The 143,405-nt window shown below is 41.2% G+C and overlaps 6 protein-coding genes and 2 non-coding genes across 15 annotated transcripts in view; 5 read left to right on the forward strand and 3 right to left on the reverse strand.

Moving 5' to 3' along the window:
• Nucleotides 1-11,586: 11,586 nt before the first annotated feature.
• Nucleotides 11,587-41,275, reverse strand: SEC23A (SEC23 homolog A, COPII coat complex component). The gene is made up of 20 exons (XM_063117829.1): nt 41,184-41,275; nt 35,864-36,100; nt 34,477-34,534; nt 34,221-34,307; nt 33,335-33,571; nt 32,958-33,037; nt 31,837-31,981; nt 31,212-31,370; nt 29,707-29,822; nt 26,414-26,537; nt 23,313-23,393; nt 21,072-21,161; nt 20,095-20,201; nt 19,318-19,471; nt 19,073-19,150; nt 17,914-18,075; nt 16,392-16,478; nt 14,622-14,777; nt 12,965-13,030; nt 11,587-11,771 (listed from the first exon to the last, which is right to left on the reverse strand). The coding sequence occupies exons 2-20, from the start codon at nt 36,082-36,084 to the stop codon at nt 11,682-11,684; spliced, it is 2,298 nt and encodes a 765-aa protein (XP_062973899.1). The 5' UTR covers nt 36,085-36,100; nt 41,184-41,275; the 3' UTR covers nt 11,587-11,681.
• Nucleotides 41,276-46,312: 5,037 nt separating this feature from the next.
• On the forward strand, nt 46,313-46,476 carry LOC134393848 (U1 spliceosomal RNA). Its single transcript, XR_010025127.1, has one exon. It is a non-coding gene; the product is annotated as a U1 spliceosomal RNA (small nuclear RNA).
• A 445-nt stretch (nt 46,477-46,921) lies between these two features.
• Nucleotides 46,922-47,085, reverse strand: LOC134393849 (U1 spliceosomal RNA). The gene has a single exon (XR_010025128.1). It is a non-coding gene; the product is annotated as a U1 spliceosomal RNA (small nuclear RNA).
• A 2,449-nt stretch (nt 47,086-49,534) lies between these two features.
• Nucleotides 49,535-74,693, forward strand: PROSER1 (proline and serine rich 1). Of its 3 annotated transcripts, none has more exons than XM_063117826.1 (15): nt 49,535-49,610; nt 56,335-56,441; nt 58,442-58,507; nt 60,157-60,225; nt 60,570-60,664; nt 61,104-61,197; nt 62,741-62,851; nt 64,026-64,109; nt 65,062-65,140; nt 66,010-66,114; nt 67,246-67,290; nt 70,208-71,927; nt 72,513-72,660; nt 73,135-73,991; nt 74,026-74,693. In XM_063117826.1, the coding sequence occupies exons 2-14, from the start codon at nt 56,397-56,399 to the stop codon at nt 73,264-73,266; spliced, it is 2,793 nt and encodes a 930-aa protein (XP_062973896.1). In that variant the 5' UTR covers nt 49,535-49,610; nt 56,335-56,396; the 3' UTR covers nt 73,267-73,991; nt 74,026-74,693. The 3 variants fall into 3 exon arrangements, with proteins under 3 accessions (XP_062973896.1, XP_062973898.1, XP_062973897.1); XM_063117828.1 differs by having other exon boundaries at nt 66,010-66,105; XM_063117827.1 differs by having other exon boundaries at nt 73,135-74,693.
• Nucleotides 74,694-77,712: 3,019 nt separating this feature from the next.
• GEMIN2 (gem nuclear organelle associated protein 2) lies at nt 77,713-88,078 on the forward strand. 2 transcript variants are annotated; one of them, XM_063117830.1, is made up of 10 exons: nt 77,713-77,904; nt 81,197-81,281; nt 81,998-82,087; nt 83,437-83,496; nt 83,751-83,864; nt 84,031-84,075; nt 85,030-85,098; nt 86,111-86,221; nt 86,478-86,536; nt 87,606-88,078. In XM_063117830.1, the coding sequence occupies exons 1-10, from the start codon at nt 77,783-77,785 to the stop codon at nt 87,643-87,645; spliced, it is 795 nt and encodes a 264-aa protein (XP_062973900.1). In that variant the 5' UTR covers nt 77,713-77,782; the 3' UTR covers nt 87,646-88,078. The 2 variants fall into 2 exon arrangements, with proteins under 2 accessions (XP_062973900.1, XP_062973901.1); XM_063117831.1 differs by lacking the exon at nt 86,111-86,221.
• A 3,545-nt stretch (nt 88,079-91,623) lies between these two features.
• TRAPPC6B (trafficking protein particle complex subunit 6B) lies at nt 91,624-99,281 on the reverse strand. Its single transcript, XM_063117832.1, has 6 exons — nt 99,043-99,281; nt 97,417-97,484; nt 96,291-96,408; nt 95,547-95,630; nt 93,604-93,697; nt 91,624-91,934 (listed from the first exon to the last, which is right to left on the reverse strand). Exons 1-6 carry the CDS (start codon nt 99,136-99,138, stop codon nt 91,903-91,905), a joined length of 492 nt encoding a protein of 163 aa, XP_062973902.1. The 5' UTR covers nt 99,139-99,281; the 3' UTR covers nt 91,624-91,902.
• A 7,265-nt stretch (nt 99,282-106,546) lies between these two features.
• On the forward strand, nt 106,547-118,198 carry PNN (pinin, desmosome associated protein). Its single transcript, XM_063117833.1, has 9 exons — nt 106,547-106,725; nt 107,221-107,292; nt 109,422-109,490; nt 110,583-110,655; nt 110,737-110,831; nt 113,177-113,252; nt 115,027-115,182; nt 115,262-115,400; nt 115,819-118,198. The coding sequence occupies exons 1-9, from the start codon at nt 106,613-106,615 to the stop codon at nt 117,093-117,095; spliced, it is 2,070 nt and encodes a 689-aa protein (XP_062973903.1). The 5' UTR covers nt 106,547-106,612; the 3' UTR covers nt 117,096-118,198.
• An 8,679-nt stretch (nt 118,199-126,877) lies between these two features.
• Nucleotides 126,878-143,405, forward strand: part of MIA2 (MIA SH3 domain ER export factor 2) — a 61,379-nt gene continuing 44,851 nt past the window's right edge. For 2 of the 5 annotated variants that reach the window (XM_063117834.1, XM_063117835.1), the window contains exons 1-6: nt 126,878-127,164; nt 130,678-130,811; nt 132,579-132,665; nt 133,296-138,681; nt 142,302-142,529; nt 142,648-142,742. In XM_063117834.1, the coding sequence (XP_062973904.1) occupies nt 127,050-127,164; nt 130,678-130,811; nt 132,579-132,665; nt 133,296-138,681; nt 142,302-142,529; nt 142,648-142,742 (6,045 nt within the window). In that variant the 5' untranslated portion in view covers nt 126,878-127,049. The remainder of the gene's footprint in view (nt 127,165-130,677; nt 130,812-132,578; nt 132,666-133,295; nt 138,682-142,301; nt 142,530-142,647; nt 142,743-143,405) is intronic. The other 3 variants (XM_063117838.1, XM_063117836.1, XM_063117839.1) reach the window with 3 other exon arrangements.

Raw genomic sequence — 143,405 nt, forward strand, 5'->3', positions numbered from 1 at the left:
TTAACTGCCTTCTCTGTACAGTTGCATGCTTTGTGATCTTGTGTTAGCAGCAGTAATCAAATGCCCAGGATATTATACAGAAAGAATAACCTGCTAAGTGAGGGGACTTACTTGGTAATGATGTCTCCTGTTAAAAAGGCAGCTAGCAGAGAAAAAACAAAAACCCACAAACACCCAAGGCTTAAAAAAAGCAGATCACACTCCTCTTAAGTGAAGAAAAGACAACAGTTACTCACAAATATGCTTGCACATACACTGCAGGCACCGCATAGAATTTCATGAGAGTTTGTTCAGTCCATTATATCAGCGGGAGTGAGAGGGAGCAAGCACATGGTAGAAAGTCTGAGGGAGGGCAGGAGCAAATCAAAGGAAACCACACTGTAGGCTACAGACTTCCAACTCTACTATTCTATGACAGTGCCCTGAATCTCAGTGCACCAGAACCAGCAACAAATCTACATAAATTGTGGATGATGAAGCCACTCAGATAGACTCAGTGAATCTGGGTGTTACAGAGCTAAGGGCCACAAGTCACATAGAACCTTCACTGCATTCCTGCATTTTTTATCATTTAATACCAAAATGGACACATGGGGGGGAAATCCCTTTCTTCACAAAAACAGGGAGACTTTTAAGTAAAAGATCACCCTATTCAAGCTGCAACGACTTCCTCAGACTTAAGAGGTCCAAAGGTATAGGCTATGTGAAGGTGCTGAATTTCCACAGCAGATTAAGTGTCACCACTGAACTCTTTGGAAGCACTTAGGTGGCAAAAGAGATGTTTCGTGCATCACATTTTTGCTGTGTTTCTGTTGGATTCATACCCTATCCTCAGGAGTTGAAATATCATGTAAGAACAGAGGCTGTAACATTCCCTCATAAATACTTAAATAACAGAAGGATAGTTTTGATGCTGAAGCTGTTGTTTGTTTGTTTGTTTGTTTTTTAATACTCTAGCTTCTGGTTGTAATAGAGATGATTGAAACCAGAAGCTAGAACATTCAAAAACAAACAGCTTCACCATCAAAACTATCCATCTGTTATTTAAGCAGTGAGACTCCACAGCCCGCTTCTCCTCATTGCTTAGCTGTTTCTGCCAAACAGCTGAGCAGCACAGGGTAGGAAATCATGGTAAACCTCCCCTCCCCACAGTCTTCCCCTGCCTCACTCAGAGCTTTTTCACACCAGCCTTATAGTCTGCATTCACAGCGCATTGCCTGCAAAGGACTCACTTGACGTCTATGTTATAGTCTGCTTTCGGGGCGAAGGACTCCGATGACGTGCAGCATGTCCAGCTGTGACCATGTTGCTCCACTTCTGAAATCTCTTCATTGGCTTCCAATTCACCTCAGAATCCAATATAAACTTCTCCTGTTGACCTACAAAGCTTTTCACGGTCTAGCTCCTTCCTATCTTTCCTCTCTCATCTCACACTATTGCCCCGCTCGTGCTCTTCGCTCCTCTGATGCCATGTTTCTCACCTGCCCAAGGGTCTCTACTTCCCTTGCTCGGCTTCGTCCATTTTCTTCCCCTGCCCCTTACGCCTGGAACACTCTTCCAGAACATTTGAGAACTACAAGTTCAACCGCAGCTTTTAAAGCTCAGCTAAAAACTTTTCTTTTTTCTAAAGTTTTTAAAACTTGATTTTGATCTGACTTTTATAGTGTTAGTTTTACTCTACCCTGTGCCTGTTTGGTGCATTCTCTTCCCCTTCTTATTGTTTTATTATGATTTTATTAGAATGTAAGCCTTTGTGGCAGGGTTTTGCTATTTTATTGTTTTACTCTGTACAGCACCATGTACACTGATGGTGCTATATAAATAAATAAATATAATCATCATCATCATCATCATCATCATCATCATCATCTAATAATCACAGGGCTTCTCCCTCTCTTGGTGACATATTTTGCAGTGCAGAAAGAACAGTTCTTCTTGGGCTCGGAGCGGCCAATGGGGGCATAGAGGGATGACGAGGAGCAGAGCAGCCTCCCTCAGCAGCCCCGAGCGCTGCGGAGCCCAGAGCGGGCCCAGCCCTCCCAAAGCGCATGCGGGAGCAAGTAGCAGGGCCTCCTTTGACAGCCCCCAAGTGGGGCAGGGCCCAGCCCTCCCGGGGCATGCGCTGGTGCAGGATGGAGGCTGGTGTGATGGAGCTCAGCAACGACAACGGTATGGGATAATTCAAGAGAGAACCAGAATAAAAGTGTAGGTGGGATGAAGCTTTCAGTTGAGCAGCACTGGCAAAAGATTAAGGCAGGACCGGGCCTCAGAGGAGGGACAGCCTTGCAGGAGAGGCTGTCAGGCCAGATGATGAGGCCTAGCAAAGTGGGGATCCCCCACCACTGATAGGCCTCAGCATGCCTCCCCATGACTGCAACTGTAGGACTTTACTACTCATTGCTCCATCTCCTGCATCTCTTCAGTAATGAAAGAAAGAGACCAAGAATAACTCCAGACTTCTTGAATAACTTAACGGTTGTTTTGTGCTCTGCACACAGTATGATTCTATAGCCTTCAGAGCTTTCAGTTCAACTTTTCACCAGCATAAACAAGCTTTCAAATCTGGTCCTAATTATCTCGCCTTGAGGCAGGTTCCCGTGTTGCTTTCTCTGCATTATTATGCTGATGTCCTCATCTTCTCCAGCCTGTGATTTCTTATCCTAATTTGTGGCCTTGTTATCTGTACATATGGTTACTACATTATGAACCGCCAATTGCCCTGGTGCCATTGCGAATGATCGGCTTGGGAAATGAGATGCAAATTAAGGCTTAATGTAATTAAGCCCGGTTTTGCCTTGATCAGATGTAACTTCTTTCCTTTGTCATAAATTTTGCTTATTCTAAGTCATTGCCTTTTCCCCCATCTCATTGCTTTTGTTAAAGTGCTGTGAGAACTTGTTGCAGTTTTAGTATAATGCTGATTTATGAGATTGAATCAGGAACAGCAATATTATTATTTTCATTCCCTGTAGCGCATCATCTCAAGCACATACAGGGCAGCCACACAAAAGATATGTACAGCACATCAATACAGATGCTTATTGTTGTTAGAGAACCCCTTTGGAAATACGCAAATTAAAATGACACATTCCCTGACACGTAAAAGATTATTGCCATTTATTGCCTAACAGTGCAATCCAAAAACATCTACTTGAAGATGGTTGGCTGTCCCAGACCCAGATTGTAGAGGGAGGAATGGCTGCCTGGAGAGGTAGTCATGGGAAAGGGAATGTAAGCATCCTTCCAGGAAAATTCGGCATATGTAGTATGAAGCTGAAAACTCCTTGGCCCATCCCTGACAGGTGCAGAACAGAAAGTGTGAACTTCATATCCTCTGGGCAGGGAGAGGTGCTGACATTGAAGGAAGGACAGACAAAGGGGTCGGGCTATTTTAATTTGACATTTCTCTTGGTAAACATCAAGCATTGCTGATAATAAGGAATGGCTTTTGAAACATGCATGCAACCTGTGTTGCATTGAAATCATCCAGGAATAGTGTTGTTATCCTGAATATTGAACAAGGGCAAATAATCAGGCAAAGACATGCCCTTGCTCTCCAACATGGTCTGAAGAGAGCCAAGTTCCTGCATAGGGGTAGCCTTTGACATTTTGGTGTATTGTGTATACAAATAAAATGTCCATCACATCTTGAACCCAGCACCTTCTTCATGCACCTCAAAGTTCCTCTGCAACTACTCAGCAGGAATGGGCTTTTTTATAGGATGTCCGTGTGTCCTACTTTACAGACAATAGTTGTACTGTGTTTCTATTTAAATTATAGTGATTATTTTCACATTTGTATCTGTATCTACCTATAAACTGGCACATTTATACAAATGCGTCCTTTTATTTGGCATCTATTTTCTTTTCTTTTCTGATGAGACTTAAGTGGCCACCCTACTCTTTTCCCACCCAGGGCTGGTCCTTCCATGAAGCAGGGTGGTGGAACAGGAAAAGCAATGAATTGTGCTGCCCTCCCCCTGCACTAGGAGGGGCCACCACCATCTCCTCCAGCATATGCTGCAGAGAGCCCTGCAGAGCTGCCTTCTGGAGAGCCACATTGGCTGAGGAGACATGGCCAGGCCAAAATGCCTTGCTCTGAGGAAGTCCTTCCTCAGAACCAGGCATGGGAGGGGTGTCCCAGGATATTTTTCTTCCATTTCATTATTATTATTATTTATTTATTTATTTATTTATTTATTTATTTATTCCTCTCCACCCCATTGACCACAAATGGGAGAGAATTAACAGTGCCAGGTCCAAGGCTGGTAAAGCTTAGGGTTCTGTTTAGGGATATGTCAGGTGAATGAGAGAGCTTACGATGCTGTACCCCATTTTGGCCAACACCACCGGAGCATCGCCAGCAAGCCAATGGCAGTGGGCTTCCCCATCATCATGCCAAGGGGATCTCCTCTGGTGCCACTCCACCAGCAGTCCTCCAGTGGAGCAGCACTTCCACTGCAACCTATGAACCCTTAGCCACCTTCTCGGGGAGCGTAATTGCTCTTTAAATTAGGGAAACATGAATTTTGTTTAATCTGTTGCATCTGTGTTTTGTGGATTGTCAGGCATCTTCCATTCCATCCACTCCTCTTTTGACAGAATCAGATTTTTAAAAACAGATTTCATGCTACTTGCACTAATTCACATTAATGAATGCGGATTTGCGTGTGTGCATTAGTGCAAATATTCCCCCACTACTAATGAAAAACCAGTCTACAAGTCCACAGAATCCATGTGACTTAGGAAAAAGCCCGTCCACTGCAGAATCTGCAGGTCAGATTCATAGAAACCCGGACTCCTTTGAATCCATTGCAGATTTCTCCAACATCCCTACTTTAATTAAGTTCTACTTATTGAATGAGATGCCTTGGGCATCCCATAGTAATAGGATGGACCATGGTATGTTTAAATACACATCACACAGAAGATGCAAATTTAGTGACTACAGGCTGGGGAGATCTAATGAATGTCGTTCTCTCCAGCTGTAAATCCTACAAAGCAATTCTCTGGTTAGCTCAGCTGAACAAATTATTCCTCACCTAAAGTTCAGGGCACAAAAAATGTCCAAAATATTAATCAAATTGAGACCACTGGAAGCAGAAAATGTTAGTTTCTTTGGGAATGCAATGCTTTAAAATTTAGAATGACAGTACAACCCTGCATTTATTATTTATTATCACATTGATATTCCACCTTTTTTTCCTTCAAGGATCTCAAGATGACCTACATGATCTTCCTTCTCTCCATTTTATCCTCACAACAACCTCGTGAGGTAGGCTTGACTGAGAGTCAGCAACTGGCCCAAAGTCACCCAGTGAGCTTCATGGCTGAGTGGGGACTAGAACCCACAGTTCAAGTCCCAGTCCAACACTAACCACTGCACCAAACTGGCATTCCAAAATATACCAAGATTTTCTGATTCCACTCATCTCATTTTGATTAATATTTCAAATCAAATTACAGTTATAATGCATCAACTTCCTATGCTAGAAAGCTATCCTTTGGTTTTCTCTTATTTCAATAAGAATTTGGGATATAATTCATATGCTATGAGATAGCAAATAAATACACAAATGTTCAATTGAATACTGATTTATTCCATATTTATTACAATGTAGTTTACAAGAAAATATATATATAAAGTCACAACCATCTAAAATGCAGTGAACACATTCTAGCTTGGAAAATACTAAGGGAGATGCCACACCCAAACACTGTCCATGTTTTTAATTATGACAATGGCTGCACTGGATGCGTTTATTTGTTTGTTTTTAAAAAAAGCTTTCAGTCTTCCCGACTACAATAGACTGTAGAACAGTAATGACTGTGGAGGCTGGTGGCTCCAATTTTGGTGGGACTGTGAATTCTTTCTGGGTTTTAGTCAAAACCAGACAAAACTGTAAAGAAGCTATCCAAAGTGCTGAACACTATTCCCCTAAAATAGGTTTAGCACATTCAAGATGTGTTGGACTGTTAACTCCCGTAATTAGCAATCCCACTCTATGAGCTTGCCTTCAAAAGGTCATCCCTCAATAGGAACATTCATAGGAAACTACTGTATTTGTCATTTACCTAGCCAGCTACAAAGGTGGGTAAGACAATTATATTTCTGACATTTTAAAGTGAAGATGTCGAGGCTAAGCATAATTACAGTTTATTCAGAATTAGCCACAACTCCAATAGAGTTACAGTCACTTCTAGCATTTGGACCAGGGTGAAATCTGCAGCACAATATGCTGTTACTGCCCCCTTGAGGTTTAAAAAAACCTGAACAGAAAGATTCACTGGTTACACATAGTTCCATTACTCCTTTGATAAAGAGAGAATGTAGCCGTTGAGCCTGCACTTTGAAAGGAGGAGCGTCACAGAGGGAGAGGGACTTCTTAACCCTTTCCCCTCTTGCTGTTTTCCTGTTGAATGCCAGGCCTTCCCCATTTTTACTTCCACTAAGGAAAGAGCTAGTGAAGGTAAAAGCAGCAGTGGCTTACCTCTGTGAAGGTTAGAGCAGCAGGAGGGGTTGGAGTTCATAGGGAAAATGGCACAAGGGCATTGCATTTTTGTAGAGCTGGAAAAGGTGCAGAAAAGAGCAACTGAAATGATCAAGGGCGCTGGAGCAAGTCCCCTATGAGGACAAGTTACAACCTTTCAGCTTGGGGGGGGGGGGGGGGGGAAAGGGAAGGGAAGACATGATAGAAGTATACAAAATTATGCATGGTGTAGAGAAAGTGAACAGGGAGACATTTTTCTCACTCTCTGATAATACTGATAATCCCATGAAGCTGATTGGTTGGGGATTCATGACAGACAAATGGAAACACCTCAAGACACAGGGCATAATTAAACTATGGAATTTGCTATTGCCACAAGATGTAGTGAAGCCCTTGAATGACTTTGAAAGGGGATTAGACAAATTCGTGGAGAATAAGGCCATCAATGGCTACTAATCCTGATGGCTATCCAGTATCAGAGGCAGTATACCTTGGTATACCAGTTGTTGAGGAACACAAGCAAGAGGGTGCTATTACACTTATACCCTGGGGGCCGCCTAGACGGTCTGAAAGCCCCATGGTGACCATGAGGTGGCGCTGCATCAATTATATGACACAGCAGCCGCCCCACAGCTATTGCAGGGCTTTCCCGAGGAGCTGCAACTTTTAAAAGTCAGGGACTTACCCCAACTTCCTTCCCCAGCATTCCTGGCACTACATCAGTCTCAGGCCCATAGTGCTTAATTGACTCCACCGCTGGTGAAGCAGGCCAGTTGACCTGCTTATGGTCTCCATATAGATTACCTAGAACCAAGTCTCTTAATGTGAGCCAGAGACTGGGCTCCCTGGAGATTAGCTTCAAAACATGTATGCAGCCCTTGTAGCCCTGTCTTGGTCCTAGAACATAACTACTAAGATAATGCTTCTGGCATGTGCCGAGGACAATAAGGAAATAAACATCTGTTCCTGTCTCCTAAATAGATTTTTTTAAATCATGAACAAAACTGATCAGCTGCCCTACATGTGGTTTCCTTAGAAAGATCATCCAGTAAAAGCATCCACCCTAAATCCACTAATTTAGCTACCCTATCCACTGAAGCCTCCAGTAAAATCTAGGTTGGCTACCAGTGATGACAAGAGATGACATTCTAAGCCTTATCAACAAATTGAAAACAAACAAATCACGGGCTCCAGATGTGAAATTGCTGATATTCTAACAAAATATGTAACTTGTTCCTAAGCTCGGCCTTTATAATTTAAGATTGTCAACATAACACCAATTTTTAAAAAGGGAGCAAGGCGGTTACAGAAAATTACAGGCCAGTTAGCTTAATGTCTGTTCTGGGTAAATTAATGGAAAACATTAATGATCAAATCAAGCACACAGAAGAACAAGTCAAAGAAGTGTCAACAAGGGTTCTATAAAGGTAAATCTCGTTTTAGTAACCTTTTACTTCGAGAATGTCAACAAGAATGTGGGCAGGAGTGATCCGGTAGACACTGCAAGTTTAGAGTTCCACAAATTTGACTTTCTCCACTAAATGTTCCTGAACAAACTTAGCAGACATAGTTATAATGACAGGTCTTCTTATGGATCAGTAACTGGTTAAAGAATGGGAAGCCGAGAGTAGGAATAAATGGACAGTTGTCACAATGTTAGGATGTATTAAGCGGGGTCCCCAAACATTCTGAATTAGGACTGTGAACTTGTTCATAAATGATCTGGATTTAGGGATGAGTCATGAGGTAACAAATTTGCAAATGCCACTAAATTATTTAGGGTGATAAAAACCAAAGGGGACTCCAAGGAGCTCCAAAAGGATCTCTCCAAACTTGGTGAATGGGCATTAAAATGGCAAATGTGATTCAGTGTGCATAAGTGTAAAGTGGAGCACACAGGGGCAACAAATCCTAACTTTACATATGTGCTGGGTCTGCACTGGTGGTGACTGGCCAAGATCTTGGGATTGTGGTGGATAGTTCAATGAAAATGTCGGCCCAACGTGCAACTGCTGTGAAAAAAAGGCAAATTCTATTTTGGGGCTATTAGGAAAGGGATCAAAAATAAAACTGCCAATATCATAATGACCTTATACTTGGAACACTGCATAATTCTACTCACAGCACCTTCAAGATATTGTAGAGCTGGAAAAAGTGCAGAAAACAGCAACCAAAATTAACAGGGTACAGGTAAAAAAGCAAGAGGGGGGCATAATATAGCTGTGGAGAAAGTAGATAGTCATACGTTTTCTCCCATGCATAATACTAGAACCCAGTCATCCAATGAAGCTTAGTGGTGGGAGATAGACAAAAGCAAATGTGTTTTTTCACAGTTCATAAACTATGGGAAATCACCACTATAAAAAGTAGCGAGCAGGTTTAAAGGGGGAATTAGACAAATTCATAGATATAGAAGGTAAGGCTATCAATGGTCTATTAGTGGTGATGGCTATATATTACCTCCAATATCAGAAGCAGTATACATTGCTGGGGAACCTGAGTGGGATGGTGTTATTGGACTAGCGTCCTCCTTCTAAGCTTCCCATGGACATCTGGTTGGCCACTATGCAAAACAAGATGCTGGACAAGATAGGCCTTTGGTTTGATCCAGTAGGGTTCTTATGTTCATAAAGGCCTGACATTATGTGACTACAGCCAAGTTATCTAGCAAAGATAGTATTGGTCATCTTGTCTAAAGTTCTATGTGTGAAGCAGGCTAAGAGCCTGCTTATTCATTTGAATCAATTTTACCCTGCTTTTCAGTAGCAGCTAACGTAAGTTCAATGGCTACTAGTCCAGATGGCTATATCTACCTCTAGTAGCAGAGGCAGTAAGCCTATGTACACCATTCACTGGCGAGAGGATGTTGATGCACTCATGTCCTACTTGTGGGTTCCTAGTCAACAGCTGGTTGGCCACTGTGTGAACAGAGTGCTGGACTAGATGGACCCTGGGTATGATCCAGCATGGCTCTTATGTTCTTTTGTTACATAAAACAAGACATTCACTGCCTGCAGGCTTAAAAACTAAAGGACACAACACAAAGAGAAAGGGAAGAGAAGGGAAGACGAAAACAAGCAAACTCAAGCATCAGTTCTTAAAGTTATATAGCTCTTCTTATCATGATCAACTGGAATGGATACAGTTCAGTGAGAGAAAAAGCCAAAGGGGTTTGTCTCTTGTCATGCAGTCCCATTTCTCCCTCTGCTGTAGCCTGATGGAATGGCTGCTGCTAGATGACAACTGAGGAAGAGGAAGAGCCTACTGGACATCCGCTTTCAGCAGAGCAGATGGAATGGCCTTACTTCCTATTTCTGCCTCTGCTGCAGCCAGGTGGAATGGCTGCAAGTTGACAATTGAGGGAGAGAAGGCCCCGATGGAGCTGGTCTCTCAGCAGAATCAATGGAATGGCCCCAGTTCCAATCACTCCATCTGCTGCAGCTTCCCCTCAAATTACTTGCTGTGATCAATGTACTATTTTAGGGTTCATCCAACACTAACCCTCATTCACGCATCCTTTTGATCACATTGCTCTAGACAAAAAGATCGTAAAATAATGTCCCATGATCAGTTAAGTATTTCTCTTTCAAGCATTAATACCAATCTCACTGCATACATAGGCATTGATAAACCCAGGGGAACCAGAGTTCAGATTTCCTCCTGGACACTATCACAGCTATCAAAAATATCTTCAAGTGTCACTTCCTTAATGAGGGAAATAGTGGAGGGGCTTGTTCAGATGAGGCTGAGAGAGTTAAGGTGGGTAATATTTAGATTCATGTAAGGAATCTATTGATTAAAGGCAGTACACATTGCAAAGCAAATCCTTTGACTTGATTTGTATAGGTGGTCAAAAACAGACGTGCTATTTCTAGAATCAAGGATGCGAGGTACGAAGCTTGTTTCTTGACATTTCGTGTTGAGATCCATCTCAAGGGCTAAATGAAGACTTTTCAGTGTATGCAGTTTTGTTTCAATTTGGATCTAGTCAGAAACAGCCTGCCACAGTGGAGACCTTTTAGGAGGCCATAGCATATGACTGGCTTTCTATTTAAGAACACCTTTCTTCCTGTATTAAATAATTAGTTATCAAAATCACTTCTGTGCAGAAATAGCTTTAACAATGCAATCATCTGTTCTATACATAAAAAACTTTATTATTAAAGGTGAATATATTTGTTTTCAAGGAATCAAATCTAAAATGGACTATTACCAGATTTATTATAATTATGGTATGTACTGTATAATACTGTTCCAACAAAAAAAATGCAACCTGCATAATTTATAACAAAACCAAAGCAGAACAAAACACAAGCACCACACAATGTTCATAACATTATATGGCTATAATTAAAAAAAGTATACTTTACTTATGAAGACAGGCAGCAATATGTTTTTGTTCATGGTATTCTACTAAGAGTGTTTTCCCCTGCCTGGCTGTTGGTGACAGGTGTAAAGTTATTTTTTCTCCTCTGAGTGTGATGGCAATCAGATTTGATAGTGTGTCAACCAATTGCAGCAGCAGCACATTTTGCCAGAGATTATATAGAGGATTGCCAAAATGTAAGCTTTGGATAACAATTGACAATTCTCTTTCAGTTTTTGCTTGTTCAACTTCTTCAGTTAGAAAAGATAGAAAGGATTTCCTACCAAAGCCAAAAGAAAAAAACACTTACTAAACCATCAATGTGTAGCTGATTGCAGAACATAAATATTTTCAGATTTCAAAAAGTTGGGATTTTGTAGCGTTTTGTAGTCAGTTTCTTTGTTCTTTTCTAGCCAAAAGGAATAAACATGAATATGCCTCAAGGCAAATCATGAAAGCTCAATGATGACAATGGGCCATTTTTACAATGTTTACTACATCTTTGCAGTGCAACCCAGAATAATGTTTTCAACCACTAGAGTATAAAAGATTTTACAAAGTTATAATCGATGGACTAAGACAAATTACAATATAATCATGGCAACCAAAATTACTTTCCTCTAACTATATCCCAATTTAATTTACTTTTCAAAACTGTAGTTCATACTTAGGCCTTTGATCATAAATGCTCTCTCTTACACTGCTTTATGAAGTAGTTAGGCAGCTTGTGCATATCAGAGCGTTCATTTTGCAATTACATAAAACGGAAAATAAAGCTGAAGTGTTGTTCCAGCTAGTCATCATCTGTAACACTCCACACTCTTTTAGGCAGCGCTTGATACAGCAAGTTTCTTCAAATGGTCCATGAAGACTTGCAGACTGACATCATCTGTAAGAATGGGTGCTCCAGTTTCCTGTAAAGGAAGGAAATTTTTAGAAGACATTATATCACATTCATTGATTATGAAGAGCCAAAATACTGCATGAGAACATGTACTATGAAAACTAAGGTTACTCAGTAGCAATTCTAACAATATACCTCCACAGCTCCCTTTCCATGACAACTGACAGCTCGGTTAGACCAAAGATCCATTGTGGCCAATCAGATGCACCAGGGAAACTCACAAGCAGGGTAAGATGGACATAGCCATCACCCATTTGTCCCAGATATATGCAACTTATGAACCTGTGATTACCAGCTTTAGCTGGAACATGGGAAGCTGCCTTACACCAAGTTGTCACTGGTTAATTTAGTTCAGTATTATCTACATTGACTAGCAGAGGTTCTCCAGGGTTTCACACAGGAGTCATTCCCAGTCCTATCTAGCGATGCCAGGGATTATCAGGGATGCTTTAGGGTGGATTCCTGCATTGAGCAGGGGGTTGGACTCGATGGCCTTGTAGGCCCCTTCCAACTCTGCTATTCTATGATTCTATGATTAAAGCTAGGACATATGCATGCAAAGTATGTGCTCTGCTACTGAGCTTTGGCCCTGCCTAACAGCCATGTGTCCTCCATTAATTTGTGTAACTCTCCTTCATGGAAGAGGACATCCAAACGTCCTATAACAATGAATTCCATAAAATTTGCAGGTACGCACAATCAAAAGAAGCCACCCTCCAATAACCTTGCAACAGCCAGTGGGTTATTTCCCCCTCCAACAAACTAAACCATCCGGGTTCAGATGACACAACAAGCCACGCCAGAGCAATGATTATAGAAATCTGCCCGGCACACACTGTGACTTAAATAAGCTATGGTGGTTTGTTTTGATTTTGTAAACCATGTCATTATACAAGCCTTTGATTGTCTTCATTATTTTAATTCTATTGACAAAGCTGGTTTTCTGCCTTTAATACAATAAAATCATTTATTGCAGAACACTTCCGCATTTGCATATTTTAAGTTCTTTAAAGGCTTTGTCTCCTATCAAAAGTCTCAAAACAAGACAAACCAAGCATTTCCAGGCTATGCATCAGAAATATTTACTTCTGAGGGTAATCTGGATAGTAAGCTATAAAAATATTGTATTGCTTAACATTCAGTTTTAGTATCCGGCATAATTCCAACAATTTTATGGTTTTGGTTAATCTTATTCAATCTTACCTGTCCCCAGACATACATATTATTATGTGTCTGAGATGGATTTACTTTAGAAAGCAGGAAACGGGCCTTTAAATAAAAGCAAAAAAAAAAAGAGTTACTTGTTTCAATAATTATTAAAATTACCATTTACAGCACAACATGGAAACTTGCTGGATTTATACAACAAGGATGATCTTCATACAGCATTGCACTTGCATGCTATCTTGAGGAAACTATTAACTAACTTGCAGGCAAAACCCCTCATATTTTTACTTTATTTTTTAAACTTTACATTTTTATTAAGCTGGGGGGGGGAATTAAATGCTAAGTGATCACCAACAAGGGATAAAGGGCTGTATCCAACTCTGCCTATGCACCTCCACTGATTACGTTCTGCCAGCGGGACCCAACGCCAGTGCAACAGGAAGTTGCTAACACTCCCAAGAGCAACCACGGAAATGAGCCAAAACGCTGATTTCCACGACAGGTGGGTAGAGCTCTGTTCTGCTAACTCTACTGACATTTGCTGTTCCAGAAACGAGTGTTCTAGCATGTTTGCGGTTACCCTAGGAAGCACCACTGGTCGGTCCCAATGGTGCAAGGGGGGGCAGCATAATTTGATACTGTCCAAATACTTCTTGTGGAGAAGATTTTTCCAAGTCAATTTTTTCAGTTAATATATGAATATCACATATTTATTTGAAATACACACTTTCTCCAGAAAAAACAATAACAGAATATTCACCAGGCATAGCTTGGTTTTCTAACTCATAATGTCTTTCTGAAGTGGATCCTATATGCTAATCACACTGCCGACTTGTATGAAATTGGTAGTGATGATAAAATCATTGAATCCAAATTGCAATACACCAACTTTGCAGTTATACACACAAACTATAAGATGCCAACTCAAACAGGGGAGAGGTTTTCAATATCCAAAGGTGTATAATAAAAATAATACATTCACAATCATTATAAACAAAAGAATCTGCTGCTATTTTATTTGTTCTATATTATATGTTATTTTAATGATTTATGTATTCGGAATTGTTTTAGGGCCTTGATGATGTATTTTGTATTTTATTATTATTATTATTATTTATTTATTTATATAGCACCATCAATGTACATGTACAATGTACAATGTACAATGTACTTTTAAAGCGAATTTTTTGTGAGGGGTTTTACCCTGAAAAGTGACTATAAATCTTCTAAAAAAATGAGTAACTCATTGGATATCCTCAACTACGTTCTTTTAAATTTCAAAGGACAAGATATATCTAAACACATATACATTGCTCTTGTTATTTGACAGCTGAACAACATGTTCCCAAGTTGCCATGTTATTATTCAACATCCCAAAGGACTCATCTCAATCAAGTGCTGCAGTGTGGGAAGTATAACAAAGGGTAAGTTATGTACTGGGAGCCTATGCAAGTAGGGGCAATGGGAATCACACCAGAAAATAAGCCAGTAGCTTGCAGCCAAGAACATGTTAAAACTACATCCACAGGACCACATCTTTAATAGCATCACAGTTTCAGCATGCCAGATGTTTAGTCATAATCCATACTCCTTTCAATGACATGAAATAGGTGTTTATCCCAGCAAGCCCACTACTGACGAGCTTCTTGCATTTATCACTATAGATGCATAAACTGAAGCAATATTAATTTACCTGACTACCTCCATGCTCTGTATCAATGTACCGTGGCATTGGAAATCTGGAATGAAGAATTTCCTGTGCATCATCCGATGGAGCTTGGAGCAAATGACGGAAGTTTTCGTACTCTGGCATGTCCTGATAGCCTGACTTGCGCCACTGAGCTATGGTCTATGGAGTAATAATTTAACACACATCGTTTCATTCATTCAAGCAATGAACTTTACGGAACAAAATTTTAATAACAAAACAGAAATCTCGAGGAGTAGGCCAGTCAATGAAAGTTTTAGCAGTGATTTAATGACCAGTTATACTGTTGCAATTATAATTTTACTGAGAACATGTAATCAATTATGAAATTCCACTATCTCCTGAATAATACACAGTATTTTCACATTTTTCAAGCAATGGCTCTATTAGGCCCTAGTGTTCAATGTGCTTCTCTTCCATTATACATGATGCCTAATCCCAATGTCTTCTGTGGAACTATGCCATAGTAGGTAGTCATAGAACTGCATACTTAGTACTGTGTGTTAATTCAAATAAGCTAAAGTGTTTCAAGAATATGTTTATTGGCAACAGCAACTTCTTCCATTACCACAGCAGGCAGCAATGCATCAGGGTCTCATTTTGTAAGAATTTATGCATATAAGCACTTTCACAGAATATTCATGTACTGCAGAAGTGGTCAACCTGAGGCCCTTGGCCTAATTTCAGGTGATCTTCAGCCTAATTCAAAAGCTTTCTACAAGTAATGAGTTCAGACGTTTGGCAAAAACAATCTATCCTTCCCCCCCAAAAGTCTACTGCGCAGGCAGGAAGAGTCAGGGGGAAGTTTCTAACCCCACTTTTGGCTCCGTCACTGCCCACTGCTGGCTTCAGTCCCGCCCACAGCCTCCATGCAGACACCTCAGATGGTGTTCAAAGATAACACATTATTCAGGACCTAGGCTTATGCCTACAACTCCCAGCATGCCTTGGGTGGGAGGGAAGATTTATTAGGCTTTGGGAGCCATCATCTGGAAGTGGCTTGCCATCGTGGGCCTGAAGGGAGAGCGCCTAGGTTGGCTGCCTCAGTTACTAGGCCTCATTATGATGACAGCTTCAAGGTGGCCCTGGCCAGGCATTGAGGGAGAGGGAGAGAGAGAAAACTAATTTAATTTGTTTTAAAGTTACCTCACAGGCCTAGGACAGGCCTACCTTGCAGGACTGTCATGAAGGTAAGAGAGGGGGGAATGAATTTAATATGTTTAGAGGTTAACTCATAGGCCTAGCACCGGCCTGCTACTTTAAGATGATTATATATATCTTAGGGAACCGGAGCAAAACTGGGTAGAAACTTGAAATTTGGCACGCTGATAGGTCTGGCTGTAAAATGTACCAGAAAAATCTAAAAACATGAAATTTTGGATTTTAAATATTTTTAAAGAATTTAATAAAAAAAAACCAGGCTTATGCCTACAACTCTCTGCTCCAGCCAAGGCATGATGGGAGGTGTAGGCTTTTCAGGTAGAACAAAAAATGTGGTTTATCATGAAGCTCTAATTTAAATTACAGTTCTTATTAACACAATTTTCCATTTATTATAACAAAACAATTTACTAACTCAACCAAAGTAAAAATCCAACCAACCTAAAGATGAATAAGTTGCATAGAAATTTATTATATATCAAATAAATGTTATAAACATTGTTCACAGGCCCGAGCAACGCCGGGTATATCAGCTAGTCCTTAATAAATGTGTCCAAAGTATAAGATATGGAAGCAAAACTGACTTGATCTTACCTCTCCATGATAAATAAGGATCTGGAAAAAGGTGTCCATGAGAAGAATGCGATCAGGCAGAATGCTGCTGCTGTCTAAAAGAACAGGCTAAGATAAAGGGGAGAAAGTTGTCTTAACAATACATTTAGAATAAAGGAATCTAATTATTTTAAAGACTCTGTTGTATCTAGTACAGTTAGGAAATATAAGATTTAGAAGAGACTACTACTGAAATTTTCCTGTTAAATGTGACCCTTACTTATTTATTTTATTTTTTGCATTTTTATACCGCCCAACAGTCAAAGTTCCCTTATAAACAGGCTTGAACAAAGTGAGCAAGCAAGCCTTCCTCCCAACTTCAAACCTACAAAGGTGGGTCGGATGGTCTGAGTAATTGCATGGTGATCTCTGCCACCTCCCCAGCTCCAAAATTGAGAGATGGCGGAGTCCTGTTTGCACCTGCATAGTGAAGTTATCTGAAGGGCCTTCACCACACAGAGCTGAAGCAGCAACCGTTCTCCCCCACTAGTTCCACTGCTTTGGAACAGGGATGGTGGATGGGGAAAGCATTGCATACTGATATCTGAAAGTTCCCCCTGAGCCTTGTGACAGGAGCCCCCAACGCTTCCCTCACCCCCATCCCCCTTACACACACACCGTTCCTGATGCCGGCGGTGGAGTCCAGCCAAAAATTGTAGACCTCTGCCTATAAACCTGCATTCTCTGTTTTAATTAAGGATGCTGGTTCAAAAAAACAAATTATATTTAAAAATATTCTAAATTAGAATGATGAAGTAAGGTGCGTAACTATTTCCCTCCTCCCTTTGTCTTCCCATTTGTCACTTCTATTTTCATCTATATCAAATTGCTTTACATTTGATCTACAAGTCATACCTACAAGTTGGCAGTTAACAACATGTGCTGAGTTTGTTTCTAACTGACCCCAGAATAGTTGTTTTTATAAGGATATTGTTGTTTTCATGCTTTTTATGTTTTTAAACTTTGTATATTTGTTTTTAATGTTTACTGTTTTTAACTTTTGTAAACTGCCCAGAGAGCTTCGGCTATGGGGCGGTATATAAATGCAATAAATAAATAAATAATAGTTGTGGAAGTCTCACACAGCCATCTTCCTTTTCCCTTCCTCTCCCCACATCAGCCCCCTCTACCCCATCACCACAAAAAAAAAACCGCTCCAGAAAATTGAGGATCCTTTTTTATGGGGTTGCAATGCAAGAAGGGAATTGCCTGAAATTGGGAAGAGGGATCTGGGTCCAGCAGGAGCTCTGTTGATGCAAGAACCCACCGCCTGATTTGAAGGTTCAAACATCTTCTGGTACCGAAAGAAAAAAAATGCTTGGGCTGGTATTTAGTCACAACTGCTGAACACATATAGGATTGCTTTACTTCATGTTTTAGATGCTTTGGTTACCTGCTTCATATATGCCATCAGCTGAACTAAGCCCTTGTGGCAGTGACAGGACAGGGTATAAACACAACAAGAAAAAGAAAAAGCAGTCTCTGTCTTCTTACACTGCCATACCTCTGGGGGTCCACTGAAAGAATAAGCGTAGAGGATTGGTTGAACCATTATAAGTGATTGGGTCAGATCTTGGCGCATGAAGTTATGGCGATAATAGGAACTTTCATCAGGACTGTTGTTGAACACTTGCAAGAAAGGAGATCTTCTTAAATGGAACATAAACTGCAAAACAAAACAAGTATGATAGCAACTCTGAGAAAAGACAAATCTTTTCTAGCAAATAAAAATCTAAATGTGGTGTAGTGTACGCCAGTGTGGTGTAGTGGCTAAAGTGTTGGGCTGGGAGTCAGGAGATCTGGATTCTAGTCCCCACTCGGCCATGGAAACCCAGTGGGTGACTTTAGGCCAGTCACAGACTCTCAGCCCAACCTACCTCACAGGGTTGTTGTTGTGAGGATAAAATGGAGAGGAGGATGAGGATTATGTATCCTGCCTTGGGTTCCTTGGAGGGAAAAAGGCAGGATATAAATGTAATAAATAAATACCTATTATTAAGCATCAAATTCAAATTATTTATGTGCACAGCTGAGGCCGTTTACAAATATCCCCAATGGAATTTTGTGCAGAAAACATTGGGTTTTGCTCCTTCCCCCTTCTAGCTTTGTTCAAAATTGTCCAGCCAATTTTCAGGGATCCCCCTTTCTTCTTCAGGCCGCCATAACAAGTCTACCCCAGAGGTGGGCAGAAAGTAGATCTCCAGATGTTTTGGACTTCAACTCCTAGCATTCCTGAACATTGGTCATGCTGGCAGGGCCTTCTGGGAGCTGAAGTCCAAAACTTCTGGAGATCTACCTTCTGCCTACCCCTGATCTACCCCATTGAGCAGGGTCACTGCAAGGATTGGCTTCCACTGTACTGGAACAGAACAAACATAAAATCAGAGACCGGGTGAATACTCTAAAACTATACCATATGGGAAAGTGGGAAGGACAAAAGTTAAAAGGCTAAACTGAGAAATGAGATTCAATTTGTTATATTATAGAGCCTCACAAATCCCAGCTTTAACGCTGTTAGTTTGCATGGGTTTTCTTTTAAAGGTGTTACATTTTTCTATCCATCAAGGGCACTCAGGACATTTTACAATAAAACAAGGATTAAAGTTAAAATATACAGAATACTTGATATAAAATGTTCCCTGTTTCAATTCCTTCCTACTCACCTGTGGGTAAAGGGAGAAGGTTTCTGAAAATCTGAAGGAGCTTGGATCATCTTTGTGATATTCTCCAAATTTCTGGCACTGGATGAATTAAAATAAATGGTCTAAGGTTTCCATGTGGTACTTCTGATACTATTATGACATTTTCAGAAATATATACTTTTTTGTTTTCACTAGCAGGCACAACAATTGTACAGATTTAATCCTGGAAAAGATTTAACAGGTTTAAACCATTTCTAATGACTTACCAGTCTGATAAGCTGTCTGTCCAGCCACCTAAGAACATCAGGTCCTTCTTCTGTCTCAGCCCGGTACACTGCTAGTCTGGCCATAAGAATGGCAGCTGCTTCCTGGTCAAAAGAAGCAGCGATGTTTTGAATCTGTGTCTGAGCATCTGCCCAACTGCAAAAGAATAGCAATTGTTTTACCACACAATTGGCTGGAGAGCAGCAGAGACTTAAAAAAACTCAGCCTGGATTTCCCACCCCCACCCCCACCACTGCTGTAGCACCCAGAGCACTAAAATGGTCAAATTTAGCTGGGCTGCAACTACTGTTGTGCTAGAGAGTAGTTTGCCACCAAATGTCAGTGACAAGCCTCCATAATAATAATAATAATACATGATGCCCATCCCAGCAATACCAGAGGTTGTCCCAGTCACAGCCAAACCTAAGGGGCAGAATCCAATGGTGGCTTTGCACTAGCGTAAAGTGTTTCTGCTCACACAAGGAAGGACACCAGATTTTCACTTAACTCTCTGCATACTGCATTCCTCTGCACTATTTCTGATACTACCAGATGGATTCCCAACACTCAGAAACACCTTTTCAGGGGGCATAGGAGGCTTCAATGGTTAGTGTAAATTGGCAAAAACAAGGTGCCCTGACTTAGGCTAGCAGGAGTATTTTCCATTAGTGCAACACCACCACTCAATACAACCTAAAGTCTGTATTCTAAGCACAATACTGTTACTTAGTGTGTATCACATGGATTTCTAGATCAACGTATCAAAAATAAAGGCTTACTTCCTGGCAATAGTGGTTACTCTAATACGTCTCTGTCCACTTGAATGCTGGTACTGAGTCACAAACTGGATTGCACCCCGCCCACCCTGAGGAATTGGAGCATTGTGCTGTTTTGGAGGGAAAAGATGAACAGATTAAATGGGAGAAAAGGACAAGAACATTTTATAGCATGATCACCCACATTAGGATCCCCATCACTGCCACAATCTTTTCTAAAATTAGGAATTATCTGACAGAGGCTACTTCAATAAATGTAATAAGCTGTGCAAATGTCTGTTATATGAAAAATGTAAGTCAGTAGGCTTACTGCCCATTCTTTGGTTATATTTTAATCCGAACTTGGAGCAGCTTTTCCAAATCAGTGTTCTTTAAATAGAAAAATATTATATATAGAATATAAAAAAAGCCGAAATAAGGCTAGGAACAGATTTTAATCAACACCAAGAACACACCCAACCCCATAGTAGGTTGGACAAGATAGTAATAGTTAACATTTATATAGCAATTTAGAGTGTCCAAGTGCTTCACATACATTATCTCTGTACACCTTTCAACAGCCCTCTAAGATAGACAAGTATTATCCTCATATTATAGATGTGGGGAGGTGGGCTAATGATGATGGCTTGCCTAAGGCCAACCTACTGACTACATGGCACAGGTGAAATAAGCCAGAGACTTCCTCGACCACTACTCCGTGTCTTAAGGCACAACATACTACAGTACAACTCATAAAATGGGCACAGTTCAACTGAGGAACACTATAATTTGTTTCTCCTTTTTCTCATGTAAGCTAACCACATCATTCACCCAGTACTTTGAAGAAAATACCTTTTATAGACCTCAAGAGCCATTATAGATCACAAGAAATGGTAGCAAAACCTGTGTCCATATAAGAGTACTTAAAATAAAGTTGCGAGAATACAGTGCGGTGTTTTATCCCGTTCTGAGTAAAGCATGCCCTCAGACTTTCCTCTTACCTGATTAACCACCTCAAAATACAATGCTAGTGTTGTAGTAGGGCTAAGTCCACAAATCTTCCACTGGCATGTACCTCCTGTTCCTATCTCCTGTAAAAAGTTCGCAAATAATATTTCAATAAAGAATAGAGCTTGCTACAACCTAGTACAATGCATTTGAAAACATATTGCAGTTCTCACTGACTATCAGAAGTCCCTATCCCAGTTATTTAGGTGAAACAAAGTTATATCTTTGTTACAGTTTCTACACGGCTCTCTCTACTAAGATTACACTATTAGCAGCAGCTGACCAGTAACTTCATCAAAAGGATGAAAACAGAAAATACTTAAAGATTTCATTTTTAAAATCTTGTAAGGCAAGGATTACCACCTTATAAAGATTCCAGGGGGTGAGTTGTGTTATAGCCTGATCCAATGCACGCTTATTCTGAAGCCAGCCCTACTAATTTCAATTAGCATTTTCCCCCAAGTAAGAATGCCTAGGATGGCAGCATTGGTCTGTGATAGCAAAAAGAACAATCTTGAAGCATTGTAAAGACTAACAAAACGTTAATTTACACTGACCAGAGTCACTTCGTCAGATGCATGAAGGGCTAGCCTAGCATGGCAAGAAAGAGAAGGCCACATTATAGTAGTGGAGAAAGCCAAACAGAATGATGGGCTGCTATGCTGCCAAGGAAAAACAGAACTACTGGAATAGAACTTGGGTGATATTGAACCCAAGAGGCATGACAAGGGTTCAAATAAATAATAAGCCCAAACTGTGAGTGCATATCCCTACCTTTTAACCTCTAGAACTTCCTATACATGAAAAGTATATCCACTACTTAAGCAATACAACTGCTTGTGATAAATGTGTGCTTGTATAGCAGCGATAACCCTGCTGTTAACTCTGAACTCAGATTGGAGATAGCAGCAGGGGAACGAGGGGAAGCAGCACTGGGACTTCCACACCCTGGGGAAAGCAGACACTTTCCCAGTGCCCCTCATCCCTGTAGCTACCTCTGATCAGAGATAACAATGGAGGTGAGGAGCAGCAGGCACTGGGAATCATGCCCATGCAGGGGAAAGTGGCTGCTCTCCCCACATATTGGCGAGTCCTCTTCTGTTTAGCCCAATAAGGGAAGGAGGCAGGGCGTGCAACGCTGGCAGAATCCCTTTTGCTCCTGTGCTGGAGAAGCGAAGGGGACTGAGCTGCTTTTCTTTCACCTGCTCCTTGAGGGAAGGAGGCAGAGTGTACAAAGTCAGGGAAGGGCCGAGCTAGTCTCCATCACTTCTTAGCAGAGGAGCACCAGGGATACTCCGCTCAGCTTCACTGAACATGGGGCTTCCCTAAAGGAAGCTTCATCCCTGGCTCACGCACCAAGTGCAAGATCCACCCAGCACCTGGGCCAGGAAACAAATGACAGCAAGTTGGTGTGGCCACACCCACTAATGTCAAGAGCATGGCCATCCCCACCTGACCTCGCACCACCTGACCTTATCCAACCCCATCCCAAAAGTAATTTGCACCTATTGTGTAGTGTAACAGTTGTCTAGTGTAATTGCTATAATTCATTAAACAAAAAACCTACGGTTTACAAAACAACATTAAGGCTTTACAGTTTTCAACCAAGCACCAAAAAGCAGGGAAATTGGGAGGTAAGGCCCACAAGCCTTAATGCCACATCCTCCCTAAGGAGGCAGAAAGTGCCCAAAGCAGATAAACCATGAGGACTGGATGGAGAATACGATATGCAGAGGTGAGTGTGGAGCTGTGGAAAACTGATGACTTTATGAACGTTAGAATGACACACACACCCCAATTACTGCTTCATAATGGCAGAATGCAGAATCTACTCGTTGTCCTTAACTACATGGACACTACAGTGTCCATGTAAATATAATGCACACTACTGCTTAGTCACAGACTAACCAATCAGAAAATAGCAGTATCAAGTAGATTCTTATGCAAGAGAAGGAAGGATTAAATTAAAAGGATACAATTATTATAAACCAGCCAGGCAACATTTAAACAACTTCCTTGTAAAATAGTCTGATTTCTTTGCAAAAATGTACCTTTAAAAATGGCAACATGCTGATAATAGTATTTTATACAAGGATTTAATAGTGTTAAATATTATTTAGGGTATTTGGCCAACAGCATCATTCCTATTTCATTTCATGTGTGGAAAGTGGCAAAGGCACATGTTGTATGAGCAAGCAGTATAATCTAAGTGATTTACAGGTTAATCTACTTACATTTTCTGATACACAAGGCCCTTTAGAATTGAGTGATACACAAGGTCCAATAGCTCCAGATAACTTTATTTCTCTTGAGGTCTACAGAGATTGGAGGGCAAAAAATCATCATCTATACTTACACATCTGCTTTACTAGTAACAGCAATGCTAACAGTGTCCTTAAAAAATGAAGATGAACAGGCATTCTATTCAGAATGGAGCAGAACTAGCTAGCTTTTTTTAAAAAAAAAGCAAACAGCTTCTAGAACACGGCTGGACAATTGTTTGCATGCCTTTTTCCAACGCCTTCCCAGCATCAAAGCACAATCTTTGCAAAATCATAGAAGACAGGTGAAGTGCCAGACTGGAGGAGGGCTAATATTGTCCCTATCTTCAAAAAGGAGGAACCTGGGAACTATAGACCACTCAGTCTGACATCCATCCCTGGGAAAATTTTGGAGCAGATTATAAAGAAGTCAATCTGTAAGCACCTTGAAAACAATGCAGTGATTACTAGAAGCCAGCATGGATTTGTCAAGAATAAATCCTGCCAGACTAATTTGATCTCATTTTTTGATCGGGTAACCTCCCTTGTGGACTGTGGGAATAATATGGACATCATATATCTTGACTTCAGCAAAGCTTTTGACAAAGTACCACATGACATTCTGATTAGCAAACTAGCTAAAAGTGGGTTGGATGTAACAACTATTAGGTGGATCCACAGTTGGTTACAGAATCGAACTCAAAGAGTGCTTATCAATGGTACCTTCTCAAACGGGGGAGATAATGAGCAGGGTACCGTAGGGCTCAATCCTGGGCCCAGTGCTCTTCAACATATTTATTAACGACTTGGATGAGGAGGTACAGGGAATGCTTTTGAAGTCTGCAGATGACACAAAATTGGGTGGGATAGCTAATACCCTGAAGTTGAAGCAAATTTCAAAGTGATCTTGATAGGCTGGAGTGCTGGGCTGAAAACAACAGAGTGAAATTTAATAGAGATAAATGCCAAGTTCTACGCCTAGGAAAAAGAAAACAAATGCACAATTACAAGATGGGGGATACTTGGCTCAGCAATACTAAAAGAGAGAAAGATCTTGGAATTGTTGATCAGAAGCTGAATATGAGCCAACAGTGTTAATGCATCCCAAAAAGCAAATGCTATTTTGAGATGCATTAATAGAAGTACAGCTTTCAAATCGCGCAAAGTACTGGTTCCCCTCTATTCAGCCCTGATTAGACCTCATCTTGAGTATTGTATCCAGTCCTGGGCACCACACTTCAAGCGTTAACTGGCGACAACACTGATTTTATTCCGGTGCCAAGTGAAAACATGGCTTTTTAACAAAGCCTTTAATGGTTAAATTCACTAAGATGGCACATTGTTTTAACTGTTTTAATTGCTTTTAGTGCTTTTAAATTATATATTGTTTTAACTTGGTTCATGGTTTAATTTGTTTTTAGCTGTGTATATTTATTGTTTTATACTGTATGCTCTTATCTGTACGCCACCCTGAGATCTTTATGATATAGGATGGTATACAAATATTTTAAATAAATAAATAATAAATAATAAGGATGCAGACAAGCTGGAGGGGGTTCAGAAGAGGGCAACGAGGATGATCCCCATGCCCTCTGAAGAAAGACTGAAAGAACTGGGCATGTTTAGCCTTGAGAAGAGAAGGCTGAGGGGAGACATGATAGCACTCTTCAAATACTTGAAAGATTGTCACAGAGAGGAGGGCCAGGATCTCATCTCGAGCCTCCCAGAGTGCAGGACACGGAATAACGGGCTCAAGTTACAAGAAGCTAGATTCCATCTGGACATCAGAAAAAACTTCCTGACTGAGAGTAGTACATCAATGGCACCAATTACTTAGAGAGGTAGTGGGGCTGTCCCACACTAAAGGCATTCAAGATGCAGCTGGAGAGAAGTATAGCAAGGAGGGAGCCAGTCTAGCCCCACTGGAAAGGGAGTCCCAGAGCCTTGGAGAGCAGCCACCGAGAATGCCCTCTTCCATGTTCCCACCTGAGATGATGATGGCGGCACCAAGAGAAGGGCCTCTCTGAAGATCTCAGGGCATCGGCAGGCTGATGAGGGAAGATACAACCTGGATCTGAGCCATATAGGGCTTTATAGGTCATAACCAGCACTTTGAATTGTGCCCGGAAACAGACCAGAAGCCAGTGGAGCTGTTCTAACAAGGAAGTTGTATGCTCCCTGTAACCAGCCCCAGTCAACATGAAGCCATTATATAAAGTCATGCATTATACCGAGTCAGACTATTGGTCCATCCAGCCCAGTATTGTCTACTCCGAATGGCAATGGTTTGAGAGGGTGAGATCCTTCTAAGTGGAAATTCCAGAGATTAGATCTGGGACCTTCAGCATGCAAAACAGGCTCTCTGCCACTAAGCTACAGCCTCTCCCCAATATTATTTTGCTTGTTGAATAGCATTTCCATATGTCCAGTATAGATCAGGGCCAAACAACCTTTTGGACCTGAGGATTTGTCTAGTGACAGGTGGAGGTGAGGAGGGGAGATCACATATACGCGTACGCGTACACACACACACACACACACACAGGCGAGGGGAGAGGCTCAAGTTTGCTCGGGTAGTAGGGAGGCTTTCATTTCTCCCACCATTCCAGTGATTCTACACAACACTGCTGTGGGATTTGTAGCCTTATTCCTCTGTTCCAGCAACAGAGAAAATGTCTGCTGAATATTCAACAGCTGCTGTGAGTGGAATCTAAATATACTTATCAGTATACTACACCATGCTAGAGGGTGAGCTATGTCTGCAAAGGTACATAAAAGACACCAAGCTACCTATGGTGTAAGTTAGACAGTAGGAGAAGGAATTAATAACAGTTTTGCCAAGCAATGAATGCAGGATCACAGTCACTCTACATTCAAGAACTTATTTTCACAGTAGAGTAAAATACTAAGAACCAAGGTCTAAAGGTTTAAACTGAAATGCTGACTGAACAGTGACTGCTAGCAATAATAATACCTTACTACAACATTTTGTTAGTTCTGAACTGAAAGATCAAATATGATGGAATAAAAACACCAGGTCTTTAAACGTATTTATAGCAAATTCCAAATCTTACCTTGATTTCTAAGGTGCCTCCAAATCCCATCTTGAATTGCCCCTGCACATCTTTGGTAAACACACGCTGAAAGGTTTGTTTGAACAGGGATGTATTGAAAGAGTCTCCCATTACCATGTAGCCCCTACATGAAAACAAAAATGCAGTTGGTTCAAAATATTGAAAGCACCAAAGAGCATTTATGCTGTACTTCAAAGGCTTCATTAAATTGTCACACTTTGGCATGCTACTACAGATCTCTGTGAAGACCTCTGCCCTGCTATTCCATCATATTTCTTGATACAGCAAATGTGTACACAGTGTTTAAAAGCAGCCACATGTAATCAAATACAGTGGTACCTATGGAGACACTGACATATTAGTTTGTATGTGGTGACTTTTTTAAAAAAAACTGCTCATTCATGAGCATGCATAATAGTAGCAGTTTATTATGGTCACAAGACCAGCAAAGTAGAATAGCACTGTGGATACAATGATATAAAAGCAGTTACAGTTGATTAAAAGTAAAATTTTAAAAAGTAAAATTGAATAAGTAGATTAAAAAAAATGCACATTCATGAGCATGCATAATGTAGTAATAAAAAATGACCACCAAGATTAAAGCATCAGTGGCCACCACTAAGGCATATATTTCACAACAGATCATATGAAACCTAAAGGGCGTAGACCCCAAGAAATTCCAGCAAAAGGGGTTGGAAGGTGGCTTTCCCACTCCCTCTCCCCCTCAAAAAAGCTTCTCCTGAGGATCGAGGGACCCTCCTGAATCAGGCAGACTTTGGTGCGGGTTGGGGGGTGGGGGGGAGTGGATTGCCCAAAAAACCCAGGTAGAAGCACTGTGGTAACAAGCTGTGCATCTTGCCTAAAAATCATTTTAAGAGTGGGACTTGGGCCAAATACTCCCTTGATTACTATCTGCTGACCTTGCTAACAAGGTACAGGTGCGGGGAGAGCGTATGTGCAGAATACCATATTGCCTTTGCCAGCTACCCCTTATGGGCGGGGTAGGTGGGGATTGAAGCTCATGTTAGGAAACTGGGGCGGGGGAAGGGTTTGTCAGAAAGTGGAGGCCATGTCGCTCTGGACCAGAAGCCAACCCCTTTTAGGAGTTGAAAGATCCTCCTTAGGAATTGTAAGTCAGTATGTAAATGACACAAGCTAGCCTAGCAGACAGCTTATGGGTTTTGTTTGTCCTCTTAGTGCATCCTTTGTTTGCTCCTTTATGCTCTTTGTCTTGTTAATTTGTTAATAAGTTTGTTTAGATAACAACTGGGTTTGTGTCATACAATTTTGAGGTGTCTTACCAGGACCTAAGGAAGGGAATTACTTTCCACATAACCTAACTACTCTGAATGCTACCCAGTGTAAGATCTGAACCTGGAACAGAACGGAGGAGACAAATGAAGTCCCAGAAGGGGGTGAGAAAGTGCTTCAAGCACCTTCCATGAGTTGGAGCTCTGCTCACAGAAATTGTCTCTGCCCTACCCCCTCCACCTGGCCATATCCCTTTCAGGAGGATCCCTCAACTATCAGGAGAGGCTTATGGGGGTTCTCTGGGGGCTAACGGGGAGGAGGGATGGGGAAATCGCCTTCCATCAACCCCTTTCCACCACTGCTTTTCAGGATCCAAACCATCGACCGCAATTCAGAGTTAATTATTCATGTCTGTTGCATTGACATTAATGGGACTAATTTCACTAAAATGTAAGCTGCAATCATATATATACTGGGAGTAAGTCCGCTGATCTCAATGGGGCTTACATCTGAATTACATAGGATTTCACTATTAAGCATCAACTAACGTTTTATGATTTGGGGTCAATGTTTAATATCTGCCACATGTCTGTTTACCATAATGTTTAACTGTTAAGCAATTATGACATCATCATAAATCAATGAGAAGTATTACCTGGAGATCAAAATCTACCTTCTGTGCACCCCTGACATAGTTAATAGTGACAAGCATGTTTGTAAAACAGAAAAATGCTATAAAAACACTTATGTAATCTGAAACATTAGAAGTATTTAAAGTGCAAACTAGATTTTATCCAGGGATTGTGCACAGGAATGCTGTAATCTTGTGTACATTTACTTGAGTTAGTCCCATTAAACTAAGCAGGAACTTACTTCTAAGTAAAGAAACATAGGATCACGCTTTAAGTGCCAGCTCTTACCAGGAGTTGTTGCATGAGAGAATACTACAATTAAGCACTATATCAATGTGTGCACCAAAAGAATGACCCTCTGGATAAACTCTGTGCACAGGCCTAACTAATCACTATAACTGCGGTCAGAAGTCATTCTCCCGCTGCCCCCAACCCAGATTAGTTAGCGATCCTACAATTTAGGGATTTGGCATGTTGTTGCACCTCTCTGACTTGCTGCACACTGTAGTATAAATTATGTGGCTTAAGGGAAGAAAGAAATTAGAAGAGTATAAATAGGGACAAGAGAGTAGACTTCATTTCATGCTACTTGCCAGTCCTATCACTCTATGATAGTGCTCCTGTGCAGCAGCATTAACATTACTGTAAGGTCAGAGGGGATAAAGTTTACTTTAAGAATGCTTACTAAAATAGGAGCACAGTGTAAATGGTTATGTAGTACAAACTATATACCCGTATTTCTTCGATTGTAAGACGTCATCGATTGTAAGACGCACACTAATTTCAGTACCACCAACAGAAAAAAAAACCTAAGACACACCTGCGATTCTAAGATGCACCCCATTTTTAGAGATGTTTATATGAGAAAAAAGTGTGTCTTAGAATCGAAGAAATAGGGTATTGAAAAGTAAAATACTGGAAATGGTCGTTCTTATAAAAGGACTTACCAATATTTGAAGTGAAGTGTTAACTTTAATATCCAGTTCCATGACTCAAAAAAATTAATTGCAGTGACACGTGTATGGAATAATGCAAATTTATGCAAGCCCACTTGATATACAAGATGGGTCATATTCACATTGTGATAGCAGATATTTGCTAGCACAACAGGGCTTTTTCTCTCTCCTCCCCACTGCACCTCTTCAAGCAACCTATAAATCTGCTCCAGAGCAATTCCCAGCACTCTTATCAGATTTTGAAGGGGGAACGGTGGGGGAGGAGAAGGAATTCTCCTCCTTCTGTTCCGCTGACAGGACTGCTTCTGACAGCAGAATGACACCATTGGATAGAGACAACCCAGCGTGTAGGACTTTTCCTTGACAGGTTCTTTGAAATCATATTTCCCAAGGAGACAAGAACATTGTTTCTCTTTAAACCTGTTCACATACTACCTTAAAAGGCAACACGTACCCTGTGTAATTAGGACAGCACTTCATCTCCAAAAGACCAGTCTGATCTAGTGCACATGCATAGATGTCAATAACATGACCTGTTGTGGCAGCACGATTTGCCAGAGCTTCAAAATGCTAGTTAGACAAAAAGTAAACGTATTTTTAAACAAATTTTATTATTTATTTCTTATTTATTAACTGTCTTTATATAGCCACCCCACAACACAAGTTGCCTGGGTGGCACACAAAACATGTAGATCAAATTCTTCATATCCTAACTGAAGTTTCCCCAGCCTGGTGCCCTCCAGATGTTTTGGACTACAATTCTCAGAATTCCTGACTATTAGCCATGCTTGCTAGGGCTTATGGGAGTTGAAGTCCAAAATATCTGGAGGATCCAGAATAGCAATTGTGCCCAGAAATTAATTAGCAACCAGTGCTTCTTTGTTGATATGGTCTCGACAGTAGCCTGGCCACTGCATTATGGACTAATTACAGTTTCTGAAAGCTCTTCAAAGCAACCATACATAAAGCACATTGCAGGAATACAACATCAAGTTTATCAGGGCATATATTCCAGTGGCCAAGTCCTAGGGCAGTATCCAACAGGGCTGTTGTGCAGGACCCACCACTTGCACAATCGAGATTTAGCACTTTCTATAGGAAACCCCAAAATGAGCAGAAACACTGATTTTTGGATCAGGACAGATTGGCAGAGCTCCCTTATGTGAGGTCTGCTGACCTGACCTGTTCCAGAAACAAACATTTATACTTGTTTCTGGTTGCTCCTGGAAGTGCTAAATATCCATTGCACAAGCAGTTGGTCCCATTTGCGCAGTAAAATGGCACAGAGGCACAATGGAATTGGTGGGGGCACAGCGCTATGTTGGATACTGGCCCTTATTTCACAAGAGCACAGCAGGTATAGTGGAAACAAAAAACAGATGCATCTTGAACATCAAGAAACAGAGGTGGATCCAGGAGCACCTCCAAGCTGTAAGCCTATTTTAGGAGAAGTGTGACCACTTCTAGAATACTTGGTCTAACACCTTCTAGTTCGATTGCCTACCCATCATCAACAATTCAGCCTTATCCAGATTAAGCTTTAGCCTATTAGCAAAACAGCTGTCACCATGCTGTGCGTTTGCCCACTCCGCATAGATGGGTACCCCTGGAAGGGGGCAGCAACACATGATGTCAGCACACTGAGTTTCAATGGAAACTACAGAGAAAATGAGCGAGTAGTAGATTTTAAGGGTACTATTTTCTGCAACAGTCCTATTTCTTCCATCATTTCTAATGCCTCCCTGACTATTTTAAGACCACCCACATTCAATATCTACATTTGATAGACATGTATCAGTTTGCCTTTAAGGACACAACTGAGCTCATTATGTATGTGTGTGTGTTTTATAGAAAGAATGAAGCTTTGGAAAAATTAAGTCCAGATTCAACATCATTTTACATATCCACCAAACACACTTTTTAAATTACAGAATTAAAAGATGTATCAAGTGCTCTTACCTTCGTACCCTTCTTAACATATTTGGCATTGTCTTTTTCAATGTCATGCCAAGATCTTATAGGCAGCTTAAGTTCATCCCCTACAACCATCCCAGGTCCCTGGGTAGCTGGTCCACCAATAAACATCATTATGCGGGCACCAGTATTAGGAAAAGTACACTGTGGGATAATAAATATTTGTCAAGTGAAGAAGTAAAAAGATTCTTTGAAGTCATATTTCTCTGATATTCAGAATTGTTTATTCATGTTGCAGATTATAATGTGAATGCCATATAACATTAATGTTGAGACAAGCTCTAATCATGGGTATTTAGTATTCATGGTAACAATTTTTCTGCAACTACAAAAAGAAACAGTTGGGCAGGAAAAGCTTTAGGAAAGCCCATTTCCAATTTTTTTCCCTTTTTGGCAATTGGAGGAAGCAACCCCTAGAAATTTCCAATTTAAAATCAAACTCAGATTGGTTTAACTCTTATTTATTTATGTATTATATTTCTGTACTGCCCAATGGCCGAAGCTCTCTGGATGGTTCACAACCATTTTAAGCAACCACAAAAGGTCTGTATTCCTTTACACAATCTATAACGTTTATGAACTTTCAGGCACAAATAAGAGAAAATGTTACCTCTAGCAGCCCTACAGCTATAGACAGAGCCACTCCAGAAGATCGTAAAGGTCTTTTCCCTTGGGGAACAGGCCAAGGATCCCGCTGCAGTTCACCCAAAAGGTCAGTGAGATTCATGTCAATTTTCTGCACTGGCTGTAAGAATCTGGAGACAACAAAAAGAGTGAGCTAGACAGAGACCCTTTTACATAAACTTCTCAAATGATTTTAGACCATCTATAGGGTAAGATCATCCAAACCCAATATTCATTACAGTTCATTTAAATGCATTAATTTGCTTTTATGGGCCTAACACAGACTCTAAATGTTTTAAAAACCTTTTTAACACTTTGGAAAATGTGAAACATATTCATTACAATTCTAATTTCTGAGATTTAGAATTATCACTCACAATAGCTATCAAGCTAGCGAAGTTGTGATCTCAAGTATAATTACTTGGAATACCAAAAAACCCACCACTGCCAACATAAATTTAATTTTAACTTTGCTGTTTTAAATTTGCACTGCTGCTGATTTTATCCTGGTTTTGCTTTATTTTATATCATGTTTTTATATTGTTTGTTTTATACTTTGAATGGTTTTAATTTTTGTGAACCACCCAGGGAGCTTCGGCTATTGGGCGGTATAAAAATGCAATAAATCAATAATAAATTTACTGAAATTCACAAGCAGAACTGTCTGAACAAGTTAATTCATTGTACTATGCATTATAAATTTAATAGCTGAAATTCTCTGTCGAGTTCTAGCCAGTAAAAAGCATTTTGACTAATAGAAGTGCATTATGATAGAGATTTTACTGTTTAATACTACACAGAAATGTTTTACTCATTTATTTTTGTAGCCTGTCCAATCCCTTGAATGCCTCGAAGTAGAAAAAACAGAGGGATGGCTTTGGGTAGGTCCTTCACTGTTAGCAGTTGATGATGGTTCTGGTGGCATTGATAAAAACTGAGAGTTGGTTTTGGTCCCACCACAAGAGCAGTAGCAATGATGACAAATGTTGGACTGGCACAGGAAGAAACTTCGAAACCTTAAACTTAACAGTTATATTGCAAAGTTACAAAACAGGATTTACCGTAAAACAATTTAGTACATGTTTATTTTTAATGAAAAAGAAATACCTGTTAGATGGTGGTGGCTGCTGTACCTGAGGACCACGACCCACTTGTGAAACATTCATTTTTGTAAGTCCTAACATTTCCTGTGAAGATAATATATTACACAATTATATTGACTATCCTTACATGTTCAGGAAATTAATGATATTCCCATGAAGATTAAGAAACATAATATTTCTTATGCATTTAGTGTCCCTTAAAAAAGTTTTTTTTTAATGTAACAAATTTCTAATATCATTCTTCTCAGAAAATACAATAAAGAAACCTGTTAATTCCTGAGCTGTAAGACTTAGTTCAATAAGGTGGAGATTTTCTACTTCCATCTTCTAAACTAGATCTCTAAACTAGAAATACCATTTTAATATTAATCTTTTATTTACCTGAAGCTGTTTTGCTGACAGGTCCTTCGTTCCTCTAAAGACATAACTTTTGGAAATTCCTTCACAGCCAAGCTCATGAACTTGCACCATTCTCCCAAAAGTAATAAGCCCCACTAAAGCAGTTGGAGGTAGGAGACTTAATGACATCTGCATGGATTCCTTTAAAGCTTGCAAATCTTCATCTTCCATACAAGTATCAACAACATAAAGGAATATCAAAGGCATCTGAGGTCCACGCTTTAAGTAAAAGTGAACAACAATGAAGTATTAACATTACTGGAAAAAATTAGGACACAGTCTTGGTAAGTAACTACCCTACGGAAATACTCATGTAGAGCTAGCTTCAGAGTGGTTGTATCCACTTTACTCTGATGCTTAGTCTCTAACATGCTCTAATGCATTCACTTGTGCAGACACACTGTCCTGTCCCGTTCAGGTCTGTACAGATATAGCCTACCATGAACTATATAATTGGGAAGGAGGGAAGGAGGTTTCTTATATTAAAAAGTCAATCACAAAAATCTTTCAACAAAACAATAAATAACAAAATAAAGGCTGTACTGCTATGCTGCCTAGCACTCAATGTGTTTAGAAAACACATGTAGAATAGAACCCACACTGACAGCTCCATGGTGGCTAAAGTACCTTTGGGATGTCATCCCAAAAATACCTAGGCTTCTTCCATTTCTGACCGTCACAATAGCTACATCACATGATGCCAGTTATTGCTGAAAGCATATTTCTGGCCTACTCTATTGTACTAGTAAGTGGTGCGCACAACCACCATGAATTGGAATAATATGCTGACACCCTGGTCATCATAGCCCAGTCTAAGCTGCCACTTTGTTTGTTCAATGGTCCCAAGGATTATTATCATGGCTCTTACCTGTACTACATATTCAATACTAGAAAACTGAGGTAAGAGTTCTGCAGGCTGGTTCAGCTCGGATATGCCAGCATATGTAGGAGGAAACTGGAAGAGAAAGTGATTGAACTACATGAAAACTTCATACACAATCTACTTCAAAAAACATAATTATCTACACTGAGCTTTATCCTCCACATGTTAATATTGCTCCCACTCATACCTCATATTTATAACACATTTACTTGGAAGAAAATCTATATAAATTTTATCTTACCTGATTTCTCTGGTAACAAAAGTTGCAAGCCCATAGTTTTGCTCGGTAATCCACCTGGCTACAAATATAAAGTTTAAAATGTTTTAATAAATTATTAATGCACATCAGACACACTGAGGATGCTTCATACTCAAATAGGGATCTACAAAGTTTAGCCACAACTTTTACTCCAATCCCAACTAATTATCATAACCTTTTTACCCTAACCTTTTGGAGACTCTTGGTTTTATTTTAGCTGCTCCTTAATTAGTTGATTTTTTATGCTACTTTTTTATTCATTTACTGTTAGATTTATTGTTTTTATGTGTTTTATTCTGATTCCACTTTGGACCTACCTGCTGGAAAACAAGTTATAAATATTTAAATAAATAAAATCTGACTTGTGCCTTGTCATATACAGTGACAGAAAGTAGAACAGCTATGTTAAACACAGCTGCGCTACTGCAAATTAATTTGCGGATGAATAATTTTGACACTACTGCAAAAGCGAAGCATCATTAATGTAACTTTTTTTTCAGTGATGCAATGTCTTTTGGTATGATATCAAAAGGATCCAGGTATGTGGATTTCAGAGGTACCCTTTTATGCATGGCACTAATTATTGCATATTTTTTTTAAAAAAAACTGCAGTAGATACTGCTGGTGCAGATATGAAACTGCCCTTAAAGTTACTCAATCCTAAACACTCTGCCATCAATCCAGCTATTATTATATCTACAAGCCCAAAAAATTAAGTGTACCTCTACCCAAAAGTCTTCATCATTCACTTCAATAGAACAGAAAGCTCTGCACAAAAGCTCTGTATTCATATGGGGCTCTGAATCAGAGGCATTATGCAGAAATCGTTCCCAATGACTTCAGTGAATTTATCTCCATGAAAATGGCTTTTACATTCTAATCCTAGGAAGGTTACTTCAAAGTACGCCCTATGAAAATCAATAGGCCTTTCTTCAAAGGAGCATGTTTGGAACTAGGGTATCAAGACCACTGAATAAGATACTACAGAATTAAAACTATTTTTGAAGTTACATTTATTGTTCACTATTTTTAACATGGCAGCCATTTATTATTTTCTAGAGCAAGAAAAATTCTGTAGATGGGATACTGTCCTTTCTTAAAGAGCCACTTTGTTAGCTTAATTTCAAAATGTGTAGGTTGCATGTATTGCAGTGGATGTGTTATGATTTTTAAAATCGACCAGAATATCAAGTATCAGATGGTTTTGATGCAGAAGGTTAGGAAATAGATTTGTCTATCCAACTTTAGAAAAAATCTTACAGATAAATGATGATGAGCAACAATATTATGAAAACAACTTCAGCAAAACTTTTTTAAAAATAAAGTACTAATAGATAAGCAAGATGTAAAACTTGTTTATTGGGATTACCATAATGGATTTAGAACCGCACGGCATGTTGTTCTACTGCACAGGACTGGCTCATATTGAATGGGAGGCAAGTCGGGCCGCTCTTTCAGTGGTGTAAACAAAGAGGCCACTGGAACCACCATTCTTGTGGCTTCAAGACGACTGGAAGGCCACACGTTCCAGCTGAATCTAACGCCATCCCTGTCCTCATTCTGCTGAATGAACTCCAGGAAGGTTGTCATAATTACTCTCTTATTTCTGTAACAAAAACATACATTAAATTGAAACAAGCAAACTCTAGAGGATAAATTAGAAACCCAAGCCTTGCTGTAGCCTGGATACCCTCAAGGCCATTCAGATATCTGCACAACCTGCCATCTGGAAACATATGAGCCCAATTTCCATTTGTCATGGAGCTACATGGGGGGAAACAAACAATGATAACTAGGAGCTAACTATTCAATCAGCATCTTAGTGTTATCTGTCATTCTCCAGTAACCTGTCCAAATATTCTTCATTTAGGATGGCTTATATTTGTTATTTTAAAAACACAACCTTGTCAAAAGTTTGTAACAGCTGGAGTAGTATTTAGAGACATAAGCTATTAGCTGCCATCATGAAGCGACTTAAATTGTGAGACCACCAACGAAGTTCAAGCATCTGCTTTGCTAAAGGGGAATGTACATATAATTACAGCTAAGTTATTACTTGAGGTTTTGTGTATGTTAAACCAACAGTTTCCTTTGTTAGAAATTATTTTTAGCTTTCAGTTTTGGAATTTCTGTTGCATAGTTATAATTTTAATGTAGGTTTTTAATTTCATTGTGAGCTGCTGTGCAGGTCCTATAGATCAAGCAACAAAACAAACAAAAACACTACACATGTTGTTAGTGAGTAACAATACACTATATTTTAAGCGGAGAATACGCAGCGGTTAACATAGATGAAGAGATAATGCAACATTTAAATTGCACAATGCACTGGTATCGTGCTGGTGGCATTTGCACATAGTACTGAAGCATGCACTTGTACACTTCCTCCACTTTGCTCCTCTGGCACAGTTGCAACATCAGAAGTTTTAGCTTTCAACTGAACATGGCTGTTATGCTCTAAAACAAAAAAATGTGAGTAGCATTAATTGGTAGAGGGGGCAATCCTATGTCCCCCATATAGCATTCATGGGGGGGGGGGCGGAGAGAAACGATAGTCCGGTTTCCTGGCTCCCCACTTCCTCCGCCTCGTAGCCAGCAGAGAGAGAACCGCACCAGCCACCCCTCCACACTCAGACAATGGAGTGCAAGGGAAAGGGGGTGTTCCCGGGGCAGGGAGGGGAAGAGACCAGGGCAGCTGCACTATGACCTATCCTATGGCTACAGCAGCTTCCTTCCCTCCTATCCAAGGTGCAGCTGCTAGACAGGCAAATTCACTCGTCTAGCAGAAATACAAGGAGCGCCGTGGTAAAGATCGCTTCTGATGTTCTCCCACCTTGGACACTCGGTAACCTCCGAGTTCAAAGGCTGCTGGGTATCCAGGATTGTGCCTTTAGTGAAACAAACTGACTTCAAACTGTGGTTAATGATCCTGGCTTGTTTCACTAAACCACAATTAACACTAACTGCAGTGTGTCTGAGTTTGGGCATAACAATTAATCACAGTTAGTTGAAAATAGAAGCAAAAGCTTCCAATCTTCTTCTTGTGGCCATGATGGAAGAGGAAATGTAAAGGTATTTGAATTTGGAAAGTATTGGACAGAAAAAATGTTTTAGCACCCTCTTTAGTACCCATTACTTCTCCATTCATCACACCCTCCAAACCAGTTTTTACGTAATAAAAATGGTGTTGGTTCTCTAAATATGTGCATTTGCACATAATGCACAGACAGATTTTTGTCACTAAAATATTCACAATCATCATACTGAAAAATGTAAGTGGTGCCTGGCATAACTATAGGTTTACAGTTGATCTCTGTTCTTCTTAAGACACACGCATTCAGCTACAAGAATATTCCCACTGGCACCTCAGTACTACACGTGTGGGGAGGGGGTTGGATGTCTCAGTGAACTCCACATTTTCTGAGTGTGGAGAGGTAGCCATGCACCTGAGTTTGTGCAAAACACAAGAAGTTAACTATCAATGAGGTAACAGTTCTCTTTACATTAAATGCTTCCACTTTTAAAAGCAATTGCTCATTGTTTTTACTTGCTTATGTGTTCTATGAAGAGCAAAGTACACACAACGTGTTGATTAGAATAGTAGTCTTCAGCTTTTTCAAATCTCGGACTCACCTTTAACCCCAATCTGCTATATGGGACACAGGCTTGTATTTATTTTACTTTATCAATCTTACACACAACCCTTCCTTTTCCTTGTTATGCACTTCTCTTAAAATACCTGGATCAAAAAAATGAAATGGTAAATCCCCACTACACCGTTTTAACTCCGTTTACGGGTCCCAATCCACCAGTTAAAAGTCAACTGATTACCAATTTTCCAAACATATACAGTTTGGCTTTATGCCTGATTTTGTCAAAAAGCTTTCTTCCATTTTCTTATTTTGGGGGCTCCCTGACCTGAGTCTAACATTCCCAAAACATGATGCATCTTGATAGGACATAATGTTTGCACTTGAAGAATTATACACATATTTTATTGATGGATAAGCAATTCTAAACATTACCTTCTTGTTCCTACCAACTTCTGGATCTGTCATTCTATACATACTCATTTGGAATTAAAGAAGCCAGTGAATTTATATTTTTCAAAATATATTTGTTTGAGAATACAATACTAGTGAGAACTGACTTTGCCAGATCAGCGTATAAATGGCAATCCATGGTAACCAGAAGCACTATGGTCCAAATAATGGAAGTTTGTTTTGAATGTGGGCTAAATTCAAAGAACCAATTCTGCCATGGACTATGTTTGGCCTTTGACAAGTAACTGGCCCTATTCACAAGATGGGGCAGGGGGGAGGGGCTAGGGGAACTACACTGCAGGGAAGGACAAGAAAAGCACAACACACACACCCCTAACACAACATGAACCACACAGAGCAGTGTGGTTCCCTAACCCATCCCTGTAATGTTGTTCGTTTGGTGTTTTCCCGTCATGGGGGCTGCGGCTCCCAGTAGAAACTGCAGTGGGAATTGGGTTACACCAACCACTCCAGCCATCCTATGCGATGCCGACCAGAGTTTGGCCCTGCTGGCTAGAGTGTTACCAGATGTTCTGGACGCTCTGGTTGGCCATCTCGCTGGTTGCCACTTTTTTTATCCATGGAGCACCCCACAGACGAGATGGTAAGCCACCGTGGAGTATCCATGGTGAGTAATTTACCAATCGTGGGAGGGGGAAAACATCAGTCACACAACACACTAAGCCCACATGGGGCGCTCCGAAATACAACCCACAATGGGTTAGCATTACATGTGAACCCAGCCACTCTTTCTTATCTTTAATTATCCGCCTGTTACATTGGAAATAAAATAATCTACCCCACAGATTGTGAAGAAAACACAGTAAGAATGGTAAAGCACTTCACAAATCAACACCACAATAACACATTTGGAAGTAAGTCTGGCTAATTTCAGTGTTATTTGCAGCGCTCTTTGAAGTAAAGAGTAGTTTAAAAAAGCAATAGTTGCAATCCAACACAGACTCCTAAGTGTGTTTACTCAAAAATAAATCTCTGCGAGTTCAACAGGACTCATTCCTCAGCTTTAAGCAACCTTAGGCATGCTTAAAACATGTAACATGGTCTTAAGTAGACCTAACTCTTGGATTATGACCATGTCAACAAAACAAACATCTCTAATAACTTACATACCCGCCATATCCAGAAAATCTCTTTGGTGTGTACAGAAAGAGCATGCTGAATTTCACAATCTTTATAGAAGCTTCTACATAAACCCCTAGAAAGTTTCTCATGGCTGCATTCTTAAACACGCTAGAGAGCAAGTCCCATTCAATTTGGTGAACTTATTTCGAAGTAAATATGTGTAGCATTATGACTTTTCATGGAGACAGGTGAGATAGTTTGATATCAATCGAACCATTTCAAAAGTGAACATGGAAATGGAACATGTTGCACTTCTGCAGATGTTCAGCCCTTCCTTTGAAGATAATCTCTAATTCCATTTCATCATACCTATTAGATCCAGGAAAACACATGACTACAAATAAACCACATGGGAGAGAGTTTGTTTTTCTGAAAATCCCAGTGGAATACAGGCTATACCTTATGACAATGTATTTCAGCCAATAAAGCCAACTGCAATAAATAGAATCTTTCTTAAAAAATTAAATCATTAGCCAAGTACTCAATCATCAATATTTGACTTGATTGTTTTCCCTCTTTTTAAACAGCCTGCCTGAATGAAATTTGTGCATCTGCCAAATTTGTTCTGGCCTACAAAGTATGAGCCATAATATATTTGTTACTGTTCAAGGTACCAGAAGACAATGTTATTTGAACAAACTGCACACTCACTCACAGCAAAACTATTTGTTGTATGCACCTCATTAGTCCCCAACCACCTAGATTGTTAAAATGTATGCTGCTATTCTCTCTCTTATTTCCTACAAAAAAGGACTATTTAGGGTGTATTTGGGATGTGAGGTGCTGGGTTAGGCTGCTCTCATTTGTGGCTGGACAATCCTAATCGCCTGGCATATCCTTGGCCTCAACGCTGTCCAAATCAAAATCGAGGCGGAGTGGCTGAAGAGAAACCAAATTATGGTCTGGCTCCTCTTAACAGTCCCATTTTCCCAAATGCTCCAATCACTGTATGCTTTAACTCACCCACACACACACACAATTCAAACAGGACGCACTGAATTGTATAGCCAACCTATCACACACACACACACACAAACCCTAAGTACGACAGGCTTAGGGTAGTATCCAATGTTAGCCCTATGTAGAGTAGACCTATTGAAATGAATGGGATAAGTATTGACTCAAGTGTCGTTCATTTCAATGGGTCTGTTCTACTACCCTTAAACTATATTGGGATGGGAAAAGGCGTGAACGGAAGAGATTGAGCTTTTAATTTGCATTCTCGCGGGGCGGGGATAGGGGAGCCTTAAACTGCAATCCTGTGACAACTAGCTCGGGGGGAAATGGAAGGAAACACCTTCCTCCTCCTCCTCCCCAAGCCCAGGGGCGAAAATACGAATCCTGCCCCCTCGCCACGACGTAGCTCAGCCTGCCAGACACCGCGAGCGGTGGGGTCCCCGGTCAGCACCGAGCGAGGCGGCAGGGTCAGGGGGAGGGTCTCCTCCTGCGCTCGCTGCCTACGCCGGAACAGCCTCCCTCAGCCCTTCGTTCCGCCCTACCTACCTGCCTCACCCGCCTCGCTCGCTCCACTCCCTCACACTGAGCCCAGCAGCCCGAGCGCTGCCGACGCAACCAACATGGCTGATGGGAAAGCCGGTGCCACGTCAAAGGGCAGAGCCAGGCCGAGTCCTGAGGGGGGCGGATCCGAGGCCGCCTCGCTTGCTTCACTCCTCCTACTCTTCCGAGGTGCGTGGAAGACGGGAGACAGGAAGGGACACATCCCAGCCACGGCTCCGGCAGTGCTGATGCTGCTGTCGCTGAAGCGGGCGGTGGAGGGGGCGATGGCCGAGGGCGCAGGGAGCCGCGCGTAAGCTTTGCTCCGGCTGTCGCTAGGTTGGAGGAGCGGTAGTGAGGCTGAAGTGCGCGCAGAGAGGAACCGCTCCAGTTTTCTAATAACACCGGTCTTACTCTTTTCGTATCCCAGTTCCCCATGTGGAAAAACAGGGGTAGTATCTAATGTTAGGTTTACTTCGAGTAGACCCATTCAAACAAATGGGGCTTAAGTTAATCACCTAAGTCCTATCCATTTCAGTGGGTCTACTTTAAGTAGGGCTAGTATTGGATACAACCTCAGAGGTTCGCTCCTCAACACTACAAAGCTGCGATCCTATACACACTTACCATTGAATTCGGTGGGACTGACTTCTGCATAAACACCCATAGGAGTGTGCTGTAAATGTATTTCCTTGTAGGAGAGAGGCGAAGTTCTCCATAGGCCTTTGGATTCAAATGCATGTATTATCCCATTTATGTATGCATGTATGATTCTGACAAATCTTCACTTTCTGTTCTCTATACAGAGCTAAATTATTTTGTGAATCGGCTCTACCCAGTGATTATCAGGGCTTCGTTTTCTCCTTTTATTGTTGCTTATTTTATCTATTTACTTTGTACTATGATAGGTTTTTTAATCTATGCGACCCTTAGATTTTAGTGTTTTATATTAGACTTTGTAAGCTGCCCAGAAAACTTTGTTGTGCTGTAAATGTAAGTGCTAAAAATAAAAAGGTACATAAATAGATGCAAACTGATTGAGATGTTGTACTACAGTTGGAATTTCTTGTTCTTGGGGTTCCTGTTTGTTTCAGTTGTCTGTTCTGCTGAAAACTTCAATAAAAATAATTTTACAAACAGAGCACTCCTAGACAGTGTAGTGGTACATATTGAAGTGCAGAAGCTGATATGACAGCCCCCAATAGCCACACCCTCAAGGACAGTCCAAAAATGCACATATAATCACACACTTCAAAGAGCAGCAATACATAGCAGAGTACCCAATTTATTAGACTTAGTTGACAGTCATAAAATAGTGAATTGCAGTGTAGCCGTTAGCAGATGGGACTTTGGCAGGGGAGACCTGGGTTCACATCCCTGATGATCAGTCATGACGTTCACTGGGTGACTATGGGAAAATCACTATCTGAGCCTAGCCTACTTCACAGGGTTATTATGAGGATAAAGTGGGGGTAACCTGCACACATGTATGCCACCCTAATCTCAATAGAGGAAGAGTGGGATACATGAAAGCATTATATAGTGCATAGCCTGCCATTTCACATGCTGGTGAAGCTTATTTTTGAACTACATATGACAGATGGTCAGACAATTGCATTACATTCTAACATACATTTAATGTAAAGGATAAACCCTTTCATGTCTTTTTAAAGAATGCAGGAATGCTTCTTGTCAGATGTAACAAACCGGTATGACTGCCCTTCCAGTCTGCAAGGTAGGGCAGGCTGCAAAACGCACCATCTCTGTATTCCTCAGAGGAAGCACCACCACCACTCACATGTATTTATAATATCCTGTAAGTAAGTCCCATTGAGTACAATAAAGTTAATTCCCAGGAAAGTGGATGTGGGATTGCAGCCTTAGCCCACCCACAAGAGAAGGTAGACTCATGGTTATTATATGGGGGAAATGATAGACCCATTTTTCAGAGCTTCCTTAAAACCAGGTCAACGTGTTTGTCAAGAAGTTCAGTGCATGAGTAAAGCCAACCTTCAGACTATCCCAAGAACAAAATCCACTGCAGTTTCCAATTCAGTATATTTATTAAAGAACCAAGCAGAGAAAAGTCCAGAAATAGTCAATTTTGCTATTAAAATAAAAAGAAACATCAAACTAGCTCACTAAACCTTATTTAGCAGAATCCTAAGAGTAACTCTTAATCTTACTAGTAACTGGAAACTGGTGCAAAAATACATCAGAGGAAAAGAACCATAGCTTAGTGGCAAAGCACATGCTTTGCATGCAGAAGATCCGGTTCGATTGCCGACATCTCCAGGTAGGGCTAGAAAGGAATCCAGCCTGAAACCCTTGAGAGCCACTGCCAGTCTTGGCTAGATGGACCAATAATCTGGCTCAGTATAAGGCAGATTCCTATGTTCTATCCTAACTCACCAAAGTAGCCTTCAGGTGGAGGCAGGGATAAGGCCCACCAGGGCCCTGGGCTTGACTTGGCTCTTTTTACAGCCAAAGGGGGTTGTAAAAAGAAACAATAGTTGTTGGGATGGGCTAGCAGCTCCCAGACAGGAAAATTCAAGCTGACCATTCAATAGCCTGGGAAAACCTGATGATGACCTCCAGGTGATGTCTACCATACTTACTTAGCATAATGCCGAATCAGCCTGGAATGTGTAGAGATGTCCATCGCAGCCTGGTCCTTGGTCAGAGGCCTTTCCAGAAAGAAGTTTGGTTCCTCACACCAGGTAAACATGTTACCCTGGTGTCCTGGCATATAACTTCATAGGTCAGAGGCCTTTCCAGAAAGAAGTTTGGTTCCTCACACCAGGTAAACATGTTACCCTGGTGTCCTGGCATATGACTTCATAGGTCAGAGGCCTCTCCAGAAAGAAGTTTGGTTCTTCACATCATGCTAGGGAAAGTGGAAGGCAAAAGGAAGAGGGGCCGACCAAGGGCAAGATGGATGGATGATATTCTGGAGGTGACAGACTTGACCTTGGGGGAGCTGGGGGTGGCAACGGCCGACAGAAAGCTCTGGCGTGGGCTGGTCCATGAAGTCACGAAGAGTCGGAAGCAACTGAACGAATAAACAACAACAAAAAATGTTACCCTGGTGTTCTGCCATATGACTTCATCACTCCTGCTCTGAAAAAAATCCTGGAGCTGTGCTCGCTCACATGCTCCCTCCACGACACCACTGCTCCTAAGGTTACACAATACAATAAAATGTATTTGAGCAGCTATCTCTGTTTAGAGAGCAGAGCAGTCCTGCCACTCTACACAGGATCATACCATTGCACTACATGTTTAAAAATTCCAGGCAAAAAACTGTGCCTTATCTCCACTCAGTCTTGGGCTTAAGGTTGTCACTCTTTTCCTGAGAAGACTTTTATACAATAACGAGTCAACCAGTGCAGTATTTTCTTCTATTGGGAATTAATGGTTAATCAAGGCCCCATGACACCCACCTACACAGAAAAAAAACTGGGGAGGAGGGGACCCACAATTAATTCTTACATGGGGGCTTAAATGCCTGTAACTCTAACAGATCTGCATTGCACATTGAGCACTGCACGAAACAGTGTTTTGTGTCATAGAGCAGCTATAGTTGGGAAAGCAGCACCTGCTTGAATTTCCCCAGCTTTTTCAGGCATAAGGGCCTCTCTAAGAAAGTGCAGACACTTTGCCATGTACTCTCTAAATTCATATGCACACAACAGTTTTTGACAGGAGTTTAAAAAGCACTGGTATATCAAAAACTCAAGATGCACCTTTTGAGATAGGAGAAACAATAAATTTGCATAAGATCATTTTGTTGAAGAGCCTTAGGTGGTGTATTTGAACAAGTAGGCACCAATTTAGAATTTAGCTCTGTTTTTGCTTCTCTGGCCATTTTTGTCATTGATAAGAGTTGTAGTCCAACATCTGGAGGGCCACAGGACCCCATCCCTGCTTTAAATACTGCATTACAGGTTAAAATTTAACTGGTATAGCTATTTCCTTCTCCACGCTGAGAAATGCTAAAAGCTGCCAAGTGTCGGGACTGTAGATACTGAGGACAATCCTTATAGTTACTATTATGATACACAAGAAGCTACTATGATCATCAAAGACATTCACATACCACCAGTATCAAGGGAAAAGCACAATAACACAACCAACTGGGCACTTTCAATGTTTTGTTACTTCTGGTATTAACACCCATAAATCTACATCCAGAGTCTCTGATTTTCACCAGTTTACTTTCTCAGGATCATATTCATGACCAATGAAGAAAATGTATGCTATTTCTTTATGATCAGTGGTATTTCAGTATATTATTATTATTATTATTTACATTTATATACTGCCCCATAGCCGAAGCTCTCTAGGCAGTTTGCAATGCCCCAGCACCCAAGAAATAAGTGACAAGAACTCTTTACCAGAATACAGTATAGCAAAAATCTGTCAAAATTCATTTATAACTGTTTAAAATGTGTTTCTGGTTTTATTTAATTTTTTAAAAAGTCATCTTATTAAGTACATATAACTAAAAGAAGGTTGAACATATTTAAACAAGTGGTCATGTAGTAGGATCTTATGCATGTTTACTCAGAAATGCCCCATGATGTTCAATGGGCTTACTCCCAGGTAAGCGTGCATAGCAAACAATTGCAGCCTCAATTATGTTTTGAGAGGACGTTTGGGATCCCACGTAAATTTGCCCAGGATAAGGATATAATTAAATTACATAAAGTCTGTTTTTATACCACTGGGGTTATGGAGGCCGACTTGATGTTCGCCTCCCGTGTTGAAAGCATCTCGTTCGCCCGCAGCCTAGCAGGACGGCCCCGTAGAGCCCAGGCAGCGAGCGGTTCATCAAGACCGCCTCTTTCCCCAAGAGCGCGCTTTGGAACGGAGGGCGGAGCCGGAAGAAAGAGGCGAAGGCAGAGGCAGACCCGCTCCTATATGCAGATGAAGAAGCGCCGCAGAGCATTGTGGGGGAGCGGTGCTCGCCTCACATTTGGCGGTATCGGAGCACCCACGAGCCTCACCCGGTGATTTCCCATAGGTGTCTGACTGTCTCTAAGCGTAGGTGGGGAGAGAGCGGTGGGTGCTCGTGTTCGCTGTGCCTTGGAGTGCAGCGGGAGAGGGTGGGTGTGACGATGGGCGCAAGAGAAAGCATACTTACCTGGCAGGGGAGACACCTTGATCATGAAGGAGGTTTTCCCAGGGTGAGGCTCATCCATTGCACTTCGGGTGTGCTGACCCCTGCGATTTCCCCAAATGCGGGAAACTCGACTGCATAATTTGTGGTAGTGGGGGACTGCGTTCGCGCTTTCCCCTGATCATTTGGTTTAAAAAACAGATTTAAGAAGGAGATATATTTTTTTTTTCAAGAGATCATCAAACATTTTCATACTGATCCTGGTTGTTTTAAATAGGTTTTTAAACTATTGATGGTTTGTGTATTGTTTTAAATGCTGATTGTTTTTAGCTTTGTGGAGTGGTAAATAAATGTAATAAAAACTTAACGAAATTCGTTTTTCTTTATCCTCTAAGGAAGGTATTTAAAAACTAGACAGATTCAAGAAACGCTTTTCTATTTTCATAACTTTTTCTTTTACTTTTTCTTCCTTGATGTATTACGCAGATTAAGGAACAATCCATTCTGGTAGTTATTGTAAAGAAAAAATGGCTTACGAGGTCTCGATGCTTACTCCCAACTCCAGTCTAATTTAACAACGTAAGAATGTAATAAGTTTTTAAATCTGTTTTTTAAACCAAATGATCAGGGGAAAGCGCGAACGCAGTCCCCCACTACCACAAATTATGCAGTCGAGTTTCCCGCATTTGGGGAAATCGCAGGGGTCAGCACACCCGAAGTGCAATGGATGAGCCTCACCCTGGGAAAACCTCCTTCATGATCAAGGTGTCTCCCCTGCCAGGTAAGTATGCTTTCTCTTGCGCCCATCGTCACACCCACCCTCTCCCGCTGCACTCCAAGGCACAGCGAACACGAGGACCCAACGCTCTCTCCCCACCTACGCTTAGAGACAGTCAGACACCTATGGGAAATCACCGGGTGAGGCTCGTGGGTGCTCCGATACCGCCAAATGTGAGGCGAGCACCGCTTCCCCATAATGCTCTGCGGCGCTTCTTCATTTGCATAGAGGAGCGGGTCCGCCTCTGCCTCCGCCTCTTCCTTCCGGCCCCGCCCTCCGTTCCAAAGCGCGCTCTTGGGGAAAGAGGCGGTCTTGATGAACCGCTCGCTGCCTGGGCTCTACGGTTCGTCCTGCTAGGCTGCGGGCGAACGAGATGCTTTCAACACAGGAAGCGAACATCAAGCTGACCACAATGGGTAAGATCCAATATTACTCATATATAGAGTAGATCCATTGAATGCATGAGACTTAACTTAGTCGTAACTATCTGAAGTCTCATTCATTTCAATGGGTCTACTCTATGTAGGATTAACGTTGGATGCTATCCTATAGCCCCAGTGGTCGAATGGAGGGAGGGCATGAGTGCTCCTCAGGTCAAAGGGCAGAATAGTACTGACAGCGAACCACACCAACCTGACCGATTGCTACAGTACTAAAAAGTAACGTTCAAAGAAGGAAACGAACCCATAAGAATAAATTATAATTGATACATTTTTCAAAAATAAAATACATAGCAAGTCTACAACTATTGCCTCAAGAATTCACACAATGCCATTCATCCCTTGCACTTTCCAGAAACTCCATGAGGTGGCGCTAACCTAATACAAAATCTCTGGGAATGCGCAAATTAAGCCAAGCCCAGCAGTCTCACAGCGAGAGTCGTGATCAATTCAAACAATAGAAGCAATCTGTGGCATCTAGTTTGTGTATAATCTTTGTTTTAAACTTTTTCCCTCAAGCATGTAAAAGTGTAACTTGGACCCGACACTATTTGTCAAATATAAGCAGACACAGAGGGTTAGGGAACTGTGGCCCTCCACATGTTGGATCCTCTTGTTTGTTTGTTTTGTTTTCTCCCCCTACTGACTTATAATTTTGTTGTGTATTTTATTTTTTATTTTTATTTTATTTTACATTTCTTTTCCTATGTTTTAAAATGTATGTTTTCAACTTTGTAATACCGCCTTGAGGCCCAGTATTGGGCAAAAGGCGGGATACTAATAATAATAATAATAATAATAATAATAATAATAATAACAACAACAACTACTTCCATCAGCCCCACATCAGAGGGACTTGTGGCCCTCAAGATGTGTACAAAATTATGCGCGGCCCGTGATATGGAGAGAGTGGATAGGGACACATTTTTCTCCCTCCCTCCTAATACCAGAACCCAGGGTCATCCCATGAAGCTGATGGGTGGGAGATTCAAGACAGATAAAAGGAAATCTTACTGCACACAGTATATAGTTAAACTATGGAATTCACTGCCTCAAGATGTAGTAATAGCCACCCATTTCGATGGCTTTAAAGGAAGATTAGACAAATTAATGGAGGGTAAGGATGCAATCTTATTTATGTTTAAGCAGGAAAAAAAACCCTACAACTCTCAGCATTCCTCAGTCAGCATTTGCCAAAAAATACACAGGATTAGACCCTAAGGTATTAATGGCTACCAGTGCTGATGGCTCTAGTATCAGATGCAGTATGCCTACGTATATTAGTTGGTGGGGTACATGGGTGGGAAGGTGCTGTTGCACACATGTCCTGCTTTTGGGTTTCCAGTGGGCAGCTGGTTAGCCGCCTTGTGAACAGAATGCTGGGCTAGACAGACCCTTGGTCTGCTCCACCAAGGCTCTCCTTATGTTGAGCTCCAATTCCCATAATCCCCAGACAGTACGGCCAATTATCAGGGATGATGGGAATTGTAGCCCAACAATATCTTTAAGGACAAAGGTTTCCTACCCCTGCCCTAGGCAGTAGAGCACATTGCAAGGGTCTGAACGTGATGCAAGGCATGGATAACTGCGGCCAACTCAGACCGACTCAGGAAAAACCGCCGCAGGCTCACGGGAGGCGATTGTTACCAAGACGCTCTGTGCACCCTGGGTAAAAGCCAACGTACGTCCTACTTAAAGTAGACCCATTCAAACGAATGGGACTTCAGTTAGTCATGACTAACTCAAATCCCATTCAATCAATGGGTCTACTCTAAGAGGCTTTTACCCTCTGAGGCCAAGCCGGGCTTCCTTCGCCATAAACACGCGCAAGGATCGCTCTCCTTGGGAGAAGCCGAATCTCTCTTGCGAAAGGAGCAGGTGCGCAGCCCCCCTCCTCCTTCCCGGCATCCCCTCGGAATGGAGAGGCGGAGAGAGGAGCCCTCATTGGAGGCGCCCGCCCGGTGACGACATCGGGGCGCGACGAGAGGAGAAGTTTGGTTCCGTGTGGTGGGGGCGGCTGGGGGTTGGGCGCGTTGCTCCGACGCCGGCCAGTGGCTGCCCCTCCTCCCTGCCTGCCTCCGGGGCCACCGCTGATGGTAAGCAGAGCGCGGTCCCCAGGGGGGCGGCGGGTCGGAGCCCCGAGTCTTCCTTCCCCTGGTACGGGGGGTTTCGGGCCTGCCTGTCTCGGATTTGGCAGCCTGAAGCGGCGCGTGTCTCTGCGTGTGAATGTGTGAATGGGGCGCGTAGCACGAACTCCCGGAGTCGCCTTCTTCAGGCAAGCGGGCTCCTCCTCAGGTGATGGAGCTGCTGAAAGCTGCAATCCGAAATATCCTTTCCTGGAAGTAAGCTCCATTCCGTCCAGGGCGACTTACTTCAGAGGAAGCAGGCACAGGCGTGCGCTGCAGGGCTTCGGAACGCGCGCGCGTATCCGCTCGTTTACTTTGGAGTAAGCGCGCACGCATTCGTGTGTGTGTGTGTGTGTATCCCGAGTCTGTTGAAGTTTACTCGGAGTTCGGTCCCACTGAATTCGGGGAGGCTTTCTCCTGGGGAAAGCGCATTGGATTGCAGCCTTAACCTGGCCTCCAACGGAAGAGGGTTGTGTAATGTAGTCATGAGCAGCATCTGCTTCGGACCACAATGCACAGACTACTCACGCTGAGCTGTTAGTGAGGTAATTTTTGTTTGTGTCTTCTGAGGCTTCTGGAGTAATGACACTAAAATGAAGTTTAAAAGTGTTTCCTTGGGCTGTAGCAGCTGTTGAGCATGTCCCTAGAAGTGGCTCTACCTAAGAACATTGGTAATGCGTTTGTAGGCTCTGTGAGTGTGCTTATTTAGGTGTGTGCTCACTTTGGTTGTGTTTAGATGTGGTTCAATTTGAATCATTCCAAAGGCTGTCCAAAACTGATACACTCGCATAGTCTTAGAATGAGAATTGTCGGTTTATATTGGGCTGCTATGGGTATCTTGCCTGGCTGAGTCATTTGTGGATTTCACTCTCTAACTGACCTTAAGGGGATGTGTCATCTAGGTCTTGGGAGGGAAGGAGGCCCCTCTGAATGTGCTGTGTATTGGCGGGCAACTCATGCTCTGTATTAGCCTCAGGACCAGCTCAGGTCTCTCTTCAGTTCTGAACTTAACTGGATGATGGTTGGGAGACTTCTCTTGGAGGCTAGGCTGTGGCAACAGAGAGGAGCATCAAGCCTTGTGGAGCTAGTTGAGAATTAGCAATGATTAGCAAGGTATACTCAGGGTGCAATCCTATGCATGTTTAGACAGACGGAAGTCCTACAACTCCCACCATTCCCTAGCCAGTCATGCTGGCTATGTAAGAGGGCTCTGTAAATGTGTTCAGCTGAACGTGCTTACAGAGTTCCTGCGATCAGAAACTCTGATAAGGCAGGGTTCAGAATTGCAAGAACTCTATTAATGAGTTAAGCTGTATGCATTTACAGAGCCCTCTTTGAGCTCAACATGGGTACCAGGCATGCAGGGACACTGGAAGCGGGACTTACTTGAGTGCCTACATCCCCCTCCACACTTTAGCCCTACTTGTGAACGGCAAACACCAGCATGGTGCTTGTATTGCTAGAAGAATCTTCCTGTGAGGTGATCCATACCTGTTTGTTGCTTTTAAGCATGCACAATTTCTGATATTGAACAACATAACTACTGATCACAAGGGCTTTTCTCTTAAGGCTTTGTGGAGCTTGAGCCACCATGATATAGCCTTAACTGTAATCTTAAACAGGCAGGGGGTGGGGGTATCATTGAATTTTATCAATGATCTCCCCAACAAGGCTCGCCTGGCACCAACATTGTTATCTTTTCGGCGCCAGGTCAAGACTTTTCTCTTCTCCCAGGCATTTAACAGCATATGCTGAGTTTTTCACTGACCCAAGAATAGTTGTTTTAAATGGATATTGTCGTTTTTTGGTGGTTTTAAATTTTGTATATCTGTTTTTAATGTTCATTGTTTTTAACTTTTGTAAACCACCCAGAGAGCTTCGGCTATGGGGCAGTATATAAATGTAATAAATAAATAAATTTCCATGGTTTTAAAAAAGGAAATGTATTATTATGGTGTTCTGAAAAAAAATCACCCCACAACACAGACTAAAATGCAAACAAGTCATGAACTGAGTTGTTGTTTATTCGTTCAGTCGTTTCCGACTCTTCGTGACGTGTACAAATGATTGTGTATGTGTGTGTGTGCGTATGTGTGTGTGCTCAGAATAGCGCTTCCAATTAAGCCTGCGTAAGATTCCTGCATAGTTTCCCCCCTTCTTGATCAGTGCTATCTGTCAATCAGTGACTGATTTACTCAGACTTCAAAATCACCTCACTCTTATGTCAGTTGACAGTTCCCTGCTACCCCTCCCCTACTGTCAGAAAGCTAACAGGAACAATAGAATTCCAAGGACTGGAATACTGGCAGCATTATAGCTTCAGAGTGAAACTGAGCATGCCCAACATAACTTTGCCAGCAATTGCTGTCATAGGCTTTCATAGGGCAGAAAAAACTTGGCAACTTTTAAACTGCTACTAGAATTTCATCAAACCAATGAAAGATAGACTTCCTAAGCAAGCCTGAATAAAATAAATCATTGGTTTTCCCCATAATTTGAAAGAAATATATGATATGCAAAGCTGCAGTTTGGAATAAAAAGTTTTCTGCACTTTTTAACTTGCTGTATCTATGGGATTAGTGTGAAATTTTGCACAATTTTAGATCTTATTAGGTAGATCATGGATGCCAAATTTCAAGTTATTAGCTCAACATATAAGCTGTAGAATCTTGAGGCTTATAATGGTGGATCTTTTTGTGTGTGCAAGCAATCTAAGAGAATAACAATTTTAAGATAGATCATAAACATCCCTAAATACATACAGGTTATAATCACCAAGAATCTAGTCATAACTCCTACACATAGCGCTGTTATCTAATCCTAAGAGAGCTTCTTTCCAGTGCAGACAGTCTTACAGCTGACTTCAGAAGCATCCTTATGAAGGTCCATTTCCATGTCAAGAAGTTTTTTGCTTCCAAGAATTAACCAACCCACCTATGGCAAGCTCTATTGCCCCAGTTCCAAAACTCATTCTAGTTAGCTCATCACACTCACTTCTACAAAATACAATACATTCTTGTCAGTCTCACACATTATAATGCATGTTCCATTATAAGAGAAAGAGTAAAGCTGGAGGCTAGTGGGAGGTAGAAACAGCAAGGTAATGAAGTGGGGGGGGAGAAATAGTGACGCTAGAGGCTGCAGAGAAGGGGGAAGCAACAAGACAACAGGGCAGAGAAGAGAGAGAACAAGGGGAGAAGCTATGATGGGGAAGCAGCAGCAAGATAATGAGGTGAGTGGGAGAAAAAGCGCAAGTCTAGAAAGGGAGAGAAAGAAGAAGGCTAGGGACAGGGAGGAGAGAGAGATAGTGAAGAAGAAGCTTCTGGGAGACAAATAGGGAGGCTAGAGGTTGGGAATGGAGTAAGAGAGAGAATAAAAGAGAAAGTTTGCGTGAGTGGAATAAGATTGGGCCAGGCCAGGAAGCAACACTTTCCTTCCTTTCCTGCCTACTAAACAGCTGATCAGCGGCAAGTTCAGGAACAGGAAATAGAACCTGCCACGAGAACATTTTTGAAGTTTTTTAATTAAAAATAAATTTTTGAAGGAGGCAGGAAGTGGAGGTCCTCATAGGTGCGTGTTGGGGACCTCTGATCTACACCCTAACAAATGACTGTCCAGCTTCTGCTTAAATACCTCTGGTGAAGAAGAGCCCACCACCTTTCAAGGCAGAGTGTTCTTACCATCAGTAAGTTTCCCCTAATATTTAGGTGGAATCTGCTTCTCTGCAATTTCCACCTACTGGTTCTAGTCTTGATCCCTGGAGCAACAGAAAACAAGTCTACTTCTCTTCTCCAAGCTAATACACAGTGTTTTCAACCATTCCTCATAGGACACTTTCAATTATTCCTTATAGAACTATCCCCCTCAGCCTCAAGCCCTCCTCCAGTCTTGTTTAACTACATCCTTTTTAAAATGTGACACCCAGAACTGGACAGAATATTCCAAATGCAGCCTAACCAGCACAGAATAGAGTGGAACGATTACCTCTCTCAATTGTGGCTCATTCTCTCCACTGCAACTCCCCACAACCACTCGGAAGGGTCATGGGACCCTCTGAAATGACATGAGATGGGATGGTGGAACCAGAGGGGTTCTGAGCCAGGGCATCAGTAGAATTTGGAGCAAACTGTCTTGCATTCACGGAAGTGTCGTACCACTTAATGCATAGGTCACTTTTGAGACTGATGATCTCTACATCAGCAGTTCTTTAAATATTCGGAAAATGTATTTTATTCATGTCTTTTATTCACATGTCCAAATTTTATGTTTTATTGGTTGCCCTTAAGTGTCTAAAATTTTAAAATTCCTCAGGGCAGTAGGAGAGAGTGTTCAAATCACAGCTGCATTATGCTATAGCCCAGCATTTTGCAACAGGAAACACAAGAATGCTGGAAATCTGAAGTAAACTTCCCAAAGGAGATGTTAACCTTTCCTGGCAACTGAATTATCTATTTCTGTCTCTTTGGGATTCTGCCCAGAGATAAATGTCCTGAGGGCTTCATGGAGTGACAATGGCAGTGTGTAAATGTTAAAATAAATACATAAAATGTTCATCTAGTTTAAAATCAGCACCATGCAGAGCCTTGGAGCATTGTGTGAGTTGAAATGAATTGCTGTTACGTTTGGAAAGGCTTGTGTATGTCCTTTTCTTGGCAGAAGGCTGCTCATGAAAAGGTTTGATCACACTGGGCCGTGCCTTGACTAGTCTTTTGTGCCAGTGGAACAGATTGCTAGCGCAACTAGAGATGTGAAGGCCCAGAAAAAAAACTGGAAAAATTGGAGGGGGGATGGTTTTTTCCCCCAAAGCCTTTTTTTTTCTTTAAAAATGTATTATAGAATGTTTTATTTTAGCATGATGAATAAAATATTTAAGACAAGGTGTTCAGATATTTACTTCTCCAAATGATTTCTAAAAACCATGTACAGTATCAGATTATTACAATCTCTGTGCACCAAGGACAAGCAAGTCCTAGGTTGCAAACTGAGACTACAACTCTCAATGCAAGAGCAAGATGCATTTCTGCCTCTAGGGGCACTGCCATTGAAGCAGAGACTGAAACTGATAGTGATAGCTATAGCTCAGGAAATAATTAAATTTCATGCATATTCATTGAATCTTGGTCCCCCTCTTTTTCTCAGTTCTTTTTATGGGAATAGGTGCTTTATGTCTGCTTGACACTGTGGAGGACTAGCAGAGACATAAATAATTTTCTTTGTTACTAATGTTGATGGCTTCTTATTTTTATTTTTTTAATTGTTTTTTGCCTGCTCCTCATAAACTGGCAAAACCAAAGAGGTGCCTAACAGTTCAGGTATTTCTTACAGTTCAGGAGCATGTAGCTCCATTTGTTGCAAAAAAAGGTAAAATTTAAAAAAGTAAATTCAGTTTGTAATAATTGTTTGATTACACTGTACTTTTAATATACCAAATGTAATAATATTGATATATTACTTGGGCATGATTACATTTTATATTCCTAAAGTAACAAAGTGACTTTCAATCTGTAAAAAGTGCTAATATTACCTTTCTCCCCCGCCCCCAATTTTTCCAAAATTTCTGTTTTTTCCTGGGGAAAACCGTTTTTTTCCCATGGCTTCAAAATTTCCAGAGATTTTACATCTCTAAAGTAATTAGCAATTTCTGAAATACCTCTGCCTGGCCCCATTTGGTTCTTGTTGCAATAATAATAATAATAATAATAATAATAATAATAATAATTTTATTTGTGTTTGTACAACACTAATGTGAACTCTATAAAATACATATAATTGATTAAAACATATAAAACTAATGCATTATTAAAAGGAAGCACATTATTAAAAGGCATCTTAAAATTCAACTGAGTAGGCCTGCCGGAAGAGATCAGTCTTTATGGCTTTCTTAAATTCCAGAAGACTGTTAAATTGACGAATCTCTCCCAGCAGGCTATACCACAATCTAGGAGCGGCAGAAGAAAAAGTCCTCTGGGTAAAGGTTGTCAGCCTTGTTTTTGTTGACTGGAGTAAATTCTACCCAGAGGACCTGAGTGTGTGGGGCAGATTGTATGGAAGAAGGCAATCCCGCAGGTAACCTGGACCCAAACCATGTAGTGCTTTAAAGGTAATAACCAACACTTTATACTTTGTCCAGAAACTAATTGGCAGCCAGTGAAGAGATTTTAAAACTGTTGTGATGTGGTCACCCCTAGGTGTACCGGCTGCCATGTTTTGAACTAGTTGAAGTTTCCAGACTAGGCACAAAGGTAGCCCTATATAGAGCATATTGCAGAAGTCGAGCCTCGAAGTTAGCAGCGCATGCACTACCATCTTTAGGTCTTCCAACTCTAGGAAGGGGCGCAGCTGGCGTATCAGCTGAAACAGTAGCAGCCTGTTCTGCTAGAGGGTGCAGTGAAGGATACTGCTGCTGGTGTAATAGCTTGAGTTGGAGGGCAGGTACTTAAACTATGCCCACTTTTCACAGTTTTGAGCTTGACAGGCTGGGGCTGGGAGGTCACTGGAAATACGGCCTTTGAGCAGAAAGTGAGTAAATGGCTTTAGAATGATCTCCAATGCAGAAGCTTCAGAAAATGGGGCTCACTTGCCCAGCTAACAGTTCCTTATTCTCAGTCTTGTTGGTGCACTTCACGTTTGGTGAAGTGCATTTCACAAGCAGATGTCCATCTTTTAATTTTCCTTTTTGGTGTTTCTTCAACAGAAGGCAATTCTGCAACGGAGTGCCTGAAACGGACCAAAGGCTGTATCTTTGAAGAAAGCAAGATGGATAAGAAAGCATTTGAGATGGTACTTGATGAAATTAGAAAGGTAATGTGTGGTCAAATGGGTATAATTTTGTAAATGCAGCACAATTATAAATACATATATAAATAAGGGAACAAGTTAGGTCTTGCATAAGGTGAGTAGTATAATAAAAAGTTCAAGTTTTAGATCTGTTTTTTTAGGAAAGAAATTATTCAAAGAGTAAAGCTTTGAATGAATGTAATGCAGTTGTATAGATATATATTTTGTTTTTTTGCAACAATTCTGTTTTTAACATATGTTTATGGCTGTAATCCTGTGGCCACTTACCTTGGAGTAAGCCATATTGAATTCATGCATAGGATTGCTCTGTACAGTGTATTAAATTTTCCTCTTTATGAAACCTTTGATAGCTCTGATTTTAACAAGAGCCTAATGATCATATTTCTTTATGCATCCAAACCATGCTTTGGTATTTCAACCAATGTTGTTACACCACCATTGAGAAAAGTGTTGTCCAGAGGGAAAACTCCACCCTATGGTGGAGGGGTTTTTTTTTTAAAAAAAAACCTCTCCACCCTGAATCTCCACGCTGTGCAGAGGAGAGTTCCTGCACAACTGTTGTGTTCCATGTTTTCTGGACAGCTCATGGAGTTTCCTGTTGAGTTGAGTTTTCCAGTGGCCATAGAGTTCCCTGGCAAGAGTAGCAAAAGGAGGGGGTGCTGCTCTAGGAAAGCTGCTGGGATTGCTTTTTGCAGCAATGGCTGATGGCATCCCATTAGGAGGACTGGGGGAGGAGAGAGGGCGGAGGAACTGTCAATCAAACGCTGCATTGAATTTTACTCTACTCCACTCCACAGGAGGCCACACCACACAACGATAGAGTTGGAACATGTTGTGTGGTGAGTACCCCCTACAAGCTCCACTGTTGAATGGAGTTTTCCCACTGAGTAGAGAAAAGTGTTGCGTGAACTGAGATGATGTTTACTTGAAGGGAAATCCCACAGAGTTGGAGACTAACTTGGCAGTATTTATATTTATTTTTTATTTATTTATTACATTTTTATACTGCCCAATATCTGAGGCTGTCCGGGCAGTGCACAGTTAAAACCATAATATACAAAAAGTCAAGATTTAAAACTTTTTAAAAATTTAAAATATCATATAAAACCAGAATAAGTTATGTCTAGGGAAAGCTTGTCTAAAAAGATATGTTTTCAGGAGGCATTTAAAGGATGTTACATTTTCCGCCTCCCGCACCACACAAGGGAAGGTTTTCAAGATGGTGCTGCTAGAGAGAAGGCCTACCATCGAGGTCCTTCATGATTACATTCTGTTTGTTTTGGAATGATGAGCAGGGCCTCCTCTGACGATTGTAAATGTCGTCTGGGTGTGCATTCTGGCCCCAAGTTGTTTAGAGATTTATACGATAACAACATAACACTGTACATGGCTAAGTAGCTAACAGGCAGTCAGTGCAGTTCTTTTAACACAGGTTTTATATGGGCAGAGCTAGGTGTCCCAGTGAGCACCCTAGCTTCTGCATTCTGCACAAGATGCAGCTTCCAAATCACACACATGGGTAGCCCCACAAAGAGCTTGTTACAGTAGTCTAATCATAAGGTTACCATTGCATGAATGACCATGGCTAGGCTATCCCTATCCAGGAACGGGTGTAGCTGGCATACCAACTGAAGTTGATAATGGGAGTCTGGGTCACCTGGCTCTCCAGTGACAAAGATGGATCCAGGATTGCCCACAAACTACGGACCTGCTCCTTCAGAGGGAGTGCAATCCCATCTAGAACAGGCAAGCACCCCAGACCTAGGAACCACCAAACCACAGGATCTCTATCTTATTGGGATTCAGCCTCAGTTTATTAGCCCTCATCCAAGCCATAACTGAATCCGTAGTAGATATGCTTAGGATTGCAGCCCGTATTGGTTATGAAAAGGGTAACATGCAGAGACTTGACCCATATCATGATAGTCTTATCTCTTCATTCCTAGTCTTGTAAACTAACCTCTGGTCAGTTTTTTGACAATTACCTTTTATGTGTCTTATAGGCTGTATTGATGGAATACAAATTAAAAGCTATTGAATACGTACATGGATACTTTTCTAGTGAACAGGTAATGCTGGAGAAAAAATAAGTTGTAAATCCCTTCAGAATGTATGACTCAAGGAAAGTCTCATTACAGCAGGGGTCCCAACTTTTTTGGACCCATGAGAATGTTCGGGAATTTGAGACACTGCTGTGGGCACCACCACAAGATTCGCAATCAGTGGATCGCCACTTTGGTATCTGCCTGTCGTGTCTGTGGACCTTAGGCTGCATTTTATTCAGCAAAACCTTTTGTTCCTTGTCTAATGGGCACCACAGCATCTCTTTAATAAGGGATTGTCTAATTTGGCTAATTGCTGCTCGTGCAATACAACTAATGCTTTTTTAAAAAACATATGTTTTGGCAATGTTGGTAGTTGCTTCTTTTGGGAGGAGGTTATTACATGGATAAATTTTGTACAGGAACAGTCTTTAATATTCATTGATGTACACACTCTTTTAAATTATTTACCTGCTTCATGAAAATTAACAAATGGTTACTGTAAATGGATTCTCTGTGGCCTTTTGATAGCTAAAAGAATAATATTACAACATTGTAAAGATAAAACACTTATCTCCTATAATGCAATAGATTGAGGACCTGACAACACTATCAATATTTGAATAGGTAGCATATAGATGCCACCTTCAAATGAAGACGTATTTGGATACGTCTGCTTTTGTTGAAGCCTATGAATAATGCTAGGAAGTTGTATGCATTTCATATGTATTCATTGCTATGGATTTATTCATATCCATGTGCATATATTTTAAAAAATGGAAAACACGGAAAAAAGTTTTGCAGGTGCCTGCAGACACCACATCAGGGATCCCTCCACAGGCGCCTTTGTAGATGCCCAAGGCGCCACACTGGGGACCCTTGCACTACAGCATGAAAACCGTGCCTTGTTTTTTCCTCTCAGCATGCAAGGGTGAGATATATGTAGCATGTAGCTACAGATAAATCAGCAGTTGGGCAATGATGTAGATGTTTCCCTCTATGATTGATCGAAAAACTATTTCCTGTGGGAATATGACGAATTGTAGGATTTCTTTTGTTGCAGATTGTTGAGTTACTAAGGTACTTCCCTTGGGCTGATTCTGTAGCCAGCTGTGAATCCACCTAATAGTTGTCCCATCTAGCCCACTTTTAGCTAGTTTGTTAATCAGAATGTCATGTGGTACTTTGTCAAAAGCTTTGCTGAAGTCAAGATATAAGACATCCACAGCATTCACACAGGAAATGAGTCCCCACTCAGCCATGGAAGCTCACTGGGTGATTTTGAGTCAGTCACAGACTCTCAGCCCAACCTACCTTACAGGGTTGTTGTTGTGAGGATAGAAATGGAGTGGAGGATGATTATGTACACCGTCTTGGGTTCTTTGAAGGAAAAAAGGTGGGATATAAACGCAATAAATAATAAAAACTCCTAAAAATCTTGACTCTGGATTTAATTTTGAAATTCCAATTTCTAGAAACTTTGAAACTAAACTATATTCTAGATTGAAATCTTGCCAAACTCGTTCTCAGCTATTAAACAGTCCTAGAGAATTTGGTTCTACTAAAGTTTCTGAGAGAATTGTTTTTATTCCTAGAGAATTCAGTAGCCATAACAATTGTTTTGTTAAGTGATGTATATACCTGTATGACGAATTGTAGGATTTCTTTTGTTGCAGATTGTTGAGTTACTAAGGTACTTCTCTTGGGCTGAACCGCAGTTAAAAGCAATGAAGGCATTACAGCATGTAAGTTTTTTCATTAAACCAATAGTTTCATGGGGTTGCATCCAACTTAAATTCCATTCATTTTGGTGGTTCTACTCTAAGTAGGAATAACATTCTATGCAACCCCTTGAATCCCATTGCTCTGATCTTCTTTCACTTAGTGACAATCACCTTTCCCACATCTATTTAATTTGACACTTCTCTGCCTTCTGAGGATAGCATGCTTTAATAGCTGGTGAAGCATTAATTGATCTATGCTCTATGATCCAAACTTCTGTTTCCATTACCAAAAATGTTTGTTCTATGAGCCTAAATCTGATGTATATGATGGGGATTGAGGCAACTTACTTTTCTTCTGTTTCTAGAAAATGGTAGCTGTTTCTGCAGCAAAAGTGGTTAACATCCTCAACTGTTTCACTTTTAGCAAAGACAAGCTTATTGCGCTAGAGCTGTTGGCTTCGTAAGTATTAGCTGCTGATTTGCCTTGTATGCATGTTGCTGTAATTAACATTAGCAAAAGCCTTTGTTTGATTAAGACTTGGAGGTTAAGGGCGAGATCCCATGTATGTGTAGATAGAAACATAAGACCTACAATTCCAAGAATGCTCAGGAATGCTTAAAGTTCTAGGAGTTTTTTCTGTCTGAACGTGCATAAGGTTGTACTATAAGATACTTAATGTAATGGGCTGTGACTATCTATTATCTTGCACTTTACAACCAATTGTTTGTGTATAAACAATGTATATTTAAGATATAAATAGCCCTATCCCCCCTCTGTTTAAACCATCTTTGTTTTTTATGATTCTTCTGCTGAGAAATCTTAATCACCAAACTATAATGCTGCTATCATGTATGTGAGGACCATTAACTGTTTCTAAACAAATTGTTTCTTTTTATAGCAATATTATAGATGCTCAGAATTATCGCCTTATTGAAGACCTCTTCAGAACTAGCATGTCTGAGAAGAAGAGGTGCAGAAGAATTCTCGAACAGGTTTGGTCAAACATGTTTGGTCAAAGAGTTGGAGTTTCATTTATAAAAACTGAATTTCATAGAAAAATTGTGCCTCATAAGCACAACTATATAGGATAGAAATTAATCCCTGAAGGGCTGAAAATCTGGTAGAGAGTCAGAGATGATATGCCCCAGTGTTTGAAGATTTTCAGGACATTGTGTGATTTGCATGCATCTCAACTGGAAGAGTTTGAGTCTATAGAGGAATTACGAGGAGTTTTATGCAAATTTCACATTCTCTTTTGAATGTATAATTGCCTACTACAGCACTAGAGTTCTTATGTTCTTGATCTGATTAGATTTTAAAAGAAGTTGCACATCATGCATTTGTGTTGCCAAAGTATATGGCAACTCTCTGAAGCATTTCATTGACTAGATCTATAGTTGCATCCAATGTAACACTAGCAGAAAATATACAAGAGGTGGCATTCTGCTAGCTAGAAAACCCTACTCCTGTTACAAATTTTGAGAGATGTGCATAATCAGTGTTGCCAAAGGGTGTTTGTCGGTGCAGCCTGGGAGGACATAAGCACTGGAAAGCTGTATCCAAAAGGATGTTAGATGTGTGAGAGGCAATGTTTGGAAAGAGCAAGTAGAGTCTGAAACTATAGGGTGGAGGATGTGGCCAGGGATAATTTGAATAAATGAGAGGTAGCTGTTGGAGATATGAGGTGTGAACAGGAGCTTGAAAGACTTCTGAAGGATACAAAGGGTAGAGTCTGGCATAGGCGGTTCTTTGAACACCAAAATGTGAGAGGCAAGGTGAACACTTCATACCAGCGAACTACAGTATCCTATGTGCTGCACCTTGAAGATAGTCAAGTAAAGAATCAACTTAGGATCCCAAAAGTGGGGTAGATTGCATAGGTAGGGAACATCTAAGAAGCAGGTGTGAAGTTTGCAATGGAGAACCCAGTAGGGTTATACACGCATCTGACTGCTTACCCCAAAATGGAGTGAGCTTTCGCAAGGGTCGCAATTCAACACTCACAAAAGCTTGAGCGTTTTGAGAGCAAGTGATTCAAGTGCTCACCCAAAAGTACAGACAGTGCTTGAAAAGTGCCCCAAATCACTTTCTCCAAGGCCCAGAATTTACCTTGAGGCGAGGCGAGGGGAGGTGGTGGACACACTCAAACTCTGCTGGGACCTGGAGACTACCATTCCCAGAATTCCTTTCTGCCAGGGAGAAGGCTTGTGCAGAGTGTGAATCTGGAACCCCTGGTGCAAAAAGATGCTCCGCTGTTGGGGGGCACCTTTCCCTGCTTTGCTTCAAAGCTAATCCTGGGCCTTGGAGAAGAGAAAAGGGGAGGCAGTGGCTTGCAAGAAAGAATTGAGGGAGTTGAGCATAGTTCTGTGATCAGGGCTGTGCTTGCCTTGATCTGCTGAGATGCTTGCAATGTTTCTTGAATTCAGTAGCCTGAACTTCACACCCATGCTATTCATCTAACTTTATAAAACATGCTGGCTTACCCTCACAACCTTAAGTGTAAATCTGTGTTTTTGGTTTTTGCTTATATCGCAGGCTTCCAAAGCAGGGTGCAAAGCACCTCATGCTATGATATCTTCCTGTGGTATGATTCCCGGAAACCCTTATCCCAAGGGGAAGCCGAGTCGCATAAATGGAGTTTTCCCAGTATGTATGGTCAGACTGAATATTGTTCATTTTTTATTTGATGGATGGTATTGGGATATAAACTCCTAACAAAGTAGTATTACTGCTTTTGGAATCTATATTTTATATAAATTGCTGACAAAAATGAAATAAACAGTTTTCATCTGTTTTAGGTAGTATTGTAAAAGTATTATTGTGAACTGATAACACGGCTTTCTTTCCTATTTAATTTTATAAAGCAGATTTAATAATAGGGAAGCACCTACATTGTAATTGAAATAACATTCTTTTTTGAGAATTTCAAGTTCCTGTCCAAGTAACATCCCAGCACAAATCCAAAATAAAAACCCACCCCCTTCGGTAGGACTAAGTGAATTTGCACAATTCATGTATTCCACCAATAGATAAAGTGCAGGCCTCTTGATAGGTTGTATTTGGACAAAGTGGATACTTGTGAATTGAGAGAACTTAATGAGGGCAGGTCTCCCAGCTCCTCAAAACCACATGTTCAAGTCTGGAGGGCAAAACTGATCTCTTTACAGTAATAACCATCTAAAACCCTAGAGTGGAATTTTACAAACTTTGGTTTGGTTGAACATGTCATGATATCTGAAGGAACCCTAATTCCCTTTCTCTGTCCCTAACCACACACAAAGTAAAAACAAAAACAGTTTAAAACTCTTAAAACTGTACATACAAGAGGCCGAAGGTGGGCTGTCTTTATTTTATGAAACCCAAGGGTTCCATAGAACAGTAGTTGAAAAACACTATCCTAGAAGGTACAGTTTGAAACCTTACCTTTGAAAGCTGTTTGTGAAGCCCAGTCTGATGCATGCTTACTCAGAGGAAAGTCACATTGTGTTCAGTAGGGTTACGCCTAGGTAATGTGCATAAGATAGTATCCTTACAGTAGAATCCTATATGTGTCTACTCAGAAGTAAGTTCCTTAAGTTCAGTTGGTCTTACTCCCAGGTAAATACATATAGGATTGCAACCGTAGTTGCGTATATGTAAAGGAACTTCTTGTGAAGATATATACACCTTTCCATGATGAGGACAGAATATTCTCAGATTAGCTCTGGCTTTGGGTATATTAATTCCTGTGGGTGCCCCTGTGCTGATCTGCGTTACCCATTTTTGCTTCCAACACAATGTACAGTTAGATGCGTAATAGAGGATCCTCTTTATTTTCCAGGGGTCTCCTGTCAAAAAGGAGAATGAAGACTATACTAATGAAGGCAAGGGAATAGCAGCTCGTATCCTTGGACCATCCAAACCAGTATGTCTCAGTAATGGAGCTAGTAAAAATTTAATGACTGACCTTGCTCATGCTGTTGAATAGAATTTGTTGGGGAAGAACTGACTGCAAGGTGAAAAGGGCACAAATGCAGTATTTCTTATTGCCATACAATACTTAGTGACTGAAAAATTAATATTAAGTTAAAAAGAGAAAACTCTGCCTATGTGTTTACAATGTTTGTATAAAAGCTATTAAGGCAGGAGAAAATGCACAAAAGGAATGAGAAGAAGTGGAGGGTAGAGAGTATCAAATATGGGCCTGTTCAGACACCACACTAAGCCATGGTTAGGCCATTAAGCCTTTTGCAGCAAATGGTTAGGGAGCATGTTTAAATCGTGGTTATGTAGCCACCATGGTTAGGAATGGTTCACAGGAAGCTAAGCCATAATGTTTAGCTCAAAATGCTTAAACACTGCAGCTTAGCATGTCGTCTGAACAGGGCCAATGTTTTAATGCAAGATAGGAGAGGTGCAAATGTCAGGAAATCTGTTGCCTTTTTAGGCATTATCCCAAGTAATCCAAATCATTGGGGGTGGGGGGTAGCTTCCATGAGAATGACAGCCTTCCCCTTTACACATACTTCCTCAGTGCAGGGGGTGCAGTAGGACCAGTGAGCACAGCCCCACTCTCTCCATCCACATGATCACAATGGCTTGGAGGATACGACCTTAAAAGGACTAATGAGTTCCCAAGAAAGGGGGCAAGAGAGAAATGAAAAGCATTAAGTAACCCAAGTTGTAGTCAAGAATATCAGCAGAGCAGAGATAAGGCAAATAGAGAGACAAACAGAAAGCCAGTGAAGGGAGTAATACAAAGGAGAAGAAGCAGGTATCCAATTATCTTGGTTTTACATTGCTTAGGTTACCAGTACCTTCTCAATAGCTTAATCTGTAAATGTTCAGTTTGACTAACTATTGTCCCTCTTGTTCAGGCTCCAGCAACATATAACCCACATAAACCTGTTCCTTATCCTATCCCTCCATGTCGACCACATGCAACAATTGCACCAAGTAAGCTCTTTGTTGCTGTTTGTTCTCTGTGATTATTTCCCCTTTGACAATATTTGTATAGTGGAAGAAACTTCATCTTGACAGACAGACAGTAGCCGGTTGTTTTCTCTGACTTAATTAGATATTTCAAAGCTTTTTACAATTTCTGTTTGTAAAATAGAACCTATCTAACTTGTTAATGTTGTCCCCAACCGTGGCGCTCATAGCTGATAATAGTTGTCTGATGGGTCATGGGACTCATGATCGGTATACGTTGTTCAGGGTGGTGGTTGTTTTAAATGGGAACTCTTTTTTGAAGGGGATGTGGATTTGGAGACTCACTTTATCAGCAACTGTTGAAAATGAATGAAATTTCTGAAACATGCAAGTACAGTTGGTCAAAGAGAATGGAGATTTGTGGGAAGGGAACTGAACCCCATTTTGCAAGCAATGAAAACATATGCTTGCTTGTTCATAGTTTCTAAGAAATGTGGGGAATTTCACGTGAATATTTATGACACTTTTCAGAGAATGAGAAACCTGTTAAAGGAAAACTAACTCATATGAGTGCCTGGGAATTCAGTGTAAAGCAATATTCTGAATTTTGGCATGCAGTTTCAACTGTTCAGAACACCTAGCTATATATAAACACCTAGCCCTGCCTTCTAGCTACTACTAACTGTATCACATTCAGCAATAGTATCTAGAGCAATGCCTCATGTTGAACTGAGCATGTGGGAAGGAATGTATGGGAAATGGTAGTCCTTAAGATGTTAAGAACTTGATATGCTACCTTAAGATTGTGTGTGTGTGTGTGTGTGTGTGTGTGTGTATAACTTAATTATTACACCATCTTTTTTTTCTCCCCCCCCTTCCATTGCCTTTACTAGGTGCTTACAACAATGCGGGTCTTGTTCCACTGGCTAATGTCATAGCTCCTGGTTTACCAGCTCCGCCACCATATACGTCTAGTCATGTAGGAACAGGTAAAGCAGGTACCCATGAAAAGCCCAGTGTGCCTTGGTTACACTCCAGTATAACCAAGAGATGGGAGAGGCTGTGCAGATGGCTCTAGGCCTGCCAAGCCACTGCCAGGCTCTCCACCCCCACCTGCCATAGATTCCAAGGGGTGGGCAGATGATTGCTCCGGGCTGCCTCATATTTATTCATTTATTTAATCCCACCTCAGCCAAAAAGGCTCTCAGAACAGCTTAGGTAAATTGGTTAAAACAAAAACCACCAGTCCTTCCCCACAGGCTGATAATCCAAGAAGACATGACACACAAGGAAAAACACACGGGAAGGGAAGAGGGAAGAAATAATGTAGAATTTCATCAGGGCTGGAGAATGGCCCTGCTTCCCCCTCTTACCTCCCTCAGTACAGCCTGCTAGAATGGCTGCCGGTGGTGACAGTTGAGGGAGGAGAAGGAGCCTTCATGGAAGTGGTCTTCTTTGCTTCCTTCACCTCAGCACTCACTAAAAGATGCTACTGCTGCTGAGGCAGAAATGTACGAGGTGTCACAGCTGGGGAGGAGTGAGAAGAAGTGGGGCCAGGGGCTTTGTGACTCACAGTGTTAGCAAAGGGGAAGCCAGAGCTACAAGGGTGGACTCCCTTACCCAGAGTGCAGCCTAGAAGTAATTGGAACCAATTGTTTCTATAGCAGAAGTAAACTACTGTTCTTGAGGACTCTGTTGGGATTGACCTCTGTCCCTAATATCAGTGAGCCCAATCTCCACTGACAAGGGATCCCATTGGGGAAATGTCACACTTCTCCCTATCAATCAAATTTTATTTATTATTACATTTATATCCTGCCTTTTTTCCTCCAAGGAGCCCAAGGCAGCTTACATAATCCTCTTCCTCTCCATTTTTTATCCTCCAAACAACCCTGTAAGGTAGGTTAGGGTGAGAGTCACTGACTGGCCCAAAGTCACCCAGTGAGCTCCAAGGCCAAGTGGGGACTAGAACCTGGATCTCTCTAACCACTACACCATATTGGCTTCCCAAAATGATGGGCGTTACACTTGTTTTAATAAAACCATTGTAAAATAAGTCTAAGGGTTTTTTAATAGCTAGTCTTACCAATATTCTCTTTTCCCTTAATTAATTATTGTCCTTTATGTAGAAAATGAAGAACTTTCCAATCAGGCAAAACCTTCTCAAAGCCAAGGTAAGCAGTCCATTTGCAGAGGCTAGCTCTAATAACTTAACATACGTGAATTTGCGGAAAATATGCATTATTTATTCTGCTGCTTTATTAAAAGAAAAAGAATCTGTTCATATCTTAATAGCACAAAATTTAAGGTAAGCAGATAAATGTACCCAAATGATTTTTTACCAATTGCTTAGAATTTATTTTTGTGATGCTAGAACTCAGCCACCGCTAAACGCTGGAGTATATGTCATAACTGGGGGGGAAATAGCAAATATTTCTCATAGCCTTAATAATTAGATATATTAACAGTTGGGATGTGAAAAGTTTCACTGCTGTTGTCACAGTAGAAATATGTCATCAAAAGCATATTATCATTGTCATTGGTGAATTAAGTGCAAAGGAGAACTGCCAGTCACATACTTAGAAGTATGAATGGTAGTCACCATGAGTGAATTTAGTTCTATTTGATATGGAAACTAGTATAAACACTAAATGAGAGCTGTTGAGGAGTTGTTAAGGCAGGTTCAATATGGTTTGCTCTTTTTCCTGACTGGAGCAGCTAATAAGATTGGACTATGAAGCTGTTGGGCAGTATAGAAATGCAATAAATAAATAAATAAAATACCTCATTTTTAGGTGGGGGTGGGAGCAAGTTGTAAGCTTCAGACTTCACCTGATTAGGTTAAAATATTTTGTTTGGCACAAGGGGACAAAAATCGTATTTGCTCTTATCAGTACCTAGATGATTTTGTTGTTGTACTTAATCTAAGCAGAAGCTGCAAGTTTCCCCTTTATCCAAGAAATTCCATTAAAACCTAATTTAGGATCTAATTCTGTGCGCACTTATCTGGGACTAAAGCCCATTGAACTCAGTTGCACTTTCTTCTGAGTTAAAAATGCATAGTATTATACTATTAAACTTGCTCACTTTCCATTTAACAAATAAATTCAAAAGAAATAAACAGGTATAAAAAGATTGCATAAAAATGTCAGTGTGGCTCAGGAGCAAATATATAAACTCCTTCTGCGTCTCATTTATTGCTCCCACAGTCGTCCTCCTGTGGTAGAACCCTCCTGCCTTTCAGAAGCTTGTGCACACTTGTGTTTGTATTCTGCCTCAAAAGTGAATGTTAATCATTCGCCATATAGGAAAGCTATTTGCGCCATATGCAACAGGCTCCTCAGGTGACACCAATCCAAAGTGACTCGTACTGCACTGCAGCACTTCACTTTCGAAGTAAATTCACTGTTTTCTTCTTTGGCAGAGAAATTACAAGGTGTATTAGAACACGGCCAAGATGGGAACAAACCTGCACAAGGCTTTATATACAGGCACCTCATGAGGAAGCACAGTGTATCTGTGTGTCCAAATATAGTGGATTTCGTGGTTATTTGTAGCTTTTCTCCCTCTGTGCCCAACCCCACCTCTGTAATAACAGGAATTTTGATACTTTAACTTCTAAATCAAACTGGAACTAATTTAAAACATTTTTGACATAGCCTCGCAGGAAAATTGGAAAGCATTGGTGACAGCCATGGCTCAAATTACTTAATAAGGTTGCTATAAAGAAAGAGAAGTCGCTTGCTTTTTCTCCCTGTTTAGCAGAACTAATCAAAGGTATGTTCTGTTACTTAGTTGCTTAACAACTCCCTACAGCATTTTTACCCAGAATTAATGGCCACCTCCCTACCTTTGACCCCCCCCCCCTCACTATGCTTCCTAAATTAATAATTGCTTTTCTCTCTTCTTTGAAAACTGTAAAAACTCCCAAAATTTCTAAAGAGTTGTTGAGTGTAGCATACCATGTTAAGATGTTTGAATACCTCCTGGAGTTGATTATGCTTTCATCAGCATTGTTATATGGAATTGGGTAACTAGAATTATATTTGTGTATTTTTCTTTTATTAAAACAAAGTACAAATATTTCTAAAGTTTTACAAAAGCAAGCATAGTTCACAAATGAGTTTTTGGATCAAATTCATTGCCATTCTTTGTCAAAATTTGCGATGCTGACTCTTCCTGATTTACAAAGAAAGTACAGCTGTGATTATCAAATCAGAAGCCAGCATTAGCAGTGATTACTTGCTTGATGCAACCCGTCCCTTTCCTCCCCTAATAAAGATATTTGAACAGTTAATTAAGGTTTACAGCTAAAATTAACTGGGATTCTCTTCATTCCATAATGTGAAACCCATTTCTGGCCTTGGTTTAGCCAAGGCCATTCATATTCTGTGCCCAAAAGAAATCAGTAAGATTTACACAAATGTACTCATTTTGCATAGGAACTCATTGCCTACTGATCATGAAAATATATTTGGAAATAACGAAGGCTAGAATTTATTTATTTATTTTTTAAAAAAACAGTACTCAGAAATTCTTTCAGGTGCTCAAGAGATTAAAAGCCTTGGGACTAATTTTGCCCTAATAGTAAAGCTGATGCAAAAGGGCAGGAGTTATTTCTCAATACTAATAGCGGCTCCTAATTTTATGGCATCAGTAGTTCATACTGCCAAGCTGTCTCACCACAGCACATTTGGCAATCTGTCCAATTCGTACTGTATTACATAAGACAGAATTGGGCTTCGTGCTTGGTACAGCAGCACAAATCTTGAACCCAGGAAGGTTTATGGACACCAATATCTACAGTGACCATATAGATAAATGGACATCAGCAAGCATGAAATATAGGGGTGAAATTGGTATTGAATGAAATGTGCTTGTACTACACTTAAACAAACAGCCGTAATTGCACCAGTGGTTGTGTCTCATTTTGCATACCATTTTACCTTTTCGTAAGTTGTGGTAGCATCTTTTGTTTTGCTTCTCTGCCTGTTAGTTGCTGTGTAAACTGTGTTAGAATGCATTCAGGTTGAATACAAGCATTTCTGCTGCTAGTTTCCAAGAATTCTTACTGGTTTTGTTTCTTTCCAGCTTTTGCTACACAAACGAATCATCTCTTTACACCTCATGGTTCTAACCCTGCTGCTTCTCCAGCCCCAACCCCATCATCTGTTAAGGCAATAAGCCATTCATCAGCACTTCCATCTCCAACCGTTCCAGGGATAAGCATGTCCACCCCTGTCCATCCTGTCTTCCCTGGCCAGGTCATCTCCGTCCATCCGCCTCAGCCATCGACTCCCACCCCTCCTGTCGTCAAATCCCATTCACTGCCTGGTGTTCCTGCCACCTCTGCTCACTGTGCCACCTCTGCTCCGCTCCCTACAACTTTCTCTGGGCTAGCTTCTGTGCTGCCTGCTGCAGCAGGGCTCTCCACACCGTGTGCCACTCCTGCACCTAACGAAGCTTTTGCATCTTCCTCTGCACCATTTGCCAGCCTGCCTTTTTCTGCAGCATCTGTCACCGCCTCGGCTAATAACCCTAATTCATTGTCATCTGCTTTTTCCGGCCTGCCTTTGTCTTTGACGCCCACTCCTCAGGGGATAGCTAGTCCCGTTCCTTCTGCCATTGCCAGTTCCCCGGCCACTAGCCTACCATGTCCCCTTAACTTTCCTAACCCACTTCTGTCAGTCTTAAAGGGGTTTCTGTCAGTAAGCGATAGCTCAATAATGAATTCAACCGCTCTGCCTTCTGCCGTGACAGCTGAGCTTGCGTCTTTGTCTGGACTTGCTAGCCAGAATTCTGAAGCGTCCTCTTCATCCAGTAACAAATGTTACACTCCAACGGCTACCTCTGCCCTTCAGCATCCTTCCTCTTCGGGGCTGTCCATTTTCCCCGGACTCCCATCTCAGCCTGGAGCTAGCAATAGCGCAACCCCTCCTGCGTTACCAGCACAGTCCCCTTTAACCACGTTGCCATCTTCCCTTATGCCAGTCAGCTGTGTCTCCTCAGTTGCTCTTCCACATTGTCCAAGCCCTGCTAATCCTGAGCAGCAGGGCTCATCCACCCCAGCTGCCACCGCAATCCCAGCTCTGGTTAAAACCGAGCCCATGAGCCCGACCCTTTCAGGTTTCAAAGGCCCTGCTGCGCATTCTGCTGGGCCTTCTCATAGCACTTCAGGCTTGCCAGCACTTGGCCATGCATATACCTCAGCTACTTCGTTGCCAGGCAGCTTACCTAGTCCCCTTAATCCAGCACTATCGAGCCTGTCCTCCTTCGGTGCTCCGCTGAACAGCTCCCCTTCCATCGCCCCGCATGGTTCATCTGCTCCAATCGCTCCGGTATATAATGCACTTCCCCCGTTCACTTCATTGACCAGCAGTTTTGCTTTTACTGGCAACCCAGCACTTACCCCAGCAGGGTCTCTGTTGCCCATTCCACCTGCGACCACGTCAGCCATTTCTGCCCCTCACGTCAGCTCCACAAGCACTGTTCTCCCACCGCTCATTGCTTCGGCGGCTGCTCCAGCTCCACCGTTTCCCCTTAACTTATGCAGCGCTGTCCCTTCCCTGTTTTCTGTTCCTCAAGTACCTCTAGGCTCATGCAGCTCATCCTTCCCTCCTTTCCCTGTCTCTAACACTCCCTCTGTCACTCCTGCTCTCCCTTCTTTCCCTGGGCTCCAGGCATCTTCTACAGTAGCAGCAGTCGCACCGCTGCCGGCAGCTGCCACAGCCCCATCTCCGGCTCCAGTGCTGCCAGGGTTTGCCTCGGCCTTTAGCTCAAACTTCAACTCTGCACTTGTTGCACAGGCTGGGTATGTTGTTTTTACCAAGAGGTCAAAGAGTCTCTTTTGCAGATTTTTGATTATCATTATATGTGGTTGTGAATTCTAAGCGATAAATTACAGATAATTCATTTTTGTATTCAGTTTCTTAGTTCTTTATTGAAGTCTAAATTTCTGGACACAGGTAGTGAGACCTGTCTGTAGTGTGTAGCTCTTTACATTTCCTTTAAATCTACTGTACAAGGTTAAAAAGTACTGAATGTCTTCCTAGTTGAGGGTATTTACCTCTTAAATGACACAAGGATCTTTTGAGAAATGTCCTGTTAAAGGAATTGACAAAGATGGAATTGTCATATATTTAACGTCTGTTGTCTGGAGTAATCCAGCTCCAAATATCAAACATCGGCAACAGAAATTTCACACGCCAAACACTTCTTGGCCAAATGCTAAGTGATCTATACAATACTTGAGTACACAAATAGATTTGTGAATATATGAAGCTTTGTGAGCATAGCTTAGAATTTAATAACTATAAAGCTCCTTGGAATGTTGTATAATAAACTGTTGTTGCAGTGTCTGATGGAATTGAACATGTTCTACATCTGGCTATTTCAGCCTGAATTCTGGGCTTCAGGCCCCTGGAAACACAGTTTTCCCAGGACTCCTTTCTCTTCCTGGCATCCCTGGACTTGCCCAGAGTGCTACACAGTCCTCCCTACAGGAACTTCAGCACAGTGCAGCTGCACAGTCAGCGTTACTACAGGTAAATACAGTACAAAAAAATGGAAGAGGTAGGCATTTTGTGAGTTACTAACTACAGATAGGGATGCTGCAAGAACTATACAGCAAGAGTTTAGTATCTACTGTGAGAATAAATGTAAATACATGTAATATACATGTGTCTGTAAGAAGATATATCCAAATGTACGTATCTATTCTTGTAAACTTAAATATCAGTTTAATAATACAGAGTTGTATTTATGTTAGTCCTACTTAGTGTAGACCCAGAGAAATGAAAAAAATTCTTCTCATTTATTTAATGGGTCTAACATCTGAAACAATCCAATGTATGAAAAGACTTGATAGCTACAATTTTCTTACAGAAAATTTTCTTTCAGAAGATAATTTGAGCAAACTGTCCTTGATATATAATTTAGGCTTCCTAGCTGCCAAATTTGGAGTATTTTTAAGGGGCCTTCTTTGTGGTCTTGCTAACGTCCTGTTTGTTTTCCTAAAGGCGCACACTGCTTCTGCTCTGGAGAGCTACGCATCTCAACCGGATGGTTTTACTACATATCCTCCAGCACCAGGAACACCTGGAACACCTTTTTCATTGCAGGCGAGTCTTCCCCAGAGTGGATGGCAATAAGTAACATCCATTTCACATATGGAGAGATACCTTTTCTCGAAGAATGCTGTGGTAGTTTGGCAAAGCCACTGATGAGGTTTCCATTGAAGGTTTTAGAAAAATATCTTGACGTCAGTGTGTAGCACCAAGAGGAAGAGAAGAGGGATTCCAAGTAGCTGTTTCTGATAGGCTACAAAAAACTGGATTACTGTTTACTTTTTATCAATACCCTTATGAAGCACTGAGTGTCCTTCATTCCCTTTTAGGTAATAGAAGTTGAGGGTACTTGGATCCTCACAGGATCTTTTAAAGTGCAAATGTCTGGCTCAATTTTAAAAAACAGAACAGTTTTTTCTGGGCAATAGTGTCAATTGACTTTTCAGGATTTGGTCTCTGCAATGCCACATGTGGTATGTGTATCCTGTCTTGTTCTCTACAATCAACTCTGATCCCCCTCCTTCGTCTCTTGTTTTCCACACCCTTTCCTTTCCATGGCTACTCAAATATCTGTCACTGAAAGTTGTAATATTTATCAACTTTCCCCCTATTCTTTACACCGATGTGCATCCTACCGTCCATCAGTATTTATTTAATCTTCTAGGATGCTAGGAACCATGCTATAGATAGGTATTGGATTCTTAAAAAATAAACTTTGTGTAAGTCCAGATTAAGTGCACAACTCCTTTAGGTTATTAAATATATTTTACAGATCATGGTTTGTGTTACGTGATTAACATGTGTTTTGTGTCTCATTCATGAACAAAGCATTGGTAATAACAGCACTAGTGCATCAAATATATCATGTCAGATGCTGCATAACATGTCGAAGACCTGCTGATTTGTGAATCAAGTACTTGGGTTTTTTGTATTTCTTTTGTGAGAACAGAACCAATACACAATGCAGATATGAATGAATTCTATGGTTAAACTCTGCAAGTAAACGCACACACATAGCTGGTGGGGTTTTGATACCCAGGTTTGCCCAGTGATACTCCAGGATACACCAAGCATTTTAAAGACCAATTTCTCATTCTAGGTAGGAATTATGCAATACAAAATATGCTCTTGCTGTGTTAATTAAGTGCTCTATACTGTTTAGTATATTTAGTGATGAGTAGAAAAAAATCCCCAATATTATCTCTTTTTAAGGAAGTCTAGATCTACAGTAGAGATACGATACTTGGTTTTGTTTTTAATGTGAACTCTATGAAAGATTTTGTTGCAGTGCATAGCTTAACATCTTTTTTTCTAAAGATGGAAGTCTACTGAATAGTATTACTAATATAGAGGCTTTCCACAAATGAACAGGCATGAAGAACACTAATGTGTGTGTGTGTGTGTGTGTGTGTGTATATATATAACTGTATTTTTATAATGTTTTTAAAATAAACTGTGTAGCAGTGGTACACATGTTTCTAAAGTAGACCTGAATAAACAATTCTTTACAATTTTTTTGTCTTGTGTAGACAAATTAGTGTGTAGTGAATTCACTTAAGGTGAACAATGATTATATAGGTCTTCATCCAACATCTTATGAGTGGACTTCTGCATACACAATGAAGTGATCCTGCAACTTGTGGCCCTCAGGAGGTGTCCAACAATGCCAACTTCTGACACTGTACCTGGCTTTCTCACAGGCCACATCCAGTCAGCTGGATTCTCACAGGGTCCAGAAAGTATTATTTAATGTACTTATAGGCAGCCTTTCAGGGACATGCCTTCACAAAGCAGCATACACAAAGGACACATAGATATATTAGACATAAGACAGCACATCAGCATTGTAAATCTAAGTAATCAATTCCAATCAGTTAACTCAAAATCACATAAAGCCAGCTGTAGAAAAAGGCAGCCTGGAAGAGATATGTTTTTAAAGCCCACTTCAAAGCCTGTACTGTAGGGGTCAAGTGAAATACACTTGAAAGAAAGTTCTAGAACTAAGGGCACTACTGAGAAGACACTATCTCTCATCCCTGCCAAGCTAATTGATCTTACCAGTGGGCATATGAGCAGGATATCTGAAAATGGTCTTAAGGTGGTCTGCCTGGTCCCAAGCTGTTTAGGGCTTTACATGTTAAAGCTATCATCTTGAATTCGTCCTAGAAATGTAATGGTATCCTATGTAACAGGTGCAAAATTGATGTTAGATATTTCAACTTCATAAACCCTGCCAACATTTAGCACAGCTGTATTTTGCACTAATTGAAGTTTCTGAGTTGTCGTCAAAGGCAGCCTGATATAAAGAACATTATAGTACAGTTTAGAGTTAGCGTGTAACTGAAGCCAGGTCTGATTGATCTACATAGGGCCATAGCTAGTGAACCAGAGTTAATTGGTCACATTACCTGCACCTTCCCATGCAGCACAGAGCCAAGAACTGGATAAAAAATCTATACTATGCTGTGCTTTATGTGAGGCTGCTTTTGAAAGCAACTCAGAAGCTTCAATTAGTGCAAAATAGTGTTAATATTGGCAGGAACTATGGGTTTTGCTAGGCCTACCTGTTAATCTGGTCGGGAGAAGGGGCGAGCCCGCGTGGCATGCTAGCGCAGCCCGTCGCCCCAGTCTACACGTGACACACGACGGGGTAAAGGAAAACCCCGTTGCGTCAGGCATTTTTAAAAAAAATCTTAAAGGGGCCATGTGTGCAGGAGCACACCAATGACAAGGTGGGTCTTTTTTTTTTTAACGGTTCCCCACTCCCCCCTGCCCCCGATTCCCCCCCCCGCCCGCAATGTCCGATGCCCCCCCCATCGCCCCTGGGCTGCGATCCCCCGATCCCCCTTGGCTCTGCTTTTCCCCACCCAGCCCCCATCTCTCCCCCCCCCCCGCGATTCCCAGCCCCCCAGCGCTGTGGAGCGCTGTGCCCAGTACGCGGCTTCTCCCGGCTACTCACGAGTAAGCTGCATAGCCAGGAAAAGCTGCAGAACTGGCTAGACTTTCCACAGCCCTGAGCTCAGCCCGGGGCTGCGGAAATACCGGGCCACAACCAGTGCCGGTTATCCCGGGCCAACGGAGGGTTTAGCCCAGGCTGATCCCGGGATCCCCTGTGCGTCATCCAGACGCACAGGGGTGAGCCCGGGTATCAGCCCGGGCTAAACCCTTGTCTAGCAACGGCCTATGAAGTTGGAATATATAACCCCAATGGGTGCAGTCCCATCCAGGATCAGTGTCACATCTCCATGCAGATCAACTGGCTTCTTAAGCCCCCAGATCCTCTGTCTTACCAGGATTAAGTTTGCATATTCAAATACAGCCTCCGGACAGCTGTTTAAGAGTTCCATAGCCTCACAGGATTTGTACGTGGAAAAGAGGTAGACCAGGGTGTCATTGCATATTGGTGACATCACACCCTGAAACCTGCTGTGATGCTTTCTCCTAATAGCTTCATGTTAAAGAGCATGGGTGATAAGATGAAACCATGACGCACCCCGTAAGCCAAAGGCTAGGGGGTGGACAAAACTCATCCAGCCTTGGACCAGTCCTCAGGAAGGACTAGAGCCACCCTAAGCATAAATCATACCATCGCTGATGGTATCAAAAGCCACTGAGAGTTCCAGTTGAACTAATAAGGTTGCACTCACCTCCCATCCTACTAAGTGTAAAATGCAAAAGGAAAAGGCTTAAAAGAAAGAGGCTGTGTTAGAATTGTGTTTTCCTTTAGTAGTACCTCAGACATTTCCATGATAAATGGGTAGGTTTCCCATCATTTCAAAACCTCTATGTACAATTGTCCATAATCCTATATCATGTAGTGCCTTTTATTCTGGATTAATTAGAGAACCAGTGATAATGTAGCACTAAGACCAGGGAGTTCTGGGTTGTATCAAATGTTAAGTCATTGTAATGAATAGCACTTCGGTTTCTCACGACTAACAAGTTCCATTCATTTCAATGGGCTTGCTCTAAGTAGGATTAACATTGACTCGAATCCTCTGCGTTTAAATTGACATGAAACTGAACATCTTTGGCACGCCGCTCTCTGAGAGATTGTTGTCTTGAATTTATTTATTTATTTATTTATTTATTTATTTATTACATTTTTATACCGCCCAATAGCCGAAGCTCTCTGGGCGGTTCACAAAAATGCAGGTTTCCTCTAGACTCTTCATCATCTTTGTTTCGTAAGCCTGGCACGTATGTGCAATAATAAAGATAATTGTATAATGTACTGCACTCAGTTCCCAAACAGACTTTTCCCTTGAGTAAACCCAATTCTCTGGATTGAGAACTGGGGGGGGGGGGAGTCTCGGTGTCACAGTACAAATTTCCAGTCTTTGTAACTTCCACCGGGGAGGGGAGCCAACTAAACCAAGGCGCGTGCGGCTCGTTGCCCTTTGCCAGCGAAAAGCAAAAGTGCCCCTATCTTCGGTCCAGTCGCGCTCTGAAGAGGGGAGGGAGGAGTGTTGTGCGTGCGCGCACACGTGCGCGCGCACTGGGTTTGCGTCTGTGGTGGTGCCGCCATGAGCGGCGGTGTTTGTGCACATGCGCTTCGTATGCTCCGAGAAAGTGTTCTGGCTGGGTGTCACTGGCTGAGATGGAGTCGGCGGTGGAGGAATTGATGCCCCGGCTCCTGCCGGTGGAGGACTGTGACCTTGCGGAAGATTTCGACCCCACTGTGCCCCCCAGAACACCCCAAGAGTATTTAAAGCGGGTCCAGTAAGTGGGCTGATCGAGTGTCTGTGCCCATTGCGTTGGAAGGAAAAGAGAGGTCGGAATTGGGAATAGGAACGGGGCTGCCCCCGGGGAGTGGACGGAGGCGGTGGGGATTGGCCCGGCGGCCCCAGTGAAAAGGATCGTGCAGTTTTCCCTGCGGTGCGGCGGCAGGGAGGAACGAATCTGTTTTCCCATGATATGTTTGCCACATTCACTACGCTTATGGTTTGCGCAGAGGTGATGATCAGGACAAGTGATTCTTTTCATGAATTGTTGTGTTCGGCCCTGCCAAAATCTGGCAAGTGTTATTTTAAGGAGCTGTACACTTCCCCAACTTGGCGCCCTCCAGATGTTTTGGACTTCAGTTGCCCTCAGCCCAAGCCAGCATGGCCAATGGTCAAGAGTGCTGAGAGTTGTAGTCCAAATCATCTGGAGGGCACCAGGTTGAAGAAGGCTGGTGTATGTTGTGTGCTGCTTCTTTGTATGTATGTATGTATATGTACTCCAGCCTTTTGAAACAAAAATAGATTACTAATGGAAACAAACTGTGATCCTGAAACTACTTGTGCTGCTCGTTTTACATCAGTCCCCTGAGGATCCTTTGGGAGGGGTAATATTGTCTCCCCACCCCATCATAAATAAAGGATGGAGACCCGGCAAGATTAAGTAGACAAATGCCCTGGGTTAAATGAGATGTAAAGGCATTTAATTCTGGGTGGGATTATAGCCTGTAATATCTAAACTAATTTTAAAACTAAAATTACCGAAGAATGGTAACATTTGAAGCAAACCAGTTGATCATCTTGTCCAGGCATGCACAAATTGTGTGCCACCAAGCTGAATGTAGCCCACTCCGCCTGGTTTTGGCAGTCAGAGATAACAAAACCAGGAAGCTTTTCAATTCTCTGCTAATCCAGCATACATGGCTGGTGGGTTGCGTTCAGCTTGGGGGTTTGTGCAGGCCTCACCTACTAACCCATTCTGCTGTCTTGAAGCAAGGAGGTGCCTGACTAACCTTGTGAAGAGTGAAGCCTAACTGTAGGAACATATCGATAGTGGTTCCAGCAATAATTAGCTTCAGGGTGCTAGTACAAATCCATCCTATTAGTCGGCTGGGGATACTTTCAGTTGTAGGCTTGTAGCACATGTGGATCACATGTCTACGAATTCTACTGTCCTTTTATACAATGCATGCCTATAACTATCACCTGTGTCTTAAATGTTATGCTCTAACATTTCATGGGTTGTAACCAGTTGTGTCCCCTTTGCTGGCAGAAGGCTCCTTGTACCCCCTGCATGTGCTCCAGAGGGTTGCGGGGCAGTATGAAACAGCATGGGTGGTAGTATGGAAAGCGGCAGAAGAAGGGAAGAATTTGCAAAAGAGCCCACCTCCTCCCTCTGCCACTCATAGAAGCTTCCTCTGCATCCACAGTTCCATTGCTGGACAGATGGCCTAAAAATACAAACATTTTATTAAAAAAACCCACTGAAAACAAAAGATTAAAGTGACCATTCTTTTAGTGGACTAAAAGAATGGAAGCAAAAAACTTACTACAGAGGCCCATTCATTTTTAAAACTCTGGATTAAGAATAAAAAATCTCAGTTTTACTTTTAAGGGTGGAGGAATGCAGAGAAACATAATTTAAGTGGTGGGTTGATCTAGACAAGTCTAGAAATCAAAGTCACCAACATTTTAAAAAAATATTTACTAATTCTCCAGATCAAGTATGTAATGTGAAGCTTTTCTTGACATGAAAAGTAATGTGAGGAATCTCTAAATGGATCATTTCTGTGTGCTTTGCTGTTAAAGCAGGGGTGGGCGATTTGTGGCCTTCCAGATGTTTATTTATTTATTTTATTTAGAATATTTATATACTGCTCCTCATTGAAAAAATTTCGGAGCGGTGTACAAGGTAAAATGAAAATAAAAACAGAATAAAACAGTTAAAACAAAATTTAAAAAGAAGCAAAAAACAACAACACAGAAATCCAAGGCTGCATGTTAAAGAAAGGCTTCTTGGAATAAAGATGTTTTCAGGAGGCGCTGAAAGGAGTACAAGGTTGGCAGCTGCCTGACCTCCAGAGGCAGGGAATTCCACAGGAGGGGCGCCACCACGCTGAAGGCTCTTCCCCTGGTGGATTCCAATCGGAGGATGGATCTAGGTGGAACCACCAGGAGCAGGCCCTCGGATGACCTCAGTGACCGGGCAGGTTGGTAAGGGAGAAGGCGCTCTCTCAGGTATCCTGGTTGTTGGATTGCAACTTCCATCATGTCTCACCATTGGCTGTGCTGCTGGCTAGGGCTGCTGGGAGTTGCAATCCACTAACTTCTGGACCTGGCAGTCCACTAACATCTCCAGTTATTGTATTAAAGGAAAAGGAGCAGAGCCAGTAGAAAAGATGTTAAACATACTCCTGCTGTGGAGATGGCAGTTGAGAAGTCAGTGTTCCAAGTAAGACAGTTGTGTTTGAGCTATGAGAGTATATTATTGGACTATAATAAAGGAGTTCTATTGATATTAAAAATACAGTTTTTGGCTGAGTTTGGATAACACGCTAATCAACCGTGGGAGGGGGGGGAATAGGAACAAAATGGAAAACAACCATTTATTAGCATGTCATCCGAACTCAGCCTTTGTTTTAAGTGGTCCACTGTGGGTTTCAATACTGTGAAGATATGTGTGGTGCCTATCAAAGAGCCCTGTTTATATAAGAGAGGAGAAAGTAATCAAGATTCCTTGTGGGAGTTCAGTGCCGGGAGGAGAAGGGGGGTAAATTGTGATGACTTCCATAATCTAGGCACAAAACCTCAAAGGCCAAATCCATCCCACCTGGGGTGCCAATTCAGCCCTCCAGGCTTCCCCACATGGCTACCCCCTTTCCCCTCACTGTTGATCATTTGGTGGTTTTTCTGGCTTTTGTGTGGGTTTTTCCCCATCCTAAAAGTTCAAAATATCTTCTTCTAAGACTTAGTTACTGGCAGTAAGGTTTTTAAGCTAAAATTTGCTGATATTTTGGGCCCACTGCCTTCCCTTGGCCCCATTCCATTTTGCCTTCAGCCCTACCCACCTTTGGAATCTGCCTCAAAGAACTTCCCCAAAATTAACTTTCACCCTCAGGCTGAAAGAGGTTCAACACCTCTGCCAAGGTGTTTATTTGTGGGGGCGATTTTAATGTCATATTGAATATATTTTCAAACATGGTAAAATGCAAGCATCCTTGAATAATCCCTGTGCTAGGCTTCTAGAGACTGGAAGGTGTTCCAAATTACAGGCACTCATTTTTATTTTGTAGGATTGAAGCGGCAAAATGCCCTGATGTTGTTGTAGCCCAGATAGACCCCAAGAAATTGAAAAAGAAGCAGACTGTGAATATATCAGTAAGTTTTTAAAAGATATGTATCCATAAACCTTTTCATTGGGTTCAGAAAAAAGGTTAAATAGGGAGAAGCATTTGTATTGATTTCCCTCTTGTTCATTTTTAAGACTGGACCTGCTATTGAAGCTTCGAATTCTGTTGACAAGATACCATCTACAATCATTATTGCATTTATATCCCGCCTTTCTTCCTCCCAGGAACCCAAGGTGGCATACATAATCCTCCTCCTCTCCATTTTATCCTCACAACAACCCTGTGAGGTAGGTTGGGCTGAGAGTCTGTGACTGGCCCAAAGTCACCCAGTGGGTTTCCATGGCTGAATGAGGACTAGAACCCAGGATCTCCTGACTCCTGGTCCAACACTTTAGCTACTATACCACTACATCTCTCCCTCTTCCCTCCCCATCCCCTGGTGTGTCATGTCTTTTTTAGAATGTAAGCCTGAGGGCGGGGACTGTCTTCTTTACTGATCAATTGTAAGCCGCTCTGAGAGCCTTTTTGGCTGAGGTGCGCGATAAAAATACTGTAAATAAATAAATAAATATACATGGATTGTAAAAAACTTCTGAGGCATTGCCAGTCACAAACCTGAGCAACTTGCACAATCCATGTGGATGCCTAGTCTTGTGAAACAGAACTTGAAATGGAATGCCCAGTCTTAAAATTGAACAATGTGGAATTTTTAATGTAGCCATATTTAAGTCTCTGTTTTCTTAGCTTTCAAGATGCCAGCCTGCCCCAGAAGGGTACTCTCCGACTCTGAAATGGCAACAGCAACAAGTGGCTCACTTCTCAGCCATTCGCCAGGTAAATGGTGCACATGCAAATCCAGTGATCTTCTATGAATTATGTTTTTTCTGGTACATTCTTATACCCAGTCTGACTGGAGAACCATGAGCTCATAGTGCCCATTTTAAAGAGTGTTGTCTTTTATTGCTATACCAGTCAGAGAGCATTCCCAAATCCTTGCATTCTTAAGGTTTGACCTTCAATATAATGCATGCTCTCAGTTGGACTAACATTCAAGGGCTTTTTTTTTAGAGGGATTGTATTGTAATCTTGTCTTGTGAATTCTCTCTGGCCTTCCTTCTTCTCACATCAGTCCGTTGGTTTCTGTTCACCACTCTGCCACAAAGATCATCTTCTTGGCTCGCCGCTCTGACCATGTTACTCTGCTTCTGAAATCTCTTCATTGGCTTCCAATTCACTTCAGAATCCAATATAAACTTCTCCTGTTAACCTTCAAAGCTTTTCACGGTCTAGCTCCTTCCTATCTCTCCTCTCTCATCTCACACTATTGCCCCGCTCGTGCTCTTCGCTCCTCTGATGCCATGTTTCTCGCCTGCCCAAGGGCCTCTACTTCCCTTGCTCGGCTCCGTCCATTTTCTTCTGCTGCCCCTTACGCCTGGAACGCTCTTCCAGAACATTTGAGAACTACAAGTTCAATCGCAGCTTTTAAAGCTCAACTAAAAACTTTTCTTTTTCCTAAAGCTTTTAAAACTTGATGTTGTGCAGACTTTATACTGTTAGTTTTACCCTACCCTGTGCCTGCTTACCCTACCCTGTGCCGGTTTGCCTTCTCTTCCCCTCCTTATTGTTTTACTATGATTTTATTAGATTGTAAGCCTATGCGGCAGAGTCTTGCTATTTACTGTTTTACTCTGTACAGCACCATGTACATTGATGGTGCTATATAAATAAATAAATAATAATAATAATAATAACATTGTAGTCCATATACCATTTTCATACCACTTTCATAGTGTTATATCATGCTTGGTGTAGATGTATTATGGGCCCCAACAGTTGTCAGTGCACTTCAGTACCACTATAAAGCAGTAGTGTGACTCCTGCCTTTTATATGCCACTTTCGTACCACTTTCATAGTGGAATATCCTGCTTGGTGTAGATGAGCCCTGTGTTTCAGCAAGCATAATCTTAGAAGAGGCATTCCTTCTTAGGTATGTGGGAGAGAGGGGAGAATACCTCTTCTAAAATGGCTCTTGCTGTCTGCAGATACATGTTAAAAATAATCCAAAATTTTAATTGGGAGTCCCCTTTTAGTGATTAAAAAAGATCTAGTTGATTGACTTAACTAATTAATGTTCTAACCCCAGTGAAAGGTTCATATTGGATTTTAATTTCCAATCTTTCAGAGTGTGAACAAGCACAGGAATCACTGGAAGTCACAGCATTTGGACAGTAATGTAGCAATTGTGAGTACAATTTAACATTTTCAACATGGTTGTTACACTGATTACTCCATCATATTCTAATTCAGCCCTTAATGCATGTTTCTTTTTATTTTGCTCTTGAGTTGCATTACATTGTGGTATCTGATGATGGTAAAAATACAGGATGAACAACTTTTGAGGGGAGAGAGATATTTTCCGTAAATCTAGGAAAAATACCCAAAACATTTTTGTTTCATTAATAAAAAAAAAAAACCACCTTGTTTCTTTACATTCAGCCTAGATCAGATGATGAAGAAGGCTGGAAAAAATTTTGTCTGGGTGAAAAGTTATATTTAGACATGGCTATTCAAGTATCCAGTGATGAAAATCAAGGAATTGATTATATACAGGTGAGAGTTATGTTTGGACAAAATTATCATACTTGTATTGAATATCTCTATGCTGATCCAGAGTTTATATGCATGCTAAAGTGCTGGTAAGCTAATTTAGAGATTTAGATTTCCAGCAACCAAATATTTAGCCTATAAGAAGCCAATTTGTTCTCTTTTCTTCTAGATTGGCTTTCCTCCACTGCTGAGCATTGTTAGCAGAATGAATCAGGTAATTTTACTTCTTTCAGTCTATAAATGTAGTTGATGGTGAGTCCTTTATACTGTACTGTCATTCAGACATCCTATCGTAATGGCGTCTCTTATGATAGTAAACAATTAGCTTCATACATGTAGCTTGCTGAAAGGTGCATGAAGCTCTGAACTACAAAAATGCTCTTTTATTTTTATGTAAGCATGTAGAAATATTTGGGACCTACAACTACCTGATTCTCCAGTTTGCTATGCTAGTTTTTAAAAAGTACATAGACTGTACCAGCAACTATCACATAGCATCACAAAATATGAAGTAGTTTTGACATTGCAGGATGGTGCAGTCTCTTCATACAGCACATAGTTAAATTATGGAACTCGCTACCACAAGATGTAGTGATGGCCAATATGGAAGGCTTCAAAAGGGGGTTGGATAAATTCCTGGAGGCAAAGGCTATCAATGGCTATTGGCTATTATTTATTTATTTATTTATTTAGCACCAACAACGTACTTGGTTCTGTACAAAATATACAAATAAAACAGCAATACCCTGCCTAGAGGCTAATAAAGTACTGGTCAATGGCTATCTCCAGTAGCCATTGACCAATGGATATCAATGGATATCTCCAGTATTCAAGGCAATAAGCCTGTGTGCACCAGTTGCTGGGGAACATGGGTGGAAGGGTGCTGTTGCACCATGTCCTGCTTGTTCATCCCTGGCCGATGGCTGGTTGGCCACTGTGTGAACAGAGTGCTGGACTAGATGGACCCTTGGTCTGATGCAGCAGGGCCCTTCTTATGTCCTTATGCTTGCATATGTACCCAAGCTATGGTGACTGCTATTAATTGGTCATCTGGTTACTGGATTGCCCCTAGCATGTTTGTAGCAGGTCTTATCTGTTAATGCAAGAACGATAAAGAAGTAGAACTCATAGGAAACGTTTTCATAGCTGCTTCTCTTTCTCTTAAAAGGCAACAGTAACCAGTGTCTTGGAATACCTAACTAACTGGCTTGCAGAGAAGGAATTTACTCCAGAACTGGTAACTTGAACTCTTCCTGTTTTAATTTTGAATGGCAGAGGAAACAGTTATCCCTTTTGAAATTAAGCTGAATGAAATTGTATATGCATCTATTTCTCATCAGTCGCTTGGTGGGTCTTTTTCAGTTTGAAAATTTAAATACTTATTAAGCAGAGCTATGCTTCTGTTACAGTCATGATGACATGTCACTGTAAAGTGGTCTGTTTGCTCTGTTTCTGTTTTAGGGGTTGCAGGTCAGTTTATCTTCTAAGTGCATATGCTCCTATTACCTTATTTATTTACTGTATGTTTATCCTGCTTTTCAGACAATAATCACCTTCTAAAATGTCTCACATTAATTTAAAAAAAACGAGAGAAAAAGACCTTGTCATGAGGTGTACAAACTAAAAAGACAAGACACACAAGGGAAGGGGATTGAAAATGAAGAGGGAAAGAGTTCAGTTTTTCAAGGCCAGGACAAGGTATAAGCAGCCATTTAAATGCACTTCAGGCCAGACTGGTCTTTTTGCTCATACAGCATTTGGTGGCTATTTGGCCAATGGATGGGGCCAGACTGTTCCTTCCCTTACTTCTACAGCCCCAGAGATGCAGGCGGTTGGAGTTGAATGTTCTTTCTGTTAGAGAGGAGGAAGTGATCTTCCTGCAACTGCTCTGTCTCTGGCTCATTTATTGAGATACTGTGGCTGTCATAGCTCTTTAATAGTTATAAAGGTATTATGGACTTTAAACATAAATTATAAAACTCTTTGTGTTAACACATTACAGCAGTGATGAAGAACATTTGCATCTACAAGTTCTCTCAAGCTTTGTCATATAGGTGCTTCAATTGGCATAATATGGCTTGGCAGAATCCTAAGGAACAGATATCAATTTTATGCTGACTCACTTGCTTATAGACCTGCCATAGTGGTGGACCTTGATAAAATGGACAATAACAATGTTTTCACTTAACATGGGTAAAATCTCAGTGGTTGGTTTAATTCTGGTTGCAACTTTCCTTAAATTTCTGTAGGGCAGATGGCTTTATGCTTTGTTGGCCTGTCTTGAAAAGCCATTGTTACCAGAGGCTCACTCCCTAATTCGGCAACTGGCCAGACGATGCTCTGAAGTGCGAGTCTTGGAGGTGAGCTAAATCAGCTGATTAATTACAGGAAAAGAGGATGGAACATGTCATTTATGCTAACTGCTAGTTAAAATTACTTTACATTTTGTTTCTTTGATATGTTCTGGGAATGATAATTCAAAGCATGACTAAGGAAGAGACATTCCTAACTATCACATTTACAAAACATGTCTGGTATTGCTGACATTCAGCAAATTTGAGGCTTTTGCTATAATGTATGACATTGACTCTCTCTCCCCCACCCCTTTTGTTGCAGGAAAACAAGAATGAGGAAAGTGTGTCTGCTCTGAACTTGTTAATTTGTTTAGTTGGCAGGTACGGCAAGTGACTTAACTATTAAGTTGACTGTTTAAGGAAAGTAAACTCAGAGCTTCTGGCAGGCCTTTGAGGATAAGAGCTATAGTTTTGCAGTAATTGCAGTACTAGTTTAGGCCCTTTTACTTGCTTATGTGTAGTATCCAGTGGTCTCCCAGTGTCAGTGCTAATAATGTTGAGCTAGCATAAACCAATGCTTGTTTAATGTAACTAGCGCAACCAGAAAAAGTGGCAATTTCCCGCTGAAACTTGGTGGCACAGCCATGGGGGGATTTTTCCAGGGGGAGGGGGGGGACAAAGCTTCAGTGCATAGCAGTTTGTAATTTGTGCGCATAGCATGTGCCACTGCAGTATACCTGTGCACTTTCCTCCTGCGTGCACTTTGTTGCTTAGTGTCACATTCCATGACATTTAGAAGCCTACAGAGAGTAATAGAAGATCCTGGGAATTGAACAGCAGTATTACAGAAGTGTTATGTTCAAGAAGCATCATGAACTCCAACAAAACTTTATTTGGAGTGAGGAATAAAAAACACACACCTAGGAACAAGAAAAGAAAAACCAAATGCACAAACACAATACAGCTGTCTTAAGACTATCATATCATTTATTTTATGGCGTTGCTGCCCTTATTATAAGGACATAATGATGAAAACATCTCTCAATGGTCTTCAATACAGTGTCGCAGTGTCTTTCATAGAATTCCTCCAGGCTGTTTTGGCTTCTAAATGCTAGAGCCCAATTCATCCACTTCCGAGGTTCAATCTGTTAATGGATCTTTTGCGGTTCAATCTGTTAATGGATCTTTTGGTTTGTTATTCCATGCCTAGTATAGCCACCACTATACACTACTTCTGTTCAGGCTTCATTGTCCTGTGCTGACATCCCTGGCTTCTGTTCTTGAAGAGCCAGTTAAAAATGGGTATATGTTTGAGCCTTATTTAATACTTCAACTGAAGGAAGTTTAGATACTGTAGTATACGTGCTGTGTTTCTCTGATGCATTTTAAGACTTGTGTGAGATATTTCTTAGTGATGAGTACAACTTTTATGAATCCCCCTTCCCAACAGGTATTTTGACCAACACGACCTGGCTGATGAGGCATCCTGATAACATCTGGAGACTATACAAGCTCAGGATGTCATGGTTTCTAAGGCAGAATGCCATGCCAGTGTTATCAGCCAGCTTCTCTGTGCCTCCAAGTGTGAAAAAAGAAGATATGTCCCACTTTCCAGTATGACCTCAGAGGGTAGGAGGAATTGTGTGATCTGTAATCGAAGAGTAATTAAACTAGTTGTTTTAGCCAGAGTAGTGCTACGTAACTCAACTTGGAAGAGTTCAACAGCAGAGTGCCTGAACACATCCTTATGGACCCATTTGCCTGCAGCAACTACTCGAAGTGTGATCTATATACAAACTGCAAGCTGCTCCTTATTCTGGCTGCTACAGAATGGAGCAAGATACCTGCAGGATTGAATCAGGCAAATGTAAAGATTTATAAGACTTTTTATGTTTTACAATAAACTTTTTAAAAGGCCTTTAATTGTGAATGTTTTGATATCTAGTATCTATTAGGTCTTTGCATTGGTTTTATACTAATTTAAAATAAATCTAGTTCTTAGCAAACTGATCACTCTTAGTAGATTCTAGAAAGGTAACCAACATTGTTTGTTCCAAATAGTCTTCTGCAAGGCCCTTGTCCACCTAATACTATTTGTTCCCACAACTGTAATTATCTATGTTCTTCATTACATGTCTATAATAATAAGAGGGTGTGTGTCTGTCTGTGCCATAGCACCAAGACTGTGAACCCTAGATACCTGAAACTTGACATGCATACTAAGGGGAACCTAGGTGTTGTGGACTTCAGGATTATTTGGTTTTTAATGTCTGTGCCTTTGAAACCTGCAGTACTATCTTTAGTCACTAGGTAGCAGACTTCCCTAACCATAGAATCATAGAATAGCAGAGTTGGAAGGGTCCTGCAAGGCCATCTAGTCCAACCCCCTGCTCAATGCAGGAATCCACCCTAAAGCATCCCCGACAGATGGTTGTCCAGTTGCCTCTTGAATGCCTCTAGTGTGGGAGAGCTCACAACCTCCCTAGGTAACTGATTCCACCGTCGCAGTGCTCTAACAGTCAGGAAGTTTTTCCTGATGTCCAGACGGAATCTGGCTTCCTTTAACTTGAGCCCCTTATTCCGTGTCCTGCACTCTGGGAGGATCGAGAAGACATCCTGGCCCTCCTCTGTTTGACAACCTTTTAAGTATTTGAAGAGTGCTATCATGTCTCCCCTCAATCTTCTCTTCTCCAGGCTAAACATGCCCAGTTCTTTCAGTCTCTCTTCAGAGGGCTTTGTTTCTAGACCCCTGATCATCCTGGTTGCCCTCTTCTGAACACGCTCCAGCTTGTCTGCATCCTTCTTGAATTGTGGAGCCCAGAACTGGACACAATACTCTAGATGAGGCCTAACCAGGGCCGAATAGAGAGGAACCAGTACCTCATGTGATTTGGAAGCTATACTTCTCTTAATGCAGCCCAAAATAGCATTTGCCTTTCTTGCAGCCATATCGCACTGCTGGCTCATATTCAGCTTGCGATCTACAACAATTCCAAGATCTTTCTCGTTTGTAGTATTGCTGAGCCAAGTATACCCCATCTTGTAACTGTGCATTTGGTTTCTATTCCCTAAATGTAGAACTTGGCATTTATCCCTATTCAATTTCATTCTGTTGTTTTCAACCAGTGCATAGCTTTGCTATTGACAGTTTGAAACCAAAGGGAGGGAGAGTAGTCCAAAGGACAGTTATAGGGCTGCTTCTTCCCCTCCTGCTGCAGTGCGCTCCCCCTACCTCTGGGGGAATGGAGTGGGTAGATCCCCACCCACAGGGGCTTATAGGAGGGCACCCCATGGCAGGGATCATGCCTAACGGTGCCAGCAAGAATGGCTTCACTGGGCGGGCACAATGTGTCCAACAAGCTGTGTAACTTTGCTTGAAGGATTCTCTGTATCAAACTATGGGCTACTTCAACCCATGTAAAACTAGTAGTAAAATAAAAATCATGTAGCTCTATACAAAACTACTTCATCTTCTACTTGACTCCACATACAAGAAGCCTAGTTTTTTAAAACCAAAGTTCAGTTATGCTACTTATCTTTCCCCCTAATTGATCTTCTCCCATACCAGCAGAGGCTGAGCAAGACTTGAGTTGGTAGAAAGCAATATCAATTCCGCATTCTCTTTATCCCTCATTCCAGTCATCCATGCCTTCCTATTCTTGACACACTAGATCTCTGCAACTGGTTCAGAAATAAACCAAAGACCTTCCATCCTATGACTAACAGAGAGATCATGTCTTTCTCTTAAGTAATTCCATAATACACCTGCTCTCCATAAGATGAGCACTGAAATCCCAAGTATTACTCTGCTGCAGGTAGAGATCTTACAATGTAATTACATGCAGTCTAGATACTGCTGAACATGGAACCAGGTCAATTTCCATCCTGCAATTCGAATGCATTTGACTATGAGCAGAGTGTTACACAAAGATTTTCATGTTCTGGCTTTCCTATAATTTTTACACGCTGTACCACCAGTTCAAATTTGATGGGGGAAGATTCTGAAAGTGTGTGTGTGTGTGTGTGTGCACGCACACTGACAATTTGCATTGCTTGACATCCTCTTCATTGCCTTTAATTCCACCATGTACAGGAATCGGACAATAAATAATGTCAATTGTTCTCTATGGCCTTACAGGCCCCTTCCAACTCTACTGTTCTATGATTCTATCTAGCTGAAGAGTCTCCCGCTCGAAAAGGTGATAAACCAATGGGTCTGAGCTAAAACTGAAAATGAATCATTCATAAGGCTCAATTGGGCAGCATCAATAGCTACCCAATGGCTGTATTTGCCTGTGTGATTATCTACATCATAAGCTAGTGCATCCCTATTAATTCTGCTGCATCTTTTGGCCCAGCAGCTGTCGATAACATCAACCATGGTATCATGGGCTGCCTTTCTGGGATTGGAATCAGGAACACCATATTATGGTGGCTTCAGAAGGTTGTGCTGGGAGACTTCTGTTCACTGCTGCCCAGAAGGTTTAAACTTATCCCCTATGTTGTATAACGCCCAATAGCCAAAGAGCTTCAGCTATTGGGTGGTGTAAAAACTAAAAAAATAACTAATATCTACATGAAATGAAATGACTCTGAGATCTGGAGTACAATATCCTCAATGTGCTGGTGTCACTCAGCACTCCTTTTTCCATCTAGCTCCAGGAAGACTAAAAATATAAAAACACAAGCAGTATCTGGAAGACTGGATGTGGACCAACAAGTTGAAGTTTAATCCAGACAAGATGGAAGTGGCCCTAGTAAGTACAACTAGATCATGAAAAAAGATTTTGGTCTATTCCAGATGGGTTTACACTCCCCTTGAAGAACCAGGTTCACAGTTTAGGAATGTTCCGTGAACCTGCTTTGCTACTGCATGCTCAGGTGGTGGCTGTGGCAAAGACCAGCCTGAGCTGGGCAAGATGTATGTACATTTGATTCATTGAAAAGATAGTTTGCACCCTTAGCATCTGGAGGAGCATAGAATAGTTCGGTTTCATGAGCTCCAGGAAACCACTCTCTCCGCCCCCTCCCCACCAACAGAGAACTGCACCAGCTACCTCTCTGCATTCAAAAAACGTAGTGTGGAGATAGGGAAAAGTGCACACTCCCAAGGGTGGGGAGGAGACCAGGGCGGCTGCAATACAACATTTCCTATAGCTACTCCAGCCTCCTTCCCTCCTGATCTAAGGCACTGCAACTAGACAGGCAAAACCACTCATCTAGCAGAAATGCAGGGTGACTGGAGTGCAGAGGTGAAGATCGCATCAGCTGTTTGCCAGCCCTGCATTGGATACTTGGCAACCTCCAAGTTCAGAGGCTGCCAGCAATCCACATAGGATTGTGCCCTTAGTTAAAATAAGAGGAGTTAACTACCTGCCTGCCAAGAGCTTGCCAAACCCACCTCTGGATCAGAGCCTTGAACAAATGCTGTATTGCCAGATCAAAATACTATGTCATTAACCAGATACTAGAACTGGACATTTAATCAAGGTTTTCATTCCATTGTTTACAAACTTCTAAAATACATCATCTTCTTGGAAACAGACAAAACTAATTGTTAAAATTCTAAAGGATAAGCTATGAACAAAAGCTATTGGTTATATTTGAAAATTAGTGTGTTAGACTACTGTATTTGGCAAAATTGTAATTTTACACAAAGTAGGACAACTTCATGTAACTATACTTATAAATAAAATATACAGTTTATTTTTGCATTTTACAGAGCAGGAGACTGGTTTTATACATGTTTATATCTTCTGAATCATCACCTGAAATTTGCCTGCAGAGAAAACAAAAAAAAAATGTTACAGAACATCCACCTTACCTAGAAGCAACTGTTCATCTACTTCAAGAAGTACAGTTAGAACAACTTTTACTACAATTTGTAATATTTATTTATTTATTAAATTTATATACTGCCCCATAGCCAAAGCTCTCTGGGTGGTTTACAAAATTGAGGCCCCATGGTCTACAGTTATTTACCTATGGTGGGTTAGCATGTTGTCTGTTGTATAGTGTGAGTTATGGAGTCAGTCTACAGAGAGTATGCAGAGTATACATCTAACTATATTTAACCAAATCTGTCCAATTTTCAATATGATGGGTTTGGGCTGATTTTATTTGTACATATAGTTTGTGTAATCCTCTACCTGTCTACTCAGAAATAAATCCCACTGACCTGGTTCACATGATCAAAATAAGCCACTGTGACTTATTTAAACCTGGCACATGCCAAGGTGGCTTATTTAAATCACAGCATGTGCCCGGTGCACATGGAGCACGATTTCCATCATTTCCGAACCCAGGCAACAGGGGGAAACAACAACCCAAGGGTTGCTGTAGGATTATTGGAGGGCTGTTTCCTTCTCCAACAAGCCATGCTGCCCAGGTTCAGATGACACAAGCCACACTTGGGCAGTGATTATGGAAGTTGTGCCCTGCATGCGCTTGACATATGCTGCAATTTAAATAAGCCAAGGTGGTTTATTTTGATAATGTAAACTGGCCTATTGAGTTCAGTAGAGAAGTATGGGACTGCAGCCCTTGTTTATCCTCAGTTGAATGATTACATTTTCTGCAGCTCCTAGTTTGTTAGACTTACATTTGAGAGTATAACAGCAAAATCCTATGCATGTATACTCAGAAGTAAGTTCCATTGTGTTCAATGGGGCACATTCCTTTTTGTGTTCAGTCCTGCAGCCTTCAAGTGAAGTTTTAAAATGCATCATCAAGCATATGTATAGGGTTCAAGCATGTAGGGTGTCAAACTGAGTTGAAATGCTCAGGATTATAGCCTTACGTTAATCCAAATTCAACACAAAGGCTTAAGTGTAGTTCCTTGAGTATTGCTAATGAAAAATTCTGAGGTCAAATTGTTATGCATAAAGGCAACCCTCAGTGACTTCTGGGAGGGTGAAGTCTCATTAGCTACTCCTGCATTCCAAAAACTGCAAGCACACCTGGCTTGATTAGACATACAGAAAAAAAAAGAATCAGAGGACTTTGGCATGACATCCATGTCAGGGCTTTGGAAATCTATGTAGCTAGAGCAAATCTGGTCCTGTTAGGCATGCAGCTCTAGGCAAACATCAACAGCTCAATTGCCACCTCACATATTATTTCCTGCTGAACTCCTCAATTTTGCTTTAGCTATGTGCTTTTGCTTCCTCATAATGGTATTTTAAGAGCAACTTTTGTAGTTTTTACTGCTTTTAATATTCTTGTTTTTATTGTTGCAGGGGGGTTATTCTTTTAAATTGTTGTACGCTAACTTGATAGCTATTTAGTAAATAAGGTGGTGTACAGATGTTAATAAATAATAGTAAATAATAATTAGTCATTTGTCTCGCTGATATCCTATTATGGGCTATGCACTGAATAACTGGTTGCTCAAGTGAAAGAACCAGATAATACACAGTTAGTTTTTTGCTAATACAAACTGTACTTACATGCAGGCATTGTTGATACCTCAGCTGTCACAATACTCTTTATTCCCAAGTTTGATAACGCACCTCTAATTAATCCACAAGTAAATGCCAAATACTAGAAAATACATTAAAACAGATCAAACAAAATGAAAATCTAATGTTAAAATCACTTGCATGACATTCTCAACAGCTCTTGAAGTTTATGCTGAGGAAGTTAAACATGAACTTATTTACAAAGCAATTCTATCTGGTCCTGGAAGACAGAAGAATTGCCAAATCCTAGACTCTGTTTGGGTTGTGCCGGCAGGAGAGCTTTTCCTACTGTTCCCACCAGTTCAGGGCTGGTGTTCCCCCACCCCATTCAGAGGGTGTGCCTCCCCAGCCATTTCCTTTTTGCCCTCTCCCCCTATGTTTTGGCAGCAGAGCACAGTACCCCAAGCTGAAAACTTTATTCTTTGGTGGGGGGAGATTCTTTCCAGAACAAGTTGAATATGCCTCCACACTGCTGGCTCCAAGTTATTGAGGGCCTTGGACAAGTTACCCTCAGTGGGGGCCCTCCCTCAGTTAATCTACCTTCTTGCACCATTGTCACCAGCTACTATTGCTCCTCCTCCTGTTTCTCATCATTACTACCAGTTGCTTGCTTAACAGGCAGAGATCCAGTGAGTAAGCAGGCAGGGGCATCTACTGCTCCTTCTCACCACCACCATCGTCTGGGCCAGAGTGGGAGACAGGTGAACAAGCAGGTAGCAATGATGAAGAGGAGGAGCGGGTCCAGGGGGCTCCTGTCAGTGCTGGGGCATGGGCCCTCAGCAGGTGCCCAACCATGTCTACCCTTGCTCTGCCTCCATGCACAGAGGACCCATAAGCAAACATTCTTTGAGAGCCCTAGGACACTAGCATGCACACAATTAGTATACAATTAACTGATAGAATACTTTCCAGAATTTATGCCAAACTTGCTATAATTCATATCTACACAGAGTAAAAAAAGAGCGATGAAAAGATCACACTATATGCGAACCAGAGGTGAAGTACAGCCCATGAACAAATGCAATTCTGTCCCGTCCCCACAAAGGGCCTTCCTAGACGAGGGTTTAGCCCTGTGCGAGGCCCAGGCTCCCTGCTGTGCGTGCAGATGATGCACAGGGGATCCTGGGATCAGGCCGGGCTAAACCCTCCCTTGACCCGGGATAACCGGGTCCACTTGTAGTCCGGTTTTTCCGCAGCCCCGGGCTGAGCCCGGGGCTGCAGAAAGTCTAGCTGGTTCCGCAGCTTTTCCTGGCTGCTCGCTTACTCGCGAGTAGCCGGGAGAAGCCATGCACTGGGCACAGTGCTCCATAGGAGCGCTGTACCCATCGGGTCGGGGGCAAAGGAATCGCGGGGGGGGAGTGATGGGGGCTGGGGGAGGAAAGAGCGGACCCGGCAGGAGAGTTGGGGGGGGAAGAGCGGAGCCAGGGGGGAGAACGCGGCCGGGGTGGTGGTGGAGGGGGCATCGGACATGGCGAGCAGGGGTGGCGAGCGGACAGGCGGGCGAGCGAGCGAGCGGGGGGGGTGAGCAGATGAGCAAGCGGGGGGGGCGAGCGGGCAGACGAGCAAGTGGGCGAGCAGGGGGCATCAGACATGGGGGGAAATCGGGGCAGGGGGGAGCGGGGAACCCTCTTTTTTAAAAAAGACCTACCTTTTCGTTGGTGCGCTCCTGCACACATGGCCCCTTTATCTTTTTTTTTAAAATGGAGGATGCGACGGGGCTTTCCTTTCCCCGTCGCGTCTGGATAGGCGCGACGGCCCGTGCTAATTGTAGCATGGGCTCGCCGCGCCTGAAAGCCAGATTCAAAGGTAGGTCTAGCAAGGCCCAAAATGTATAGAGAAGAAAGCATACATAGGACTTAAAGTTACAACTCAATGAAGAACCCAGGTTTTGAAGCTATTATGAACTACTTATGATAGGATATAATACATACCTTAGGAGCATGTTCCAGATACTGTTTCCCAGCAGACATTTGAGTCAAGAGACGGAATTTGTTATCCTGAAGTACATAAATGCCCTGTGGAAATGGATATCAATGTCTTCCATCTGAAATTTTATTTCTTTATTACATTCATATCTACTTTTCCTAGGCTACTTATGCAAGAATTGTTTGTTACTGTCTCAATCTATCTAGGACCCATAATGCACAAAAACTAGCTTCTGGGGACATAGCATGTGCAAAAAGGTGCAATGCACTTGATAGGAAAATCAAGTGAAGCCCCATCAATTAAACCGTATGCTGGCCAATCAGGCATTCAGGAGGGAGAGGTAGGTTTAGTAAACACACCCCTCTCCCTACAAAGCTAAACCATGCAACTGCATTTTAAAAATAATTTTAGTGGCTCTTTTTGCACCTAGCCTAAAACTGTTCAGTCGAGCAAATGCTGGTTGTCAAAGGACCAGCTACATCCTGATCCATGTGTGGAATGGAGATCAGGCCAAAAACAGTAGCCCATTCCTGTTTGCCTTCCAATGACCTCTCCTCTACCTCTACCAGTTACCAAATTACTACTTCCACTTACCAAACCACAGATCTATAACAAGAACACACAGCTATAAACATAAACCCAGTATGTACAGATGTGTAATGTCACTACTTGCAGCTTTCTTCTATGCCAACTTAGCAATGATGTACAGTATTGTCGAGAGCTCTACAAATTCAGCATTCTTACACTACCTGATGGTTGGTCCTGAGGTTATCAATTTGCTTTTTGAACACAGTCGTCCAAAAATCTTTGCAGATAAACTTCATTATATCTAATTCATCCTTGAATCTGGCAGTATCTTTGGTAAACCTAAGAAAAAGCAAACCAAAGTAGTAGTAGTATCATTTTCTTATCTTCACATAAGTTAAATTACAGTAATACATTTAGATAACATATTGTGTGCAGAAATGTTGCTTATACAAGATGCTTCCTGACGAGGCTTTTATTGTGCAGTTGCCCTTTTTTAAACACAAAATTTTACAGTGGGGAGAGGATCTAAAAGTCACTGTCTATTTCTATTTTTATATTCTCCTGTGGTTTTCCACCCATCTAGGCAAAAATGCAGAGCATCCAGAGCACAGTCGTAAGGATTACTTCCGTGTTCCAGCCACCCTGCATTGGGCACTCGGCACCTCCAGCTTTGGAAGCTGCTGACTATCAAGGTAAGATTGCGCTCTACATATATCAGAACATATTTTTTCAAGATTTTTGAACCAAGGACCCACTTTTATTCCAAAATTTGAACATAGAACCTTTTTTTTTACCACATCTATCTCTGTTCCTTTTTCTCTCTCATTAAAAACTTAAATAAAAGAAAGTGGCATTTGTGCTGCTGAAAAACCAAACTCTGAGTCAAACCATTTGAGTGTCATAACTCACAACCTACCAGCTAGTACATTCCTCACGTCATTAGTCTTTTACTTCAGAAAAATCATAAACCTTCCCTCCAGGCTGCAGACAACCAACACTTCTCACTCTCAATCTTTTGTTCTACTGTTTGTGTAAATGTAGAGCAGCCTTCCCAAATCTGGTGCCCTCCAGATGTGTTATACTACAACTCCTATAATTGCCAGACATCGTGACTAATGGTGGCTATGGATGGGAATTGTAGCCCAACACATCCGGAGGGCACCAATCTAGGAAAGGCTGATGTAGAGCAAGTTAGAAGCAAAGTCCCTTAGTGAATTTCTGAGTCTTCTGAGATTGACTTAATGTGCATGCTGTTCCCAGATGAACATTAGGAAACCAGCTAGAATATTTGCTACTCTAAAGGCAAGGAATATGTCATGAGACAAGTTATGCATTCATTCCACTCACCTTTCTATTAATCCCTGTCCTACTCTAAACCCCATGTTTTCCAGTTTGGTGATGCATCGTCCATTTTCCTGTAAGGTACAAAATGACAATCTTGTAGCAAGTGTGTATACAAAAAACACCCAACAAACCCCAATAACTTGTAACACATCCATTTTAAAGTTATTGCTTAAGTGTTCTTCCTCCAGACTTCTCCCTTGCCTCATCAACTTTAAAGTTTAACCCAAAGGGAGTTGACTGTGATATTTGACATGGTGATATTGGAGAATAGTGGGTTTAGGGCAACACAGAGAAACATGTATGCATTCCCTTTACCATACTAGTAAGTAAAGCAACAGCCATGTCAGTTTGTTGTAGCAAATACAACATATCATGCATAGCCTTCCATTGACCAGAACACACTTTTGATGAAGTGGATTGTGGTCTACAAAAGCTTAAGCTGTAATAAATTTGTTAATCGTTCAGATGCCTCATGACTCTCTGCTGTTCTAATAAAAGGTGTTACACTTTGAAGGCTTGAAATCTTGTTTTTAGGTTATAGATGGGTCTTGCCAAAGGACTGGAACACTATACACGCCACATCAAAGACCGACATATTTAAATACCATGTTTTAGTGTCATTTCCACCCCCTGGGCAGAGTAGGGTTTTCCGAAACCCCTAAAACAAGTAGTTTTTCTCACTGAGATTACAGGCTGCCCCTAGCAGAGAAGGTTGTTTTATAGGAGGAAGGCTTAGAGCACAATTCACCTGTTTGGTGAAATAACGCCACTCAGCAATGTGGCTTATAAGGATGTGAACCAATACAAAAAGGAGGATCCTAAAATAATAAAACCAGAAGCCAATTTGTTCAGTTAAATTGTAGGATATACAACTCAGGGAAGTCAATGGGACTGATTTCTAACCTCATCAAGAATGCTTCCAGAGAAGGCTTTTATGGCGCCATCACCCTGCCCCATACACAGAATTCCATTGGGGGGAGGGGGTGTTCAAGATGGCATCAGGTGCTTCCAGACTTGGCTTTTTATAGCATTCATGGGATTTTTCAGGGGTCCAGGCAACAACACCTTGAACTTGAAACCCTCCCTTGTTTTCCCAACATTTCTTCCACCTTTTCTCTTTCCACAAAAAAATCATTACAAGGAAGAAGAAAAAAGCCAGACTTGCTGCACAATGCCTTCCAATTGTAGCGCAAGGAGCCTTCCATTCGGAAGCACTCCAAATCCCCGCTCTTGTCACAATCCAGCGTTACTCTGAGTGTCCATCTGGCCATCACTGGACATGCCCCCAATGAGCCCTAAGCCTGTGGACACTGAGCGCAGCGTCTTGACCAACCCATTCAGCCATCGGAGCCTAGAAACGCCTGGGCAAGGCCACAAAATACAACCCCCACGCAGTGAGGGTGAGCAACAGCAGCACCTTAGGGTGAACGCTTTCCGAAAGGAGAGGCGCCCAGTAGGCTCTATGGCGGAGTCCTGGTGGTGCTCTGGCGTTAGGGAAGCTCCTTTAAAGCGACCCGCAGGCCACCGTGTACTTCAATAGAGTCACTGCAGTCCCCAGGCCCCGCCTCTCTCCCCTACCCGGGGAAAACGCCAGGCTCCTTCCCGGAACAGCAACGCTCACTCACTCACCCCGTCGCCTTGCTCCGCAGCGCGGTACAGCCCAGACACCATCTCGTTGTGCAACAACAGGAAGAGAGCCTCGTCCGCCATCTCCGACTTGTTCATGCCGGGCTGCTCCCAGCTAGAGGAGAGGCGCAATGGCCAACCGGCCCACCCGCTCTTCTCCCGACCAAGGCCAACCCGAGTCCCTCCGTAGGAGCCGAGGCCGAGCTGTCAAGGCAACCGACAGCGGCGGGTCTTCAGGGGTGGGGCCCCGGGAAGTTCCTCCCGGAATAGGGGCGGGGCTCTCAGTAGTAAGGAGTGAGGGTGGCGTCCTCTGCGTATTTACCTGGGATTAAGACCCGCGCAATACCCTGGGGCCGCTGACCGCCCTCCCGGGTCGACATGCATAACACTGGGCTGCGTGTCGTGGCATTTAGGCTCGGCTGGTTTGGGATGCAAACTGAAGCCGTCTCCTGCAGCCTAGTCCTCCTCTCTATGCACGTTCACTTGGGAAAGTGCCATCAAGTTCAGCGCGTAAGGTTGCAGTTTAAGGGATGCCTAAAGCACTTGAGATTTGGGAAGCGAGCTTTCGACTCGTGAGCTGGAGGAGCATAGTGGCTAAAAGAGAGAGGCTACAAATTCGGAATTCCCATATGACCTCTGCCAAATACTTGCCATTCTCAGCCTCAGCTCTGCTATTTATAATATTGGGGGTGATAATCCTATTGTACAAGGTTCTTGTAAGAACTGTTGTTGTGATGATGCTAATGCTGTAAAAGGTGTTTCCTGTTTCCACACCAGGATCTAATACAACAATATGAAAATTTACCTCAAATCAATTTATTTGTTTATTCATTCCATTTCCATACTGCCCAATAGCGGAATATTTTCCAGAGGGCTGGCCAAGTTAATCCATTCAATCAACAACAGTGTCTTGTGGCACATCAAAAACTAACGAACGTGCTATGGCATATGTCCTAGATTCTGGTCCCCAAGAGCTTTTTGTTGTTTATTCGTTCAGTCGTTTCCGACTCTTCGTGACTTCATGGACCAGCCCACGCCAGAGCTTTCTGTCGGCTGTCGCCACCCCCAGCTTCCCCAAGGTCAAGTCTGTCCCCTCCAGAATATCATCCATCCATCTTGCCCTTGGTCGGCCCCTCTTCCTTTTGCCTTCCACTTTCCCTAGCATCAGCCTCTTCTCCAGGGTATCCTGTCTTCTCATTATGTGGCCAAAGTACTTCAGTTTTGCCTTTAATACCATTCCCTCAAGTGAGCAGTCTGGCTTTATTTCCTGGAGTATGGACTGGTTTGATCTTCTTGCAGTCCAAGGCACTCTCAGAATTTTCCTCCAACACCACAGTTCAAAAGCGTCTATTTTCCTTCGCTCAGCTTTCCTTATGGTCCAGCTCTCGCAGCCATAGGTTACTACGGGGAATACCATTGCTTTAACTATGCGGACCTTTGTTGTCAGTGTGGTGTCTCTGCTCTTAACTATTTTATCAAGATTTGTCATTGTTCTCCTCCCAAGAAGTAAACGTCTTCTGATTTCCTGTCTGCAGTCAGCGTCTGCAGTAATCTTTGCGCCCAGAAATACAAAGTCTGTCACTGCCTCCACGTTTTCTCTCTCTATTTGCCAGTTATCAATCAAGCTAGTTGCCATAATCTTGGTTTTTTTGAGGGTTAACTGCAACCCGGCTTTTGCACTTTCTTCTTTCACCTTTGTCATAAGGCTCCTCAGCTCCTCCTCGCTTTCAGCCATCAAAGTGGTGTCATCTGCATATCTGAGGTTGTTAATGTTTCTTCCTGCAATTTTAACTCCAGCCTTGGATTCGTCAAGCCCAGCACGTCGCATGATGTGTTCTGCATACAAGTTAAATAGATAAGGTGAGAGTATACAACCCTGCCGTACTCCTTTCCCAATGTTAAACCAGTCCGTTGTTCTGTGGTCTGTTCTTACCGTTGCTACTTTTTCGTTATACAGATTCCTCAGGAGGCAGACAAGATGACTTGGTATCCCCATACCACCAAGAACTTGCCACAGTTTGTTATGATCCACACAGTCAAAGGCTTTAGAATAGTCGATAAAACAGAAATAGATGTTTTTCTGGAACTCCCTGGCTTTCTCCATTATCCAGCGGATATTGGCAATTTGGTCTCTAGTTCCTCTGCCTTTTCTAAACCCAGCTTGTACATCTGGCAATTCTCGCTCCATGAATTGCTGGAGTCTACCTTGCAGGATCTTGAGCATTACCTTGCTGGCATGTGAAATAAGTGCCACTGTCCGATAGTTGGAACATTCTTTAGTGTTTCCCTTTTTTGGTATGGGGATATAAGTTGATTTTTTCCAGTCTGATGGCCATTCTTGTGTTTTCCAGATTTGCTGGCATATGGCATGCATCACCTTGACAGCATCATCTTGCAATATTTTAAACAGTTCAGCTGGGATACCGTCGTCTCCTGCTGCCTTGTTATTAGCAATGCTTCTTAAGGCCCATTCGACCTCACTCTTCAGGATGTCTGGCTCTAACTCACTGACCACACCGTCTGAGCTATCCTCGATATTATTATCCTTCCTATACAGATCTTCCGTATATTCTTGCCACCTTTTCTTGATCTCTTCTGTTTCTGTTAGGTCCTTGCCATCTTTGTTTTTGATCCTACCCATTTTTGCCTGGAATTTACCTCCGATGTTTCTAATTTTCTGGAAGAGGTCTCTTGTCCTTCCTATTCTATTGTCTTCTTCCACTTCCGCACATTGCTTGTTTAAAAATAATTCCTTATCTCTTCTGGCTAACCTCTGGAATTTTGCATTTAATTGGGCATATCTCCCCCTATCACTGTTGCATTTTGCTTTCCTTCTTTCTTGGGCTACTTCCAGTGTCTCAGCAGACAGCCATCTTGCCTTCTTGGTTTTCTTTTTCTTTGGGATGTTTTTTGTTGCCACCTCTTGGACAATGTTGCGAACTTCTGTCCATAGTTCTTCCGGGACCCTATCTACTAAATCTAGTCCCTTAAATCTGTTCTTCACTTCCACTGCATATTCATTAGGAATATTAGTGAGCTCATATCTAACTGATCTGTGGGTCTTCCCTATTCTCTTTAGTTTGATTCTAAATTGTGCAATAAGAAGTTCGTGATCTGAACTACAGTCAGCTCCAGGTCTTGTTTTTACTGTCTGTATAGATGTCCGCCACCTTTGCCTGCTAAGGATGTAGTCAATCTGATTTCGGTGTCGGCCATCTGGTGAAGTCCATGTATAAAGCCGTCTTTTTGGTTATTGGAAGAGAGTGTTTGTTATGCACAGTGAGTTGTCCTGGCAGAATTCTATCAGCCTATGTCCCGCTTCATTTTGTTCTCCTAGACCATGCTTACCTGTAATTCCAGATGTCATTTGACTGCCCACCTTAGCGTTCCAGTCTCCTGTAACGAAAATAACATCTCTTTTTGGTGTATTATCCAGTAGGTGCTGCAGATCCTCATAGAACTGATCTACTTCTGCTTCTTCAGCATCTGTGGTTGGTGCATATATTTGGATCACTGTGATGTTAAATGGCTTACCCTGAATTCGAATTGAGATCATTCTATCGTTTTTTGGATTGTATCCAAACACTGCTTTAGCCACTTTATTATTAATTATGAAGGCTACTCCGTTTCTTCTGTGATCCTCTTGTCCACAGTAGTAGATCTGGTGCTGATCTGATGTGAAGTGGCCCATTCCAGTCCATTTCAGTTCACTGACACCCAATATATCTATATTTAATCTTGACATCTCGCCAATAACCACGTCCAATTTGCCCTGGCTCATAGATCTTACATTCCAGGTTCCTATGGTGTGTTGATCTTTAGAACATCGGATTCGTCGTTCACCACCAGCACCGTCGGCCGCTAGCTGTCCTTTCGGCTTTGAGCTAGCTGCATCATCACGTCTGGGGCTAGTTGAACTTATCCTCTGTTCCTCCCCAGTAGCATTTTGACCATCTTCCGACCTGGGGGTCCCATCTTCCGATGGTATACCGACATATCTCTGGTTGTACTGATCCATTTAGTTTTCATGGCAAGAGTACTGGGGTGGGTTGCCATTACCTTCCCCAGGGATCGTATTTAGTCTGACCTCTCTGCCATGACCTTCCCGTCTTGGGTGTCCCTTCACGGTTTAGCTCATGGCATCCTTGAGGTGCTCAAGCTCCAGCACCACGGCAAGGTAACGATCCATAATAAATTGTTAAGGCTACATCCAGTGTTATGGGAGCAGACTTCCACTCCTACAATGGGAGTTTCACCCTGCAGTACCCTGGGTATGTGTATTCCAGGAGGCCTGAACTGACAAGCTTTAGGCACCAACTGAAGACCCATTTCTTTACCCAGGCCTTCCCTGAGTGAGCGTGCTGCCCAATTTGTTTGTAATTATAGTGTTGTTTGAATTGGTTTTAATGTTTTTATTAATGTTTTATATACATGTTTTAGCAATTATATATTTTAACTGTATTTAATTTTCTTGTAAGCCACTTAGAGATATTTTTAAATATGGCCAGCAGTATATAAATTTATTAAATAAATAAATAAACAAATCAGTGGCAGATGGACACAATTAGATAAAACTATTCGTGTTTAAAGTGCCACAGACTCTTTGTTGTCAAGTAAATAAATAATACATCCCATTTGTTTAATGCAATAATGAATCTCATCCTCCAAGTAGCTCACCTCAGATTAGCATACAAGGAATTTGTTAACTCCCCCAGTAACTGTATGAGGTAGGTTAGGTTAAGAAAAACGCACTGAAACCCATGTCCATCAGAATATAAGATCAGATTGTTAATACACTATACATAGGATTGCAGACAGGATTTACTGATAGCAGCAATAATGGATAGTAAACTTAACATGTAATTGCTTGCAATGTCAGGTTCTGAGGTTGCAGTCCTATACCTGCTTACCTGAGAGAAAGGCCCATTCAACCCAGTGAGACTTACTGTAGATGTTTATAAGACTGCATGGTTAAACTCTTATGCTTAGTCAATTAACAGTGCAATTCTATGTATGTCTACTCAGAAGTAAATCCTATTGAATTCAATGGGACTTACTCCCAAGTAAGTACATAAAGAATTGCAGCCCAAAAAGTATTTTATTATGTTGCATCCCTATAGGAAATACTTTCTAAGGGAACAGTCCCACAGTTCATATTATTCATACTGTTTCAATAGTTTCATACCCTACCATTGTTGGAATATTAATTTTAAACATAAAAAATTGTATCAACTAAAATTGTGTAGCTTTCCCAAGGTAAGACTACAGCCCTGTTCAGAAGACACCTTAAACCACGATGGTTAAGGCTTTTTTGTTAATATCATGGTTTAAGGTGTCTTCTGAACAGGGCCTTTGTCTGGACAATTTTATCTTGGAGCTTATGTGTAACTTCCCAGCACCAAGTAATAAATAGAAAGGGTCACTGTATGTAATTATAAACTAATCTTCTTTTCCCTAATACCTCAATCCTATCCTCTGCTAAATGCCACAAGAACAAAGTCGGACAACACATAGGTGATCCTTGTACTCGTACAATCCACATAAAAAGGAAAGACAACTGTGTTGATTCCTTATGATCTGTGTTGGACAGTATGGCTACAACATCCATGCAATTTATTATTATTACTGCTCTTTCCCACCTCTTCTCCCCCCATCCCCCACCTTCTATAACATCCAGGCATATTATCCCAACTGCAGTCTCGTGCAAAACAAAAATTGCTGGAGAAGCAGGCAGGATGGGGGAAGGGATAGAAAAAATGACTACTTTGCATTCTATCTACTGTCCTATAACTGGGATTGATTTTTGTATTGGCACAATTCTGCATACTCAAAGCATACCACTGTAACTCAATGCAGTCCCAGTGAAATGCAGGTTCTGTCCAAGCAGTTACTATGAGTGTTGTCCATCAGTATTGCCATGATTGGAGGAGTAGCTGCACAATTGATATGGACTCTGAAGAATCAGTTGTCACTGTTCCTGGATTAATTATTCTTAATACATTGTTTGTGTATTGTTGAATAGCTATTGCATTTGGATATTAAACTTGCACTGCAGTCAGACACAATCGTAATAGCAAAGAATGTTTAAAACGTTTACAGTTCTGATTTGGAAATGTAATGCTCTGGGGGGGGGTGTTTAATGAGACTGTGATACTCTATACTTAAGTGTAAATTGTCTAACAGGAGTGTTGCTAGGTCTGGACCCAAATCTATTTCCCAGGGCCTGCCTGTCTATTGGTGCCAAAGGAGAATTGTTTTCTTGGCTTAATTGCCATGTAAGGGGCAATTTTCAAGGGGATTGCAGCAGGGGAGAGAAGTGCCAACTCTGTTGCCACTGTTCCTGAATGTATACTTCTTGGTCTTTCTTTATTCATCAGTCAGATCATCACCTTGCCAGGACATAGATTTCAGGAGGCCACGACCTCTGCCAGAATATGAACCTCTTAAGAATGGCCACCCCTGGAGATGTATGGATCTTACTGGACTGCAGAATCTCTGCAGAGAGCCTGTGGGAGAATTTTGCTAGTCTTTTGCAGGTCTTGTCACTGGCCTGGCCCTTGTGGATCACTGGAATGTGTAACTGATCAGGGCCTTCAACAGAACTGGCCATGCTGGCTGGGGGATGACAGTTGTTCCCAGAGCCTTGACTGTCCATTGGTAGGAGTTGTTGTCCAGCATATCCGGAAGGCTCAACCCTGGTCTATTCTGTGGCTCTAAGATTAGCAAAACTAATTCCTGCTGCTTCTCTATTTGGTGGCCTGTTGCTCCCACTGCTTGAATTTTTGGCTCTGTACCCAAATAAATAGATAATACAGCAGGTACAAAGCAGGAAACAGCAGGAATTACTGGGGACACATTTTTAAAAATTAATGTTTATAGCCCATCACACCAATTCTGGTTTATGCTACTTAGTTGCACTTGCCATTTTTAAATCCTAATCCTGCGGCTGTTTATTCAAAATTCAGTGGGGCCACAGAATTCAATGGAGTTTACTTCTAGCAAGTAAGAGTGCATAGGATTGCAGCTTTATAAAATCTGGACATCACTCGCCCTTAGAAGTAAGCTTAATCCCGCCCCTTGCACTTCAAAGAACCTCATGACCCGAGGAGCGCGCGAAAACGCGTAAGGCAGGTCATGCGGTAGAGAGGGATGAATAAAAGGGCCTACCTCCAATTCCTGATTGGTTTACTTGAAAGACTAATTTGCTACTTGGTTGGTTATTTAAATGTCATTCTGCTCTGGCAATTAGGGATTGGCCAAAGGAGCAGAGCAAAGCGATTGCCGAGTGGTTGGGAGCAACGTCGCTCTATCGATATGGGTTCCTCACTGGCTAAGGAGGGAACTGGTGATTGGAGCAACCTTGTGGCATTTAATCTTACAAGGTTGGCGATTGGCTAGAGATTACTAGTGCCTGTTGGAGAGAGATGATGTCGCTCTAAAACTTGAGCACTTATTGGTGGATTGCTTGGAGGAAGCCACGTTACGTGAGGGTGGGCTGACTCCCCCCCGCCCTTACCCCCGCTGTGCTTTCTGCTGGGCCCTGGCTGACTAGGCCGCACTTGTGGTAGCCAGGATGGCGGTGGCTGTGCGGGCTCTACAGGAGCAGCTCGAGAAGGCCAAGGAAAGCCTCAAGCACGTCGATGAGAATATCCGCAAACTCACGGGCCGGGACCCCAACGATGTGCGGTGAGGCCGCAGGAGAGGAAGGCTGGCCGGCTGGGGTTCAGCGGAGGCCGGCACGCTAGTTAACCGAAGGGGCTCTTTTGCCGTTGCCCGCGTCTTTTCTCCCGATAAGGGGCATGGGGGGAGGGCGGAGTTCCTGCTGAGGCGTCGGTGACCCGATATTCGCATTAGCTTCGGACCTGCTGAGCCCTGAAGATAAATGAGGGGAGGTGGTTAAGGTCGTTCCCACCGATTGTAACCGGGGGGGGGGGGGAGAGAGTTGGGACAGCTGTGAGAGAAGCAGAAAGGAGGGGTCGCCTGGAAGGAATGGGGCGAGTCTTCACCGAAGGAGGCCTGCGAGTGAATCCGTTAGTGGTGCCCGCGTGAGTTGGGAAGCGGCGGCTGCGCTCTCAACAGGAGGCCGCCAGCGCCCTTCCTTTGATTGAAGGGTTGGTGCGGGTGTTTCTCTGTCTATTTCCCCCACTGGCTGTTATACTTTACTTGTGTTTTTTCCTCCAGGCCCGCTCAAGGTAGATTATTGACCATCACAGGCCCTGGTGGAGGTAGGGGGCGAGGAAGTATATTGCTGAGGTGAGAACCTACGGATCAGCAAATGAAACCACTTGTGTTCCCTGCAAGCAGCTCCTGTGCTTTCTGAAATGCTGGGTTCCGTTTTGACTATTTTTCCATTTTTCCGTTGCATGGAGAAATAAATATATTCGTTTAATGGCTAGAACTTTGAGAAGCTTATGTATTGTATTTATTTGATTTAACATTTTAAGAATCTGTGCCTAACTGCTAGAGCTGTGCTGGGGGTGTAGAGAGGAAATCTCTGCAAACAGCCCCAATCATCCTCCCCTCAGGCAGTTATGCAAATAACTGGGATGCTCACCCATTGCTTTCATTGCCTCTGTTTCTCTCTGCCACTGAAGTTACATGCCACAGTGCTTCACTTTTAACTGTAGAGAGCTTTGCTCATTTCAGATTAGGAGAGAAAAAGTATATAGTTGCCTTCGAACCATAGGATAGTAGATTTGGAAGGGGTCTATAAAGCCATCTAGTACAATCCCCTGCTCAATGCAGGCCTTAACATGGATTATGCACAGAGACCAGCATAGGAGAGAGAATAATGGGCTCAAGTTACAGGAAGCCAGATTCCGGCTGGACATCAGGAAAAACGTCCTGACTGTTGGAGCAGTACGACAATGGAACTAGTTACCTAGGGAGGTTGTGGGCTCTCCCACACTGGAGGTATTCAAGAGGCAGCTGGACAACCATCTGTCAGGTATGCTTTAGGGTGGATTACTGCATTGAGCAGGGAGTTGGACTCGATGGCCTTATAAGCCCCTTTCAACTCTACTATTCTATGATTCTAATGTGCCATTTGGACTCCTCTTTCGAACATTGTTACTGCCCCAGAGTAGGTAAGGTAATAGTAATATCAGGGGCTGTTCAAAGAACTACAAATCTTCTGCATTGTTGCAGCCTAATAGTGGCGTAGTATGTTGACCTGGGCATTGCCTTGCTTGGTTCACATGGGGTGGTTCATAGTTCTAGCTTTCAAGATGATTGAGATGTTCATTACTTTAATCTTAATTTTAATACTGGGAAGTTGCTGCATTTACCTACTTACTAAAGAACCTTTTGAAGGCTGTTAAAACTAAGAAGCTACTATTGATAATTTTCCATAGAGTACTTATAGGATGCCTGAATAAGTATTTGTATGGCTTGGAGGCTAGCAAACCATGGCTGCCTGCAAAGGCTTCTGGGTGAATGGCTGCTTCTGCTTCTAAACTAGCAAACTGTTACTGCCTTTTGTACCAGTCAGCAACATTCCTTTGTGTTATGGGAAAGATGGGTCAAAACACAATTGCAGTGATCTCATGAGAACCTCAGGTGTCTTATCAGGAGCCTCTAACGAGCTGACAATCCAAGGTGGTTCATTTGAAAAGCTGACTATAACACCCTTAGAAACCCAATTAGTGGGTCTTGCCCGTGCTAAAGAAATGCCAGGTAGTGCTTATGCTACAGACTCCAGTGATGAGAAGAACTGCTTTGTTATTAGTAGCTATGCAATCCATCACTTGTTTAACTTGGCAGCAGTGCCAAGTTCAGTTATGCTGTAATTGTTCTTGTGCCCAGGGGTGGGGGTCCAGATTTTGCCGAAGGGTCTTTTGTGCAGGAAGCTTTCACAGTCTAGTCCACTTGTATTAAGATACGTGTAATATCCTAATAAATTAGTCTCCTTATAAGTAAACCTGTGAGTCTGACTATTGTCTCCTCGGCAACCTGAAAGCCCACAGCCGGGGCAATACAGTAATACATAAGAATATAGTGGCTGCTGCCTCCAGCTTGCTGCTATGAGATAATCCTCAAAGTTTCTCTCAGCCTAAAACTAGCACTGGGAATAGAGCTATGTTCACAGACACCCAGAATGTGAACCTGTGGTGGCTGAACATTTGGTAGCTAATAAGGGCTACAGGCTTTAAATCTAGATGAGATGTGTTTCCTAATAATAAATACTTCATTACTTTAAACACCATTACACTGTGGAGGCTACACATGCAGTTCTATCTCTCTTACATAGGTAGTTGTTTCTCACCTCAGGTGAATGCTGAATTGGATGGCTGTTCTAAAGCTTGTTAAATACAAAGCAAGATGGGTTCTTGGCTTTAAAAACTTGCTTAGGGCATGGTGGTCTGACCTGCTGTTCATTTCAGGCGTGGATTCTCGGATAGCGGAGGAGGACCCCCAGCCAAACAGAGGGATTTGGAAGGGGCGACCAATAGGTGAGTAGAGAATGGAATAGAGTTAGGTTTAAGAACACGATAACTATTTTTGCATCCACCCAATTCAGAATATTTCTACTATTATATGCTGCTCTTCTGCCAAACCATCCAAAGTACTCTACAGTTTAAAATAATGGCTTACAAACTAAGGTATGATACACAAGGAACACGGAGGGGGCGATTACAGTTGGATGCCAACTGTTCCATAAAGTTACGTAATTATTCCTATGGGAATTAAATTAGTATTATATTTCAATACCGCCCACTAGCAGAAGCTCTCTGGGCAGTTTACAGTATATCATATACATTGTCTTAATTAAGTCCCATTATCCTCGTATGCATAAGAAACATGCATTTGAGTCTGCTGTCTTTTCAGTAGAAGAGCACATTTCTAGTCCTTGAACAAATTGTAAATGGTTGCACTGCATCATTTTCTATAGAAACAAAAGCAGTTAGGGTGCGAAGACGTATTTTCTTTCAAATGTGATAAAGCAGTGTGTTCAGCAAGCAGCTGTTTAGCAAGCAGCTGTTTTCCTAGTCTTGAAGCTATTTTCCACATTACCAGATCTCCACAGTAATTGAACATGAAGTATCCTTAACTGCTCTTGTTTGAAAAACAGTATAACTAATGTCAATATTTTATGGGCAAAAGCTTTGTAGCTAGCTGGGGTTCAGAGCTCTGCATGAAGATCTCCTATGGATCTCCTTTGCTGTTCCCCAAAGTTAGGACACTGTACTGAGTAGTATATGAAAAATCAGCAATCAGAGCAGTTCAGTGAGCAGAAATACCTGTATTTCATGTATATTACAATGTATTCTAATGTGTTTAAATCATCTTGTGAACTGCCTTAGAGATATTTTAAAATAGGTAAGTAGTATATAAATCTATTAAATAAATTATAAAACATTCACAGGGGCCTCAGTGGATCCCAAAAAATAACTTGATAAAGAAGTAGGATTAAAGTAATTTTGAAGTACAGTCTTGAAGTGTCTTAGAGAGAGGAAGTTGTCTTGGTTTTGTTGAAATTATTTTCTAAGCCTGTTCAAACCTCCTTGAGAATTCAAGATTTTGATACTTTGTTTTAAATTTAGGTTGGCTGGGGAACGTCGGACAAGGAGAGAATCACGCCATGAAAGCGACGCAGAGGATGATGATGTTAAAAAAGTAAAGCATACCTAAAATTTGGGGGAGGGGGGAGAAATGTGAAAATGTTCTCATTAACCTAGCTTTGACCTATCCTTGCAGCCAGCGTTGCAGTCTTCAGTTGTTGCTACCTCCAAAGAGCGAACACGTCGAGACCTTATTCAAGATCAGACTATGGATGAAAAGGGGAAACAAAGGTATCTTATGTTGTTCTTTAATTTGTTCTTTCGTGGGTCATTAAGATGTTCAGATTCCAAGGACAACGTTTGAATCATGAACAAGCATAGTCTACATGAAAAGCCAGAATCTTTCCCTCTCTGATTTTTTTTCAAGAGACAGCTTGTTCTATCTTAGCCTGTTTTTTTACATACTATCTTAGCCTGCTTTTAAAAAGATGTGTGCATACTCCCCCAGGCAACTTATTTGAGATTGAGATTGTATGTGTCAAATCTAGCCCACAGTTAGTGGAGTATTATCTTTGCATTGCCTTGCACAGTTCATATGTAAGACAAAATAAGACTTTGGTAAAGATATGACAGTCTGATCTCAGACTGTTGTTTATGAATGTTTTAAAGCCATTTATTTTATGGATTTTTGTTCCACTTTTTTGTCATAGGCAGGCAATATACAAAGCAGCATACAGAATTTCTAAAAACATAAATATGCTCCTGTTTATATTTGATGCTTTTTTTTTGTTTGCAAGGAAGTCTTTGACCTGGTTCACACACAGTGTTTGTTGTCCTATCCAGATGATCAAACAAACTGTGGTTTGTTTTCTCAGTCCTTGGGTAGTTTGTTTCTTCATCCTTCATTTGCTCCCTCCCTGTATCCCAGTGCCTTTGGAGCTCTAGGGTACTGGCATGTATTGCAGCTGGGTCAACACTTTTGTCTGCTGCCTCTGTAGCCTGGCCAAACAACCCAACAGTAAATCATGAGTTCTCTTTCTGGGTTGTTTGTGGTTAAGAAACCATTGAATGCTGGGAATTATTTTGTTCCATCATACTTCATATCAGATTTGGGCTGATGGAGGAGGAATTTCCAATATAAGCCAAGAATATAGGTCTATGATACCAGTATATAATGTTAGTGTTCTAGACACTAGTTGCTCAAGCTGCTCAAACAAAAGCCAAAGCTGATGTTTACTGGTGTCTTTCCATGAGATGGAAAATAACGTTCATGTGACCTTCATATTTTGTAAAACCATGAGTGTTCATAACTGGGAGTGATAAACAGAATTCAAAGCTTAAACAACTAGATAGTGTAAAAGAAGAGCATGCAGTCCCTCAGATGTTCTTAGTGGATCATCTTCATGATATACAGAAAGGTGGTTCCTAAAGACTGGGGCTGGATCCCTGTGACGTCACAGTTCTGGGTCTCCAGTATGTTAGGCTATAACAACAGCCTACAGTGTGCTGATATAATTGATCTTGCAAGCTTATGTCTTTTCTCTGGCTTATTTGTATGCAGAAATGCTGTCTTAGTGTGCCTAAATACTGAGTTTTGACTGTTTTATAGAATCATGGATTCAGTTTTAAGAGATAAGCATCGGTTTTACTTCAGTACATCATTAAGTCAATCTGCATTTTAAGAAGCCTACTATAGTTGAAGTTAAATTCTAATTTCTGTTCCAAACACCAAACTGCAGTTACACGATGTTTGTAGCATTCACCAAGCTCCACTCAAAGCACTTGTATGTATAGGAATTTGACTCCAGTAAAGATAATCCACTGCAGTCAAGATTTCCAATGAAAATGTTGTAGTGAGGCAGACATTTGAGTGTATTAATGTTGGGACTGATTTCTTTCCCAGCAAAGTACACCCCAATACATCCCTGCTTCCTATTTACAACTCTTGTGTTGTCTGAGCCAAGGTTCTCAGATTTCAGTAGCGAGCCATCAACAAAGACTTCAGTCAAAAAGGTGAATGCAGGCATCTGCACTTAAAATGTAAATTAGGTTAACTTCTATGGCTTGCTGTTGTTCCTGAACATCTTGGGTCTTTGAGGCAGAGTTTATTATTTAGAATATTTTTGGAGGCTGGATTGATTTTAATCATCCAGAAAAGGTGTCCCTATTTGCTGATTTCCCCCTCCTTTTGCAGCCTCCAGCATCACCTCCCCCATTATTCCACAGGGTCCCCTAACTCTCAGGAGTAGATTTTTAGGGTGAATAGGGATTGCGGGGTGGGGGGGGCAATGAGTGAAGATTGCTTCCTCCTTTGTTAGCTAACAGAAAAGCTCTGCTGAATCAAAAGCCTTCAGTTGATGGAAGGCACCCATCCATCAATGGGAGGCTTTTGCTGGATCCAGTAACTGTGGCATTTTAACATTGTGTATTAAACAACATGCTTTTGTTGAGAGAACTGTCGGCTCACTCTGTCCCTAGTTACCCTCTCATGTTGCAGTAGGAACTTGAGTGGCTATGTTGATTTTATAAAAATAGCTTTTGCTAGTATTAACTTGGAAAATCTTAACATTTTGATTAATTTATAATAAAAACTTTTAAATCTGGTATAATTATTCTTTCCCCCCCTTTTCTGACAGGAATCGGCGTATATTTGGTCTGTTGATGGGTACTCTTCAGAAGTTCAAACAAGAATCAACAGTTGCTACTGAGAGGGTATTAATACCTAGCAAATTGTGGAGAAGGAATATGTACTGATTTCATACAATTGACATTTCTATACCATATTTTGAGAAGAATTCTACTTCTACTGGCCTAATCGCTTTCTAACCATGTGTGTTGCCTCACTTTTGAAAGGGTTAAGACTTTCAAAAGGTCTTTCTGCTATTTTTAGTTTAAAGGCAAGCAGAGAGAGCTCTGAGACATGATTTCTTAGAAATTAGTCCTGTTAAATTCAATAAAATGTAATTGATCTACAAATACAGTACCAAGTAATTATCCTACACTTAATTCTGGCAATCTGCTGGGGAAACCTTAGCATACTTGTCAGTACTACCCTCCACTCCTCAATTTAAGATTACCTTGCTGGACACACAAGGAATTATTGTATTTTACCTCTTTGGAGTAGGTGGTGAGAAAGCCAAGCCTCACAATCACTAGAAGCAATTGCTGGTAAACAACTCCAGCCAGAATTTGAGGACCTCTGGACTTCTTAGTACAAATTAGAATTTCAGCCTTAGGTAAAACATCTTGTATCAAGACTCAGTGCTGACTTGAATTCATGATCACAGATATCAGAGCCAGATATGCAGTGCATGGATGAGAATAGCATTCTGCCCACAGACAGAGCTCCTGCTCACAGAAAGCACTTCTGCCCAGTCTTCAGGAATCCCTTTTCCCCCTCAGCTCCCGAGGCTGCTAAGGAGGCCAACTCAGGGACAGCAGGGAAATTGTAATCACTGATCAGATATTGTTAGGAAACGGTTGTTACTTTTGCCTACGGTATATGTTTATGCCATAAAATATATAGCATTTCGAATTAATAGTTTTATTTGACTTTACCCCAAAAACAAAAGAAACCACTAGTAGTGCATTCAATTTATAAATGTTTATAGATTTAAACATTTTTAATTCTAAAATTTAAAACTTTATAAGATACAAACAGGTTTTAAAGTGTGAAACGTTTTGGTATAAAACACCAGCTTCTTTCGCAAACAAGAGTATGGTGCAGTACTTCTTATAAGCTAATCAGGAACAGTCCAAACCTAAATGAGGGATCATGGATTAGCAATCAGCACTTACAGTCAGTCAAGCCACAAGATGTACCACCTATGAAAAGGAATATATTATTGAATTGTAACTGCACACCTTGTGCTAGTGAAAAGACAGGTAGTAAAGAAGAAGATTCAGAAAGCTGTTGGGGTTTCTACAGTTAATTATGCCGAGGAATCGAAACAAAAGGCATAAAACTGGCAGAGGCTAAATCTGTTTAAATGATAAGGGGATGTGTACAGTTCAGGGGCTATTTATAAAATTGAGTGTTTGAAATTTCACTTCTTTTACATTTGTGAAACTGGAAGACCTAAAAGGAGCACTTGGCTGAAACATGGTGTTGGTTTTAATCCATGTTCCCTCATTGAGGTTTAACCTGTTCCTGATTGGTTCTAGCTTACTTCATAAGTGATATTGTAGCATACTCTTGTTTGTGACTGAACCTGGTGTTTTATACCAAAATGTTTCATATTTTAAAATATGTTTGTATATGTATATTTTAAAATTTTGAAGTTATAAAATTATAGATTTTTAAATATATGCATTACTAGTGGTTGTTTTGTTTTTGTAGTGCTGTATCATGCACATTGCCTGCATATTGGTTATTTGACTTTAAAAAATTGCATTGGTTAAGTTTGTCTATTTTGATAATCATAGTATTAGTAATAGTGGTTTTACTGGAACCATGAAGCAATCTCAAACTGTTTCTCCGCCTCAGCAAAAAAGACGGCAAGAAATTGAACAGAAACTTGAAGTCCAGGCAGAGGAAGAGAGAAAGCAAGTTGAAAATGAGAGGCGAGAACTCTTTGAAGAAAGACGTGCTAAACAAACAGAGCTGCGGCTGTTAGAACAAAAAGTTGAACTTGCTCAGTTGGTGAGTCCGAATTCGGCAGTTGCTATCTATTTGTGTTGTGTATGATACTGAAGAATCACATTTTCTTTTTGTTTACCAGCAAGAAGAATGGAATGAACATAACGCCAAAATAATTAAATACATAAGAACAAAGACAAAGCCTCACCTGTTTTACACACCTGGCAGAATGTGTCCTGCTACGCAGAAGATGTTTGATGATTCTCAAAAAAAATTAAACGGTATGTTGTGGCCAGTAGAATAGATGTGTTCTATTTTTATGCAAAGTTTTCATTTCTTCATTTCAGTAGTTAGCGTTAAACTGATAGTGAGGAAACAGTAATGCATTTAAATTGAATTTTGTATAGGTAGACATGTTTTCAATGTATACAACTTATTTTAGCTTGAAGTTCTTACTGCTGGTAACTAACATATAGCCTGTAACTTGTACATTGTTAGTGTGGGCAATGGGTTCCTGCAGCAAGTCCATATGGCAAAATATGCACGCTTGTCACATGATACTTAATTGAGGGCACATAAAGTTTTTGCAAGGATTATCATTTCTCTGAAATTTCCCTTGTGGCTCAAATGATCAGTAAGTTCATCAGAACTCTGTTAATTATCCATGTCAAGCTTAGTGTGTGTTCTCTCATTCTTCAGCACTGTTTGAAAGTAGGCGCATTGAATTTGCTGAGCAAATTAACAAAATGGAGGCCAGGCCCAGACGACAATCTATGAAGGAAAAAGAACACCAGGAGGTGCAGAAAGAAGAAAAGAAGGAAGACCAGAACAAGGAGCAGGAAGAGGGTAAGGCGGTTCAGCAGGTGGAAGAGATGGAGACAGGTAATCAGAGCAATAATATAGAAATGGAAGAAGTAGGGGAGGAAAAGGAGGTAGGTGCTAGTCATAGTGATGGGGAGATAGAACAGGAGGAGGAAGAACAGAAAGAGGAAATGGAGGTTAAGGTAGAAGAGGGAGCAGAGGTTCAAGAGAACGACAGGCAGGAAAATCAGGAGGAGGAAGTTGTGTTAGTGAAAGAAAGTGAAAGTATTCTGCCAATAGATGGAGAACAGGATGTGATGGAAACTAATGAGGCAGATCATGCAGAGCCACTAGGAAATGAGAATAGTAAAGAAGTGGAACCAGAAGTGGAGTGTAATGCTCAGCCTGAGCAGGAAGGGCCCATTGCTGCCCTGGAGAAAGAGGAAGCCAGCAAGCCAGAAGTTGAAGCTGAACCAGAGGAGGCAGAAGAGAAGGAGCCTGAATCCACTCCAGTATCGGAGGCTGAGGCCCAGCCTCAGTCAGAGCCTGTGCTTCGGCCACAGCCTCCACCACTGTTGGAATCCACTCAAGACCAAGAGCCTCAGGTAGACAAAGAAGAATCTGTAGTGCCTGAAAAGCTGCCTGAAATTCAGGCAGACCAAGTCCAGGCAGTAGCTGTAGAAATCAAGAACAAGAATAGGAGTAGAAGCAGGGGAAGAGCAAGGAACAAAACCAGCAAGAGTCGAAGTCGGAGTACTAGTAGTAGCACTAGTAGTACTAGCTCCACAAGTAGTAGTAGTGGCAGCAGTTCTAGCAGTGGCACCAGTAGCAGTCGGAGTAGTTCCAGCAGCAGTAGCAGCACTAGTGGAACTACCAGTCGAGAGAGTAGTAGTAGTTCTAGTACTAGTGAGAGCAGAAGTCGAAGCAGAGGGCGTGGTGGGCCCAATAGGGACAGAAAACGTAGAAGGAGTGTAGATCGGAAGAGAAGGGATAATTCAGGAGTAGACAGGAGTCACAAGTCTTCAAAGGGTAGCAGCAGAGATGCAAAAGGATCAAAGGATAAAAGTTCAAGGTCGGACAGAAAGAGGTCTATATCAGAAAGTAGTCGGTCAGGCAAAAGAACTTCACGGAGTGAAAGAGACCGTAAATCAGACAGGAAAGACAAAAGGCGTTGACAGAAGAGACCAGGCTCCCTAGCCTAATCTTTGCAGCGGAAGATTACTTGAGTGAAAGGATTCCATGTGAGGAAGAAAAGGCTGCCTTAATTGCATGCTGTATAAAATCTTTTGGAAAAATGCAGACTCTTTACCAGGCAATTCTTGTGCTTTTTACATGGTTTTGTAAAAGGTTACTTATCAGAGTATGTGAAGATACAGATGTGTACAAATAAAAGAATTGACAACCCCACCATCTTTTTAAATATGCTCTACTTAAGAGTTTCTGTATATTTTAATAGATAAACCATTACATTTGTGTGATTTCAATTCTGTATCATAAGTCCTTTTTTGTAGAAATAAATGTGCATTTTACAGAGGTTTGAGAGAGCTGTTGCCGCTTCATCTTGCATAGAAATCTTTCTCGCTCTAATGGCATACTTCACGCAGAACATTATTCTAGTCATTAATTTCCCCCCTCTCATTGCTAACAAACTAAATTCCCAATTCCTATGAAGGGACACAGGCCTGTGCTTAATTCAGGTATATATATTTTCCTGTGCTTTCACTTTACAATGATTCTAGCTTTTACTAATGTCCCTTGATGAGCTAACTGGCCATATATCAGAGCATAATAGGGATATCATGCCAAATCTAATTTGGATATCTAAAGTTTGTTTAGGAACTCCTGTAGATATTCCCAAGGCCTTGCCTTTCTCCTAGTGCTAGGGTAATGCTTAGAACATTTTTAAAGCTTGCATTTCCATTAATTTCTGTGCTTTGCTATATAATGGAGGAAGGCTATAAGTAACCTTCAAGACTAGATTATTGTTGGCCACAGACGAACCCTTCAAAGGCCAATAAATTAATCTTGGACTTACATGTATGTTGTGTTTTACCTGTTGAATGGAGAAACTGCACTCAAACTTGGAATTTCTGTAACAGCTAATGCAAATAGATGGCAATATAGCTGGTGTAAAGAGGTGACTTACTGTTTTTCAACTTTCTATAAAATTACAGTGTATTAATTAGCCTGTTCTGTAAAGTCCAAATAAAGGTAGCTTTATATACTATTGGCTGTATTCTGCATTTACTATAAATAAAAAGTGTGACATATCTGTTAATCATCTGCCCATACCAAATACTGACACAGGTTAGAATTCTTCCTCCCTGTCAATAAACATGCATTAAAGGGTGAGCAAAAGATCTTATCTTTTACGTAATTGACCACATTGTAAATATGAAATAGATTACGACTAGTCAGTAGATTAACTTATGGTCTATATTCCTGAAAGATGCTGGGAAAACAAATTTAAAGGTGTGGGGTATTTTAGCTGGTTTCCATTTATAGGTATGGCTGCAACTCAGTTGGAAATCTCTTAATGGAGTAAAACTGATCAAAGGAAGCTGCCATTAGTCCATCTAGTTCATTTCCTACATTGGCTACAGCAGCTCTCTAGGGTTGCTTTTTGTCCACCCCTGGACACACTTTTGAGCCTGTTATATAGGCATTTGGTGAACACTGCAGAGTCCACCCTTCTACATTATGCCTTTTGCTCTTTTTGTGACCTGCGTTTCCAGTATCCTCAAAAAGCACTATCCCTTTTTATCACTTATGCCTAATTCCTTAGACTAGGGGTGGGCAACTTGTGTCCCTCCTGATGTTTTGACCTGCAATTCCCATCGCCCCTCCCCATTGGCTATGCTGGCTAGGGCTGATGGGCAGTTCTAGGTCAAAACAGCTAGAGGAACATGAATTGCCTGTCCATTTTACTCCTTCTGTCCTCCCTATTCATCCTCTTCAGCTATTGACATTTACCCCTCTCACCGCAAACCTCATCCCAACTTCTGGATCACGTCCTCCCATTTGATACCTCCGTTCATGCTCTCATGGAGCTGACATCTCTAGAGAACAAGAGTTGGCTAATTTAATCCAGTGTATCCAATCGCCATATGAGTGCAAAATATTGGTTTAAGCTATTTTTTGCTATGTATTCCCCCCCCCCCCGACAATACTATTCACTTGATTTTGTGACGTTTACCTTAAATGTAATGTAATTGGCTACATAATCTTATTTTAAAGTGTCCTGACTAGTTGGGCACACTTTTTATGTACCTAAAAATTGCAGATTGTAAGCACCATTTTAAGAGGCATTCCTCTCGTTTTCAACAGAATGTATGTCTAAGGATGCCTGCTACAATACATGTAGTATCTTAACAAAGTGGGCTTCTTCCTTCAGAAATAGTTTTTACCTCTGCAGATTTGATAGGGGAAGGGTTGTAGGTTCAGCAGTAGAGCATAAGATTTAAATGCAGGAGGGCAAAGGATCAGTGTCCAGAATCTCCAAGTAGGGCTAGAAAAGGTGCATCTGGAAGTAAATCTTTAGATGTTTTGTACTTCAGCTCCCAGTATTCCTGACCATTAGCCATGTGGCTGAAACTTCTGGGAGTTGAAATCCAAAATGTCTGGAGGTCGACCTGCACATCCCTGTCCTAGGCAGTATCTATACGAGTGTGTAAAGCTGGAGCTTTGGGAGGAAGAATATAGGAAACTGGGTCAGAAGGATTATCAACACAATAGTACCAAGGAGCAAAGTGGAGGTGTTGGAAAAGGTTTGCCATTTATACAGAACAACAATGCAGAGAAGCAGAGAGGTGTAAAGTATCACAAAATGAATTTAAATGTAGGAAAGCAGAGGGATGGAGGTGCAAGGACTGGAACTTGGAAAGAAGGACAATAATGGTCTTCGCCTTCTGCATTTCAATTCTATTTACAATGCCACACACATACTGAAGCAGTATATAAATCTGGCCTCTGATGAAGTGGACAGTGTCCATGGAAGTTTATGCCATAATACATTTGTTAGTTTTAAAGGTGACACAAGACACTGTTTTTGCTACAAGACTATCACAGCTACCCCTCTGGAATTGTTTTCCTACCATGTCTCTCTTTAGAATTGAAAGTCTATGGGCAGAGAAATGTTTAGGTGCTTTATACATAATGTTTCAAACAAATTGTGTACGAGAAGGAGAGGGCAGCTATGACAATATCTGAGGGAGGAAGTCAAGTTTCAGTGAAGGCAAGTAGTTGGAAGCACTCAAAAGAGAAAAGGAATGTGGTTGCTTTCTGAATAAGGGAGTGACCATTCCAAAGGAAAGGGGAAAGGCAACTAACAGATAAGATTCAAAGAAGGGGTGACCTGACCTTGCATTTTTTCTGGAACCATTTCAAAATATAATTTCCCTCAAGCATTTTAAGTTCCAAAGGTTCTTTTTAATTGATTTGTGCTAGTTGAATAGTTTTTAAACTTTGTATTTTCTAAGTGTATTATCATTTGGCATTTGGCCTTTTATAATGTTATGTACACTGCCCGGGATACCTTGTGGATGAGGGGTGGTTTACAAAAATTTAAAAATAAATAATAAAGAGCAAACACTAGGAGGCTAGGAAAAACATACTCTTTTTTTAAATATGTATCCCACTTCATAGCCCCAAGAGGCTCAAAGCAGCTTACAAAGGTTCCTCAAAATAAGGTCCCATGAAAGTCTTGTGTTGGATGTCCCAAAAGTCTATGTTTGAACGTCACTTTAAGCCAGTGGTTCCCAAACTTTTTCAGGTAACCGTCCCCTTGGTTCCACAAACTCATGCCCAGTGCCCCCTACCCTACACTATAAAAATCATTATTCAGAATAGCGGTGTTCAACAACCCACTAAGGAAGATAATAACAAAAAAATTCAAAACAGTAACAAATAATTGAATATGTATTCAAAATCCAATTACATTTTTTTAATTTATTCAATTAAACATAATTGATGAACTTGATCCAGTGATATCATCTTTTCAAAGTCTGATAGTCATTTAGCAAGAATATTAGATATCACATTTAGTAACTAGGGAAGAGTACCTCACTATTCTGTAAATTCTTAATGTGATGGATGGGCTTGATGAAGTGATACCAGTTTCCCAATGTCTGGTTTAAAGTCACTTAACATGAGTCTTAAATCACCATATTTAATAATCTGGAGTCGATTTCTTTGCTTGGAGAGAAGTAGGCAGACCACACTAAAACCACATTCCACCAAATATGATGTTGGAAATGCAACCAGGAGCTTCTGAACCACTCTCCATAGTGCAGGATAGCGATCAGAAATTTCCTTCTGTAACCAAAACTCCTGGTACGGAAAAGACCACTTAGAACACCCCCCTGCCACCCCTTTGCCTCTTAGCGCCCCCCTATGCAATCCCACCGCCCCCAAGGGGGCAGTACCGCCCACTTTGGGAACCACTGCTTTAAGCCATGGTGGGTTAATAAACTACTCACTAGCTTATTTTTAAAATAAGCTACTGTTATCCCCACGTGATCAAACAAATAAGCTACTGTGTGACTCACTCTCCTGCATCTGTTCTGCTGCAGTCCCCCCACCCGAGCAGTGGCACGCAGTTTCACCTCTGAAGTGCTGGATGTTTGCAGGATCGGGACAAAATTTTTGTACCCAGCCTCCCTCAGTCAAACCTCTGCAATAACTCACCAAGGAGAGAAAATCCTAAGTGTTTCCAAAAGGGGGAGATGTCTAGAAAACCTTGGGAGTTTGCAGGATTGGGACCAAACGCCACACACAGAGGCTGGGTTCAGACAACACGATAATCAACAGGCGGGGGGGGGGGGGATGGACAACTGTTGGTTGAGTTGATTATTGTGTCGTGTGGGGAGGACACAACGGACAGTACATTAATTTTTTGAATTAAGCAATGCAAAAAGCAGTGGGCTGCTCTGTTTTTTATCCATTAATCAATTGATTAAAATGTCGGCAGGGGGGGTGGGCTCTCTCCCTCCGTCGAGTGCACTATTCCATTGGCCATAGAGTTCTCCAGCAGGAGCAGCCAAAAACACCCTGGCTGCTCCTGTACAGCCAGCATAACTCACAATTGCTGATGGGACCCATGGAGGGAGGAGCACCAGCAGCCCAGAAGGATGCTGGGACTCTCAGCTGTGTGACGGGGGAGGGGCAACATGCCGTGTGAGCACAGGAAAATGACTGCACTGTGAGTGTGTTATTCCCCCTTCGCCTAATATGTCGTCCGAACTCAGCCAGCATCTCCTAGCTGGGAGGCACCTGATCCACCAGCAAACCTGTGCATTTACTCCAGAAGAGCAAAAATCCTAAGTGTCCCCAAAAGGGAGAGATGCATAGAAAACCTTGGAGGTTTGCAGGATCAGGACCAAATCTCACAGCCAGCCTCCTCTACTACAGAGGAACACAATGCACTATGAAGCCCCAGCACCCTAACTCTGAAAGTGAAAATCCCAAGAACACCAAAAAGGAGAGATGCCTATAACACCTTGGGTGTTCGCAGGATCAGGACCAAATGTCATAGCTTTCCTCCTCTATACTGCTGGCTTGGTCCCTTTAATGTGTTCCTAATCAGTAAGCCAACAAACAGCAGAGCAGCAGCTGTTTTGGACTGCTCTTGCCCCACAGCTCTAGCCAGCGCAAATAACCCACACAGCAGAAGAACCAATAATGGGTTAAATAACCCACTCTGCAGACCACGGATTATCAGTGAGTTCTTTTAGCCAAATAAGCCACCATGGGCGATATGTGAACCCATGATGGGTTAATTAAGCTATCATGGGTTATCGTGTCGTCCAAACGCAGTCAGAGAAGACAGATGTTCTTGTGGAGCATCTTTCTTTTGGTAGGACTGTAATGGCAGTTGCCTGGACAGTGAGAGCTCTACTCTTTTCTGGAGCTAGAAGCCTGTTTAACAACCGGGATCCAGATGCTCTTTTGGTTGTATGCATATCCCACAAATAAAGCGTAGCCTTAAAGAAAGATATGTGGACAAACTGGAAATGAATGTACATTTATTATGCACAAAGGGCCTTCGTTATCTTAATGTTCTGTTTTAATTTGGTTTGAGATGACCTCCAAAAAAGGAAAATGCACTATGACAGCAGGCTTAGAAAAGTTTATTATGCTCTGAAATGGAGAGGAAGGTGTTATTTGTCCTGCCCAAGGCTGAGAGCCTGTAACTATATTTTTTGCTAAACGCATTCTAAAATAGGAGTAATTATAGTCATACCTGTCCCTCATAAATTGCATGAACAAGTCAAGCCAAATAAAGAGAATGCCATTCTTTTGGAAAATACTTGGACTTTGATTCGTCTCTAACAGGAGGAGAGTTTTACAGCTTTGAGGATGTCCCTAAGAATATCTCTCTATGTTCAGTTTATTAGTTGTTACTGCTTGCTACAAATACTAGGGAGGCTAAGGTTAAACAATCAAGATAAATAATAGGAACAAAATGAAGTTCAACAAGGTCCAAGTAGAAATTTTGCAGAGAAAACAGAACAAATGCTTTTATGTGTAAAATGGCAGACTAATTTAGTCTTTCTTTTATTTATTTTTTTATTACAAGGGAGGGAGGGCAGCACCAGAAATGGTCAGAAAAGGTAGAAGAGGGGTTGTGGTTGTGGTGGTTGTTTTTAAATACTAAGATAGTATAGAGCAATCCTAGATACACAGTGGATCATCTGCTGCATCCAAAGCCCTGCCAGCTTGTTTTGGTCAGGGTATGATGTAGGGGTGGTCTTTTCTTCTGCATCCATTCTGTGTGTTTTTCTGAATTAATTACACAAGTTCCTGGACTTGTATGGTTTTAGGACCTTATTTGGGACATGTTGGGGGAGAACAAGGGGGACATAGAATGCTGCAGATGCACAGCTTGCCCTGACAGCCCCATTCCTGGTCCCACTACAGCTGGTGAGGCTTCTGGGTGCATCTTTCTCCAGTTGTGAAAAGGTCATTCCTCTGTATCCTGAACTGATCTCCCAGGGATTCCTCCCTAATAGTGCAATCCTATGCAGGCCTCTTCAGAAGTATGCCACATTGAGTTGAACAGGACTTACTCCCCGGTAAGTGTGTAAAGGATTTCAGCTAAATAGCCTAACATGTTTCATCAAATGCCCATTAGGAGTGTTAGCTGCAGGTTCTTCAATATCAAAAAGATGTTCCCCAAGTTAGATAGCACAGCATGTGCCTCAAGAACAACTGAGTACAAAGTAATGCTTTTCAGAGCTATTTTGGAGTTATAGGGGATTGTAAACCATACCTGAAACAGCAATGTTATGCCAGGAGCAAGTGACATCTTGTTTTTTCTCTATAATCTGTTGTAATGTCATGTTTTGAGACAGTAATCTGAAATTTGGAACTTTTGAGTTAACCAATGAGAGGGCAGATTTGAATGGGAGAGGAAAAGAACCTTGGATAAAGAGGAGTTGGGAAAAGACAGTTGAAGAGAGAAGGAAGCAGGTGAGAGAGATGATGAAGCAGAGCTGTGTGGGAAACCAAAGGCATGTGAGCTGAACCACATACCACATCAAAGTGTAATCCTATGCATGCTACAGACTTGAAACTTAGAGCTGTAGACATAGGTTAATTTACAACCCATGCATAGGACCAGGCCGTAAAATACAATGGGAAATATGAATTTGATAGTGTTGGACCTGCACTGCATAGAGCAGGGTTGAAATTATTATTCAGTTCATTGGGTGACCTTGGCAATTCACTAGTTCTCACCTAATCCACTTCACTGGACTGTGACGATAAAATGACATATCTCAATTTATACCATTGTGAGCTTGAAAGAAGGGTGGAATACAAATGTGAGAAATGCATACGAGTCATTTTTTCATATCTTGTACCACACAAGCCTCTTACAACCTTTTTAAAGCAGATAATTTATAAGGTGAACTGATCTGTGGACCTCCAAGTCTTCATGTATTGCTCTTTTGAGCATATATTGTGTGGAGACAAAACTGACCTGTGAATCAGCCCAATTATGTAATGATGATGTCCCTGTCCTCAGGCTTAGAATTTAACAGATAAAGCACAAACGGGATTGGGGGTAGGAAAAACAAACGCAGGCACTAGTTTTGGGTTACAATATGGCACTGCCCCCTGAGCATATGGACCTCCTGCCAAGGGCTACTCACAGTTCAAAAACAGCCTTGGCAGGCCTCCACAAAATAGCTTTGCGTCCTAGAAGTGGCTGTAATACAGCTGGAAATTATTTCTTTTGCAGGGTGGGGCTTTCTGGGGCCTTGCTGAAATGTCCTGGTGTCTCATCACTCCTACCATGGCAGGAAAGATTGGGGAAGCCTACATAAATAACACCCCCACTCTAAGAGCAGATGTTCTTCTAGGGTAGCCAGGTGTCCTACTTTACAGAGGACAGTCCTCTATTTTAAGGTCGGTTAGAAGATAGCCCTCTCTTTGAAGGTCTGTCCAGTCCAAGTCAGGTTTAAAGATAATGAACCATAAGAAGGAAAAGAGCAGGAAGGGGCCTTGAAGTTGTCTATGAACAGTTAGTAACATCTGGACAACAGTCTGAGCAGGCACAAAAAGGTTTCCTGATCTTCCCCACTGCATTTCCCCTGCTACTGTATTTCTATTTAAATTATAGTAATTATTTCTAAATGTGGATTTTTTCTAAATGTTCTTTTGTCCCTTATTTTTTTGGCACTGCATGTCCTCCTTTTAGGGTGACCATATGACCGGATTTGCCCGGGTTTTTGATGGCAAGTTCAGGAGGGGGAAGGGAAATCCGGATTTTTTTTTCAAATAGCTGCTCTAATGGGAATTAACAAAAATGCTTATAACTCCGTCATTTTTTAAGATAAAGACATGAAACTTGGCACAATGGTAGCTCTTAGGAAGGGCTTTAGTCAAACCAAATTTGAAATGGATCTGTTCATCCATTGATTTTTTAGGAATTTTTTAAAAATTGAGGTTTTAAAATTATTATTTTTAAATTGTCATTTTTAAAGCTAAAGAGATGAAACTTTGCACCATGAAAGGATTTAGGTAGAGCTTTAGCCACACCAAATTTGAAACAGATCCGTTCATCCATTGATTTTTTAGGAATTTTTTAAAAATGAGGTTTTAAAATTATTATTTTTTAAACTGTCATTTTTAAAGATAAAGAGCTGAAAGTTGGCACCATGATAGCTTTTAGGTAGAGCTTTAGCCATGCCAAATTTGAAACAGATCTGGAGCCAGTAGCAAACCCTGTTAACAACAACAGCAGCTTGCAATGAGTGAAGATACAGTCAGAAAATATATTTGAGGGAAGGGGAGAATGTAACACACAGAGTATAGCAAAAGCTTCAAAGTACAGCAAAACCTACAAAAGTAGGAGTGAGTGAAGTTAATTTCAGATACATTGAATCTCTCACTTGTTCTTTATTTCAGTGATTTTAACATTAAGATGTTATGTAGAACAGATTTGTCTTAAATGTGTGCTGTAAAATCAGACATGTGACCAAGGCTATGTTCGGGTGGGCACACCCCCTTGGTACTGGACACGCCCCCTTGGGGGCGGCCATGTTGTCCTCCTTTGTGGTTTCCAAAATATGGTCACCCTATTGTTGATATGTAATTGGCCAAGCTTCTTCCTCACAAAAAAAGTAGTTAAACAGTCAGATCTTTCTGTCAGAGTACATATATGCACTTGTCTGTGCAGGCATTCTCTGCTTCATTCGCAATTCAGTTGCTAATGAAAATCACAAAGTTTCTTTAGCATTTTCTGTTAATTAAAATTGTATATTTTCTGTACAATATTCCACAAAGCATATCAATAACTTGCTTATATAAATGAGTTTATTGGAATATCTGCATTCTATAGTTTGACTGAAATCAACTTTTTTACTTCAAAACACTAGTCTGTGTTATCAAATATAGTTAATCATTAAGCCGCTTAATCAGGACATTTGACTCGGCAGATTGTTGAAAGGGCATTTCTGCGAGCAGAGTTTGAAGAGGGAAAGAAAATGGTTCTCAAAGATTTATAAAATTGTATATTAAATAAGGGAATGAATGATGTAGCCTACGTACACTGACAGAAGACAATCAAATTTGGTTTTTGGGTTGTTAAAAAAATTCTTTTAGGATTAACTTCTTTCGTTTTTAGGATGCTGGAGAAGTTAGACATCAGAATTTTGCTTTTAATTCTTTCATTGCTAACAAACATCAAGAGTACAAAGATGTTGTCAGGACAGAAAAAGTGTGGTGATCCAGAATGCGAAAGTAAGTACAAAGGTCTTTGTTTTATGTAAGCCTTTTCAAATCTATTTTAAATACAATGAAAAACTATAGAACAGAGTACTGCAAGAAATTAATTTGAAAACACAGTATATGATCTTAAGAAATGCTTGTTAAAATAGTAGCCTTACAGGAGGTTGATCTGTGTATTTTCAACACTGGGAATTATTTCTAGGAAGCCATTTGGTAGGGCTGCGGTGCAGCATAAGTGAAAGAGCAAAGTTCAGTAGAAAGGCTTGCTAGCAAAACTTAGGACTACAACCTCAGATTTGTCCCGGTATTTAAAAATCTCAAACCTTATGACATGGCATGATTGATGGTATTTAATTCATTTTATTTTTATAGAAAAATTGCTGGTGTCCACCAAATTTACACCATACAATAGAATCTATTTGCCTTTCTGAGGCACAATCTATACTTCTGCTTTAAAATGGTTTATAACAGGACTGACAACTGTTGGGCCCAGGACACACTCCATATACAGGAAAGCTGAGTTCCCACAGACTCTGAGTTGTTAGCATTTTCTCAAATAAAGTCCAGTGAAGATTCATCTCTGGCAGGCCTGGGAGAATCTCCTCCCACACTTCCTGTGTTGGCTGCTACATTTCTAGTCCTGTTTCTTCTGGTTCAGAATCTGATTTCGATTGACAGCCTGAAACTCCTTCCCCCACACTAAGGGGAACAGGCCTGATCATGACAGTGCCATGGTAATATGGTTTTTGAGAAAGTGGGTAGATGTTTACTGCAGTGCCAAATATACACCATCTTAATGCACAATCTGATATCTAATAAGTCAAAGAAATAATTTAAATGGTGGGCCAGTATTGGGGAATCCATCGTGATTTTACATATGGCAACATATTAAAGTGAAATAGAACAGATCATTCAATAACAGGTTTGTAAACAATTGGACTGTCTGTTCTCGTATACACAAGATTTTATTATTTTTAATTATTGTTTAAATGCATTTCTTAGCTGCCTTTAAAGATTGCAGTACTCCCAAGGTGGCGTCCAATATAAAACATACAATTTTATCAATATAACAAATTCGTAAAATAATAATTTTAAAAACCAGTTTAATCAGAGCAAGTGGGAGGGGCTATAGCTCAGTGTGGTAGAGCACATGCTTTGCATGCAGAAGGTCCCAGATTCAATCCCCAGATTCTCCAGGTAGGACAAGGAAAGAATCCTGCCTAAAACCCTGGAAAGATGCTGCCAGTCAGTGTCAATAGTACTGGGCTAGATGGACCAAGGTTCTGACTCAGTATAAGGCAGCTTATGTTCTTATGTTTCCAAGCAACAAAAGTTTACACTTGTATTCTGCAATAATCTCAAGCTATTGCCACATTCCAGTTCTATACTCATAATCATCAACATGTATTAGGTGGCAATACGACTTCATCCATAACCATTAAATGAAAGGCTAAGGTGGGGAAAATCCACCTTTAAGGATTTTGTTGAGACTGATAGGTTAAAGAAGGGGCAACTATTCCACTTAAGCCAGTGATGTTGACTTGTTAGCCTTGTATGTAGCAGAGACAACACCCCATGTCCCAGATCATCCTAGAGCTTCAAGTATGAAAGTTTAAATTTAGACCAATAAATCTGTTGGCCATCAGCTGGCAGAGATACGGTTTCAACATCTAAAGTTTCAGTTACCTCTGACTCTATATTATTTGCATAAAATTATTATGAAGAAGATACAGTGGAGCCACAAAGACAAAAGAGCGTAAAAGGAATAAGATAGTTTGAGGTGTCATTATTGACACAATAGGTGCAGTAAGAGAGACAGAAAGCTCCATCCGACAAGTGTTTTATTGCACGCTCGTTACTGGGCAATCACGGATTTTTTGCAGGTCTGCCACATTATGTTGTCTGCCTCCTACGTGCCTTCCGCCCCTTCTGGCCTTCCTTGCACCACAAGAAAAACTACAGAAAGTCCAAAATATTTTTAAAACTGGAAGTTGCTGCTCTCTCTTGCTGTGTGCAGGAGAAGCAGCATGATTAGAGCGCCGAACTGAATGGGTCTTGTGCTTGTTGTTTACTTCCTGTTTTGAAACAGGAAGTAACTGAGCAACGAAACCAGGAGTGGAGAAGCAACGGTAGGGAGCATGTTTTCCCACATGTGATGGAGCCCACAAAGACAAATAAGGAAGAAAGAGACGAAGGTTTTATCACATGCTTGTTACTGCCCATTCACGGTTTTACGCAGGTCCTTTTGACGATAATGTCCGCCTCCCACACGCCTCCCGCTCCTTCTGGCCTTCTTTCCACAACAAATAAGACCCCGGTAAATCCGTTTTTGTCTTTTTAAGGAAGCGAAATGTGCTGTCATTTCCTGCTGTGTGCAGGAAAAGCAAAGCCATCAAAACGCCCACTCAATGGGCCATATGGTCTTTGTTTACTTCCTCTTTCTTCCCTGTGTAAAGAAAGAGAAAGGGGGGGGAGCAATGGTAAGGAAACTCAATCCCCACCCCCGCCAGGATCTCTTCTCGATCCACCCAGAGTGCAGGACACGGAATAACGGGCTCAAGTTAAAGGAAGCCAGATTCCAGCTGGACATCAGGAAAAACTTCCTGACTGTTAGAGCAGTACAGCAATGGAATCTGTTACCTAGGGAGGTTGTGGGCTCTCCCACACTAGAGGCATTCAAGAGGAAGCTGGACAACCATCTGTCAGGGATGCTTTAGGGTGGATTCCTGCATTGAGCAGGGGGTTGGACTCGATGGCCTTGTAGACCCCTTCCAACTCTGCTATTCTACTATTCTATGATTCTATGATGATGCTCAAGGTAACTGAAAAGTAGCAAAGAGGCAGCTAAAGAGTGGCTGAGGGAAACAGCAGAGAAATAAAAGCAATAAAGGAGGCTAAAGAGGTGGAGAGAGCAAAAAGGTAGCAGGAAGCAACAAAGAGAAGGAAATATGAATAGGCACATACCCTTCAATATTTCTCAGGTGAAAATTGGGTCAAGTCTGCGTGCAACATTAGTACACCGTAATCTGTCTTCATTGGCCACTGATCCCTGGTATGATCATGTTACACATACAGACACCAGCAGCTTAGTTTATATGTGATACCAAACACACTGAGCCTGCATGGATACATTTGTTAAAACATCCAGTGTCAGGCCTTAGTTTGTCTGGAAATGCAAGATTTAGTGCTTGTGTGAATATGAGCTTTAAAAGCTCTGTTGCTCTCCCTCTCCAGCACTGGAGTACAAATCTGCTCTGGTTTGGGGAACTGATGATAAAACAAAAAAGGACAAATAGTATACTCTCTCTCACAGTAAAGCTGTCCCCCAATTCATTCCTTATTTCTGAGCTTGATATTACATGACTGTTTTTGAATCGGAAACTACTGCAAACTGGTTGGAGTATATGTTCACGGTCTAGATAAATCGTTCGTTCTGTGTTCAATTTGCTTGGCTTTGCACACCTTGATTAATAATATCACAATGTTCTTCAAATGTGCCCTCTGTTTGTTTTTACATTTATCTAGCCTCAATGAGCAGAGTGCTTACCATTAAAGACTATATAGGGCCTGACTGCCGCTATCTGAACTTCAAAATTGGGGAAGAGATAATGGTATACTTCAAACTTTCCAGGAAGAGGGAGGATTTGTGGGCAGGAAGTGTAAGTATTTGGATTTATTTATTTAATGTACTGCCCAATAGTCAAGGCTCTCTGGGCAATTCACAATGAAAACCATAAAATACAAATATTTTAAAAGACAAATCAATGGACACCACAAGATTGGTATGTGGGTGTACCTTATGTTGTATATGTCTTAAAGAAACAGCAGATATGTATCTCTATGTTCTTAGATGTCATTTAATCCCAGTTTTTAAATAAAAAAGAAATGCAGTTAAATTCACCTTAAAATGCATTGCAAGGTTGGTTCTTATAGCCTTATAGGCTTGATGATCCTTATTTCATCAGTGTTTTAACTATGTAAGCAAGTACACCTTCATTAGTCCAGAATATAATGTCTTTTGAACTTAGTTAAAATCAAGCATTATTGCAGATAATGCATTCTTTAGTACTGTTTTTCCCAACCTAGTGCTCTCTGGTTGTGTTGGACTACAACTCCTGTCAACCATGCTGGCTGGAAATGGTGGAAGTTGTAGTCCAACACAGCTAGAGGGTTGGTTCAGTGTTTTGCTGCAGAGCAAATGATCACAGTACAGCATAAGTCCCTTTAATTTACATTATTATGGGTAAGGATGATTCCTGGAGTATCACTTTCAATTGTATTGTTGACACTGACTAGCAGTAGCGCTCGATCTTTCCAGCCCTACCTGGAGATGCCAGGGATTGTACCTGACACCTTTTGCGACTGGAGAAGGAACCCATGAAATAAAGACACGGGCACCAGAGCTTTGGGATAAACTAGGGCTTCTTTATTAATAAGGGAAATTCACCCATCCCCTGGATCTGCGTGTGAAAGTGCGGGAATCTGTTAGGTCCTTTTCTCAGGCATCTAGCCTGCCATTAAGGGTTAGCCAGCCCACATCTGCGATGCTGCAGGGTTTTAAGGGAATGTAGGATTGAAGAAGAGCCATGAAGACACCTGCATAGACTCTCAGGATCAGCATGTGCAGGACACATGTGTTCTATATCTTCAACCTCTGGGTCATTGCAGTCAGTAGCTCATCTCAGGAGGCCATTAACAACATGCTCATAAACTTTTGGCTTTAATACCATGCAATTATACAAAATATAACTCAGCAGGGGAGTTGTAATTTTTTTTTCATGTGTTAATCATGTGGCAGACAGTGACATTTTTAAAGTAATATTTTCTGTTAAAATTCCACATCAGAGATGTAATTTAACATTGAGAATGCACACCCAGTATTCCATCAGTTTGAGTAATGTGAACTGGTACATTTCTGTGCCATTTTATTGGCATCTAAGTAATACCCTGGTTTCCAGTTAAATTAAACAGAATTAGCCACTTTGGAGCAGGATAAGACCATTGTTACATACAGTAGTGCTCAAATGATAGTTAAAAGCTTGTTAAAAATATTATTAAACATTATTTTTATTTATTTGCTTTTGGTTTATGGTTTTTATGATTTAATTATTATTTTGTATTTTATATGCATTGTTATTGTTAGCCACCTTGAGCAGTATTGTTAGTGGGAAGTAAGATATAGATTTGATCAATAACAAACATTGAAACATACAAGAGTAATTTTAATAATATGTAGCATAATACATATGTAAAGTTCTACCATTATACTTTTAAGAAGTGAGAGATAAAATTTTGTGAGGCCAGATAAGAGTTTTTATTACAAATGCAGAGATTCATTTCATGACTGTGGTTGTTTTCAAGCATTTTAAAGTGCAAATGCACAGTATGTTTTAAATAATAAAAAGCAAAATGTTCCATTCTTATAGAAAGGTACAGATTTTGGATATTTCCCAATGGATGCTGTCAAGACTGAAGACGTTTTTATTACAAAAGAAGTAGAAGTGCCAACGAAGGTAAATTAATATATTGCTATCGACATCTTACGTTCTTTGTAGATGCTACAAATAAGTGTGTGTTTGGCTTGTTTTCTGTTCTTATTACATCTTCTTTTTTCCATCTGTACACCATCTTGGTGGGTTTCAGAAAGGTGATATAGAAACAACTTAAATCAGGGGTGGGCAGCTTATGGCCCTCCAGATACTATTGGACTGCAACTCCCATAAGTCCTAGCCAGCATATGATGAGAGATTGTGGGAGTGAGGAACAAAGGAAGTAGCCCTATACTGCAGTGGAGGGGGGGAGTTAAAGCAAATTTTCCAGTTGCACATATGCCCAACCGCCCCACCCAAGCCAAACATATTATTTCTCTCTCACAACTGAACAGATTATCACCAACACTATTAGCACCTTAAACTTAAAGACAGATTGACAGGGCCATACTGATACTCAGGAAGGACAACAGACCAAGAGAAGTACACCACTGGTTGTCACTGACAGCCCCCAATTGAAACTACTGCAACAGATCATCAGTGAACTCCAACCCATCATCAGCACAGACACTTCTCTCACACTCTTTACTACAGCTGTCTATAAAAAATCACATATGTAGTGATAATTTACTTCACGTATGTTCTTATTTTTAGGAAACGGATTTCCTTTGTTTTGATGGAGGGGAATACGTCTTTGAAAATGAGGACAGCATACTTAATCATCATGACAAAGAAAATGAAGATATGTTTCTACAAAGAGATGAAAAAGACTCAGAATTTAAAATTCCTGAAGATGAGGTCCTAAAACCGACAGGTATTTCTTTGCCAAAGGAATATAAAAAACCATTTCTTGACAATTATGAATTTGACAGCAAATCCAAAGACCTGAATAATCTGGAAGTTACAAGCTATGGTGATTCAGAAACTGGAGATGGCAAGACTGTACAAGGTGAGACTATTGAGCAAGAAGACCAAATTAGTCAGTCTCTGAAACCAGCTCCAGCTAAGCCTACCTGGATTATTTCTGGTATTGCAGGTTGGTTTGGTTTGGAAAGCAAAGAAAATGAGGAGGCAGCTAGCAAAATCTCACAGACTACAGAAGAAATTACATTCAGGCGCAGAAAAATAGCAATATCTGATGACAGTGACTTTAAAAAACTAAATGAAGAGGGTGAAATTGAGACAGCAACCTCTGGCTGGTTTCAAAGTACTGTGACAGATTTGCTGCATTTTGGAGGTGAAAAATCAGGACTTGATTTGCTGTACAAGGAAGATTATCCCGAAATCCATGACAGCTCCATCACTGCTAGGAATGCTGACCGTCATGGCAGTACTACATTATCAGAAACGAGAAAAGAAGGGGAAAGTGATCCTGAACAACCTAAATCAAGTTGGTTTGATCTGGAGTTAAGTGATGTTTTAACTTTTGGGTATGCTAAAGACAATCAAATCAAAGAAAAGTTTGCAGGCGGAGAAGCAGCAGATCAAAATGAAGAACCGTCACCTCCAAGTGCACAGTCAACTTTAATGGATGAAGGCTTGAGAAAACAAGCAGATGAATCAATGCTCCATGAAGAACTAGAGAAATATGATAAAAGAACTCCAAAGCAAATAGTTAAATCAACATTTCACAAAGAACAACACAAAGAAAATTATGATCAAGAAACCCCAGGCACAGTTGTTGAAAAAACAAAGGAACATACAGATTTAGATGCAGCAGTTTCCTCTTTCTCCGCTGAGCATGTTGATGAAATACTCAAGTCTTCCTATGCAGAACAGGATTCAGTATCAGGCAATAAAGTTATGGAAAATGGTAACATTAAAGCTATAACGAAGGAGTCAGAAAGAACAAATGGCCAGTCAGGTTGGTATGAAAGTGTGTATAGTAGCATAATTGATTTTAATAGGGTCTCATCAGATAATCAACCAGGGCATGAGTCTGTAGCTATTCAGGGTTCACAGGAAACAGTTGTAGATCAGCTTCTACCTTCTGATAGTATAGGTCAAGGTTTTGATCCAACAGATATCCAAACTACAAGGGAAGAGAACCAGGGGAGTCCTCAGTCTTTCTTTTCTATTAGTTATTTTACAAATGTACTGAATTTTCAGGGCTTCATATCTAAAGGAAACACAAATGTACAAGATACACAAAAGGATGTAAAGTCTAGAGAGGAAACCATCCAGTCTAAAAAGGGTGATGAAATATTACACATAGATAAAGAAAGTAAAGAACAGTTGCTACTAAATCAAAATGTTATTGAAAAGGTGTCAGAAAACAGGTATGTTGATTCTTCACAGGAAAATGTCTTGCTGTCTTCTTTAGCAGCAAAAAGTAATGAAGGAAGTAGGGAAACAATTAAGGATAGTGAATTAGCCAAAGATAATACACCACATATTCCATCAGTAAAATCTAAATTAGAACAGAGACACTCTTATGATCAGTTTATACAAATAACAAAGTATGGAAAACCTAAGGTCAGTATCTCAGAGCATTTGGAAATAAAAGGTCATTCCCAGATAGAAGATAAAAATATTGTGTATATTCTGAAGACCAAACAACCTGCACCTTTAGAGCCAGTTGATTCAATAGAACAAAAAGATTATACTAGTGAAGACATCTATTCCCATGAGAAACCTGAACCATACGATGAGAAAGTTGGACTAAATAAGATAGAACAAGTAAAGAATTCACTTTTGCAGTCCTCAGAAATGTATCTAGAGAGGAAATCAAAAGTAGAAATGACTGAAAGAATAGAAGATGAAGAAGACGGAAATAACCTGGTAACACATAAAAAAGTATTGAAAGAACATTCAGATAATTTTTCACAATCAAGGGACAATCCAGGTGAAGATGAAATCATTCTTGATGAATCAGATGAAAATAATCCAGTTATACAGGGGACCAGAGAACAAATGTTATCAGAAGAGTCCCAGATAATGGAAAACAATGTAGTAGAAGAAATGGGTAGGAAGCCCGATGGCAAAAATAGCCAGGTAGATTTTAATAAGTATTCCTCCACTAATACAGACATTAAAGCAAATGTGTTTTGTAATCAAAGAGAGGAGGAAGGAGGAGTTTCTCCACATGCCCAGAATGCAGATCACTTCCCATTTCCTTCCAGTTACTCTCAAGATATAGATTTAACATCAACCTGGGCCATGCTGGCTGGGGACTATGGAACACATATGGAAGCTACCAATTTGGGGAAGGCTGATTTAAAGGATGCCACTAATTCTGAAGAAAAGCCCAAAACATTTGAAAATCCTCAGTGCCTCCCTCCCTTTAGCCACTATAAATATCTGCTTAGCTTTCAAAGTTTTGCAGACAAAAGTAAGAATTATTTCCAAAGAATGAACTCCAAGTATGAAAACAGCCAGTCTAAAAGTAGTGTTGAATTACTACTGAGAAACAAAGAGGTAGGAGAGAAAAAACAATCTCAACTGAAAAAGGACAAAGAAGAAACCGTGAAGGAAGTTTTTCCTGACAAAGATATTTTGTTACCTTCATCAGCAATGCAAAACAACACAGAAGGTGAAAATGTAATAAAAGATGTTCAGTTACTAACAAATATGTATCTGGCGTCATCTGAAGAATATTCACCAGAGCACATAATAGATTCCTTGTTCAATAATCAAAAGCTCAAGGAAAAATGTACTGAGAACAAAGAAGAATTTACTAAAACAAAAGATAACAAATCATTTTTATGGGAACAACAACATAAAGCACCAGATTTAAAATTTAATGTACAAAGGTCATCACAACAATACAAGACTATTAAGAGAGATTCCAGATCTAGCAAACAGAATGGTAATATCAAAAAACGTTTAATCGCAAAGGTTTTAGATGGGAGTAGTCATACATCGGTCACAGGTTACACTGATGTTATGAAGAGAGTTCACATTTCAGATTCATTGTGTTGTTTGCAAATGCCTTCAGAAAAACATATAAACAATGTTATAGAGGAAGATGATGTTATAAATTCTTATGAAGAAAATGAAATTGCTGATGTGAAAAGTATAAAAAGTATTTCACCTGATGCCATCAAATATTATTTTCCTATAAATAATGAAGATGAGTTGAACAAAGGTGTAATCACTAAAGAAGATATGAAACTGTTTTCTCAAAAAAGAACAAAAGAACAAATGCATTTTTCACAGCACGTCTCAGAACCTAGTCAGGGGAAACAAGGATGTGATAATCAAGATACAGAAAATGATTCAAACAAACAAACAAAAGAAAAGGTTGCAAATATATTAAAAAAACAAGAACTGTCACCAGTGGCTGCATCTCAGGAAGTGTTTCAAAGTGAAAAGGATTTTTCTGGGCCTACCAGACATGATTCTTTCACCTATGATATGCAAATAAAAGACTCTCAGGACCCACAAGGTGAACAAAACACTGAAGAAGAACACCATTCAAAAACAAGTGAAGAACATTTTGATAAGGCTCAAGTTAGTGATTCTTCATTAACAGCAAAGTTTATTTATGATGATGGTCTGCAAGAACAAACTATCTTATCTTATCCCAGTTCTGGCACTTTTTCTAAGAAAAGTACGTATTCACCTCAAATGCTTGCAAGTTTGACATGTCAGAAGGAAGATAAACAAGAGTTAAGAAGTGAACATGAAATCTCATCTTCCCAACCTGAGTTCTCCGAGGGTAAGGACAGCAATATCATAAACTTAGGGCCTGAAAAAAAGTGTAGAAATCAGATGGTACAAGGTATAAAAAAACATTTAAAAGCTGATTTAGAAATCGAGAGATCTAGAAACTCAGTTCAGCATAAACAAATAGATTGCATTCTAAATACTGAAGATACTAAATCTGAATATCAGCAGACAATAGTGTATGGAACACCAAAATCACCTGAATTAACATCTCATGAAAGAAGTGAAGATAGTTTAGAGAAAACTACCTATAATAGTGTACTTCAGAATCAGCACGGTGTAGTTGAAAATACTCCTGGTGAAAATTCAACACTGCACCTAGAAGTGCAAAGTAACATATTAGATGCTGATCATAATGTTAGTCCTAGCAAACTTTTTTCACATGATATTCCCCATCATCTTGAGGCTGTGGATCTTCATATGGATCACATACCTCCACATACTAAAGATGGCTTGGACACACACCATTTAGCTATGGATTCCAATGATGAAACATTTGCACAAGACGGAATTACTCTTCTGCCCAAAAAACTAAATTATGTGGGGAAAATAGCTTATTTGGGGCATGCAAGTGATAGCCGAGAAAGAGGCCCAAAAGGTCTAGAAAGTGAGAAAGAAACAGAACAGAAGAACATGGATGGCAGAAAGGACACAACAGGGGAAGGAGGTGTTGAGAGTAATATTTTTGGTGAAACAGGGTTTCTTGGAGAGTTACTTCAAACTACAAAAGATAAAGATAATCAAAATATTATTGTAAACCAGATTAAGATCAAGAGGTGGGAGGAGGTTGTAGTGGGAAGTGAATCTGAACAAGACAAAAGTGAAGTTCAGAGCACAAAAGCTATTCATTATTTAGATAACATTAAAATGATGGAACAAGAGTCTCAAGGGGAAACATACAGCCACACCGAGGAAAAATCTATTACTTCAGACTCAAGAAATTACAACCAAAAAGATGACACACCTGTCATTCATAAGGCAGAGTCTGTTTTCCATGAAACAGTTCAAAATGGGAAATTGATAACTGATACAGAGTTCGACTTGAAAGAAACCAGTGGCTTCAGAGGATTCCAGGAACATTATTTAAAGCTAGTTGAAGAACCAAGATGGATTCTACAAGCAAATATGTGTGAAAGACATGAGCTGCAGCAACTGGAGCACAAGTTTGAAAAGCTTCACCATGACATCACCACTTTTTCATGTGAAGACATTTACAAGGAAAGGAAGCAAGCGGCCACTTCAGTGGAACATGCCAATAAATTAAATATTGGGCGAGAGAAGTGTTTGACGGAGAAAATGAATTTACTGCCAGAGCTACAAGGTCTTATGATGGACATCAGAAACATGTGTGAAGTTCAAAAGGCAGAATCAGGTACTAGACCACTGTTTGATAATGAAAGTTAACAAAACAGGAACAATACTTTTTATTTATTTTTTAAAAAAGCAAAACATCTGAAGATGAAATACTGTGGGGTGGTGGGTTAGTGTAAAATGTACCAAGAAGCTGATGCTTCAAAGCAACAGAATAGCAGGATAATACCCCACTCAGAAGTGTAATATTAATATGTTGCATCATGCTGTATCTAGGTTGCAGGCAACATGATTTAAAAAAGAAAATGCAGAGAGAGATTTTGTTTGTTTATTGGTATAATAATTACCTGTGTGCTGGGAAACCGCAACATTCCCACAACAAAAGCATAATCTCAGCAGATATATGACTGGTACACAAGTAGGTCTATCAATCAAAGACTTTTTACAGTACAATCCTATGTATTTCTACTCATGTCAGTTCAGTTGAGTTCAATGAGGCTTACTCTCTGGTAAGTGTGTATAGAGTTGTATCTTAAATTCCTCAGTTAACTGGATTTTAATCAATTACATTTTACTAAATATGTAGATTAGATTAGATGGGAAGGCCGTCATTTTAATCAGTCTGGCAGTCTGGAATATAACATATTCCCTCTCTGTGTTATACATTGGAGACAAAAAGGTTTACAAAACAACAGGTTCAGAATCCATCATTATAGAATTCCACTATACTGATCATCTTTCCTTATTTTTTAGTATTATTTATTACTTGTTTCTTTTAAAAGCCATGGTGACTCTTCTTGTAGTAGAAAATACTCAATATTCCACATTCACAAAAATGTGGGCGTTGGCTTACCGGGTCATTTGTGCTTCTTGCTTTTTGGCATGATTGTTATCGGCTGCATTACAGGGATGGAGAGGGACGACCACATGGTTTGAATTGAATACTTCCCCTCTAAACCTACTCTGTTCATTTCCATTGAGATAGTGCCATCTAGTGGTGGAAGATCCCACTTTTTTTTAGATATTACCACTTGAAAAGCGGTTCTTTTCATGATGGAATTTTCAACGGATGCCACAGGAGCATATGCGTGCGCAGCACATTTCATTAGGGTACGCACCCAGGGAATTATTTATTTTTAAAAGGTGAACATTTATTGAATACTCAGTAATAAGTATCATAAGCTCCAGCAGAGACCTAGTGGCTGAGGGGGTGCAGCTCCTAGCAGAGAGATTCCTTTTCGCTCCTGCTGCCAGGAGCAACGGTGCTCTCTCAGGGGCAGCAGTTCTTCAGTGCAGGGGCAGAACCGCTGGAGAGCACCCAGAGAACCATTCCCACTGCATCTGAATCCCCCTCTGGGTCCCTACTCAATGCCCCCTTAATTTGGCGCTTATTACTCAAGACATTAGGGTGTGCCTGGGCATACTAGGCACACCCCTTGTGCACACCTATGCATGAAAGACGTTCTGTTTGTTCACGACATTGTTTAATGGACCCACACATTTTTGTGAGTGGCTAATCAAAAGCATGCAATAAATTGCTCGTTTAGAGGAGCCCTGCGAGTGGTAGCTATTGTTTATTTAATTAATCTCACACTTAGAAGAAAGGGTCCCTATTTTTAGGATCCTCATAAAGGCCCCTCCATTGATTGTAATTTGATTCCTAAGAACTATGAGCAGTTTTACACTTATAGCTTAGGCCTTGCTTGCCTTTTCCTTCCTGCTGTAGCCCCACTGCTCATGAAAAACTGATCCTAATGCTCTGGGAACCCTTGGAATGATGTTATTTTTTATATATTGTTTCTTTTTAGCTTAATTGCTGCTACTCTTTTAGGGCCAAACTAGACATTATCTTGGCAATCATCTGGCCTCCACATCTGCTGAGATAATGGGGAATGGGGGAAGGGAGGCATTTGCAGAGTATATTTACCTGGCAGGAAGGAGGAGGGCTTACCTTCTCCCATATTTGCTCATCCTGCCCACTCCTCCCAATGGCTACCCAAAGCAGTTTCTCCCCAGTAGGGCTTAGTTCTTTTAGTGGACGGATTTCAACAGCTGGGAGGGCATCATTTGCCGGGGAGTGGGGGGAATCAGCGGACAGAGAAAAGGTTAAGTATCCTTTTCTGCCTACCAGTTCTGTTCGCCCTACAAAGCTTTCCCCTCCCCCTACCTTCATTACTGTTATGAGGGGAAACCCATGTTTCTTTCGTCACATCTAGTTTGTCCCTAAGTCTTGCCATCAACAACACCTCAGTTTCACTAAGGGCATCATCAGCCGAGCGTTTTATTGCACGCTCGTTACTGGGCACTCACAGATTTTCCCAGGTCCTATTCACGACGCCATTTACGTCCTGTGTGCCTCCTGCCCCTTCTAGTCTTCTTCACTCAACAAATAAAGACCCTGGTAAATGTGAATTATTTTTGAGACGGAACTTGCCACTATCTCCTGTGTGCAGAAGAAGCAGCGCGATTAAAATAGCCAACTGAATGGGCCACATGCACGTTGTTTACTTCTTCTTTCAAAAGCGGAAGTAATGAGGGACAAACGCACGGGTGGAGAAGCGACGCTAAGGAAACGCGACTTTCCCCGTGTGATGGCATTCTAAAATATGTACTTTTCCAGTACCACAAAACATTACTCCATCCTCTTACCATCTCCCATGTGATTTATTGAGATATTACTAGTTATCTGTACTTCTTTACCCCTTATCAATCTGCTCTCTTTTCATATATCTTTGTTTCTCTAGCACTTGATCTTTTAGAAAAATACAGGATAATCGCCATCCCTTGCCTCTGCACATTCACACTTTCCACCTCCTATCACTGGACTCAAATTACTACTCAAAGGTTTATCCTATCCGATCTTGCCAACTCCTTCTCTTGTGTCTTTTTCCATTTTCTCTGTGTGTCTTATTATTTAAATTTGAATTTCTCTGGTGGCAGGTCCTGTTTTTACTAATTTTTCCTATGTAGAGCAACCAACCACCTCTAGGTGTGATGTGGATGTTAATATATTAAAAGCCAAAGTAATTAAAGATAAAAGAACCTTTAATAAGTTGACATCCCGGTTAAATAATAATAAATAATAAACTTATTGCCATATGGCAGTGCAGTCCTGTACATTTCTACTCAGAAGAAGTAAGCTCCGTTGAATTCTTACTCATAGGTATAGAGCAGCCTTCCCCAACCTGGTGCCTTCCAGATGTTTTGGATAACAACTCCCAGCATTCTTGATCATTGGCCATGCTGGCTTGGGCTGATGGGAGTTGAAATCCAAAACATCTGGAGTACACCATGTTGACAAAGTAATCCTGTCTTACTTGTTGAAGTTTCAGTGGATGTTTAATGCTATAACATTTAGTCAGGTGTTCAATGGGCCCTACTCCCACATGTATAGAGTTCCAGCATTAATGTGTAATTTGTTCAACACAGCTTTTTCCCATTTTACAGAGATTTTACAAGTAACACCTAGCTTTTCCTTGTTTCAAATGTTTTTACTAGTGGTAAATTGGGAAATTGTAAAATAGGAGCATTTTAATGGTTAAGAGACAATAAGAGATATGGATTGTGAGACTAGAAACAATATGCTAAAACTAATTGATGAGGCAATTAAATATGATACCATTTTTACAGTTATTTGTAGGTATAACCAATCAAAGAAAATAATTTTACAATTATTTGTAGGTATAACCAATCAAAGAAAATTACCTGACAATGCTCCCAAAGAAAAACTTCCTTTGAATTCAGATAAGGAACTTAACAGTGGCCAACATTCAGAAACAAACAATATGCTTCCAGTAAATATTGAGGGGGAAATACGCACACCAGTGAAAAATGGTCAACATCAGCTGGCTTTGAAAGAAAAATTAACAAGGAACAATCTAATGACTCAAAACTATACTATCAGTGATGGTAAGCAATCTGTTTGATCTAAAAGCTCATATTACATGTTTTAAAGCATTAATTCATCAGTAAACAAGATAAATTGTAACACCCTTTCTCTCTTTTCCTCCACTTTTATATGAAACAGAAAGAGAGTGGCTACTTCAGATAATCCTTCATTTGAATGACTTCTGTACCCTTATAACATCTGGATTTGCAGCAATAACATCTACTACTATAAAGGTGAGATTCCTTGGCTTTCTACAACAAGTAGGGCTTTATCATGGTAATAATTGAGATACAGTAGTTACAGCTTTAGAAAAATATTTTCAACTGCCTTCCTTTGGCATTTAAAATAACTTTTAAGTTTGCATTTTCTAGGTGCACTGTTTTCCCTTTTTCTTTTTTGCTGATGGCTTCCATTGTGCCTTTCTTCATTTGAGAATAGCATTGGGCATGATCCAGAGTTTATTAACTTCTAAACTCTCATTTATTTCAGCTGGAGAATTAAGTGCATGCTTAACTCTCTCTTAAATCCTATCCATAGTATTTAAGCACTTTTAAGTTTAGCCAGAGGGACATGGGGGGGATCTACACTACTGCTTTAAAGCGCTTTATAACAGTTTTAACAACTGTTATTAGATTGTAAGCCTATGCGGCAGAGTCTTGCTATTTACTGTTTTACTCTGTACAGCACCATGTACATTGATGGTGCTATATAAATAAATAAATAAATAATAATAATAATAATAATAATAATAATAATAATAATAACTGTTGGGGCCCAGGACAGTTTTCAAAACGTTTTCAAAGTGCTTTCAGTAGTGTAGATCCCCCCCAGTTTAGAAGCACCCTTACTGTATTCAGTCCTGCAGTACCTTTCTCCCCTGTGATCAAGCTCTTGGG

The sequence above is a fragment of the Elgaria multicarinata genome, chromosome 2 (assembly GCF_023053635.1).
Source record: "Elgaria multicarinata webbii isolate HBS135686 ecotype San Diego chromosome 2, rElgMul1.1.pri, whole genome shotgun sequence".
NCBI lineage: Eukaryota > Metazoa > Chordata > Lepidosauria > Squamata > Anguidae > Elgaria > Elgaria multicarinata.

What these genes read in the sequence shown, in the direction of transcription:
- TRAPPC6B (XM_063117832.1), bottom strand. Translation starts at nt 99,138, where the DNA reads ATGAACAAGTCGGAGATGGCGGACGAGGCTCTCTTCCTGTTGTTGCAC. An exon ending in GGACAGGGATTAATAGAAAG is followed by an intron (nt 96,409 to 97,416) that starts GTGAGTGGAATG and finishes GCTTTTTCTTAG; the next exon opens with GTTTACCAAAGATACTGCCA. An exon ending in ACCTCAGGACCAACCATCAG is followed by an intron (nt 95,631 to 96,290) that starts GTAGTGTAAGAA and finishes CCATTTCCACAG; the next exon opens with GGCATTTATGTACTTCAGGA.
- PROSER1 (XM_063117827.1), top strand. Translation starts at nt 56,397, where the DNA reads ATGGATAAGAAAGCATTTGAGATGGTACTTGATGAAATTAGAAAG. An exon ending in TACTTGATGAAATTAGAAAG is followed by an intron (nt 56,442 to 58,441) that starts GTAATGTGTGGT and finishes TGTGTCTTATAG; the next exon opens with GCTGTATTGATGGAATACAA. An exon ending in GCATAAATGGAGTTTTCCCA is followed by an intron (nt 62,852 to 64,025) that starts GTATGTATGGTC and finishes TTTATTTTCCAG; the next exon opens with GGGTCTCCTGTCAAAAAGGA.
- PNN (XM_063117833.1), top strand. Translation starts at nt 106,613, where the DNA reads ATGGCGGTGGCTGTGCGGGCTCTACAGGAGCAGCTCGAGAAGGCCAAG. An exon ending in TTGGAAGGGGCGACCAATAG is followed by an intron (nt 109,491 to 110,582) that starts GTGAGTAGAGAA and finishes TTTTAAATTTAG; the next exon opens with GTTGGCTGGGGAACGTCGGA. An exon ending in CAACAGTTGCTACTGAGAGG is followed by an intron (nt 113,253 to 115,026) that starts GTATTAATACCT and finishes TCTCCGCCTCAG; the next exon opens with CAAAAAAGACGGCAAGAAAT.
- SEC23A (XM_063117829.1), bottom strand. Translation starts at nt 36,084, where the DNA reads ATGACAACCTTCCTGGAGTTCATTCAGCAGAATGAGGACAGGGATGGC. An exon ending in GTAACCACTATTGCCAGGAA is followed by an intron (nt 19,472 to 20,094) that starts GTAAGCCTTTAT and finishes ATTCTTTTGCAG; the next exon opens with TTGGGCAGATGCTCAGACAC. An exon ending in ATATGTATGTCTGGGGACAG is followed by an intron (nt 11,772 to 12,964) that starts GTAAGATTGAAT and finishes CTTCCTTTACAG; the next exon opens with GAAACTGGAGCACCCATTCT.
- GEMIN2 (XM_063117830.1), top strand. Translation starts at nt 77,783, where the DNA reads ATGGAGTCGGCGGTGGAGGAATTGATGCCCCGGCTCCTGCCGGTGGAG. An exon ending in ACTTCTCAGCCATTCGCCAG is followed by an intron (nt 82,088 to 83,436) that starts GTAAATGGTGCA and finishes CCAATCTTTCAG; the next exon opens with AGTGTGAACAAGCACAGGAA. An exon ending in TGGACAGTAATGTAGCAATT is followed by an intron (nt 83,497 to 83,750) that starts GTGAGTACAATT and finishes CTTTACATTCAG; the next exon opens with CCTAGATCAGATGATGAAGA.